This window comes from Hemitrygon akajei, chromosome 15 (assembly GCF_048418815.1).
Source record: "Hemitrygon akajei chromosome 15, sHemAka1.3, whole genome shotgun sequence".
In the NCBI taxonomy this organism is placed as follows: domain Eukaryota; kingdom Metazoa; phylum Chordata; class Chondrichthyes; order Myliobatiformes; family Dasyatidae; genus Hemitrygon; species Hemitrygon akajei.
The window spans coordinates 67,792,438-67,921,198 of record NC_133138.1 but is presented as its reverse complement, the minus strand read 5'-3'; the positions used below and the strand labels follow the sequence as shown (position 1 = coordinate 67,921,198).

Genomic DNA, 128,761 nt, shown 5'->3' with positions numbered 1-128,761 from the left:
ATCCTTGTTGAGTATTTTGTTGGCAGTCTCAATGCTGATAGCCAAATGCTAATGCAAATCGTTTTTCTATTTCTTTTGCAAACTCTCCTTGTACTGTGATGCGGCTTGCTTGGCAGATTTGAACATTTTGCCAGAAGTCTCAACCTCATAGCAGTCTGTGTCAATGAATTTTTTAAATTTTGCAAGACATCAGATTCACAAGTGTTTTGTGAGACAACTGACTTCTGAATTCTGTCTCAATGTGACACACCATACCGAATGCCCTTTCTACATCACAATTAGAATTTGGCAGCACCAAAAGCAGCTTCATCAACTGGCAGAGCTCTTTGAACCTCAACTGCCCTGTGCTCACAGATTTTACTTTGGACAGCTTCCCCCAGAACTCATCAACTGGCGAACTTTTGTAGTTCAGCACCAGGTCTTCAAGGTTAGTTGAGACATAATCCAGGACTTCCAAGTGGAGCTGTTCTCTTGCATCTGCCTTGATCACATTTGGAAATCTCTCTGCTGTTACGCCTGTGCCCCCTCCTTTTTTCGCTATTAATTCAGGTCAGGAGACCCAGGAAATGAGAGAGAGACGTTTGGAATGTCTTGGCCCCTCGGCGATACAAAGCTACGGGAAACAGCCATTGTCTCTTGGAGACGGAATTGTGTATTGAGTACGGTGCTATTTATTTGAAGCCCTCAGGGAATGACCAAAAGTGGGCTGGTTGAGGGGAGGCATCCCTCCACCCTGATTGACATCTGAGACCCTGTGAGTCAGGATAAAAGAGGGTCTGTGGGAACGGCCCCTTTAGACGCACCAGAAGAAACGCTAGAAATCCTGTAACAGCGAAATAGCGAAAGCCGGTGGAAAGTCCACGTGCGTCCTTTTCCATTTGCCTCAGAATTGGTGGGCCTTGCCATGGAAGAACGGCTTTAGCTAACACAAAGGAGAAATAAGCCCCAATGACTCTCGAAGGATTGACATCATAAAAGGAATGGGCAAGTTTAAACTCTCTCTCTTGACTCCAACCAAAGGCTGCAGCCTGCAGCTTGAATGAACTTGAGTGACTTTTATATTTCCATCGGACAATACATTATCCCCTAGACAACGATAGATCTATTTCTTATTGATTATTGTTATACCCGCGCTTTTAGATTTAGTATTGACAACGTATATTATCTGTACGGTTGCATTGATATTATTTTTGTGTATTTTTATCAATAATTACTGTTAAAAATAGTACCATCAGACTTCAACGGACCTCTCTATCTTTGCTGGTAAGTGACCCAGTTACGGGGTACGTAACACTGCCAAATTCAAAATCTATTCTGGATTCGCCTCATCTTGGTTCTCTGTATTGACCACTGACAGATTTTTCAAGATTTGGTCTTTCATTGGGAACTTCTCCAGGATTTTTTGACAGCACCTGACACAGAATGCTCTGGCATCTTTGAAGAACTGCTTTGTCTTGTAAGGGGGGGATCTCTTGTGCTTCCTTGCTTAGCAACTGCCTCCTTGCCAGGTGCCCAAAAAAAAGCTCTTCATCTGGGCGGTGAATTTCAGGGTTGCTCACGTTATATATTATCATGGAGTCGTTTTTTTTTATTCTATTACAACTTTAAGCAAGTCTACAGGGAGTTTGGCCTCATCACGTAGGACATCAATAGAGTAGCTCCTTAGCATCTAGCTTAAATAATGTTAGCTATGCTAATGAATGAATGACACCTATTAAACTCACCTCAACAAATCTTTTATTGTCATTTAACCTACCATGGGCAATAGAGAAAAAAAATTCACTGTTGCAAACAGTGCAGCGAACAACACCGTCATTATTTTTTACCCCTATTAGGCAGGGATACATTTTAGTGTAGTCTGGAGTGAAGTATGTTTTATATATTCTTTTTTTGGAACAATCTGCCTTGGCGCTGCAGGACACTAAACTGAACTGATGGACAATGAACGAGAGAGAGAGATCGACTGTAAAGCCCGCCCACAGAGAAAACTGATAGGTCTACTTAGCACAAAGAGAGACCAATCAGGATGCTCTTTCTCTCTCTCTCTCACACACTCTCTCGTGCTCTCTTGCTCTCACTCTCAAAAAAATCGATTTCCGGGATATTGTGTGTAATTTGCAGAAGTCAGGGAGCTGCTATCAATATGCAGGAGACTCCCAGAATTTCCGGGAGAGGTGGGATGTTTGGCAATGTAAAAAGGATGCTTAAAGGTTCATGGGAATGGTCAACTACATGGGAAAATTCATACCCAATCTTTCGGAACAGCTTGCTCCATCGAGGCAGCTAACAGAAAAGAAAAACGAATGGGGCTGGAACCATGAACAGGAGAAGGCATGGAAAAATCTCAAGAAAGTGCCCACCAAAGAACCTGTGTTGAAATTCTATGATGCTGAGAGACCCATCAAAATCTCATGTGATGCATCTCAAGCAGTTTTAGGGGCAGTATTACCCCAGAAACATGATCAGGAATGGCTACCAGCGGCATATGCATCTCGTTCATTATCTGATCCAGAAACAAGGTATGTCCAAGTTGAAAAAGAATTGCTCAGCATCATGTTTGCTTGTGAGAGATTTCATCAGTTTGTGTCAGGGCAATCTATTGATGTTGAAACTGATCATAAGTCTCTGATTGCACTGTTTCACAAACTTTTAAGCAACTGTCCTTTACGAATTCAGCGAATGATGATCAAATTGCAAAGATATGTGTCATACACACCTGGAAAATTCATGTACACGGCTGACACACTTTCCAGAGCTGTGGATCCAACAACAAAAGACAGTCACAGGAATGTTATTGATGTTCAGGTATTTATTGATAGAGACTGTCCCGAAAAGTTGGAACTGCTGCATCTTGAGACAGAGAAGGACAAAATTCTCAGTCAGGTAATACAAGTGGTGACAGATGGATGGCCAGATAATAGGCATGACTGTACCTCAGTAGGACAAGATTATTGAATCAGAACTTACTGTTGTGGATGGGATATTGTACAATAGGCATCCGTTAGTCTCGTGAGACCATGGATTTGCACCTTGGAAGGTTTCCAGGGCGCAGGCCTGGGCAGGGTTGTATGCCGGCAGTTGCCCAAGCTGCAAACCTTGCTCTGATGCCACTGATGTTGTCCAAGCAGCTTGGCACTGGTGTCAATGTGTTGTTAAGTGCCTTGCTCAAGGACACAACACGCTGCCTCAGCTGAGGCTCGAACCAGTGACCTTCAGATCACTAGACCGATGCCTTATCCACTAGGCCACGCGCCAACACGATATTGTACAAAGGTAGCAGAACTGTGATTCCTAAAAGTCTCTGAAAAGAAATGCTTGGAAAAATTCATGAAGGCCACCTAGGTATTGAAAAATGTAAGAGAAAGGTGATGGAGTAAAGGGATAGGTAAATAGGGGTATAGATGATCAATTACCTTATGCATGTTACTGTTGCTGGACAGCCAAAAGGGAACCTTACCCAGTGACAAGTGACGTACTAGACATTGTTCGCTAATAATGTTAGATATAGGTTCAAATAAGGAATTATTTGGTCACACAAAGCATTTTGAGGTATGACATAACTAAATATGGGAAGGATAGCGTAGGGGGTAGAACGTTCGAGAGTAGGGGGAGGTGTCAGCATGAGGAAATAATGTTGTATCCAGGCTAGCTTTGGCAGAAAATAATTATAACTAACCAATGATGATTTTACATCTAATTGTATCTTAGCATGTGATCAAAACTATTCTAAAACTGCATTAACTTGCGTAATTATAATATTTCCTGTGATGATCAATGTTATAAATTGTGAAGAATTGTGTTCGGGGAAGGGCAGTGTCCGGACTGGCTCTTTGGGAGATCAGCCTGTAACTTCCCCCATAGCATGCTATGAATAAAGAGTAAAAGTTTGATAAAGTATCGCTTGTTTTATGGTCTCATTGCGTCCGTGGTACTTGCGCCTTTGCATCGGGTTGACCCATCTTTGACAAGGGCGCAGGAAGTGAAGTTTTGGCACAGGATTGATCAAGAGATTGCAGAATTGGTGTCTTCTTGACAAATATGGCTTAAATACCAACCTAGCAACCCTAAGGAGCCACTGCATCCACATCCTAGTCCTCAGAGACCTTATCAGAAGGTAAGCGTTGATCTTTTTGTAACTGACAAAGATTATCTTTTCTCTTTAATTTTTTTTATGAGTTTCTACAATGCGATGAAACAAAAAAAAGTTAAAAAAGAGGTTTATACAGTGCTAAACAAACATATCAAAGGTACAGTTCATAACAATTAAGAAAAAGCACACATAGTAGAATCATATAAAGTTAGTTACCACCCCACCATCCCACCACCCAACTCCAAGCCAACCTTATGATATATAAAAAAGTTAATCAGAACTTTATCACCACGAAGCTGTATTTATAAAAAGAAGGTATATTGCCTACTACCTAATCTATAATATGTTTACACATTAAAAAAAACATAAATCTTAACCATAAGAAGCTGGAAGTAAGGGATTTAAGTGCAAAAGAAAAAAAGGGAGGATGCACCCTTAATCTAAATGGGAATTCTGAAAATATTCAAGAAAAGGTCCCCACACCTTTTGGAACTTCATGTCCGACTTAAGAAGTGAATAATGAATCTTTTCAAGGTCTAAGCAGGACATAATGTCTCTGAGCCATTGAGCATGAGTAGGTGGGGCAGCATCTCTCCACCTAAGAAGGACTGCACGTCTGGCCAAAAGGAAGGTGAAAGACAATGTACGACGCTTAGTCGGAGTCAAATGCATGTCAACTTCTCCCAAAGTACCGAAAAGAGCAATCAGAGGGTTAGGTTCCAAATAGCAATTAAGTATATGAGATGAAGTTTAAAAAAAACTCTCCAGAATTTCTCCAAGCTAGGATGAGCCCAATACATATGAATAAGAGAGGTCTTGCACCCTTTGCACTTATCACAACAGGGTTTAATATCAGGATAGAACCTAAACAATTTAGTTTTAGACATATGAGCCCTGTGTACACCCTTGAACTGTAAAAGGCAGTGGCGAGCACATAGAGAAGTTGAATTAACTGACTTGAGAATTGAATCCCAAACCTTGTCGGACAGAGAAAAATTTAAATCATGCTCTCAGGCAGTTTTAATTTTGTGGAAGGGGGCTCGCCTCAACATCACTAACATATCTCGAATAGTAGAAATTAAACCTTTACCCAGTGGATTCATACGAAGAAACAAATCCACAGCATTTTTAACGGGTACCTCATGAAAGTTAACTTTTCTAGACTGGCACAGAAAGGGCATTAGGTGCTTTGAAGATCTTTTCATAGGTAAGCGCTTTGCAACTTTTGAACAATTGTCTGTAAAGTTTGGCCTACCTAACACTCATTTCTTTAGATATCTCCAAATTAGACATTTTATCAACCCTTTAGTACCAAAGATTATCTATTAATAACAGATTACTACTCTTTGGGTCCTGAAGTGTGTGGTCTGAGAAGAAAAACTGCAGAGAGTGTAATTACATGCATGAAATCAGTTTTTTCCAGACATGGTGCACCCGATGAAGTTTTCACAGACAATGGTCCACAATTCAATGGTGAATGCATGAGACATTTTGCTCAGGAATGGGGCTTTGTTCATACAACATCTAGTCCAATGGATTAGTTGAAAAGTCGGTAGGAATTATCAAGAAACTAGTGCACAAAGCAAAAGGTAGCGGAGGTGATTTTTATAAAGCTTCGCTGGCCTGTCACAGTACTCCACTTGAATGTGGATTTTCACCCGCTGAGGTCTTGATGGGATGCCGTTTGAGATCCAATCTGCCAATAAATGAGAGCCTTCTGAGAACAGAGGGAGGTGAACAAGTGAAAAGATGGAAAGATGAACACAAAGCAAAGCAGAAAACATACTTTGACAGATATTCTCATCCATTACCTGAACTGCACCAAGGAGATGAAGTGAGGATACAAGAAAAAGTGAGCACATGGACACAGAAAGCTACAGTACTTGAAGAAGTACAACCCAGATCATACATGGTCTAAACAGAAGAAGGAGCATTGTTAAGAAGAAATCACAAAGACCTCAAGAAAGAGCCAATTCAGAGTTTCAGTTTAATGATGTAGACCAGACAAAACATGGAAATAACAAAACACAAGTGAACCATTTAGAAGGTCTACTCGTGCTCATAAACCCCCAGAGAGTCTGATAGAGACATGTTAAATTATGCATTTGCTCTGGTCAATGTTGCTAATTGTTTTTCTTTTTAAGGAAAGGAAGGTGTGGTGATATGACGTGTAAGAACGCGATTGGAGAGAGTTCTGAGCAAGTGCAGAAACGATAGAAAGATCGAGAAAAAACATGGCATTGTAAGCACATTGCGGTTGTTGTTAAATAAAAGCTATATTTCTTCCAGAAGATGTTTCTTTATTAGTAACCCACGGTACATATGAATATAGAGAACACAACAGGTACTCTAGCTCAATAACAAAGTTTGGAATCACTTTGATTCAGCTTTGGAGATTGAACAGATTCCTATTTTCTTGTAGATCAGATACACTCCAGTGGGAAACTTGTTGTGAAGAAAAATTATGGTAAAAAATAAGAGTTGGTGTGACAACACTGCCTTGCTTGACCCTATTCTGCTCAAGATTGGGACAGTGTTAGAACCAAAGTTCACTCATTGGAGTGAGAACAAATCTGTCCCCACCAATTGGCACAGTCCACCAGATCCAATAACCTCTTTGCAGCACACTGCCAAAGCTTTCTGAGAGGGCCTTCCACTACACATTGCAGACTTTGGGAGGTGGCACTTTGAATTAGGGAGAACTTCTTCAGCCAAAATCAGGCAGCATAATGAGCCTCTCCGGATGTTTCTGCCAACCCCAGGCAGTGCCTTGTGTCCAGTTGCTTCTCTGGGTATAGTGCTGCAGAAGAGGCAGTCAAAGGAAAAGAGGTAGAGGATCCTGAAGAAGGGATAAATGTGGGAGGGGGCTGTGAATAGAAGAGTGGTGAGAACTATGAAGGGTGTACCTCTCAATGGTATGTACTGTACGTGCCATGTTAAAACATTCATGGTAATTTAATTCTTAAAGAACTCGAAATGCCCCATGATCTTTGTAAATTAAGCTATACTCTAGAAAATGCAGTTTAACCAAAAACAATTAAAATTGTTCTGAATAAAAATACATGAGCATCTGAAACAAATGGAAACCCAGCAAACCTACATGCAATTGCAAGACTCGCTCGAACTTGTTGTTATCACATGTTCTGGACCAGCGGAACTACATTTCCCAGCATGCCACGGGTGGGACGTTTCCAGTTGGTTGGATCAGCGGAAGTGAATTAGCGTTTCCGTCGAGCGAATTGTGCGCACTAGTGGGGTGGGTTGAGCTGAAGCGCAGGTGAGTAGTGGGCACTCCGTCCTTACCCTCGGGCATGACTGGGAGGCGAACGGGCTCTCGACCCTCCTGCGCGATTCAATCAGGCCGTTATAAAGAGGTCGTCGCCTCCCTTTAAATGCACTGGGGATGGACGGTCCCGCGGTCTGTCTGAAATCGGGTTGGAGAGCTCGCAAACCCTGGAGGGCTATCGTCCTAGAGCATTAACTCAGCTTCACCCTGAACAGATGATGCCTGATCGTCAGATTTACACGATCTTTTGCCTCTGTACCAGCCTTCTGGCTGGATTGTGTCGCCCCCCTCTCCCAAGGGTAGTAGGCCCCATTTCACTTAAAGCTGGTAGCGGCAGAAGCTAGATTTCATCTGGGTACATCAGTAAAATAATGGTCGAAGCACTGTGATTTTGATTAGGCTGGGGATCAAACTCCAATTTACCGGCTGAGGCATGATGTGCGGTAAATTAAGTAGCTGCACTTACGCAACTAGAGTCCAATGACAGGCTAGAGAGGGTGTGATCTATTTTTGTTTACATGTGGGCATATTGTTCTTTCGGAGATACTAGGTTCTGATATCAGGTTTAATACGTAACACGTATAGATGCTGGGAATCTAAAATACGAACAGGAAGTAAAGCTACTAGGTATGTGACGCAGAGCGAATCTGAGGAGTATTGGCATAATACATCACAAAATAGAAACAAATTTGGGCTCTTCTGAAATAAATACTTTAAAACAATAATTTTCTGTCTCTTGTAGGCTGTAGCAAATTGCTTTACAGTTAATGAAATGCTTTTTAAAGTACAGCCAGGGTTTCAGTGCACTTAACATATCCTGAGTTATGTCTTGTGAGCTAGTTGGTCTTGTCAGACTTGTTCAAAGAAATATTTTACCCTTTAAAATAATGTATCACAAACTGGGAGAGCATTGGGATCTTTGTTTTAATATACAATATTAAAACACCACTCTCCGTGCAGCACTGAGTTGAAGCTGATGTTTACAAGACATTGACTATTTTTTATATGTGTGTATTGTAACAAATTGTAGGAAGATGTGGAAGCAGAAAGAAAGATTTCTATGGTGGTGAAAATTCCTTTTCATTACATTTTGAAAAATTCTGTACAGTAAACAGTTTCAAGAATGTTTCTATGAGCTGTGTGTGGGATTGCATTTTGAATTATTCTGCCTTTCAGGAGAAGAGTTATGGTGAATTGGTTATTAAGTAATCAGTTATTGTGAATATTTCCTTTCTGATTCAAGAGATTTGGCTTTCAAATGGATAAGGAATCAGAAGACAGAGAGATTCTTAAAAAATTGGGAACTGCTTTAAACATTTCTGATGGTGATACAGACAAGCAGGATGCATCTTCTGGCCAACTAACTTGTGACTCAGCTTCATGCAGGCTACCCACAGTGGATGGTGATGTTGCAGGAGCGAGTGGCAATGCTGACAGGCCACAGTTAGATATTAATGCTGACGGTCAAGGGTCAGCAGAAGAACGATTCTTTGAATGCAGGGAAGCACATGAGACTGATGGGTGTGCAGATGTGGAAGAAGATGTAACAAAGTTGGAACAGGAGAATGATTCTGAGTTAAAAGAAACCAAAACACTTGAGTTTGATGAAGAATATTTACGAGAATTGGAAAAAGATTTGCCTGAAGAAGAGAAAAAGGTAAGGAGTGTAACTTTGCTCCATTACATGTTGACATTTGTTTTTATTTTGAATTTTCTGTTTAATTTTTAAGACCCTGATATTAATGTTCTTTTCATGTTGGTGTCCTTCACATTCAGTTTAAATGTAACTAGGCTTTAGTTTCTGGGTACCAAATATGAATAGTCTTGCTGGCATTTTTCTCCCCTTCAATATTTATCTTCAGAGGTGTGCAATTGCCTTAATTAAAATCAAGTGTTTATTTCTGTAAGTTTCCTTTCAGCTCAATTTGTATGCGGTTATTTACCTCACAACAAATAGGTTCCAAGGATGGTGCAATGTTTGTATTGATGCTGTGGCATTGGGAGAAAACCAGGTAACCAAAGGTGTACGAGGAGGGGCAGCTCATGCCTCGTGAGCCTGATTGAATTCTTTGAGGAAGTAATAAATAAATTGAAGGCAGAGCAGTGGATGTGGTATATCTGGTTTTTAGGTGTTTAACAAAGATCCCCCCCCCCCCCCCCATGGTTAGGCTCATTCAGAAAATCAGGAGGCATGGGATACAGGGAAACTTGGATGCGTGGATTCAGAATTTGCTTGCCCACAGAAGGCATGATGGTAGTAGACAGACTATGTTCTACCTGGAGGTGGGTGACAAGGGATCTGTTCTGGGACCTCTGCTTTTTGGATTTTTATGAAAGATTGGATGAAGAAGTGAAAGGGTGGGTTAGTAAGTGTGTGGATGACTCAGATGTGCGTGGGTTTGTGGATATTGTAGAAGGTTGCCATTGATTGGAATGGGTCATTGATAGGGTGCAGACCTGGGCTGAGAAGTGGCAGATGGAGTTCAAATTAGAATAGTGTGAAGTGATACATATCGGAAGGTCGAACGTAGGCAAAGTAGAAGGTTAATGATTGGATTCATAGCAGTGTGGAGGAACGGGGGAATCTTGGGGCATATGCCTATAGATCCTCAAAGTTGCTGTGCAAGCTGTTAGAATGGTCAAGAAGGTGAATGGTGTGTTGGTCTTCATCAGTAGGGGATTGAATTTGAGAGCTACAAGGTAATGTAATGTTGCAGCTCCTGAAAACTGTTTAGGTCACGCATGGAGTATTGTGTTCATTTCTGGTTGTCTCATTTTAGTAAGCATGTGGAAGCTTTAAAAAGAGTGTACAGAGGAGATATACCACAGTGCTGCCTGTTTTGGAGAGCTTGTGTTAAAAGGAAAGGTTGAATGAACTTCGACGTTTTGCTTTGGATGGGAGGAGGATGAGAGGTGTCTAAGAGGGATTGATAGAGTGCCTTTTCTCATTTCAGAAATGGCTAATGCTGGAGCAAAGAATTGTAAGATGATTGGAGGAAAGTATAGGGAGGCATGTCAAAGGTAGGTTTTGTTTTATAGAGTTGTAGGTGTGTGGGATGAACTGCTGGGTTGATGGTAAAGGCTGATACATTAGGGGTATTTAAGAGACTCTTAAGATTGGTATGTAGGTGAAAGAAAAGGAGAGCTATGCAGGAAGGAAGAATTAGATTGATGTTGGAGCAGGTTAAGAGGTCAGCACAACATTGTGAGCCTGTACTGTTCTAAGTAACCTTTTGCATGGGCATATTTTGCTGTTCCTAACCTCAGCAGTGGCTCCTAACCTCAGTCACTCCTGGCTCTGATGGCGGTATTGCCACCAGGCAAGCTTTTATTCTGTTATTTTGCACTCTTTATATTAACTTAATTGTTTACTAGACATATATACACTAATGTACCTCAGCTTTTTTCTCTGTATTTATATATCATGTATTTCATTGTACTGCTGCCATAAAGCTAACAAATTTCACAGCAAATAACAGTGATATTAAACCTGATTCTGATTAAGCCACATTGAAGAATACACTACTTCGTCAAGACACAGCATGCCCTTATTTTCAGCTGTTTTTTTAAACACTTTACAGAGTGGCAAAGAATTAGATTTACACTTAAGATAAAGACTGAAATATAAGTAAAACAAATAATTGTTATCATTAATAAAATGTACTTGTAGTACTATATTATGTTTTATCTAGGTAAATAAGCTTGTTCAGCATTAGTGGATCATTAAAATCTGAGTAATAACTCGTTCGACGAAGTGTGACAGTTTTGCTGTTTTTTCATAAGAGTTTACAGACTTCCTTTGATCTTACTGGAGATGCACTTAATTGAGAATTGTGAAACGTTTAAGTCCTATATAGCACTAGGGTTGAAAGTTTGCATCTCCATACTCCAAACACATCAGATTTTCTCCACTGTAATAGTCTGACCGTTATTTTCATCTTAGATTTCCAGCTCATTGTCTTTCTTGCACTGCCTCCTTCCCAATATTGTAGACAATGAGCCTATAGCCTTCCTATAGCTACGTGTCTTTTGTGAACTTTCTGCCCTGTGAATATTTGTTTCTTCTCTGCATTTTGGGAAGCAGTATTTTTCAGTCTTCTATTAGGTGTTCCAACTCCCCAGTTGAATCTAATTTTTTTGTGAATATAAACAAGCCTTGGCTGAAAACCAATTTTCCATAGATATGAAAAATTGTGTGAGTTTTGCTAGTTTCAGTTCACAACGTTAAACAGTATTTTAAAACTATAATAGTTTTATCAGCATTACTGGGTTCTCAGTTTGTACTCCTGATAAATTCAGCAGTGATGTTGTTCATTCTTTTATAAATCCATTGCAGTGTGCCTAGGTGCTTGGAATGGTGGTCTGGACAAGTTTCAGCCTATGTTTGCCATTGCCCATAAGGGAAGCTTAACGTGTCACAAAGCAGAGCATCCCATAAACAGTTGGGATTTGCATAGTTTATATGTGAAACTCATGTGGCACCCATAAGGCAACATAAATAAAGTGTAATCCAATCACAAACAAGTGAAAGTCTGCAGTGATGGAAATGCAAGCAACACACACAAAATGTTGGAGGAACTCAGCAGGCCAGGCAGCATCTATGGAAAAGAGTACAGTCGATGTTTTGGGCTGAAACCCGTCTACAGAGTCCTGATGAAGGGTCTCGGCCCGAAACATCAACTGTTTACTCTTTTCCATAGATGCTGCCTGGCCTGCTGAGTTCCTCCAGCATTTTGTGTACATTACTTAAATAAAATGTATGTTCTGCCAAGTTCATATTTATTGGAGGAAATCAACACCCAGTACTTTCAAGTAGGCCTTTGGTGATGTACTATTCTTTTTAAAACTACAATTTGCATCCCACTCAAGCTAAATATTAATGTGGTGTTACTCTTATGAGCTTGCAAGATTAAGAGATCCTGAAGGATAGCTGACTTTACCATACCATGTGATTGTCAGTTTGGGGAAAATTCTGGAAAGCAGAAATCAGAGCACTGAAACACTTTTCCTCCTCACCCTATATGTACTTTATGATAGTTCTTTCATAGGCATAAACTGTTTAAGTTTCTTCTCAAAATACAGGTTAAAGAGAAATTAAAATCTTCATTTCCTGTAGGGAAATTGAAAATGTAGGAACATCACCTTTTTTGCATAGTTTGTATCTGATTACATCTAACGTCTAATAGTGTGAATAATTAGGGATTAATTTAAAATTGAAGGTACAGAATGAACTGTACCCGTGGTACTGTAGTTAAAAAAAATGTTGAGCAAATAACTACCAGGGAAAGATGATAATTAAGTGATCACTAAAATGTTTTTATATAAATATGAATTCTGGCCACCACATGAGATAAAATACTATTTTTTGTTAAAACTCCGGATCAAGAAGCCCTATATTAAATAGGCATTAGGAATTCTTCACATAATGAAATAATAATATCTTTACTCAACCTGGGAAAGCAGTAGTTTTGCTCTTAAAAGGTCGTAAAGCATAAGTTGTAAACTTTTTTCACAGATGTACAATAATTCTGCATACATTTAGAGTAAATTAATTTCCCAGCAACTGAGTAGAAGAGAATTCTAAAGAGTCAAAAGATTGGACCAAAAATTTTACTATTTTTGGGTACATGAGAGGCTGGGGATAGCATAAATTAAAGACGCAGTAGAGAAATTGGTTTAGACATTCCAAAGACTTTGGACCAGATTCTTGATCTTCCAAGAATCAGTAGATTCTGGCATTGTACTGGATAATTGGAAAATTGCAAATGTTACTCCACTATTTAAGAAGGGTGGGAGGCAGCAGAAAGGAAACTATAGACCTGTTAGCCGGTTGGAATCGATAGTTAGGGATGAGATTACGGAGTACCTGGAGGCACATGACAAGATAGGCCAAAGCCAGCATGGTTTCCTTAAAGGAAAATTTAAGGAAATCCTGCAGTTTTTTTGAGCAAATTACAAGCAGGGTAGACAAAAGAGATGCAGTGGATGTGGTGTACTTGGATTGTCAAAGGCCTTCTGAAAATGTAGATCAGCCCATGACTGAATGGCAGAGCAGACTCGATGGGCTGAATGGCCTACTTCTGCTCCTATATCTTATGGTCTTTTCAAGTGTCGAACTACATATTTGTCCATCACCACTAAGTCACAGCATATTACTTGATATTTTCCTGATGGGTATGAATACATGTAGCGTTATATCAAACGCTTGCTCTTCCGAGTTACAGAAAATTTAATTAGTATTGTCAAGTATCAGCTGCTGGTCTTGAGTGTTGAAACTTACAATTTGTGAATTGCTTTTTTTAATAATTTGATAACCATTCTGTTTTACAGCGAAGACAAAGTGAGAGTTTAACACTGAAAGAGGTTGGCAATGAGCAGTTTAAAAAAGGAGGTAGGTGTTTCAGAATGATTTAATCTAGACCTAGTGGCATTAGACAAATATTGCAGAACTGTTAAAAAATCACAGGCAGTATAGTTTGAAATGGTCATCTAATCTTTGACCAATCCTGCCTAATCACTGCACTACTATGAAGAAAAACACATTTATTTTCTCATTTCATGATTTCCCATGGCATTTTGCAGGTTGTAACAGTTGGGCCTGAGCCAATGAGGGGTGGACACAGGATGACTTGATGAATCAGAGCCAACAGAAGTAAGAATGGTGCAGGACTGATAAGGCAAAAGATAATGAAGTGTTATTCTTGTCTACATGTGGACAAGAAAATGCAGGACCAGTAGCAGATGTGGAGAATAAAACAGTATTAACATTTCAGGTGGATGATCTCAAGTCCAAATTAGGAAATTAATGAGCCAAGCATGTGTTGATCCTTACCTTGGTCAATTAACTTAGGTTAACTGAATGACCACACTATTCACAACTTTATTGTATCAACTTATTACATAAAATGCAAATTCATTTATAATACTTATCAGCGTTTCATTATTCTGTTCCCTTATCAGTTCTGCACCACCCTTACTTCCACATCTAAGACATTTGATTTGTATACATGTCCACTGTCCTTGTAGCTGTTCCACAGGCTTTTAATTTCTTCAGGTTTTGAGGTGCGGAGAAGGATGGTGGGAACTAAGAGTTGTCTGTGAGGGTGCTGACTAGCTGAATCCAGGTGACATGGATAGTGTTGATGCTATTTGAGAGAGGGCGGTGAAGGTTGATTATTAATGGCTGATATGTCTGGAAGAGGTAGATATTTCCAGTTTGCAATTCAGCCAGTTTGTTCACATAAAAAGCTTTATTAAATTTCATGAAATTATTGAAAAGCAAATTGTCCCTGAAGCAAATATTTATCAAGGAACAAAGAGCACCTAGTTTATTCATGACACATGGTCCAAGATTGCAGTGATGATGTAAAGAGAATGGGGTGTAGAAATGAAAACTATTTGGATTTTCAGAAGGTGTTTGATAAGATGAAATAGAAGATTCAGGCACACATGAAAACAGCTCTCGATGTGAGCTAGAGTCAGAATAAACAGATCTGTTTCAGGGTGGAAGGATGTGACTAGCGGACTGCCCCACACAGGATTCATTCTTAGCCCTCAAATATACTGTATATATGATACATTTTATGTGTAAGTGATAATATCAGTCTGGTCCGCAAGCTTCCTTAAATGTGGAAAAAAATATATAATAAATTAAAAATAAATGGGTAAAAGAATGCAACGTGTAAGCTATCCAAATTCATTGAAGACATTGAAAGGCATGTCGCAATGAGAACATTTGGACTCTGCAACAGGATGTGGATAGCTTGAGTGGGTGAAACTTGGCAAATTGCCTTAAATATGCGAAAGTGTGATAACATTTACTTACAGTAATAGGATTTAAAGGCAAACTGTTATGTATGTATGTGGAGAGAGGTTACAAGTGAAGGACCTAGGTGTTCTTGCACATGAATCACAAATTAGCAGGGAGATGCAACAAGTAGTTGATGGTGGGGGTTACTGAGGAGTAATGGAATTATGTGAATATTACAGATATTAATGGAAACGAGAACCAGTCTTCAGATCTTAATGTAAACTGCAAGCAGTAATCAGTTTGAAGTTGAAAGGACATCTTTGCAAATAAACAGTAATGTCTGTGGAGCACAGGCTGACCTGCAGTAGGGTCTGGCTGCCAAGTGATAGGGTTTGCAAAGTGAAGTGTCTTGAAACGTTCAGATGTTGAACAGTGGGGTTATGTTAATTGGCCTGCATCAAACCAGGCAACAATGGCTTAAATAATGTGCATCATTGTAAACAGCTTCAAGGAAGCTTGCAGACCAGAGTAATATTATCACTTAGCACTACAAATAGCGGATCTATCAATAGTTGGGAGATTTGTGCGCTCAGAGAATCAGCCCTCACAACACTAATCTTGGATGTCTGGTTCTCTGTCCTCAGAAGGGCTTTTTAGACTATCTGTGTGAATCAGTTTGGCCCAGCAAAGACATTTGAACCTTCGTAGGTGTCTTATCAATTAGAATGTGCTTCCACTGTAAATACTGTACATTAAAAGGAACCACTTGTCAGACACAAATATTGAAATAAACAATATTGTAACTATGGAAATTGTATTGAATCACCTACTGTACCTTTGGTCTTAAGGGTATAAGAATATGATCACAAGAACTTTGAGTTTAAGAGATTACCAAGAGGATGTCTCTGTCGTGATGAATAAAAGACTTTCATATCCACCAACTGATCCAGTTTCTCCACTGAGTCACAACAGTTGCAAAGACAAATAGGATATTAGAAGGAAATTGGAGTTTAGAACTGGGGAAATATTACAGTTGTTTAGGGTGTTGGTGAGACCACACTTGGAATATTCTGCATAGTTTTGGTCTCCTTGTTTAAGGAAGAATACTGGCTTTGGAGGCAGTCTAAAGGCAATTCAGGAGGCTAATTATTGAGATTAGTGACTAAAGAGGTTACAACCATAGTCTTTGGAACTCAGATGAGTGAGGGGTGCTCTAGTATTAGATCTTAAGAAGGTATGACAGGCTGAATGCTGAGATGTTTACATTAGTGGCAGAGTCACAAATAAGGGAGCCTGATGTCAAGAAAATGGGTCCGTCACTGAAAACCAAGGCTCATAGGAATTCTTACTGAACATGGTAAATCTCAGGAACACTCTGCCCTAGAAGATTAAGGGGTCAGATCACAAAGTATTTGGAGAGGAGGTAAATAAATGTTTGAAAGATCAGGAATTGAGGGTTTTAGGGAACTTGCACTGAAGTTTTAAGACTGAATGCAGGGGAGGCTGTATAGCTGCCTCTTTGGTGTTCTTGTTTTTTCTTTATAGAAGAAACCTCATGTTGAACACTAAATGCATCAGACTACATTGGCAAAATTGAACATGAATTGCTGCTTGAACTGTATGGTGGGATTGGGAGATATTAAAGGGCAGGCATTTGGATCCCCAGCGGCTGCTTGAGAAGGGGGGTGATTGTTGTAGAACCAGAAAATCATGAAGTGAACCGTCTTTTCAGAATGCTGAGAAAGGAGTAGGGGAGATGAGCATGGCAGTGCCATCTTGTAGCAGTAATGGAGGATGATCCATCCCACCAGTTCATGGAAGTTGAAAATCAGAACTGTGTCCATGCTATGGGTGGGAAGAAGTTGGATGAGAACAGAAGTGTGGAAAATGGAACGTGTGTTGGGGACCCTGTCAGAACCCTGCGGTTGGTAGAAGGAAAGGCATTGTGAAGAAAGAGGAATTCAACTTGAAAATTTGTTTTCAGAATGGACATAACATAGTTAAAGGAAGTCAGAAAATAATCAACATAATTTTATCCAAGTCTGCAAAACATTAATAACATTCTTTGTAAATGCCCAAGTAGGGCACCTGGCTAAGAACTAAAGCCCTGTGCTGATCAACTAACTGGTGTGTTCACTAAGATTGTTAATCTCTTGCTTGGCAGTCAGACATACCGACCTGCTTCAAGCAGGCTTTAATTATACCGGTCCCTAAGGAGAACATGATAACCTGCCTCAATGACCATTATCCAGTAGTACCTACATCCACAGTGATGAAATGTTTTGAGAGATTGGTTCAGAACAATCATCCCCTCAAAAAGCTTCGAGACCTTGGCCTCAGTACATTCCTGTGCAATTGATCCTTTGATTCCTCACTTGCAGACCCCAGTCAGTTTGGATTGGCAGCAACCTCGCATCACAACCTCCATCAGGACAGGTGCACCACAAGGCTGTGTACTTGGCCCCCTGCTCTACTTGCTTTATACTTATGACTGTGTGGCTTGTTGTAACTGAATGAAGTTGCCAGAGAGTCGCATCTGGTGGATATAAAAGTCTTTGTTTGGACACACAAACTACCAGCCTTGGGAGTATCGAGAGAGAGAGAGAGAGAGGTGTACTGACCCGACATTACAGCACATTTTTATATGTTAAATAACAAAGTTAACAGGACAATTTCTTTGGTTACAGCGTCCTCATAATGCTTCTTTAGAGTTTCATGTTATTTTTCAAATGCCTGGATCTTCCCACCAAAATGAGTGTTAATTACTGTGGTCTCTGAATCGTATTCATGCAGTGGGGTGTTAATTGCATTTATACATATACAGACATCTTAAGTCAATTGGATGGTTCCTGTTCTGAGCTGCATTTTAAATTTAATCTATGATCCATATTCAAGTCTGAAGATTGGCTGCTGGATATCATTAATATTTGCTATGTACCCTAACTCCAGAACACGCCCTAACAGGCTAAGCACAACTCCAATGCCATATTCAAGTTTGCCGACAACAACACTGTCGTAGGCCATTTTAAAGGTGATGATGAATGAGCATATAGGAGGGAGATTGAAATTCGGGCTGACTGGTGCCACAACAACATCCTTTCACTCAATATCACAATACCAAGAAGCTGATTATTGACTTCTGGGGGAGGAAATCAGGCGTCCATGAGCCAGTCCTCATTTGAGGATCAGAGGTGGAGAGGGACAGCTCAAGTTCCTTAGTGTTATCATTTCAGAGGAGTTGTCCTCTGCCTACCATGTAAATGCAATTCCGAAGATAGCAAGGCAGCATTTCTACTTCTGAGTTTGTGAAGATTCAGCTTGGCATCTAAAACTCTGACAAACTTCTGTAGATGTGTGGTGGAGAGTATATTGACTGGTGTATCACAGCTTGGTACAGGAACACCAATGCCCTTGAACAGAAAATCCTAGAAAAAGTAGTGGATATGGCCCAGTCCATCAAGGGTAAGATCTCCCCACCACTGAGTACGTCTACATGAAACGTTGTTGCAGGAAAGTAGCATCCATCATCAGAGACCCCCACCAGTCAGGTCATGCTCTCTTCCTACTGCTGCCAACAGGAAGAAGGTACAGGAGCCTCAGGAGTTTCACCATCAGGTTCAAGAGCGGTTATTATCCCTTTTGAACCAGTGGATAATTTCACTCAACTTTACTTGCACCATCACTGAAATGTTCCCACCACCTATGGACTCAATTACAAAGACTCTTCACCTCATGATCTTGATATTTATTGCTTATTTTATTATAGTTATCATTACTTATTTTTGTATTTATACAGTTTGTTGTCTTTTCCACACTGGTTGAACACCCAAGTTGGTGTGGTCTTCCATTGATTCTGTTATTGTTAATACTCTGTTATGGATTTATTGTGTATGCCCGCAGGGAAATGAAAATCAGGGTTGTATATGGTGAAACGTATACTTTGATAATAAATTTACGTTGAATTTTGTACATTGCTATTAAATGGAAAAAAGTCATGACTAATATTATTCCTATTACTTGCAGAGTATCCTGAAGCTGAGAACTCCTATACAGAAGCCCTTGGGATTTGCCCAGCCTGCCACCAGAAAGATAGATCTATTCTTTATTCTAATAGAGCAGCTGCTAGAATGAAACTGGTAAGCACTTCTCACTTGTGATCTGAAGGATTGGTTTTTAGATGCGTTTACATGTGATCTGCACAATGGGTTTGTAGACATGGGTGAGGATAGATGTTCATATGAACTAGTTAAATTGAACAGTTATGTTAGTAGCAGGTTTATTATTTGAATAAGTTACTTTTATAGCTGAAATCAGTGGTGCAGTTCAATTATTGTGTGTGATTTTTGCCAATTGAATTGAGAGTTGGGAAATGCTAAACATTATTCAACAGAATTTGAAAAAGGACTCTTTTGACATGGTTACATACCTTTTTGTAATTCTGCTTCAAGTTACTTGCTTACAGTAAACTAGTAATGGACTTTTTATCATGCATTTTTCACCCAGTAAAATAAAAAACAGTAAAACGATAATAGCAGCTGCCATGTAATGACTTTATCCTGAAGAAAATCTAAGAATAAAAGATCTACCTGTTGGAGATATCTTTGTGTCCAACCAAGAATGAAACTATCTAATCGGAAGTGCTTTAGCACAGACTGTACCTTTAATCCTCTACCTGTGCAGGCATGAGCTCCACTGTGCACCAATAGTGCAAACTTGGGGAATAATGAAAATGAGATGCATGATTTCACACATATAAAGCCAAAGTCCTCCCATAGAAAAGAACAAACTTTGTAGGCCAGAGCATCACACACACACACACACACACATTGCTGGAGAAACTCGGCAGGTCGGGCAGTATCAATGGAGATGTAGAACAGTTGACGTTTCAGACCGAGACCCTTCATCAGGTTGGGAAAGGAAGAGGGAAGAGGCCAGAATAAAAAGATGAGGGGAAGGGAGGGAGTACAAGCTAGAAGGTGAAGCCAGGTGGGTGGGGTAGGGGTGATGAAGTAAGAAGCTGCTAGTTTATTTTCTGCTTGTGAAGGTCCACGGCTAAAGAAAAAGTGCAAGCAGAAACAGGATCTTGCTATTAAGCTACTCCAGAGCTGCTCACTTTACTGTCACTGGAAATGGAAAAGATTGATGCTGAAGAGTTTGAAAAAGTATTTGTATAATCAGATGGGTCTCCCTGACTCTTAATTTTAATAATGACTTGGCACTAATTTTTCAGTGATTTAAGTATTCTGACATATAAATTGAGATTGAGATAAACTTGTTTAACTGGGTCACACAGACCAAATCATAGTGTTTCCAGTTCTGTAGGTAATCGTTTTCATCACTGCTCCATCCCATGCTACATCAACCCTTAAAATTAAGTTCACAAAAATGCTGCAGGAATAAATAATAATTATTGTAATATAAGATCATAAGATATAGGAGCAAAAGTAGGCTATTTGGCCCATCAAATTTGCCTTTTACTGATGGCCCAATCATGGGCTGATTCAATTCTTCCAGTCCTCCCCACTCCCCTGCTTTCACTCCATACCTTTTGATGTCTTGGCTAATCAAGAACATCTATCTCTGCCTTAAATACACCCAATGACTTGGCCTCCACAGCTGCTTGTGGCAACAAATTCCACAGATTTACCACCGTCTGACTAAAGTAATTTCTCTGCATCTCAGTTCTAAAAGGACATCCTTAAATCCTGAAGTTGTACCCTCTTGTTCTAGAATCCCCTACCATGACAATAAATTTGCCATATCTAATCTGTTCAGGCCTTTTAACATTTGGAATTTTTCTATGAGATCCCTCCTCATTCTCCTTAACTCCAAGGAATACAGTCCAAGAGCTGCCAGACATTCCTCATACAGTAACCCTTTCATTCTTGTGAATTTTCTCTGAACCCTCTCCAATGTCAGTATATCCTTTCTAAAATAAGGAGCCCAAAACCGCACCCAATATTCCAAGTGTGGTGTCACGAATGCCTTATAGAGCCTCAACATCACATCCCTGCTCTTATATTCTATACGTCTAAAAATGAATGCCAACATTGCATTCGCCTTCTTCATAAGTGACTCAACCTGTAGGTTAACTTCTGGCGTATCTTGCACAAGGGCTCCCAAGTCCCTTTGCATCTCTGCATTTGGAATTCTCTCCCAATCTAAGTAATAGTCTGCCGGTTTATTTCTTCCACCAAAGTGCATGACCATATACTTTCCAGCATTGTATTTCATTTGCCACTTCTCTGTCCATTCCCCTAAACTATCTAAGTCTCTCTGCAGGCTCTCTATTTCCTCTACACTACCTGCTCCTCCATCTGTCTTTGTATCATTGGCAAATTTAGCCACAAATCCATTAATACCGTAGTCCAAATCATTGACATACATCGTGAAAAGCAACGGTCCCAACACCAAGCCCTGTGAAACTCCACTGCTAACCGGCAGCCAGGCAGAATAGGATCCCTTTATTCCTACTCTCTGTTTTCTGCTGACCAGCCAATGCTCCACCCATGCTAATAACTTCCCTGTAATTCCATGGGCTCTTATCTTGCTAAGTAGCCTCATGTGTGGTACCTTGTCAAAGGCCTTCTGAAAATCCAAGTACACCACGTACATTGCATCTCCTTTGTCTACCCAGCTTGTAATTTCCTCAAAGAATTGCAGTAGGTTTGTCAGACAGGATTTTCCTTTCAGGAAACCATGCTGGCTTTGGCCTATCTTGTCATGTGCCTCCAGGTAGTCCATAATCTCATCCCTAACAATCAATTCCAGCCACTTTCCAACCACTGATGTCAGGTTAACAGGTCTATAGTTTCCTTTCTGCTGCCTCCCACCCTTCTTACATAGCAGAGTAATGTTTGCAATTAATGCCAGAATCTATTGATTCTTTTCTTTTTTTTTTTCAAATCTTTTTATTAGTTTTTTGAAAAAAAACAGAAGAAAAATATTGTTACAAGACATTTGAGAGTACATAATAGATTGATAAACATTCAAATATATATTGATCCATACATAGAATCTCTCAAACTCATATAATAATATAAATGATTAAGAAAACCCCCCCCCCAAAACAAAAAAAAACAACAACTAAATAGAAAAAAAAACTAACCAACATGGGCAATCGCATAATGTTATATATATACAGTAGTGCATATGACTCCCAACCTCCATCCACACAATTCAGGATAGTGACAATAAGGTTCAGGATCAGACCGTTTAATTCATATGAAAATGCTGAATAAATGGTCTCCAAGTTTCCTCAAATTTAACTGAAGGATCGAAAACCACACTTCTAATTTTTTCTAAACTTAAACAGGAAATAGTTTGGGAAAACCACTGAGATACTGTTGGAGGGTTGGCTTCTTTCCAATTCAGTAAAATGGATCTTCTAGCCATTAGTGTAATAAATGCAATCATTCGTTGGAATGAAGCGGATAAACACTTATTATCCATCATTGGTAGGCCAAAAATTGCAGTAAAAGGGTGTGGTTGGAGATTAATATTTAAAACTCTTGAAATAATATTAAAAATATCTTTCCAATAGTTATGTAAGCAAGGACAGGACCAAAACATATGAGTCAACGAAGCTATATCAGAATGACATCTATCACAGGTTGGATTAACATACGAGTAAAATCGAGCAAGTTTATCTTTAGACATATGAGCTCTGTGTACGACCTTAAATTGTATTAGAGTATGTTTAGCACATATAGAGGATGAGTTTACCAATAATAAAATTTTTTCCCATTGCTCAGTAGAAATAGGGCAATGCAGTTCTTCCTGCCATTCCTTCTTAATTTTTTCAGATATATCTGGTTGTAGATTCATAATCATATTATAAATGATAGCAACAAGACCCTTTTGACAAGGATTAAGAGCTAAAATTCTTTCTGTAATGTCCAATGGACATTCTTTCGAAAAAGACTTTAGTTCATTATATAAAAAATTTCTAATTTGTAGATATCTAAAAAAATGGGTTTTAGATAAATTATATTTATTAGATAATTGTTCGAAGGACATAATGTTATCATCCAAAAACAGATCACGAAAGCATGTTATACCTTTTATTTTCCATAAATAAAAGGCTTGATCTATGGAAGATGGTCGAAAAAAGTAATTAGCTGTTATAGGACTTGACAGTATAAACTTATTCAAACCAAAAAATTTACGAAATTGAAACCAGATTCGTAATGTATACTTGACTATAGGATTAGTTATCTGTTTATTCATTTTAAATAACGAAAAGGGAAGTGAAGATCCTAAGATTGAAATCAATGAGAAATCTTGCACAGATTTACATTCCAAATTTACCCATTGTGGGCCAGCAACTGTAGTCGATTCTTGTGTCCAAAATATCAAATACCGTATATTAACTGCCCAATAGTAAAATCTTAAGTTTGGTAGAGCCAAACCGCCCTCCTTCTTAGGCTTCTGTAAATATTTTTTAGCTAACCTAGGATTTTTGTTCTGCCACAAATACGACGATATTTTAGAATCAACTGTATCAAAAAAAGATTTAGGAATAAAAATTGGTAATGCTTGAAATAGGTATAAAAATTTAGGTAGTATCATCATCTTAATGGCATTAATTCTACCTACCAAAGACATAGATAGTGGGGACCACCTATTAGCAAGTTGCTTAATTTGATCTATTAAAGGCAAAAAATTAGTTTTAAATAAATCTTTATGTTTTTTAGTAATTTTAATACCTAAATAAGTAAAATAGTCTGTAACAATTCTATATGGTACCCGATTATAAATTGGAGTATGCATATTTAATGGAAAAAGTTCACTCTTATTAAAATTCAATTTATACCCAGAGAAGTTACTAAATTGAGCAAGCAAAGAAGAAATAGCAGGAATAGATCTTTCAGGGTCAGATATATATAATAACAAATCATCTGCATATAATGATACCTTATACATCGTCTCCCCGCGGGTAATACCTAAAATATTGGGTGATTCACGAATAGCTATAGCCAAGGGTTCCAAAGCAATGTCAAATAATAAAGGGCTTAAAGGACAACCTTGCCTTGTACCCCGAAATAGTTGAAAAAAAGGGGATCTTTGATTATTAGTGAAAACCGAAGCTAAAGGTTTCTGATATATTAATTTAATCCATGATATAAATTTTGAACTAAAATTAAAATGTTGCAAAGTATTAAATAAATATGACCATTCGACTCTATCAAATGCTTTTTCGGCATCTAAGGAGATGACACATTCTGGGATTTTAGATGAAGAAGTATAAGCAATATTAATTAATTTTCTAATATTAAAAGATGAATAACGATTTTTAATAAATCCAGTCTGATCCTCAGAAATAATCCGAGGCAATATATTTTCTAATCTAACAGCCAAGATTTTACTAAAAATCTTAAAGTCCATATTCAGCAAAGATATAGGCCGATAAGATGCACATTCAGTGGGATCTTTATCTTTTTTAAGAATTAAAGAAATAGAAGCTTCATAAAAAGATTGTGGTAGTTTACCTATACTTAATGCATCTTTAAAAATTTTACAAAGCCAAGGAGAAAGTATAGAAGAAAAGGATTTAAAAAATTCTGCAGAAAAACCATCTGGGCCCGAAGCTTTACCCGAGTTCATTAAGAAAATGGCCTTTTCTATTTCAGACTCCGTAATAGGTGTATCCAAAATTACACTATCCTCAGCAGTTACTTTTGGAATATTCAATTTCCTTAAAAATTCACTCATTATAGAAGAGTCTTTAGTACATTCTGATTGATATAAAGAATTATAAAAATCTTGAAAGGCTGTATTTATCTCTTTGTGATCAATCGTCAGAGTACCATCTTGTTTACGAATCTTAGTAATTTGTCGCTTATCCGAAACAATTTTCAATTGGTTAGCTAGTAATTTACCAGACTTATCTCCATATGTATAAAATTGAGCTTTCGATTTAATTAACTGACTTTCAATCGAAGAGGTTAACAATAAACTATGCTCCATTTGAAGTTCCACCCTTTCTTTATAAAGTTCTTTACTAGGGGTCAATGCATAAATCTTATCAATTGCCTTAATTTTATCAACTAATGTTGATATTTTAGAGTTAGTTCGTTTCCTAACTCCGGCAGAATATGAAATAATCTGTCCACGAATATATGCCTTAAAAGTATCCCAGAGAGTTCCACTAGAGATGTCTGCTGTGGAATTTATTGAGAAAAACAAATCAATTTGCTGTTTAATAAAGTTAATAAAGTCAGAGTCCTGCAGTAAAACAGAATTAAACCTCCAACTTTTAGTACTAATATGTGAATCCGTCACCTTAATAGATAACTTCAAAGGTGCATGATCAGATATAACAATAGAGTCGTATTTGCAATCCATGACATCTGTAAGGAAGTGCTGATCAATGAAAAAGTAGTCAATCCTTGAGTAATTATGATGCAGATGGGAAAAGTATGAGAACTCTTTATCATTAGGGTGTAGAAAACGCCAGATTTCACAGATAGCTGAATCAATCATAAAAGAATTAATAAGAGAAGCCGATTTGTTCGGAAAAGTTTGAATGGGTTTGGATCTATCCATCAAAGGGTTTAAACAACAATTGAAATCCCCGCCCATTATCAATCTGTATTGATTCAAATTAGGAAAGGATGTAAATAAACATTTAAAAAATTCAGGACAGTCAGTATTTGGAGCATAAACATTAACTAAAACAACTTTTTGATTAAAAAGCAACCCAGTAATAAGCAAAAATCTACCTTGCGGGTCTGAAATTGTTTCATAATGTATAAAAGCAGTTGATGAGTCTATAAAAATAGAAACACCTCTCACTTTGGCTTGCGAATTTGAGTGATACTGTTGGCCCTTCCAAAACCTAAACAACCTCTGACTATCCACCTTCCTAACATGAGTCTCTTGTACAAAAATAACATTCGCGTTCATTCTATGGAATACTTTGAATACTTTTTTCCGTTTAATCGGATGATTTAAACCATTAGTATTCCAAGAAACAAAGTTAATAGTCTTATCCATATTGACAATACATATTACAGTTAACATATAGGTTTAAAAGAAAAGTGAACTCATGAACTCGGAAGGGGAAAGTAAGTTCAAAGGGAAGCCGGAAGTCACAGCACCGCAGCCATTTTAGTAGTTTCATATAAGCCCATGAAGTAAAACTAAGCAAAAAGCAAGCAGAAAAAAGAAAAAAAAGAAAAATCTCCCTCCCACCACCCTCAAAACCCCAGGAAAAAAGCCAAACAGAGGCAAGCGAGCGATCTAATACTAAAATTACCCCCTTGTCTCAAGACGGCAACTCAGACGTAACAAAGTTAAAAAAAATACAAACAACCCACATTATAAAAAAAGGGTTGATATAGGAAAAATTAAAATATAAAATTAGTGTTATAAATGTATATTATCAAAAGGGTTAAAAAAATTAAAACAATAAATGAAGGTTTAACACTTTCGAACAGATCAAAACAGTTATGACGCTACAGACACTGGAGTCTGTCGGGAAGAAGAAACGCCATTTTATTCTTCCAAATCTTAATATTCAAATGCTAAAAATGTAAAAAAAAGAGCGTATATCGATTAAAAAAAATAAAAAAAAAAATAACCCTAATAGGTCATCTTCAACATTAATCGGTTAGTAATATATAAAAATATGAAATCGGAATAAACCCGGTAGAAAAAAGAGAGCTTTAATCGTATATAAGAAATATATATGAACCGTATCAAAAAAGAACCCAAACGTCAATCTATAACAGATCCAAATCTATAGGCTAGATTACATTGATCAGCCCGATCAAATGTCATTGTTCCAGGAAACCTTGAGCATCCGCTGGCGATTTAAACAGCCGAAAAGATCCATCTTGAAGGGATGCTTGTAGCCTTTCTGGTGAAAATTCGACATAACCGATCTGAAAGCCAGCCTAGCCCGTAGTACTTCGGGGCTATAGTCCTCCAGAATGCGAAAATTAAAATTTTGATAGGTTATCATACCTTTTTTACGAGCCGCACGAATCAGTCGTTCTTTGATGTGAGGATAATGGATCCTGAGAATTATGTGCCGTGGTTTCAGACTTGAATCTGCCCGATATCTAGAGACTCTGTGAGCCCGATCGATTAATGGGGGGTTATCCAGGACTTCTTCGCCCAGGACATCCACTAGAAATTTGGAGAAGAAAACGGTCAGATCACCGCTTTCAAATTTTTCCGGGATTCCAATTAACCGAAGATTTTGTCTTCGAGAACGATTTTCCAAATCAGTAATTTTAGCTTTATAGCGATCCAAGAATCTATTGATTCTTGAAAGATCGTTGTTAGTACCTCCGCAGTCTCTCCAGCTACTTCCTTCAGAACCCGAGGGTGCATTCCATCAGGTCCAGGAGATTTATCCAACCTCAGACCATTGAGCTTCCTGAGCACCTTCTCAGTCGTAATTTTCACTGCACTAACTTCACTTTCCTGTCACTCTTGAATGTCCGGTATACTGCAGACATCCTCCACTGTGAATATGTTTACTTTTTGAATGTATTGTTCTCATTGTTTCAGCTTTATGAAAATTAATCTAGCCAAATCCTTATTGTTTCGTGGCTCTGTTGGTTTATGCAGTTGGTTTCTAGGATTGATCTTAATGACTTGATGAAAAAAAAGACATCACTGTTGATCTAATTCAATTGCTAAGATGTTTTATTTGTTATCTCTTATTTGGATTCATTCTCCATAGCATAACATTGAGCGATAAAGATATTGCTATTACAAAGATTGTATCTGCTAAATTGAAACAAGCTGGATAATGTATCATATAATTATTTTTTGGATTTGATAAATATTAGCTATGAAGATTTTTTCAAAGTTTTATTCAAGAAACCAATATAGAATGTAATGAAAGTCTAGTGAGCTCTGATTGCAATTTGAGGGTTCCTACAAGAGCAAGTAGAGGAGTTATTTTGTTAAACTGCCACACTGGGTGATGGAATCTCATTTTTAAAGTTTTGAGTTTGTACAGTATTACTTCGAATTTTATTAACTTCTTTGTGCCAAGTCTATTGGAAACTTATAAAATAATTTCAACAAGTTATAGTTGTAAAAGCTGATTGAAATATTAATACTAGAAGTTATTTTGATTTTTTTTCCTTTTTAGGGTAATAAGGAAGATGCCATATCTGATTGTACCAAAGGTAATTTTATTTTTAGTACATGACAAATTATTATAGAAATTGGCATTGATATGTAAAATGCTTATCCTATTTTAATTGCATTACTGGACAGCCTCTTATTGTAATTTTAGGTTCTGTGAAATTGAATATTTTGAATTGTTTTTACTCAATCACTTATTGTTTCCCGCCCCCCCCCCCCCCCCCCCCATTTGTAGCTATTGAATTAAATCCCAATTACATTCGTGCTTTTCTGAGGAGGGCAGAGCTCTATGAGAAAACTGAAAAACTTGATGAAGCTCTGCAGGATTATAAAACCATTGTAGAAAAAGATCCTTCAGTAGTCCAAGCCAGAGAAGCCTGCATGGTGAGTATGAAATAGCTGATTGCACATTGTAGCTGCAAATAAAAGGGTCAGTTTCTGTCAGTCGATATGATTTGCATGATCGCTGAGCATAACCCACCATCTGCGGACAGATTTCTTCATTCCAATTTTCTTTCCATCTTCAGCTTCACAGGATTTGGTGTTTAAAGTTTATATCAAGATTTTAGAATTTATGTCTTCATGTGTTGAGTTGAGTCATGGGGAGATGAGGAATTTCTTCTCTTTTGGGGGTGGGGGGCTTGGAAGGTCATGAATCTTTGGAATTTTGTACCTCAGAGAGCTGAGGATGCTTGATGATTAGGCCAAGAGAGATTTTTGACCTACTGGGCAGTTGTACAGGTACGGCAGGCTCTAGGGGCCTTTTGCCCTATCCCTGATCTTATGTGGTATGTTTTCCTTCAAGAAGGGCAAAAAATTTGCCTTTTTACTTGCCCTGGTCATGGGAAACGTACGTGGGTTAGGGAAGCTCTGCCAGCTCTTGACAGTAAGTTTCCAAATTTGGATTAGTTGTGTGGAATGCCTCTATGAATCTGCATCTTCCCTCATTATTTCACCAATATCTAATGCCATAGGAAAAGGAAATGTTGGAAGTACTCAGCAGGTCAGAGCTGAGTTTATTGTCATATGCACAAGTACACATGTTCACAAGGCAGCTTAAAACTTACTTGTAGCAGCGTCTCAAGTTCAAGATTGTCATTCAACCTTACATGAATGCTCATGAATGAAACAGCATTATTTTGGAGCCAAGGTGTAAATCATAGTACCAACAGTCATACACAGCACAAGCCACGTATAACACATATAAGATAGCAGTAAAGTACAGTCACACAAAAAATATAGACCAAATCCTTGAGTCCATAAATGTTGCAGCAGTTTGCAGTAGCACACAATATATCTTGTCTTCTGCTGAGCCAACACTTGGGGGCAGCACCAACTCCAGTGTGGACGCTGCGTCACACTGATTCCAGCACTCTGGTGGACCGCCTGACTCCGATGCATCCCCCGTGCAGCTACAAGCAAGTGACACCAGGGCTCAAGGCCCAGCACACAATCTGACCTAGGCCACACAGCTATCCCGCTGTCCGCCAATAAACCATTGAATTGGACTTGCAGCATTCCACACCACCAATGTCCAACTGGGTCTGGCGATCACAAGAAAGGTGACTTGCTGTTAGACCTCACACTGCACTCTGACATCTCACGTGGCATCATTTTGCAGCATTTGCGAGGAAAAAAAAACATAAATTAAACAAACAATACACAATTTTTTACAAGGAGGAACACAATTAAAACAAAAAAAATTAAGTGCAAAGTCGTCAAAATGGTCATAGTTGCTAAACTCTATGGTTTACGAACCGTATGTTTAGCAGAAGTACAGCATGCTTCCATGACAGTTGATAAAAATCAGTTCTCCTCTGTCCCACAAGGATTTTTAAAACGATTTTTGAAACCTTTAACTGTCGCCGTCAATATTGAAACTTTGTATGTCACAAGAGCAATAAATTGTTTTCAGCCAGATGCAAATCATGTTGAAGTTCTTAAATAATGAAACTGAACTGAAAACTGAATGGTCTTTCATTGTCATTATTGACAAGGTCAGCATTTACTATCCACTTACTGCAATTTTCAGCCCTTCAGAGTAATGCTTCTCAATGAATTTGTAATGGCATGGCTCTGTGGAAGCTGTAGTTACAGCCACTGGTCACTGAGTGGCACTATACATGCTTCAAAAATGTTCTGTATACTTTGAATCACAAATTTTATACTTGATCATTGAAATCCTTACTATCTAGAATAAAGATTTTCCCAACACGTTGGTTTAAATTTACCTATTACATTGATTTAATTTGAAAGCGGTAGCCTCTTCTGAAAGACTTGTTCTAAATCAACCGAGAGGAAACTGAATTTGTATTTTGTGTTCTAGATATATCTGTAAGTACTCAATTTTCTTGGATTTGCCAGGATCTGAGACCACAAAATGCTTCCACCCTAAAACTGTATAAGGTAACTTTTCACACAGTTGTCTGTTTATCCCCTGATCTTTTGCTGATCATGTTAGTGCAGGGCTGGGGTGTGGCATGTAGTGCTGAGGCCTTTGCAGCTTATTAAGAATTGCAGGGCAACCAAACTTTTATATTTATCTTCTGGCATTTTTCTGTTTGGCTCTACAAAATAAGTTGAGAAAAAAAAATGGTGCTCAGAGTGCCCAAGTGAGAAGAAAAAGAGCACGATTTACTCACCTGCTGTAATGCTTGTATTCTAAACCCAGTTTGTTAATGTAGGTGGGCTGGATCATATTAAATGCAGTTATTGTTGCACTAGTTCCCATTCTTTTGGCCATACCTATTTTTGTTTGTTTTGTAGTTCTTTTGGATTAGTTGAAATGGGGCTGTGCTGTTAGTGACAATTGGGCAAAGTTTGGGATGCATGTGGTGTTTGGGTCTTGTACAAAATCACAATGGTTCACCAGGAACACTATGGCTACCTGTGAACAAGGTACTGCTACTTCAGCAACCTTGCTCTTCTGGACAGCTTCCCCCTGACAAGATACATGGTAAAATCCAGGGTCATTTTGTATATCTTATAAGCAAGGGTAGACAACCATGATGAAATCCACTTCCACTTCACTATCACATCGCTTGATGCATTTTCTATCTCCTGCTCCAGTAGCAGTATGGCTTTGCACACAATAGTTGCACTAAACCAAGCTTCATTATTCTGCTCTCGGTTTACACCATCATTCTCAAAAACTAAAAATGAGTGAGCAAAACTCAGGAAAATGTGGTTCACTTTCCTGATCTCAGAGGCCAATGAAAGCTGTGAAAATAAAGCTGATTAAATTTGCCATTGGCTCCAGTGCATCTCTGCATCTTCATAGTCTTTGGTTGTCTGAGGAAAAGTGTTCAAAAATTGTAACTAAGGACTAGTGATCTCCAGCTAACAGTTTACATTGTATTGCGGACAATTTGCATTAAGCATTTCAGTGTACTATCTGTATAAAATCTTCCATATCTACTTGCAGGATAATCAAATCAATGTCTACATCCTCTTTAAGGTCACCATCCCCAACACCAAAGATCAGATCATATTCAGCTGGCGTTGATAGGCAGGCCACGTGATTGTCAAGAAGACAGAGAAAACTCTTCAGGGTTGCCCTCAAAATCTCTTTCAGCTGGTGATAAACCGTAGTCCAAGTTGCTTAAACCTGCTAAGTAGGACTTTGGATTACTCCAAAGGGAACGTGTGTAACCCCAGATGAGTGGAATGAGCAAAACAATAACAATGAACCTACCCATCTGCCCTGTACAATGCTACCTTATTTAAATGGCATAGATCCCCTCAGTCATATGATAGACAATTAAAATAGTTTAAATAATTTTAAATATTTTTAGAATGCAATCTGCTAGAAATAAATTAAAATCAAAGATTAAAGTAATAAATAAACTCAATAAATAAATAAATTCTCACCATTTTAATTATAGAGTCAGTGATTTCATTCGTATAAAGGTGAGTGGCTAGAAGGGAAGTGCATTGGCTTCTCAGCCCACACACATCTGTGTCCCACAGTGGAGCAGGAGATCAAAAGCATGAGTAGAGAAGTTAGAGTTAGACAGGTTAACACTCAGGGTTTTTAAAAGGAAAATTGAATCTTTGAACACAGTTATCTCAGTTATTTTGTTAGCAGTTTGAAGAGAGAAACATCAATTTTGTTAAGGCATAACTGGCTTTATCTTGTTTAAAAAAAAATGGATTTTGAAAGTTAATTTCATCTCTTTTGCTGTTGAGCTATAAATAATATCAAATGAATGTATCACTGAAATATATAAGCATAGTTTTAGTCATTTTGAGTAAATTGGACAAATGAGATGGCAAACAGAAGTGTGGCGAATAGGCCTGTGGCAAGTTCCCATTTGTTCTGAAAGTGCAAAATTGAAAACTTTTAGCCATTCTGTGAGTTAGGTCATAGGAGAGTCGGGAGAAGAGTAAATGGCAGTGGGAGTGAAAAGACAATAATATATGCGAACATTTTGGCATATGCCTGGAGAGAGTCAGTGGATGGGAAAAATATGTAATTGGGCATAGATAGAAAAAGGGACACTAAAGGCCACAATTGCATTCATAGCCCACCTTAATGAAGCTTAAAAGATAAAAGTCACAAAGCACTTTGCGTTCAGTGAGGTACACTTGAAGTGCAGCTGTGTAATATAAGGAAACCTGACAATCATTTTGCAAGCTTTCAAGTGCAGCTATGTAATATTAGCCAAGTATTCTATTTTCAATGATTAATGGAGTGCTCAATATCAGCCAGAATTCCAGAGAGCATTTGCATTCTCTTTGAAGTATGCTGTTGAAGGTATTTGTCCATCTTGTGAGCAAATGAGACCTTAGTTTAATTTCTCATCCAGAACATGACACCTCTGACAGTGTAACTGTCCCTCAATAGTCTTTTAAAACACTCAGTTTGAAATTTTCTGTTCAAGCATGAGACTTGAATCATGACTTTCTGAGACAAGAAATGAATCTAATTGAGTCACAGCTGACTGCTTCAGCCACCAACAGCTGTAGTTTGGAATTATTGATGGCTGCTGTGATTCTGCTCTTTGTAAAGCAAATGTGATGGATTCAGAAAGGGAAAGAGAAAAGCAAAGGGCAGTGCCGAAACATAAAATTCGACAGAGAAAGTATTTACTCCATGAATTAGCTTTTATTAAATGTTTCATTTCCTCTCCAAATTTTTCATGTCACTTTAATCTTTTGGCCCCATCTTTTCACATTTCAAATTGTTAAGGATTATGGCATTGCATTGTAATCCTGCTACCACTGATGTTGCTAGAGTACCTAATTTATGCCACCCAGCTCCTGAAAATGCACTACAGGCCCTCTCCAGTGCTTCATCTGCTTCTGTCTATTTCTGAAATTGTTTTGTTATTTAACCACAAGAGGTATCAGTTTATTATAGTTGTAGAAAGCATAATGTTTGGTTTTTAAAATAGAAACTAAATTATCTTGAGAAAAGAGGGTAGCAAGATGTGGGTGAAATGGAGCAGAGTGATGAGGACCTCTGGCATCTTCCCATTTGTTCTGGGAGGAACAGAGGGATATACTTCTGTATATCCTGCTCCAGTTATTCTTTGTCTTGTAACCTATTTCACAAAAAAGATCTGACTGTACTTCCTTATTCTTACCAGTGCCACAGGAGACCACCTTGCTTTTTATTTGGAATTGTGGTGTGCAGAACATGTTGTATTGAAAAGCACTTCTAAATAATTCAGGCTATGAAACCTAATTGCTTAATAAACTCTGCCCGCCAAACCGCCATTTATTAGGAAAAACATACTAAGGAGTTTGTTGTTCCTTTCCACACCTTGTGATGCATCAGGCAGCAACCGTGCAGTTTCGTTAGCATTTTTTTGTCTGTTTTTTATGAGGCTGAGTTGCTCAATCCCGTAAGGATGGAAAGTGTGCAAGAAGGCGGCTGGATTCTAACCTGGGACCATTCGCCTCAACGTCTGATGGGGATGCCACGACACAACAAGCTGGCATTTTAAGAGTTTAAATTGGATTTATAAAACCTTTACTTTTGTTTTTTTTTTGCATTATCTGCAACCAAATGTACTCTTCCTTTAAACTCCTTTTCAATTTTACTGTTGAGTTGTCTTTTCCTTGCACCTGCAGAGATTTTCATGCAAAGTATCAAAATGCATCTGATGTCAACTAGTACAGGAATGGATGAGGTCCTTAACCATATGAAATCACAAGTTTCTTCTATACCGTACCTGATCCAGTGGTTAACTAGCCTTACATTGTAGAGCCATCCAGTAATGATCTGGTATATTTGGTGCGTCAGTGTGTGTTGGTATGTTACTTAATATGGGAAGCGATAGAAACTCATAACTGGCCCCAGTTGTGTCATAAAACTTAGAAAGATAGAAAACCTACAGCACAATACAGGCCCTTCAGCCCACAAAGTTGTGCTGAACATGTCCCTACCTTAGAAATTGCTAGGCTTACCAATAGCCCTCTATTTTACTAAGATCCATGTACCTATCTAAAAGCCTCTCAAAAGACCCTATCGTATCCGCCTGTACCACCGTTGCCGGCAGCCTATTCCACACACTCACCACTCTCTCTGTAAAAAAAAACTTACCCCTGACATCTCCTCTGTACCTACTCCCCAGCACCTTAAACCTGTGTCCTCTTGTGGAAACTATTTCAGCCCTGGGAAAAAGCTTTTGACTATCCACACGATCAATGTCTCTCATCATATTGTATACCTCTATCAGGTCATCTGTCATCCTCCTTTGCACCAAGGAGAAAAGGCTGAGTTCACTCAACCTATTTTCATAAGGCATGCTCCCCAATCCAGGAAATATCCTTGTAAATCTCCTCTGCACCCTTTCTATGGCTTCCATCTCCTTCCTGTAGTGAGGCGACCAGAACTGAGCACAGTACTCCAAGTGGGGTCTGACCAGGGTCCTATATAGCTGCAACATTACCTCTCCGCTCCTAAATTCAATTCCACGATTGATGAAGGCCAATGCACCGTACACCTTCTTAACCACAGAGTCAACCTGCGCAGCATCCATCAGCATCCACTGCACTTGACAGCAGTTGGGAATGGAACCACTGATGTAATTTTTTTTGTGTGTGGAACCATTTATGGGTCAGATAAGCTAATTCAGTTTGGACTAAGGAATCTAATCTGGCAATTTCTATTCCATGGTGTGAGCTACTTAAATCAACATTCAGGGATGAAAATACTTGTCCATCAAAGGTTGCCATTCTATCAAGGGCACCTCATAGCTCAACTGCTTATCCATCGTGTGTTATCACTAGAGTGAAATAGAAGAAGATTCTGGGGAGTGAGGGACAGGAAATGTGTTTTTCTATTTTACAAATTGTAATTATCCCATGCAAAATACTTGATGTTTTCTAGAATTTGTTGCACTTCACTGAGCTAAAGTTAGAAGTAAATTTCACAATTGCAGTTTAAAGCAATGGGTGGTCATTTGGAGAGTTCTTTATACCCCTAGAATTCATTATATTTCAGATCATTAATGGATAGGCTGCCAAACAACTGATATTTCCATATTCACTTTGTAGCTTGGATTAAAAACAGAAAATGGATCTCATAGTGAAAAAGTTAATACTTCAGCTCAATAATCTTTCATAAGAATTAAGTAAATTAAATTTTAAGATGCAGAGCAAGTGTGAAGAGGAAGAAAGGATCAACGTATGTTTGATTCGGAGAATCCCAATCAGTTTTCCTTTGTTGTTTGTAATTTGGTTGAATTTTGTTGGTTGACCATTCCCAATTAATACTTATCAAATGGAACGTGAGAAGTAGGAGCATTTGGCCTTCAATCCTGCTCTGCCTTTTATCAAGATCATGGCTTTTATACTACCTTCTGCATTATCTTGATGAGCTATCCTTGATTCCCCTAATGTCCTGAAATCTATTGTTTTAAATGAGCTCAGTCTCCACAGCTCATCAGGTCTGTGAAATCCAAAGAATGGCCACATTCTTAGTGAAGAGATTTTTCAGATCTAATGGCCCACCATTTACCCTGAAGATTGTGACCTCTAGTTCTAGACTCTTCACTCTGTAAGTAATCTGCCCTGTGTCCTAGTTGAGCCCTGTAAGAATTTTAAGTTTTAATTGGATTATTTTTGTCAACTGGAGCATACAAAATACATAATCATCTTTCAATTGGAAATGTACGTTTATGAGTTTCACAATGAAGTTGTGTTCAGCGTGATAATTGGATATACAAGTTCTTGATTACTTTCATTGTGAATGTTTTTTGTACTTAGTACTTGCAATGCTTTTATGTGATGCTTGAAGCAGTCTTGATTTTAATATACTTTAAAGTCTGTCATTGTAAAAATGAAACATTGTTGCAACAGGGATAAAATGTATGTTACTGTAAATCAACATTATCCAGAGCAAAGAAAACCTGTGACTCCTGTCAGAAAGAGTCAACTTCTTTTTAGCTTTATGTTTACTTGTAGTGCTGATTTTGCAGTGTGCCCCAAAGTTGTTGGGTTTTATTGTACACTTTTTATCATTTGAAGTAAAATAAATTTGATTTAATCTTTTTAACCAATCTATTGCTAAGTTAGATTCACAGTAATTAATTAATTATGTTCCCAGTAATGTGTTTGACCAGTACAGGTAGTAAAATTGTGAGTAGCGCAATTGCTACAATACATGTGACTAGTCTTAACATTTTACAAATAAGGAATAAGAAAATGGAGCCCAGTTAGGAAAGGAGGAAATGAGGACTAAACTCAACATTTGATATGAGATTGAGCTGGTAATAAACCCAGCATTGATGACCCAAGAGTACAAACTGAGACATGTAATGGTCTTGCCAGCAACTATATGACATAGGGATGAGAAATACATTTTAAAATGAAGTGAATGTAATGTGAGGGGCAGTGTAAGAGAGGAAATATATTAGAGCTTGGTTATAAGATGACAAGAATTGTAAATGTGATTCCTTCAGAACCCAGGCTGTAGTGCAGGTTTGTGATATTATGCACTAAAAATGTTGGTGTCATATTGGATGAAATGGAAGTAATGGAGGTTGGGGGAAGGTCTTGGAGAGGATGCCGTTATGATGAGTTTGGAAGTCATTAAGCTTATGGATTTTTCAATTATCACAAATAAAACTAGAGAATATTGAGAAGGTTACCAATATTGACAGTAAGTAGTGTGAGCTTTAAAATGTCAGTATTTTGTCTTCCAGGATTGTATCTCTGTTGGTTGAGTCTGCAAGTAGGAAAGGGGGAGAATCAATGGCAAAGAAATATGGTTTACCATTGATTGTTGCATCCAAGCAATTTCTTCAGTTTGAACTGAAAATTGTTGTAATTCAGTCAACCATTCAGCCAGACAGCTTGACAGCACCAAGATGGTCAAAGGGCTGAAAGCAGTAATGGATATTATTAATTTATGTGGAAGTAAGATCATACTTGTCAATGGTATTATTAAGAAAGGTAGAGAGACTAAGAAATCATCTGGTGATGATGATGGTGTATGACTTTGGTAGCTGATGCTGGTCCGTGTGTTAAAAATAGGGAAGCTGTTATTGGAAATGTGCTAGCTGCATATTCGTGTAAGAGTAAGGAGAAGGATGGTGTGATTAACCATAAATTAACGAGGAATAATTCAGTGAAGTCATGTAGGATGCCATTCATAATTCATTGTCTCAATCTAATTTTAAGATTACCAATTTAAGTCAATACTTGAAATAACTGAAATTAAACTAGAAGTCAATAGCATTATCAAGGGCATTAGTGAAGAAACCAATATTAAAAATGGAACTTTGTTTTGAGAGAATTATAGGCTAAAAGGTGATTTTTGTTTTTCATGATGGTTTAATGCCCAAATCACTAAACAACAGAGGGTGATGGCTAATACATTGTGCAGATTTTATCATTCGTAACAACTTTTGGAGGCAAATTCATTCAGTCACTGTGACATTGATGAATTAAGCAAAGTAAGCTGCAGAAGATTGGATAACATGTAAATCGTGCTTTTAGTCTTGAATTGGCTATCAAATATTTTTTCCTCCAATTGGATTTGCAAAACAATTTTTTCTTCAATGGCTTTTCTTCCCAAGGAGTAAATTGGAGTTCAACATTTAGGCAATACGTTACTAATCTAGACTGACAGCAGCTCTTTAGATCTGGGTTCCTATCGTCATCCGTAGCTCTTTTGGGAACCAGGGCATTTGCAGGAAGTATCACCAGGCCTTGGTGAGACCGCACCTAGAATATTGTGTGCAGTTTTGGTCCCCTAATCTGAGGAAAGACATTCTTGCCATAGAGGGAGTACAGAGAAGGTTCACCAGATTGATTCCTGGGATGGCAGGACTTTCATATGAAGAAAGACTGGATCGACTAGGCTTATACTCACTGGAATTTAGAAGATTGAGGGGGGATCTTATTGAAACGTATAAAATTCTAAAGGAATTGGACAGGCTAGATGCAGGAAGATTGTTTCCGATGTTGGGGAAGTCCAGAACGAGGGGTCACAGTTTAAGGATAAAGGGGAAGCCTTTTAGGACCGAGATGAGGAAAAACTTCTTCACACAGAGAGTGGTGAATCTGTGGATTTCTCTGCCACAGGAAACAGTTGAGGCCGGTTCATTGGCTATATTTAAGAGGAAGTTAGATATGGCCCTTGTGGCTAAAGGGATTAGGGGGTATGGAGAGAAAGCAGGTACAGGGTTCTGAGTTGGATGATCAGCCATGACCATACTGAATGACGGTGTAGGCTCGAAGGGCCGAATGGCCTACTCTTGCATCTATTTTCTATGTTTCTATCAGCAAGGAAGGGCACAACAGTTGTTCCTGGTTCCTCATGAAATAACTATGCATCATGATTTCCAGCTTTTTTCATTCACGTGTCACTCAACAAATAAAAATGATGTACACTTCCCATTTACTCTGACAATATTCATCTAGCCTCACTAACTCAGCTTTCAGATCCTTGTCTGTCCCTAAATTGTCAGGTATTTTGTTCCCTATCTGGGAATGCATGGCAAGAGTTTTCTCCAGCTAGATGTTTAGAAGATTGACACCATTAATTTTTGGTCCCTGTGCCAAATTCCGCTTTTTAATCTGGAAACTCTCAGATTGAGATGGTATTTGCAATATTTGATGCATATTTCACAACATATTTTCAACCAGGATATGGATTTAAGATGATGCTACTGAAGCCGAGCAACAGCTTACTGGTAGTCAAAAGGCAAGAGATTCGACGATAAACATCATTAATAACACCTCTTCTGAAGTAAATTGTGGTAAATTATCACCGCAAACAATGAAGAGGCAAGCAAAGGCGAAGCGGATTGGAGGGATGAGCCATGCTGCTGCCTTGCAAAGTCAAAAGCATAATGTGTTCGAAACAGGGTTGCAGGTAGAGTTGGAGTGAGCGATTCGGAGAGGAAGAGTTTCGAAGCCAGTCCTTCTATCCTGGGTGCAAGGTTGGATCGCTCTAAGTGCCAAGCTGATTCGGAGAGATCAAGAACAGCTTCAGTTTGGATGGTGGGGTCTAAGCCCAGAGCGTATCACTGCAGTGGGGCCGGCTCCTAATACAAAGCACAATCTGCTGTTTGAACAATATAAACGGATAGACTGGAAAGGCAGGGTGTTAGAACTGGGTGTGAAGTTTGGACCGATTTCACTTGCTCTCCCTTGATGTTCGCTCCTCTCTTCACAGCGTTGAGGCTGCCCAGGCTGCTGTGCTTCATTTCTGCAAGCTTCATGCCGATTAGCTCGGCTAATATGATGAACTAAGACTGAGGATTTGGGCCTACTCCTGGCTGCTCCGGAGTTAGCGATTTAAGGACTCAGTTTGGTTCGGAATGCTGTTTCTTCTATTGTTTGCATGATTTGTGCTTTTTTTCTATCTCTCTGTGCATTGGGTGTTCTTTATTTTTTTAAATTGGGTTCTTTTGGGTTTCTTGCTTTGTGGATGTCTGTAAGCAGACAAATCCCACGGTTACATAATTTATACATACTTTGAATATTTGCCCACAGCACTGGCTTTAAAGTGTAATGCTGTCCATTTCCAAGATTGCCTGTTTATATCTTTGTTGTACCTTTTGTTGAAACCCTTATCCATGCCTTTCGTTACCTCAAAACTTAACTGTTCTAGTGTGCTCCTTGTGCAGACCTTTCTAAGATGGTTTATTAAAACTAGCTAACTGGTTGCATCAAGGCCTGGTATGGAAACATCATTGCCAAGAATGGGAAAAGCTCACAAAAGTGGTGGATATAGCCCAGTCCATCCCAAGAAAAGACTCCCCACCATTAAGCACATCTACAAAGAACACTGCCACAAGAAAGTAGTGTTTGTCATTAAGGATTCCCACCATCAAGGTCATGTTCTATTCTTGCTACTCTTCAACCATTCAGGTTTCTGAACCAGTATGGATAACCTCACTCACCACAACACTAAAGTGATCGCTGAACACAATGTATAGACTCTCTTTCAAGGACTGTCTAACTCTGGTTCTTGATATTATTTATTTATTCATGCTTGTGCGGTTTGTCTACTTTTGCACATTGGTTGCTTGTCAGTCTTGTGTATAGTTTTTCATTGATTTTATTGTATTTCCTTGTCTGCTATAAATATCTGCAAGAAAGTGAATTTCAGGGTAGTATATGGTGACATATACATACTTTAATAATAAATTTACTTTGAAATTTGTGGTCATTTAAGCTGATATCCTAAAATACTACCATTCTTTTGAGCCCGTCACCAGCTTGATTCCCTGTATTAAATCTCATGTAAGTAGCAAATTGATTTTGAAATGCTCACAAACATTCTCAGATTCTTCCAGGTTGTGATTCTCTTTGTCTGTGATCTCTTTTCACTTATGTAATCTTTAAACCTTCATTTCTGGCAAACTGATTATCCCTCAATATATTATATTATGAATATATATATAATGACTATATTATATTCATGTATCACTCTTCCATTATCGGCCATGTTTTCCACTGTAAGGACCTTGGCTTTGGAATCTCCTTGCTAAGTCTTTCCACCTGGCTGTTTAATAATTCTCCTGTGAAGAACCATAGAGTAATTTGCTATTATATTCATGTATAAATGCATGTTGTTTCATACATTGTATGTTCATAAATCAAAGCACACGAAAACATAGACTCTTCAAAGATGTAAAAGAATTGTGGATGTGTGGATCAGCTTTGAATATCAGTGGGCTTTTTTTCTGTAAAAACATATTCTGGAAATTACCTGTGCCGCCTTATCCAGAAAAATGTTGGGACTAAGATCTGTACAAAATCTGTACCGGCAACGGTGGTAGGGTCTTTTAAGAGACTCCTGGATAGGTACATAGAGCTTAAAAAAAAGGGCTATGGTTAACTCCACGTAACTTCTAAAGTAAATACATGTTTGGCACACCATTGTGGACCGAAGGGCCTGTATTGTGCTGTAGGTTTTCATTGTTTCTAAAATGGAATTTGAAATACAGTTTTCAATCCTTGCAAAGAACATTTGAGAAAAATTTTTTTTGCTAGAATTAGTTCAGTTTTTCTTAAGCACGTCATCACAGGAAGGTAGGAATGCTCATTTATCTACTTGCAAGTAATGTCAGTTCAGACATAATGTTCCTAAGAAGCAGTTGGCAACACCTTGCAGTTTAGGTGTTATTCTATTTAATTTGCTCAGTTGGATACTTTGGTTCCAGATATACAAGCTAAGAAAATGTGCCATTCTTCACAATTGCCAGTTGCATCTTCCAGATAATTGATGAGGTGTTTGACTGTTGCAACATGAGCATGAAGGAGAGGGTCATTTCTTTATATTTAAGTAATTTTTCCAGTAGATTTTGGTTGTTCGCCCAAGGACTCAGTTTTGATTGTGCAAAGTTATGTGTAGCATTTTGCAGAAAGGAGTAACTGGATCATTCTGTTGTGGGTTGCTTTTGGTCTTTTAAGGAAGTGTTATTTCGCTGTTTATCAAATAAATGAGTGGACTTGTTTTAATTATCTCAAAGGCTAACGAAGGCCATGTTTGACTGCTTCATGCAATCTGCTATTAATTTATCTTCAATAAAAATACCAATGTAATATAATATAGAAGGCTATACTGTTCATTCAGGTGATGTTCAAAGTCCTTTCATGGGAATGGTTCTAATGTTATTTACTCTGAATTCTACTGACCAACCAATTTTCATCATTTTCTTTCTAATGTGCTAGATCTCCATTCTACACATAGTTAGGCAGCATACGAAAAGACCCTTCAGCCCATATCCTTTGATATCCATGTATGAATCCAAATATCTTTTATACATGGGAATTGAACCTATTTCTTCCATCTTCCAGCTTATTCCATATACCCACCAGTCACTGTGTGCTGGAATATGTTGTCCCTCAAGTCTCTCTTTAAATTTTTCACCTTAAATCTATATCCTCGAGTTTTAGGCTAACCTTACCCTGGGGGAAAGACTGAGACTATCCACCTTATCTGTGTCACTCGTGATGGGGGTAGGGGTTTGGAATCTCAGCCTCTCCAGTTCTTCCTTGTAACTTAACCTTTTTAGTCCCAGTAACATCCTTGTGAAGCTTTTCTGCACCCTTTCCATCTTGGTAACATCCTTCCTATTGCAGGGTGATCAGAACTGAGCATAAAGCTCTGATTGTGATTTTAGAAATGAACTTGTACTGTGTTCTAACTCTTGTACTTGATACCTTGGCCAGTGAAGGCATGTGTGCCAGATGGCACCTTCACCACCTTGTCTACTTGTGTTGCCACTTTCAAAGGATTATATATCTATACTCGTAGGCCTCTTTGTTCTACAGCACTCTCTAGGGCCTAGCATTTAATATGCAAGTATTGGCCTTGTTTCATGGTCAAAAATGTAACACCTTGCACTTAAATTTGAGTTAAATTCATCTGTTGTTCCTTGACCTATTTCCTCAGTTCATCTAGATCAATAGCTCCCAAACTTGTTGGGATTACTACACCCTTGGCTCCCAGACTAATTTCCCAGCGCTGCCTCATCTGTTCCAGCCATTATAGAAAAACTATAAAGAATTTTGATTTGCAATGCATGGTGAAAGAAAATAGGTACTGTAAATCCAAAGCAGTGACAAATAATTGCAAACATATTAAAATCTATTTAAAGCTACAAATAAAATTATTTCTTCATTTAATTAGTTTTTTAAAAAATTGATCAACGATTTTATAGCATACATTATTAGTTCAACTGTTCATTACTTCATTGCTTGTTGATCTTTCAATGAGACGGATGGGCTTGGTGCACCGATTCAGCTTCTCAACATCAGGCTGAATGTCACTCAAAGTCTCAGATCCCCACATTCAGTAATTTGCAACCTTTTTCAGAATCAGTTTTCATTTCACTGTCATGTGCCGTGAAATTTGTTCTGTGGCAGTGGTATATTGCAATACGTAATAAAGACACTATAAATTACAGTAAGAAATGTATTTTTAAAAGTAGTTCAAAAAGAGCAAAACTAATGGAGGTAGTGTCCATGGGTCATTGCCCATTTAGAAATCTGATGGTGGAGGGGAAGAAGCTGTTCCTGAAACACTGTGTGCATCTTCAGGCTCTTGCACCACCTCCTTGATGGTAGCAGTGAGAAAAGGGCATGTCCTGGGTAATGGTGATCTTTAATGATGGATGATTATCACATCACCTTTTGAAGATTTCCTCAATGCTGGAGAATCTAGTGCCTGTGATGCAGCTGGCTGAGTTTGCAACTTTCTGCAGCTTTTTTCAATCCTGTGCAATTGTCCGTCCATACCAGACGGTGATACAACCAGTTAGAATGCTCTGAAAGATACATCTGTAGAAAATTGTGTCTTTAGTGTCATAGCAATACTCCCCAAACTCCTATTGAAATATAGCCACTGCTGCACCTTTTTTGTAGTTGCATTGATATGTTGGTGCCAGAATCTTGAGAGAAGTTGACACCCATGAATATGAACCTTTCCCTGCTGATCTCACGATGAGGACTGGTGTGTGTGCCCTTGACTTGCCCTTCCTGAAGTCTACAATCAATTCCTTGGTCTTACTAAAGTTCAGCGCAAGATTGTTGTTACACCACTCAACCAGCTGATGTATCTCACTCCTGTACGCCTCATCACCATCTGCAATCTGCCAATAGTAGTTAACCAATTGGATCCATCAAAGTTGCTTCGCCTTTACTCACCTCTTCTTGCGGTGAAGTAAACCACAGTTTACTTCAGAAAAGGTGTTACTAATAATATTTTTGTTGAATTTCTTTCTTTTCGAACTGCCAGTAAGCTGTTGCTCGCCTTCAGTAGCATCATAATAAACCAAGACTGCTTCTTACAAATGAAGACACATTACCCACCCTGCAGACTTACAGCACCTCACTTGTTGTTAAAGATGACAAATATCTCTTTCAGGGCTCCAACCATTTTCTCCATACCTTTCTGCAATGAGGCCACTGGAATTAATCCATCTTCATATGCCTTAAGACTGCCAGCAGCTCCTCTTTTGTAATGTGGATATGTTTCAATATAATTCATCATCAAATTTAATTCAGGCTATTAGGGAGCTGTTTCGATATTTGTCAGTCAAAGAGGACATGAAGCAATAGGAAAGCTTAGTAAAGTATTTGCTTCCTTGGTTGTCATAGCTGGCTTGGTTTTTGCAGTTTTCTACAATGGATTTCTACAAACTTGCACTTCTGTTGACTTATTGTAGCTTTGTCAACAAAATATATTGTTTTGTTGTGTCGTGTGTGTTTGTACTTCGAAATCCCTCAGCGCTTCCAAAACTCTGCTCCAATTATGCATTATGTTTTTTTAATCTAAAGTGCATCTTCTCAACCTACTGCATTTGGTATTGCTTGCAACTTTTTAGATCATTTTCCTCATTTATTCTCTATATGGATTCTCATATTTGATGTTGGGATTGACTTGGTTCTATTTTTAGGTTATACAGATTTCAACATTGCTTTCTTTGCTTGTATGTGAATATATAGGAACTATTTCAGTTTAGATTGTTTTGGTGTTAGCAATGTCTTGCCTAGAAGGGTGGCAAAAACCCCTGTGGTACTTAGAAAGTAAATGATTATGTATTTGAAAGAGCCATGATCTGCAGGCTCATTGGCTCAATATCACAAGGTGAGATTGAACAGGGTAACACTTTCTCAACTGGCCCAACTGGGCTTCCCAGATTATAAATTTTCTATGATTTTTATGATCTCACTAATGTGTGGTGTAAACAAATGCAGAAAAAGACCATGGACCCAAGTTCCAACCATTTTTTTTTTAAAAATTGTGTTCACTCCTGTTCTCTTAAATTCTGTTTAAAATCTTAACCTAGATAAAAACAAAATTTTAGTCCATTTTCCTAATCATTAGTAGTCTCAAATGCACTGGAAACTTTCTTGAAGTTCAAAGCAAGTATTTAAGGGTCAGCCAATGAACAAAGATTTGTGAATGAATTTGGGAAAGTATATCCTTATTAATTTTGTTTAGATAATCAGGAATAGTTTTTTTATTCTTTTATAAGCATGGAAGAATAAATTTAAGGTTTTGATTTTTCTTGACCAGTCACTTGATCAGTACAAATTAGAACTACAAAAGAATTACTACATATTTTCATATGCTCTAATTTTCTGGAAAAATGGGATTCATTTAATGTTCATAGTGATTGTCAGATTTGGGCATTAACATGTTTTTACACTACATTTGGCTTCCATCTGTTTTAATTCTAAATGAGAGGGAGAGTGCGTGAAGCTACATTCATATGCTGGTTATTGATGAGAAGGGAAATTTGAATTAATGTTATGAAATAAATATTTCAATTGTCCTTGGACAACTATTTCATGTTTTATTAATGTTGATCAGAAAATTAAAATTGCAGATTATCCTGTAAAATTTTAATGTGTATTGGTAGTTAGCATACAGTGTTTAACCTTAAAACATATATGACACTATAATAGCAATGTACATCACTGTTTACCAATATCTCGTCTCCCAGTCTCCCAGGGGTTATGACCACCTTCAAATAACTAACTTGCTGCCTCATAATTTGATCCTTTTAAGGGTTTGCCTTCAAACTCACCTGTAACAGTTGAAGTAGTTCTTTAAGTAACTCACAATGCTCTTCTCAGGTCTCAACCTGTAACAATAGATCAACTACATAGTGATTTAAACACTAAGGAGCAGAAAAGGTCTTTCAGCCTACTTGCCAACCATTGATGGAAAATGGAGGGTAAATTATGAAACCCTTGCAGTAAGACTATCCATGCATACTGCTGTCTCTTCAAACTGAACGCAAATTTATATTGTCACTCTTTTCAATGGAACAGACCAAAATCCATTACTATATCCAGTATTATGAACCACTTTGCCATAGTATTCTGCTTAATCATAGTCTCGGGGCTCATGGCTGCAGTGGAAGCAGTGACAGAGGTAACTTTATTCAATTCCATGTAATCAGTGCTAAGTCTCCAAGTTCTACCGGATTTTTGAACTGGCCATGTGGGGGAATTATTTTAGATGCAATTTCTTGCAGAACTCCATGTGTTGATAAACTCTAAGTAATGTTCTCTACATTTGCCTCTACTTGTTTCAGCAATCTGTATTGCTTTTAGGGTTTTAGATCAGGGCCTTTTTTACACACCTCTCCTTGCATCCTACCAAGTCGTGCTTACGTGTAACAAATACTGCCTGGCAATCTAAAATAGTTTGTCAGGCCCGAGACTCCTCTGTCATATATTCTACCTTCACCCACATCTCCTCAACTGTACATATCCTGTCCTCGTGTTGTTCCACTGGAATGTCAGTAGGGACCTGCTCTCTATCAACTTTAAACCACCAAATCATACAATGAATCAGATCAGAACTCAAACCTGCATTCCTAACAAATCACTTCCCAGTATATGTTCTTAAGCGATTGGCAAGTTGATGAACACAGCTCAGTAGGGCACACTCAGTTGTCCCAACTGTGTATTCAGTGGTCTAGTCAACCCCACTACTTAAGGATGTCTGGTAAATCCAGTTAAAATAATAATATATTGTATTTTCCAGCTCAATACATTGAATGCTTATGTTTTTTTAGGGTGATTTGAGAGCCTTCTGTATTTCAAAGAAATTTTATTCAGTAGCCTCCTTGCCCTAGCTCGTACAAAGAGTCTACCTGCACCATCCTACCTTGTGATGCACACCAATGTAACCGAGGCCTGACACCATCACTGTGTACTAGAAGTGCCCATAGGTAACTCTGGTTACTGTCTTGGCTTCTCCTCTGCACCTCTGCAAATTGTGGATAACATGGAGGACCTTCCAGGGGCATTGGGGCTTTTGTTACATCCTGACCATTCCATTCCTGTCTGGTTTGTGGTAAATTCCTAGTGAAATGACCTTCATGGCCACAACTGAACCATTTCCATTGAGGATCCATGATGGGGAATGTAGGCACTTCAACCACAAACTCGACCACCCCCTCTAATAGGGGTGCTGTCAAGCACAACAGTGATATACCCTGATAGGAATCCCATCTCCTTTAATTCTGCCACTGCATACCCTGTTCTCTTGTTTAGAGAGAGGGTTCTAAAAGGGTTCATTTTAGAACCCTCTTCCCCCTTATTCCCCTTAGCACCTTTCTCTCTTACTACTACCATTTCCCATATTGGTATCATTCATCTGCGAACCAATGCTTCAGTGCATGTGGCATCAAATAATTCACACACTGTTCTGCTGTCCTCAGTCCTATGCAATACCAGTGTCCTAAGCCAGTTACTACCCTGTTGTTGAGTCAAATTCTGTCTATCCAAAGTAGGACCATAAAACACTCAAGAAAACCAACCACAACCTTGTCACAAATGCAGAGGGGGTCTCCCTTTTCTGCTGTCTACCCTTACGCAGAGCCTCCACTGAGTCACCTTGATTACTTTCTACAGCGTCTCTGTCTCTTATATACATATAACATATACATCTTTTTAACCCTATGTAATCTCTTTCACTTTTTGCTAACTGCTTTCCACAATGCATCCTCAAGGATTCCTGACCCTCCACTCTCAACCTTTCCTAGCTACTCCTCATAGTTGGGTAATTTTCTTTGTATATAACTATGAACATAATCTCTCCAATCCTCTGAACCCCTGGGGTTGTTTTTGTCCTCCTTTGCTTTTCCCATTTTTATATTCTAACCTAGTGAATGGTTCAACTTGGCAGACTTTATATTTCTTCTTGAGTCCACCAAGGGATACGAAATTCTGTTGACTATTATCAACTGATCTAGTTTAGGCAATTCACTACACAACTCTTAATTAATCAAAGCTTGCCCTTTATTGTCTCTGTACAAACATCAACGTAACAATGTTGATCCCAGGCCAACAACTTAGAACATGTATTCCAGTTAGGCAGATTTCAGGTGCATCATTGTGTCCACTTTAAAGTACTTTGATACAGTTGTTCCTGAGCAAAACCAGCTCACAAAATGGAGGCTACAGAGCAACTTCACAAAATGACAGCCTGTTCTTTCAACCACATGGCAAGAGCAAAGACAGTTGCCTACTTCCACTGTCCTTGATTCATTCGAGTTCAGTGTTTTCTTCCATATGTTAAATCCTTCATGGCTAACACCCTTTGGACCACAAACGTGTAATTGCTTGCAGTACTGTATCCTGTAACTGTTAGAATGTGAATGGGGCTCTTCAGCTCATCATGTACATTTCTTGGTATATTGCAACAAAAATAAAACAGCCATATGGCAAAAAAATCTGCTGTGTGGCACAATGCAAAGTTGTTTCTGGGATTCAAACCCAGATTTTAGCTTTGAAAAGTAATATGTTGGCTTCAAAATTGGGTAATGTTACTTAACATTACTTGTCAGTATAAAATAGTGGCTAGTACTATGATGGGATGAGTCTTTCTCTGCAAACAAATTTATTGAAGAAGTAGAAGAAGTTTGCTTGATAGCTTTGAGGTAACTTTGCTCTGAACTGGAATGAAGAAACAGTCTATTAAAAGCTTTACATTTTTAGATAATTGAAAAAGTTTCTGTGTAAAATCTAATCTTTCCACAGGCTAGACTAATTTAGAACAAGTGTACAAAACAAAATTTTAAGGAACCAAATTTTATTTGGAGTCATAGAGGACTGCAGCACAAAAACGGGCTCTTCAGCCCATTGAGTTCATGCTGGCTTGGTTTTCAACCTAGACCCATCTTACCTACATACTTGGCCAAAGTTATCTTAACTGTTAAGTTGAACCCACACCACCTCTGAGAGAAGAAGATCCCCCTCAGCTTCCCCTTAGATATTTCTAAACCCTGAACCTACTCTAGTGTCACCCAACCTGAGGGGGAAAAGCCTTAATGCATTCACCCTATTGACACCTCTCATGATTTTGTACTCATTTAAGATTGGTTAGACATGACCCGCCATAAAAAATCCATGTTGACTAACCCTAATCAGGCCCTGTCTATCCAAATTGTTGTATTGATTACCTTCCGATATTTTACCCACGATTGATGTCAGGCTCATCAGGCTATCTATATTTTCCCGGCTAATTCTTGGAGCCTCTCTTAAACAACAGAGCAACGTGTTGGCTGCATGAAAACAAACCAATCACAATTGGATGAGTAATGAGAAGTCTGGATGTGTTGTCCACATCATTGTTATTTTTGTGACTTCAGTTAGACATCAGATCTTAATCTGAATAATTTATAAGAATTTAAAAGCAGAACAATTCATCTGATTTGACATCACAATGCAATTAGCAAAATGAAGGAAGATGTCATCAACAGTGCTGCCAAATAACAATAATTGTTCACTCATGCTCATTTTCATCAGGTCCCCTTGGCATAGACCAAGAGTTGAATTCTAAATAGGAGATGAGAGTGACAATTGTGGGGGGGGGGGGGGGGGGGGGAACTACCTGCTGGTTTGATAACCCTTACCATTCTGAAACATTCATTTCATCTACTACTTATGCATGCAACTAAGTGTACTGAGTTAGTTGCCCAAGCAACTTACTCAGCACCTACCAAGCTTGTGACCGCACCCCCACCTCCACCTTTACCTCCAAGAAGGATACCCTACTTGCAGGCTGCACTTGAAGTCATCATCACTGTTTCTTCATTGCTATTTGTGACTCGTGAAACCTGGAAACCCTAACTTTATACCTCCATGAGGACATTAGAACTGCTGTCACTCAAAAGGTGGCTTACCACCCACCTGTTTCCCAAGGTTAATTGATGGTACCCAGTGAAAAGAAAAGATTGATTATTTTGATAATCTGACAACTAAGGTATATTAACTCATTTTACCTACTTTATTATTATTGTGGTAAATATCACTTACATTTGAATGGTTGTTAGGAGTTCATGTTATTTGCTAACTTTAGGTCTTGTTCATTTCCTCCGTAGAGATTACCGCAACAAATCGAAGAAAGAAATGAGAAGATGAAAGAAGAGATGCTAGGTATGTATCTTTATCATGTCCCAATACCTCTAGTGATAATTTTCAGTTAAAACTAATATTATGTAAAAGTATTTTACATAAATGATTTTTCAAGTCAATAAATTATTACAGGGAAATGAAAACATAGCACTTTGAATTATTTAAAGTTGTATCCCATATACAAGTTGTGGGTTGTAAATCTTTTATATAATACTTCTACATATTTCAAAAAGTGGATGCTCACTCAAGAAAATTAAATACTGACTTTATCTTTATGAAACAACTTGTCAAGTTTGAGGTCCGAAATTGACTGCATGGCGTAGCTCTTACTATCTTTGCTTCTTTATCACTGCTGAACATGCCCATACAAATAAAATGCAATTTTTGACTTGTCAAACCTTCTCTTATGGGTCAGAGCTGTCGTCCAGCTGAATGGGACCGCCCTTTCTTAGTTTTGCTCTTAGCTGATCATAGTCAGAACAACTCCTGCAATGCCTTTGTTCCTTCCTCCTACTGTGCTTTCAAATTCATCTGAGAATCTGTGTTTGACTTTATTCACAGTCTCCTTCTCTTCTAAGCAACTCCTTTTGAGAATATTCCAACTATTTGCCAACAACACCCGTCACTGCTTCTACGATGCCAGTTTAGTTCCTTAATATCCTCCCCTGAATTAATTTTGAAAGCCATTGCTTTGCTTCCTCACCATAAACTTCATTTTCTCATCATAATTCGTGTCCTGTTGTCAGTGTCTCAGCAAACTCACGTTCCATTTAACCTGAACTGAGTTTTCAATCCCATATTTTAACACTATAACAGTTTCACACACACAATGCTGGAGGAACTCTGCATGTCAGGCAGCATCTATGGAAATGAATAACAGGTGATTGTTTGGGGCTGAGATTCTTCTTCAGGACTGGAAAAGAAGGGGTAAGATGCCAGAATTAAAAGGTGGGAGGAGGGGAAGAAGGTTAGCTGGAAGGTGATAAGTGAAACCAGGTGGGTAGGAAAGATAAAGGGCTGGAGAGGAAGGAATCTGATAGGAGAGGAGAGTGGACCATAGGAGAAAGGGAATGAGGAAGGGACCCAGGGGGAGGTGATACGTAGTTGAGAAGAGATAGAAGCCAGAGTGGGGAATAGAAGAAGCAGGAAGGGGGGAGGGAAACAATTTTTTAACCTGAAAGAGAAATCTATATTGATGGTGTTAGGTGGGAGGCTGACCAGACAGAAAATAAAGTGTTGCTCCTCCCCCTTGGGTGGCCTCATCGTGGCACAAGAAGAGGCCATGGAATTTCTTAATTAAGATATAACTTGGCGAAGCCTGTCTACACATGAAATATGCATCTGTTTTTATTGCCAAGATGCTTTTAACTTTCACCTTCCATCCTCATCTGATGCAAAAGTGTATATTTACTGAAATCCAACCTGCGTTATTGTCTGTGTCTTCTGAGGCTGGTATTAACTAGGTCCCACATGAAATGCACAGATTGTGCTGTTAGGTGCATTTAAAGATTGTGGATTTGATCCATGATATCAGATGGGTGAGCAGATCACAGCCAAGGTAGTTTTTGTGAAACAACATCTGATCAATCTCTTACAGAAAAGAAGTGAGAAATAATAAATCCCAAGGGTTCCAAGTTCTAATCATCACTAGTAATAGAAAATAATGTAAACATTCATCAGCCTAAGCATCTTCTTTAGAGAGAAATAATTAGGAAATATGTTTTGGAGGTTAATATCCCAATAGCACATTGCACTAATGTCTTTCACTTGCCTTATCATATTAGATAACAGTCACAGTTCTGTCAACATTTGAGTCCTTGGATTAGTAGTAAAGCCCATATTTACTATCTGAATTAACATATTTAGATAATTAATCTGCTTTAATCATAATTTCCTAGCAGTCATTTGGTAGTGGTATTGGGAAAATATTTGAAGCTTTGAGTCAGGCAATTTAAAAATGATGGGGAGAGGGAAGAAATTATTTTGTGACTAACAACAAAAAAAGGAATAGGAATGCTATATCTTATTTGATTTAATACCTAACCAACAGGTGCATTTATCTCAAAAATGTACTTGGAGTAATATATTTTGTCATTGGTTCCACTCACTAATCAAATAAAATTGTTGGTTTCAGAAAAATGTTTAAAAAGTTAGTTTATGGTATGATTTGGCTAAATGGCAACTTTATTTTCAGTAAATGTCATGCTTTAGAGTTCCCAAAGCACGTTTTCTATTCAGGGACGGAATTTGTTTTTTTTTAAATTTACATTGATTCAGTTAAGTACACAGTGCACATTAAGGTACTGTGCATTGTGATGTTATGGAAGATGTAATCTCTTTTGAGTTCAGTAGAACAAATAGTTTGTAGTTGTCATGTATGTGCTTTGAAGGATGCCATAGTTTTGCATACATTGGTGGTTTTAGTTGCTTTATTTAAATTTGTTTTGATTACTAGAGGTATACCTGTGTGAGAGTTTCAGTTTCATTAACTAAAATTAGTTCAGTTTTTGTGTACTAATAGTGTTGCATAATGAAAGAGAGAAGAATATTATCTTACCATGTTAACAGACTACAGCACTTGTCCTTTTGAAAAAAAGTGTTTTTTGTGTTTCTGCACATCCAAAGTGGAGGTATTCCACTGTCTGGTATTATTTGGGGAGCACAGGGCAGAGTAGATCAGAGAGGGGAAACAATCTCCTTAATGGATCAAAAAACAGATCTCTTGTTGGGGCTATAAAGGCAATCGAATAATAGGGAGGATACAGAAGAGCAGATTTGCAAGAGCTATAGATTATTGATAATGAATGAGTTCAATTACCCTATCATGAATTGATTGAGGCAAAAGGCTGTCTTCATCAAACTTTATCAAGATACAGGACATTACAAAGGATACAGTAAACAAGAAGAGCACCGTGATACTGGATGATATAAAAATAAAAGTCAATGAGCATTTTGGGTTGCTGTAGCAATTGAGAATCACAATATAATTACCCTTGAATGTGGGAGGAAGATTGCAAATATTGAAACCAGGTCCAAAAAAAAAGGAAAGTCAATTTAGAAGTAATTCAGAAGAACACCAAGTGTGCTTTGGACAAACAAAGAATAATAATTGAGGGTTGGCATGCTTTAGCTTTTGGGGAATTCACTGTTTTGATCTGAGGCCATGTGCAGTAGTGGATATGGGTCTGTACAGTTAACTTTGTGCATGTGGCCATTGAAAAAGTGTTTCATAATGTAGAACAGTTATTTTCAAGAATGGAAAGTTATAATTAAAGTGATCACATTTATGGTGATTGACATGAGCTGACATAAGTAAAGTCTTTCATGACTATCAAGTCTTAGTACGATAGCTTTTGAGAAGCCTCTGGGGTATCAGGAATTGTACCAGTGTGGATACAACTTCAGTTTGGGATTTAGGAAAGGACTTACTGTGACTGACTTAGATTTGAGGATGAAGTATGCAATTTTGAAATTTACTAATGATGCAGAACTTGGAATTGTACTGAAACATGGGAAAGATAGCTCAAGGTGTGATGTGCATGGACTGGCGATACAGTAGCAGTATAGTTCAGAAGGGATTTGGATGATTTTTGGGACTGTTCATTAGAGATTTATTAAGGAAGTATCAGGGATGAGGAAATACAGTTATTTTGAGATGTTGGCTTTGTAATCCTTTTAATAGGTAATACCAACAGCATGTCTAATAAAGGTACTTAATTTCATAGACAAGTTAGATTAATAAAAGCAACCTGTTTCTGATAGCTTAAGAATGAAGAACAAGAGACAGCATGAGGAAATGCAATTCCATACTAAGTAGTTAGAACACAGAATGCATATCGTACTTCAACTTACCTAGAGTGGAGGTCTTGGGTTGGCTGATTTAAATTGTGCTCTATACACTCTAGAGTTTTATGATCAATTTGCGGAGTGTCTCATCTAGATAGTTAATACTTTAACACTGTTGCTGGTCCATTGATATGCCTTCAACTCAAGAAAAAAACAATCATATTTATACTTAAAGTGCATAAAGTTTACAACCTCTGTTAAACATATTTAACAGAGATTAAATATAAAACATATTTAACTGAAAGAAGAGATATGAAAGATTTAAATTCATTTTCTGAAGAAGAAAGAAATGTTTCTGTGCCGTATCTTCAAGTCTTATTTGCTTTCCACCAGTCCAGTCATTGTGGAAAATTGGCTCATGAATGCTCGCAGTACTTTTAGGGCCCTAACCAAATGTGATTTGCCATGTACTCACCAAGATGTTGCAAACCTGCAGCTTCTGCGACCTGGAAGGGGTTTACTATATACTCACGTTTCTTGGCAAGAATGCCTAGCAAAGGACACAAAGTTAGTCAGAGGCAGAACCATGTTCGTTTTTAATCCAGGTGTCATGAGTCATTACTTTGACTGAGAAGACTGATTGTTTATTCTCATATTTTTGGAATATGCCTGATAGCTTCCTGGCTTATATGAATTCTTTTGGTTATGCTGAGATTGCAAAAAAAATTGGATTGCGAAGGATCAGGGTATCAAATAGAGTAGGTTTTAGTTTTCCACGTTAAGTGGAGTTCTGCGTTCATCAGAAAGTTCCTAACAGTTTTGTTGCCAATTCAACTCCAAATTCCAGAATGATAGCTTCTATGTGCAAACTGTTTCTTAGTCTTTAAGCTCTGTTGCTTGCCTGTTTGCACTTACTAGCATGATGTAAATCGATTGCACAAAACCGTAGTAGGTAATCAACCTTCTGTGGAACTTTGGTCCAGTGCATTGCTTCCTTTTGTACTGCTCAGCATCTTCTCAAGATGACTATGTACTGCTGGACAATTTGTTGCAGAGTTACTCTGTAGCAGTGCTGCCTTGTTTATTGACAATGGAATGATTTGTTCGTGCATTTGTGCAGCATTCAAAGAAATAAGATCTTGTTTTAATTGTCTGCAGGCTAAATCCTTTCATGTTAACTTGAAGAATCACGCTACAGATTATTTTCTTTTTATTGTAGGCAAGCTGAAAGATCTTGGCAACATGGTTCTGCGACCTTTTGGCCTGTCCACTGACAACTTCCTGTTACAGAAGGATCCAAACTCCGGCTCATACTCTATCAACTTTGTGCAAAACCCAAATAACAATAATAGATAATACTTATTACTGGAAATAGTTCAGTTTAAGAGTGTGCTTGAGCAAAATGTAGTTGTACAATTGTAAAATGCTGCTTTCCCAGCAAACAAATCTGTTCCAATTATTGCTGCATTTTTTGCAGGTACTTATTTTTCAAGTTTTAAGACACTTGATTTGAGCTGCTTCGAAGTAAAGGCAACAGTTGAAGCTGTAAGCGTTTTATCATTATAATTGGATAAGTATTAAACCAAGTATGATTTTGTTTTGGTGTTTGAAAACCTATTTCTTCATTTTCATTAAATGCAGATACGAATTACCATGTAAGATTTTTGTTTGTTGTCTGCAAACTACTGATGGGATGTCTAGTTATGTATGTACTGTTGATCATGCTGAATATCTTAATAAGTTTACTGCCTTATTTTCTGTGGACTCCCCCCAAAAGAAACAAAATAAAGTTAGAATATACATTGGTATGTTTCCTTCTGGTAAAATAGCGATGCACTCAGATGCAACAGCTTCTATGGGGTCAACCAAAGGTGTCCTTGTCTTTTTTTAAGCTGCTTTTTTATGATCGCAAAACCCTGCTGGACATTAAAAATTTAAAGTACTGCAAGTCTACCCCATTAGTGAGGTGTTTGACAGAGAAGCTGGAGATCTGGACCGTGCGGACTGCGATGCTGCTTTTGACAGACATTGGTACGCGAAGGAGGTGTGCAGCCTTAACAGCAAGTGATCGTCCTAGTCACTTTTCTTGTGATTGCAAGACCCTTGGACATTGGTGGTGTGAATTGCTGCAAGTCCAGTTCATTGGTTTATTGGTGAACAGCGTGGGCAGATGGTGGAAAAGCTGTGCGGCCTCAGTCGTAGCAGGGACTAGCCCTCATGCTGTGGTGTTGCCTGCTTGTAGTCACCCAGGGCAAAGTGTTGGAGTCAGGTGCCGGAGACAATGTGCTGAGATGTCCATGCTGGATTCGGAGCTGCCGCACCCACTGTTTGCTCAGCATAAGAAAAGCTTTATTATGTTTGACTGTCGACTGCTGCAGCATTCAATAACTCAGAGACTTGCACGATTTTTTTGTGCGACTGCATTTTACTGCTCTCTTATGTGCTTGCTATCTGGCATGTGCAAAATGTACCTTGGGCTGTGTATGATTGGTGGTTCTGTGTTTTGCACCTTGGTCCCAGTGTAACGCTATTTCATTCAGCTATAGCCATTGGCATTCATGTAGGGTTGAATAACATTTAAACCTGAACTTCAGAGAACTTGCTGGAAATAAAAATATTTAAAGCGTACTTCATTTTGATAAAACCTGCATTGCTTTAGTATGCAAGTAGAAGTTACTTATCTGTGCTTAGGGAGGACAGCTAACTTTCTTATCCAAACAATATTTGAAAGAGCATGGATAATGTTATGAAACATTGCACAATAACAAGCCATCTGGCTCAACAGATCCACACTATCGTGTTTAAGCTATACCTCTACTTCTTTCCAATCTATTCATTTTTATCTGGCATTGGCCTAATTGCATCTATGCTGTTCACTTCAGTTATTCTTTTTGATAGAAGTTCCACATATTTTACCCAAATAAAAACATTGTCATTACATTTGTATATCAAATTGACTCACATTTCTTACAGACCTCATGAAGGAAATCATTTGGCACATAAATCCATGCTGGGCTCTGCATACCCATCAGCTATATTTCCTTGTAAACTATTCACTCTTGTTTAATCATTAATAGCCACCGATTCTCCCATCAGCCACTTACACCATGGATGACTTTCAGTAGCCAGTTACTGTGATAACCAGTGGTTCTGTGGGTGTGGGAGGAAGCCCACATCTTTACAGGGAGAATGTGCAAGCTCCACATAGATGGCACCAGAGTTCAGAATTGAACTCAGATTGTTGGAGCTTTCAGCCAGTTGCAGTACTTACAGTGCTACTCTACCATCCAGAGAACTATCAGTTCTTACCTCAGCTTTTTTGTTTTTGAACACAGAGCTTTATTTCTCATTCATTCTTTTACAGTTATGACAACTTTGTTTTGAAATCATTGTAATGGATCATCTTTGCATCTTATCTACTGCCTGTCTATCTCCTTAATATACATTGCCTTGTAAAAGTATTCAGCCCCCAATCCTTTGTTCACATAAATGAGTATTACAACCATTTGATCAATTTAACTGAGAGTTTTTATTTGTACATTTCACACTTCCTTTGTTTTTCACAGTGAAGCCCAAAAAAATTATAAAGCATAAAAAACTAAACATTCAAATAAGTTTTCATCCCCCTTTTCTCAGTACTTAGTTTAATCACCTGACGCAGCTATTACAACCAGTAGTTTTTTTTGGATAAGTCTCTATTAGCTTTGCACAATGTGATGGAGTGAGATTTGCCCATTCCTCCTTGCAAAATTGCTCAAATTGTGCCAGGATAGTTGAGGAGCAGCGGTGGACAGCAATCTTGAGGTCTTGTCAGAGATACTCGATTGGGTTAAGGTCAGGACTCTGACTGGACCACTCAAGGACATCAATTTTCTTCATTTGAAGCCACTCCATGGTGCTCTGGCAGTGTGCTTTGGGTCGTTGTCCTGCTGAAAGATGAACTTCCTCCCCAGTTTAAGCTTTCTGGCAGAGGCTAGCAGGTTTTTATCCAGGATCTCTCTCTATTCAGCAGCATTCATCTTCCCATCAATCCTGACCAGATTTCTAGTCCCTGCTGCTGAAAGGATCCCTAAAGCATGATAATTTACAATCGGGATGGTGACTTCTATAGCTCACTCAGAGTGGCTGTGCTGTCACAGTAGCCTCTCTTACAAGTGTCATTCTTCTCTGGTGACTACATTTTGAGGGGCAGCCTGACCTAAGCAGTGTGGCTGTGGTTTCATATTTTTTACACTTTTTCATGATGGACTGCTCTGACCTCCGAAGTATGCTCAGTGCCTTTGTGATGGTCTTGTACTTTTCCCCAGATTTGTGCTTTGTTATAATTTTCCTGACTTACCTTGAATGCTCTTGTCTTCATTTTGGTTTGGTTGGTTGAAAATCTACCATGCTGTTGGACCTTGGGGGGGGGGGGGGGAGAATTTCTTCTTATGAATTAATTGAAAAGAGGCGGTCCTCCAATTTTCTGCATCAATAAATTGGGTGAGTTGGTAAAGGTAATTCTGTATATTGCACCTGAGAAAGGTTAGCATAGTAATTACAAAGGGATGAGTACATTTTCAGCTTCAAATGTTTGGTTTCTAATTCTCAGTAAATTGTTTACAAGGTTTGGAACTTTTGATTTGACATAATGCACAATGTTTTGTAGATTAGCTAGAAAATCCGACTTCAATATAGTTTACATTTAGAAAAAGTGAAAATAGTTGTGGGGACTGAATTCTTTTTCAAGGCACAGCACAGTGATCAGAATAATCGATAGTTGTGGACTAACCATTGTGCTAAAAAGATTTTGCACAGCTTCATTGCTGTTCAATTCTACTGCTTTTGAAATGAAGCCAAAGGCTTTTATTTATGTCCTATTTTAATGATTTTCCATTTTATAACAACAGATCCTTTCATTCTGTACCTCATTTAGAAACATGCACTGAGTTTATAGCCTTCACATTTTAATGATTCAAATAGGGAAAACTCACATATACATAAGCTCATTTGCCAATTATGTGCTCACGCTGCAAGGCTGCTGCTGATTTCCTGTGCAGTAGTTTCTTACAGTTCTCTATATTAAACCAAATACATTACCCACCCATCAATACTTAAAACCTGTTGTGTAAATTATAATGAACAGTAATCCCAGCAGCAATAGCTGTGGAGCACCACATCACACCTCTTTATGCCAATTTGAGTCATCACTTCCAATCCCTGGAAACTGGATCTATTTCTTTGCTTTACATTATGCCCTGTTTCTGTGTTCTGATCCTTTTCTCAAGTGTACTCTGTATTTTAGAAATGCACATTTTAGAAATCCAACTATTTTGGCTTCTCTGTCACCCTTGCACTTCAGCGGTGACTTAAAATAACACTGGACAACAAAGGTTTTGCTTCCTGAATACTCAAGTGTATGTTACGGATTTTGGGCTGCTGATCACAAGAATCCCCATGAAATTTCCCTATAATGCACCATTTTTTGGAAAGCGTCTACATTTGTTATTTTTATTCATAATTCAAGCCAATTAAAATGTTGCCCACAATGTAATCTGAGTTTTTCTATTTTGTCCAAGCAGGCTTAGGCAGGGTGGGTGATGCATGGTGGGACAAATTTTAGAAAGGCTACAAAAGCATCACACACAGGTATATCAGCTTGCATTCATTCCCGTTGCACATATTCTACACGCATAGCATATTGTGTGTGCTCATTATAATAAAGTAATTGTATTTTCAGATGTATTTTTGATAGCAAAATGTTTCACAAATGTTGTAATAGCTGTGATGAGTATTTGCTTAAATCTCAAAAGACAAAAAATGCCTCCTCTTGTTAAGAAAGCAATTGAGCGCTACTTTGGGTGCAAAATTGGCGACCAAGACAAAGCCTGGGCTCCTCATATTTGTTGCACGACATGCGCTATCGATCTTAGCACTTGGCTCAGGGGTACTCGGAGGTCAATGCTGTCATTGTCCCAATGATATGGTGAGAGCAAAAGGATCATTAAGAGACTGCTACTTCTGTCTGACCAGTGTGTAGGTTTCTGTGCTAAAAACAAGAAATCTATTGAATACCCCAATCTCTCTTCAGCCATGAGACCTGCGCCACATGACAATCGTCTTCCAGTACCGAAGTTACCAGAGACATTCAGTCTTGCAGAGGCAGATGAAGATGCCATGATACACGAGCCAGGAATAAAAACACAACACTTATACAGATTTTGAACCCTTTATGTTAAATGAGTGTCATCTGCTAACTCAATCTGAGTAAAATGACCTGGTCAGAGATTTGCATTTGTCAGAGGCAAAAGCAGAATTACTGGGTTCAAGACTGCAAGGATGGAATCTGCTGCCACCACTTACACAAATTTCCATGAAGGTTTTTGATATTAGACACACGTTTCCCAGAATAATTGATACCAAGATTAAAGAAGGTATTTTTGTTGGTCCACAAGTCAAACAGGTCTTTGATGACAGGCAATTCAGAGAACTTCTCGTGAGACCGGAGAAAATCGCATGGAAGGCATTCAAGAAATTTGTTGAAAATTTTCTTGCCAACTGAAGAGCAGCAAACTACGTGCAACTGGTTGACAGCATGCTTCAAGTACGTAAAATCCTGAAGTGCCGCATGTGACTGAAGATTTGTTTTTTACATTCCCATTTAGACTTCTTCCCTGCAAATCTTGAAGCTGCCAGTGACCAGCATGGTGAAAGGTTTCACCTGGACATCGTAGTCATGGAGAAATGGTATCAGGGCAAATGGAATCCATCAATGCTGGCTGATTATTGTTGGACACTGAGAACAAACAAATATCATCAACAATATTTTTGGCTTATTTGAACTATTGCAAAGCATCAGCATCATTATGCAATTAAATGCATTGTATTCAATAGAAGTTAATTTCCTGTTTCTCCAAGTTCCTACGTGATACAATTAGTCCAAAATTATATTTATGTTCAGCTTCAAGTGCTCTATCATAGCCACAAAGAATCTCTGAGGATGCAACACTTTTGGGGAAAAAATGCCATCCAGTGTTATATAAGTGAAATTTTACAAAATCTATTCACTGGCATCCAGCTCCTTGGCCATTGAGTAAGGCTGAGCCTGACTGACTGCAAACTTGTACAAAACATAGACGAGCCAAGTATCAGCTAGATTTCCAGAGCCTCTGTAATATTGTAAGGCTGCAAGTAAATACCAGCTGTCAACCTTAAGCCTTTCCTAGTTTGGTTGGTAGTGAGATGATGATTGTAGAAATTATGTCTTCAATTCAGGGGCTAGAAGTTGTGTCATGTCAAAATGTACTTATAATTAATCATGTACAGTAGCCCAATCAATAACTAGTTCTATTGTGCATGAACCCCAGAGATTGTTCGCTGTAAAACGTATTGCCCATCTTTTGTGCAAAATGACCTTTCTTCAGCTTACTCCATCACTGAGGGGAAATAAGGCAGGTAAGATTTATGAATCAGGTGGGGAAAGTTGATAGATAAGTTGGAAGAGTGGAATTGGGGGGAAGGGAGGGAGAAAGCCATCTGCTTGCGGAAAGCAGACTTTAGACTCACTAAGGTTGGAGAAGTTCTGAAAGAGACATTGAGCAAGGGTTAAATTCAAAAATTAAAGCTAGCCAGCCTATTGACGTACCTAGTGCCGGAATCCATGACCTTGTATTTGGTTGGTTAGATTCATTGAAGTACTTGTTTTCATGATGAAAACTTGCTTTTGAGTGAGAAGCCCACCTGAAACACCACACTTATACAACTGAATTTTTGGGAATTGTTTCTTAGTGTGCTTAAGTGTTCAGCATGTGACATTATTTCTAGGGTAGTATTTTTTACATCTATGAAGTTCACATCACTCTCCAGTAGTCTATAGTGTTAACCATGAATAACAAAGGAAAATTAGTCTTCTGCACTGTGAATGACCATTGTCAATAACTCAGATATTCTCATTGATATCTGGCTTCTCCCTAACTACAAAACAGAATGAAGATGGTCTTACCAGTATCTGGGAAAGTGACTATGGCCACGAAACAATATTGGATCCTTCACACAAGAGATTCTGCAGATGCTGGAAATCCAGAGTAACATACAAATGCTGGAGAAACTCAGCAGGTCACACAGCATCTATGGAAAGGAATAGAGTTGATGTTTCGTGAATTAGTTATTGATTGTTTTCAACTTCAAGTTATATAAGTCAATGGAGTATTGTGTGCAGTTTTAGTCCTCCCCCTACAGAAAAGATGTAAATAAGATTGAAAGAATACCAGGAAAATTTACAATGAAGTTGCCAGGTCTGGAGGAACTGAGATATAAGGAAAGATTGAATAGGCTAGGACTTTATCCCTTGGACCGTAAAAGATTGAGAGATTTGATAGAGGTATACAGAACTATGAGGGGTATAGATAGAGTAAATGCAAGCAGGCTTTTTCCACTGTGGTTGGGTAGGACTACAACAAGAAGTCATGGGTTAAGGGTGAAAGGTGAAAAGTTTAAGGGGAACATGAGGGGAAACTAATTCACTCAGGGTTATGAGAGTGTGGAACGAGCTGCCAGCGCAAGTGGTGCATGCAAGCTCAATTTAATCATTTAAGAGTAGTTTGGATAGGTACTGGGATGGTAGGAGTCTGGAGGGCTATGATTCTGGGTGTGGGTCGATGGCAGTAGGCAGTTTTAATAGTTCAGTGTGGACTTGATAGACTGATGGGCCTATTTCTGTACTGTCCTTTTCTGTGACTATTCTGTCTTGAGCTGTTTCTCCTGTCATGCACTGTTGCACATAATGAACTGTATGAAACAGGAGGCAATACTAAAAGCCTGGGACTTGTCATGTACAGTGATACCTTACACTGGAAATTGCTTTGGGATGAGGAAGGACTGGAACTCTCCAGCTCAAGTTCTGTCTGTTGCATAGATTTAAGGGGTTGTCATAATTTCTCACATTCTTTTCAAAGAGACATGCTTTTTCAAGTAGCCTTTAAAATAAATTTCAGTTACTGAAAGCACTGTAAAACATAGGAGACACATTGATCCAATTCACTTTAAGTAAGCTGTTGTTAGCAGTATGTTGCTTAAAATTTCAAAGTAAAGTCATTGCCTTCTATCATTTTAGCATTAAAGGCCTGCAGAGTTACATTGGACATGCAGACATTTAAGTGTGCAGTGAATAAGGCCAGTAGTTAATATGAGAACTCGGCTAACTTGTGCATCTGAGCATCTGTATGATTAGCCATTGTGGAAGGAAACAACCATGTGTTTTTTCACTATCTTTTCATTCTCAAGCAAGTGAGGCAGCACCCATGATTTTTTAATGTTTTGTATTTAACATGTTTTTATATTGTCAAATATGTTTGTCAAATTTGAGAACTACTTAAGTTGCTAAATTATTTTTTTAGGTTAGAGCATGTGTTAGTGTCTGAAAGTCCAGAAGAAAAGTTTTATTGATTTCTACCTTTTTGTTTAATACATTAACGTACTGCAGTGCAAGTTCTAGAGAGTATAAAAGACAAACCATTTTAGTATAGGATGCTCACAACAATAAGTTGGATAGTAAGTGGAACATAAATGATAAAATGTGAAGCTGGATGAGGTTGCAGAGGCTATTAAAGGATTTGGGAGGTTGGATTTATAATTTAGATGTTGCTACTCTTGAGCCAATATATGTAGATCATCAGGCAAAAGGCAAATCAATAGACCTTTATGGTATGTTTATCAGAATTTGGATGATCACCAATTTGCACAGTATAAAAGATTAAATGCTTGCCTTTAAGGGTATTGAAATTGGTCTTTTCTAACAATAGTAAAGACATGGTTATGGATTTAGCAGAGGATGTGACTCTTCTTCCTTAAAGTACTGTTTGCAATTTTAAAGCACTATTAAGATGGCTAAAATATTCCAAGAAGTTTTGAGAATACTTTTGAACAAAGATTGATGCAAAGCTACAGAATGAGGTATTTAGTCAACAGTACAATTTTAGTGTGGGAGGCTTGAAACTGGAAAGAGCTGACAAGGACTTGTGGGACTGGGGGAAGTTACAGACCTGGGGAAAGGAGAATCTGCTGAGAAACTTCAGAAGATTGGTGAGAATTTCAAGAACAGAGGCAAATGAATAGACCGTGGTGTGAGTTATGTACATCAGAATTAGGTTTGTTATTGCTGTCTTATATGACATGAGGTTTGTTGTCTTTCTGCAGCAGTGCAGTGTAAAGATGTAAAATTACTATAAATTACCAACTAAATAAAAACTGCAGAAAAAGGGCATAATAAGGTAGTGTTCATGGACCATTCAGAGATCCAGTGGCAGAGGAGAAGAAGCTGTTTCTGGTTAATCATCAGGCACAAAAATAGTGGAGTCTAAATGGAGCAAAGACTTGTGACAGAAAATGTGTGTAGGCAGGGATAACATTGGACAATGTTATGGGGGTGTGAGTAGGCAGTCGTGACAGGAGTATTCTTTCATGTATTGAATACATCACTGAAGACAAGAGCAACTTTTTATATTCATTTCTGATTGCCCTTAAGGTGATGCAAAACTCATCCAGTTTCTACACATGCCTAGTTATGCATTACATGCACTTCGACACGAGTGTGCGTGCCTGGGCACTTTCACCGGTTACTGCATCAGAAACACTTATGCAACCTACGGTCTTGCTTTTCCAATGCAATTCATCATTTTGTTGAAATTGAATTAGGACTGCTTGTAACTGCCTGCCAACATGATGATTGACAGTAGATGTAGTCAGTGCAGAGTGTTGAATGGGCTGGAGCTTGGCTTCTGTAATGGAACTGCAGGAGGAAATTGAGATGCATCATCTGTTTTGTGTGCCTGGCTGAAGGTGATCAAGAATATTTTAAATCTTGTTCCTTCCATATGCTAAACTCTGCTATTAAGAATGTGAATGCTCATGGAGTCTCTGCTTTTAACAGTTGTTTAATTGTTCCTGTCAATTTTCACTTAGATGTGACTGTAATGTCTTGGATTGATTCATCATTGTGAAATTGTTCATCTCCCTGGGAGTGTTATGTTGGTTAGCACACGTCCTCTGGATGCTTCAGGAAATTGAAACTCATTTTTCAGTAGGTCTGTTGCTGTTCCAGGATGCCCAAGTTCTTTAAATTCACTCTTCTTTAACTAGGGATGAATTATTTGGCTGATTGATGAGGAAATGTATAATTTCCCAGGCCTTTTCATGGGTGTCAGAAATAATCCTACACTCTGAGTCTCAGCAAACTGCAAAGCGGCAAAGCTTTATTTTTCACGAGTCTGCAGAGTCGGACCCAAAACTGCTCCAGCAGTATTGAGCCCAGAGCATTACATTTCATTTCCTTTTATACAGTTTCAAGTAGGTTATCACGTGTCCCTCAGTTGCTGTATCATTCCTACAATTATTCATAGTCAGCTCCACTCTCCCCCTCCCCACAGGCTTGTACATTTCGGGGGTCACATACACATTTTCTCATATCCTCTGTCCTTGGAGTTAGCCATCCGCAGAGCCATGTCTGCCAAGTTTTCAAAACACTCATCGGCCTTGGAGTTAGCCACAAGAGTACAGCTTATCTCCATCTGTTTCATCCACCTCCGCTCTCAGCTCCTAGCTTAATGACTCCCTTTTAGTTCTTCATGATTACCACAAGGTACAGATTGTACCTATACAGTTTTGCAAGAATCTTATATCCTTATTTAGCAATGTGTCAGCATATGTTTTGTAAGCTTAGATCTTAGCACAGTCTAACCTTAACCCTTTCACTTCTTACAATTCCACCCTTTTTCTTTTTAGAGTGTGCTAAGGATTTGTCCAGGGATTCCACTCTTCCAGTTCTCTGCCTCGTTGCAACAGCATTTTAGCCGGGTCAGCTGGGTTCCCTGGCTGCATTACCTGTACTACTACTCGCGTTATTAATGCTCTCAAGCAGGGTATTAAGCATGGTAATATGATTATCATTATGAGTATTCCGCCAAATATTAACAGGGCTATTCGCCACCAGCTTCCTCCCAGCAGACTATCCAGCCAACTCAGGTTCCCTAAGGATCTCCAAGTTTGTACTGGCACATGGGCCAACTTCCGAATTTTGTCGGATATTTTCAACACTGCCTTTCCATTATCATTTATCTTTAGTCAACAGTTTGTCAGATTGAACTTTCCACAGACCCCTCCCTCGAAGGCCAATAGGTAATCCAATGCTAATCGATTTTGGTATATGGCTGTTCTCATCTGGCTTTGCTGCTCAGCCAGCAATTCCAGAGCCAATGCGGTTTGGTTGGTGATCACCTCTACTACAGCTTGTAGGCGTATTATTCGATTTAACATATATACCGGGGTTCGGTAACCCCATGACCCATCCTGGGCCCAAGTTGCTGGTCCGTAATATTCAATGATGCGTGCTGGAGGCCACTCGTCGCCCCATTCTCCCACCTTTATCTCCCGCTTCTCCCTTCTCAGTGAGTCAAATAACTTGATTCCCAATTCCCTATCTTCATCCTGGGGTAGGAGGAAGAACTCTGGCCTTATAAGGCCTAAGAAACAAACTCCTCCCCATCCTTTCGGCAATTTGGTGTATGCCTGATTCCCACAAATCCAGAACAGACCTTCTGGAACAAATCCTCCTTTCTTTGCTTTCCGCCAGGCTTTCCAAACACTGGGAATTCCTTCGTACGGGTTATGCCCACTGCAATTCCAGATTCCCGAATTGTTTCCCATAGCCGTACAATTGTCCTTTGCCCCTTTAGTTATGTACCAAGTCGGCTCCTCGGGCCACCAAGTGGCATTATTTTTTTTTTTAGCCAACTTTATACTCTGACATGGGCTTTCTCCTACTTTCACCTTCCCTTTTCTTTCTACACATACTTGTCCTTCCGGATAGTTTGTTAACTTCCATTCTTGCGTCCTCCCAGTCCTTTTCTTATCCCAATCATGAGCCAATAGCTCCCACACACTCAAACTCTCACCTATCCATGGCCATTGCTCGCTCATGTGGGGTCCCCCACAAACCCAACAGTCACTTACATTTAAACTTGTAGCTATTCGAGTTGCTAAGTCTATAAACAGGTTTTCCTTCATTTCCGGTCTTGTTTTTCCATAGGTTCCCCATTCTTCTCTGACTCCACCAAACTCTGCCCTTCCTTTTTCTTTCCTTTCACATATCCATTTTGTCTCAGGGCATGTACTTTCTCGTACACTCCAACTTCTCCCTTCTCCTTTTTCTTCTCTCACTGATCCACCGGGGTATCCCCTGTTCTTTCTCAGGGTATATTTTATTCCTCCCTCTTCACATTCCTCTTTTTCTTTTCCATAACATTGGTCATTTACATGTGAATGTGACACAAGGGCCCCGGGTCGTTCTTTTCCTTTCTCCAAAACTCGGTTCCTACACTTGTCACATTTCCCTTCTATTTTTCCCACATACAGAATTAAATATATTACAGTCAATAATGTAACAGTCCACATTGAGTTCATTTTTGTTGCCTTTTCAGTTTCACCACCAACGGTTCTTCACTGGGAACACAGGTCCACTCCGTGTGTCCCTCAGGCTTAACTGGTCCCTTTATTCTGGATGCGTGGGTCCACCCTTTCTCTTTTGTTCGTACGGCCGCCTCGGTGGTTAACAGGACCTGGAAAGGGCCTTCCCACTGTGGTTGTAACTTCTCCGGCTTCCAGGTCCGTACCAGAACCCAATCTCCAGGCACGATCTGATGTAAAGCAAAGTCGAGCGGCGGAGTCTGGGCCAAGAGACCCTTCTTCCGCAGTTCTGCAAAGGAACGAGATAGTGCCAGTAAATAGTTCCTTATAAAAATATCACCCCCTTGTAGCGTGGGGTACCCTTCTACCTTATTCCAATACGGGAGTCCAAACAGCATTTCATAGGGGGAGATTCCTATATCCTTCCTGGGTGCTGTTCGGATTCTTAACAGGGCGATGGGGAGACACTTAGTCCAGGGTAACTTGGTTTCTAGCATTAATTTGGTCAATTGCGCCTTTAAGGTACTGTTCATCCTTTCCACCCGTCCCGAACTCTGGGGATGCCACGGGGTATGGTATTTCCATTGGATACTCAATGCATCACAAATCAACTGGTGCGTCTTGGAGGCAAAGTGTGTCCCTCTGTCCGAGTCTATGGACCCCATGATCCCATATCTGGGGATTATGTTTTCTAGTAGTATTCGGGCTACTGTAGGCGCATCGGCCTTTGTGGTCGGGTATGCTTCCACCCAGTGGGTAAAATGATCCACTATTACTAACAGGTACTTCCATCTCTGCACTGAGGGTAGTTCGGTAAAGTCGATCTGGACTCTATGGAACGGTCTCATGGCCAGTGGCTGGCCACCTCTTGGAGTGGATCGCATCACTTTCTTGTTTATCCGCTGGCACGTCGGACATCCAGTTATCTCTTGCTGGGCCAGTGTGTATATTCCTTTGCATACATAGTCCCTCAGAATTGTGTCGCACATGGCCTGTACTCCCCAGTGGGTTTGATGGTGCAACTGTTGGAGGATGTTGCGGGTTACTTCCTTATTTAGTACCTGTCTCCCATCCGGGACCGTCCATTTACCATCAGTGTCTTTTCGGGCTCCTAGTTGGTTCATGCTATCAATCTCTATTTGGGTAAACATAGGTTGTTTAGTAAGTCCTTCCCTCACTGGTATCAAGGTCAGGAGTTGGATCGGGTCTTCAACGGCTGCTCGTTTGGCCTCCCCATCGGCTAGACGGTTCCCCACTGCTTCAGGTGTTGATCCTTTTTGGTGTCCGGGTACATGTACTACCGCAATCTCAGTTGGTAGGGCCAGGGCTTCCAATGTCATACTTATCATTTGCTCGTGTGCCAGTCCCTTTCCTCTGGCCGTTATCAGTCCTCTTTCTTTCCATATCTTCCCAAAGGTATGTACTATCCCATAGGCGTACTTAGAGTCAGTGTATATTGTTCCGATCCTCTTCTCCAATATCCTCAGAGCCCTCTGGAGTGCGTATAATTCGCATGACTGGGCCGACCAGTTTCCCGGTAATCTCCCGGACTCCACTATTCTTTCAGTCTCTCCGTCAATGATGGCATATCCGCTGTGCCGTACTCCATCAATACATCGTGAGGATCCATCTATATACAATTCCTGTCCTTCTCCCAGGGGAACTTCCTGTAAGTCCTCCCGGCTCTTTGTTTGCAAGTCCAGCAATTCAATACAGTCGTGTTCTGACTCCTTTTCTTCTAGTCCTCCATAGAGGAACTGGGCTGGGTTGCAACTGGAATCCTTTGCGAAGTTTAGGTCTTCTCCGGTCATCAGTATAGTTTCGTACTTTAGAATGCGGGAGTCAGTGAGCCACCGATGTGCCTTCTGGGCTAGTAGGGTGCTGACCGAGTGGGGAGAATGCACTGTGATCTTCCCTCCAAAGGTTAGTTTCCGGGCTTCCTCTACCAATACCGCTGTCGCTGCCACTGCTTGGATACAGGTGGGCCATCCACGCGATACCGGGTCTAACATTTTTGACAGGAAAGCCACGGGTTGCCGCTTTCCTCCTCTTAGTTGGGTGAGTACCCCTTGGGCCATTCCTTCGGCATTGTTGACGTACAGCTGGAATGGTTTTTCCAGGGCTGGCAAGACTAACACCGGAGCACGGATCAATTGCCCCTTGATATAGTTGAATTTTTGCTCCTCTTCCTTTGTCCATTTTACTGTTTGCTCATCTTGCCCGAGTTTATCATACAGAAATTTCACCAGGGGAGTATAATTCTCAATCCAGATTCGACAATACCCCACTAACCCCAGGAACTGTCGTATCTCCTTCTTGGTACGAGGTAGCGACATCCCTGTTATTCCAGCTATCCTTTCTGGGGTAATGCTTCGCTGTCCCTTACTGACCCGGTGTCCCAGATACCTTACTTCCTTTTCCACGAATTGTAACTTTTTCTTGGAGACCCATAGCCCCTTTTTCCCTAGGAAGTTCAGTAATCTGATGGTATCTTCCTGCACCCCTTTCTGTGTTGGCCCGGATAGTAATAAATCATCCACATACTGTAGCAGTTGGTTCTCTGGAGCACATTGGAATTCCGCTAGTACTTGCTCCAAGACCTGCCCGAATAGGTTAGGTGACTCAGTGAATCCTTGCGGCAGGACCGTCCATCTGAGTTGTCTTTTCCGCCCTGTTGTAGGATTTTCCCATTCAAACGCAAACATGTCCCGACTGCTTTCTTCTAGCGGGCAACTCCAGAAAGCATCTTTTAGATCTATTACACTGAACCATTCATGGTCAGGGGAGATTTTACTCATCAGGGTGTACGGGTTGGGTACTACCGGGTATCGGGTCTGGACTACTGCATTTAGACCCCGCAGGTCTTGTACCATCCGATAAGTCCCGTCCGGCTTTCGCACCGGGAGGATGGGGGTATTATATGGCGACATACATTCTTCCAGCAGTCCATCTGCGATCAGCCCTTCAATTACCGGCTGCAGCCCTTTTCTTCCTTCCATCGCAATGGGATACTGCTTCCTCCTTACTGGGCGACCGTCCGGTAGCAAGGTGATCTGTAGAGGGCTGATGTTCAATCCTCCCCTATTTCCCTCTCTATACCACACCTCGGGCTCTATTTTCTGGTCGTCCTCTTCTTTTAATGCGAATAATTTTACTATTATTTCTCCATTGTTCGGCACTGTTCCAATGCCCAGTTGCACTTGCAGGTCCCTTCCTAATAGGTTGAATCCTGCCGAGGGCAGCAGGAGAAGGCCTTGCCTTGTTGCCCTATCTTCATATCCGACTTCCACATTGTCCACAATGGACACTTGTATCGTTTTTCCTCCGATACCGGATACCTTCATTACTCTTGTTCCTGTTCGGGCGCCGGGAGGTATCTGGATTACACTGGATCTTTCAGCACCCGAATCTACCATAAAGGTTGTATCTGACCCTTGGGGACCTAATTTCAGATTTACCAGGGGTTCCTGTCGATAGTTTCTTCTCCCCAAGGGTAGGAACCCCCGACCCCCCTAGTCTTCGTCCTCCATCATGGCATATGACCTGACCTCTCGCCGATACTTAGGACATTCCCGTTTAAAATGTCCTTCCTCGTTACAGTGGAAGCATCTTAGAGTCCTTCGCGTTTTCCTTCCTGGTTCTTGGCCATTGCCTCGGTCTGACCACGTTCCCCTCTTTTCCCTGTTTTCTGTGGTTACTTGCCGTACTGTCTGAACCATTATCCTAGCGGTCTTTTTCTGTTTCTCCTCGTCTCTTCTTACAAACACCTTCTGCGCTTCTCGCAGTAATTCACTCAAGGGTTTTGAATTCCAGTCCTCTATCTTCTCTAGTTTCTTCCGAATGTCTGGCCAGGCTTTCGATACAAATTCTACCCTAATTAGCTGTTGTCCCACCTCTGTCTCCGGGTCTACCCCCGCATATTGTTGCATATTTTTCCGAATTCTATCCAGGAAGTCAGTTGGGGTCTCATCGGGGTTCTGGTGGCTTCCGAACGCCTTAGTGAAGTTATGACCCTTGGGGACCGCTTGTCTTATTCCCTTTATCAGGAATTCCCTCATGTCTCTCATGTTTCCTTGACCTTCTCCGGTCTGCTTATCCCAGTTCGGGTTTAACAGGGGAAACTTAGGTTCCCCGGCATTCCCCTTCTCCTTTTCTTTTCTTCTTTTCTTCTCTTCCGCCTGCCGTTGCGGATCATCCGGATGCGGAGCACTAGCAGCTTGTTCGGGCTGCTGGGGCCGGGGAACATAAGGGGGAGGTAGATGATTCAACACTTCCCAAGGAGGCTCTTCCTCCTTAGTTTTAGTTTCTAGTTTAAAACTTCTTGCGGAGTCTCCTGGTCCGGGAACCCAGCAAGAGGCATACTCATTTTCTTCCTCTCTCACATTTGGTTTAGAGTTTACATATATGTTTAAGGCCTGTCTAACCCAATCCTCATCTGACCCAAATGGTGGCCACCATACCGAGGACCCTTTTATTGGCTGTTTGGACCATAATTTGCAATATTCTACCATTCTCTTTTTCTGCTTTCCCTTTGTTCGTCCATATCCCCATCCTGCAAACATTCTACCGAGGGGGCTATCAGGAGGTACCTTCGGGAACAAACCCGAACTCTCCGGCTCCTCTTCCTTTGAGCTTCCCCCTCCCATTATTCCCTTCCCGGCCCGGTTCTTTTTACTCTAGGTGTCGTCACACCTAGTTTACCCGGTCACACCCACCTAGATCTCAGTTAGCTAGTCTCACTTACCCGGTGTGCCGTAGAACCGTCTCCTTTCCTCCCTGCTTTGCCGCCTTGCGCTGTCCGGATCTCACTCGCTCAAGCCGTTTCAGACGACGAGCAAGGAATCAGGGACTGCCGAACTCGGCAGGGTGCACCTTCTCCGATGTCCTTCCTCTCGCCCTCCACGACCGGAGTGGGGATCCCGGACGAGACCCCCAGCTGTCAGAAATAATCCTACACTCTGAGTCTCAGCAAACTGCAAAGCGGCAAAGCTTTATTTTTCACGAGTCTGCAGAGTCGGACCCAAAACTGCTCCAGCAGTATTGAGCCCAGAGCATTACATTTCATTTCCTTTTATACAGTTTCAAGTAGGTTATCACGTGTCCCTCAGTTGCTGTATCATTCCTACAATTATTCATAGTCAGCTCCACTCTCCCCCTCCCCACAGGCTTGTACATTTCGGGGGTCACATACACATTTTCTCATATCCTCTGTCCTTGGAGTTAGCCATCCGCAGAGCCATGTCTGCCAAGTTTTCAAAACACTCATCGGCCTTGGAGTTAGCCACAAGAGTACAGCTTATCTCCATCTGTTTCATCCACCTCCGCTCTCAGCTCCTAGCTTAATGACTCCCTTTTAGTTCTTCATGATTACCACAAGGTACAGATTGTACCTATACAGTTTTGCAAGAATCTTATATCCTTATTTAGCAATGTGTCAGCATATGTTTTGTAAGCTTAGATCTTAGCACAGTCTAACCTTAACCCTTTCACTTCTTACAATGGGGTTACAGATATTTGTACAGTGCAGTTTCTCTGCTGATGATTGATGCATTGTGCATTATATATGTTTTGAATATAGCCACATAGCATGTTGCCTCACCCAAGCTGGAGGGTGTCCTCGGTGAGAAGATAGAAATTTCTGTCTGTGTCGATGATGCAGCTGTGCCTCCCGCTGTAGGGTAGCATGTAAAATGTCCTTGCCTGCTCGGGTGCTGTTCATTGACAATTTATTACAGCAACTAGATAGATCATCGTGCATGTCTATAGGACAGAGAGGTTAGTCGCTTTGTGATTAACAGTCCTTAAAAGGAACCAACCATTTGTCTTTCAGGGGATAATGACCCCCTTCTATTTCATTTTACAACACTGCAACCAGACTAACCTTGGTTTTAATTACAGGCGATGCTTTCTTGCTTTGTGTTTGTGTCTGTGACTCATCCTCCATCTACTGCTAACTTCCCATAGTCTGTCTTTTGACAGTTCTATTAACCTTTATTAGTTCAACTGTTTAATACAAAATTCCATTCTATTATTCAGTTCACAACAGTCAGTATGATCATTGTATGATAGACAATGGGAAAATCCAGAATGTTGGCATAAACTGTCAAAGAAAATTATTGGGATAGATGAAAGGAAGTTTTACTGGAGTCTAACCTAAGTATCTCATCTTGACACAAAGTGGGTTTTGCTTGATGTTGTCATGGAAATAAACTATCAGCAATTTTGGCTGATCTGCTAATTGTCACAGCTGCTGTAACCCACACGACATGAAACTCTCTTGGATTCAATAGGAAAAAAATACACAAAAATTATGCTTTTTTTCCCAGTGTCTGCCTTGAGCCAATTAATTTCCCTACTACTTTAGAACATGATGACCAAGCTTTGTACTACAGGAGCAAGTTCCAGTATTTCAATTTTAATACTTCATTGTCAAGCAGGTTATACTTGAAGACAATAAATGGTATATTTAATTTGAGATTTCTTGTGAACCTCTCCTTGCGTCAAATCCAGCTTTGCCCCCCTAATTAGTTCTGTTTTAAGATTCAGCCGTAAATACTCAATAGTAGTGAATTTTCTGACTACTGTAAACCTTGTTTACAGTCATGAAATTTCATAGGTTCATTTGAATATGTCTTCCACAAATTTGTACTGTATTATTACACAAACTGATTTTTAAAACATAGCTGGGCTTTTCTCAGCAGCATGGTCAGTCGCAATCAAATCGGTGCAGTAGGCCTCATGCAGGTTGGAGAGTGAGAGATTTAAATAAAGGAGCTTTTGCGGGATTTCAGCTTTTATTGGTGGTTCAGTTGGCCTCACGCATTAGCAAGGGCAAATAAAAATAAGACAGGGACAAATGAAGTCAATGTTGGAGTGGCCATTGTGTGAATAGACCAATGTTAGAGTGGGGAGGCTTTGGCAAGGAAAGGGTTTGGTGAGGTACGTATCTGGTAAGTTTTCTTCTTCATTCTTCATCTGCTGTGCATCGTTAGAGCAGTGAGAATGGCTCCAGGAGCTGTGTCGTGTGCTTTGTGCAAGGTGGGAATTCTGGGAGATCTCCAGCCTCCCGGATAACCTCACCTGCACCAGGTGCACCAAGCTTCAGCACCTCAGTGAACACGTTAAGGAACTGGAGCTGCAGCTCAATGACCTTCGGCTCATTCAGGGAACTGAGGAGATAATAGGAGCTATGGGGGGTAGTCACTCCTAAATTGCAAGAGGCAGGAGAATAGATGACTGTCAGGAGAGTGAAGAGAAATGGCCAGCCAATACAGAGTACCCCTGCGGCTGTTCCCTCAACAATAAGTATGCCAAGATTGATACTGTTGAGGGGGGTGACCTACGGGTGGGGGAGGGGGTTGCAGAAGAGCTGCAGTGACTGTGGCTCAGAAGGGAAGTGGGAAGAGAGGACTGCAACAGTGATGAGGGATTCCATTGCTAGAGTAGACAGGAGATTCTCTGGACGTGGTAGAGACACCCAGATGGTATGTAGCCTCTCAGCTGCCAGGGTCAGGGACCTCTCAGATCGGGTCCATGGCATTCTAGAGTGAGCAGCCAGAAATCTTGGTGCATGTGGACACCGATGACAAAGGTAGGAAAAGTGAGGAGGTCCTGAAAAGAAGATTTAGGGAGCTAGGTAGAAAACTGAAAAGCAGGACCTCCAGGGTAGTAATCTCTGGATTGCTGTCTGTGCCACTTGCCAGTGAGAGTAAGAATAGGATGATTTGGCAGATGAATGTGTAGCTGAGAAACTGTGTAGGGGGCAGGGTTTCAGATTTCTGTATCATTAGGATCTCTTCTGGGGACGGTATGACCAGTACAAAAGGGACAGATTACACCTGAGCCCAAGGGGGACCAATATCCTTGTGGGTAGGCTTGCTAGAGCTTTTGGAAAGGGTTTAGACTAACTTGGCAGGGGAATGGGAACCAGAGTGACAGGACTGTTGGTTTACAAGCTGGGATAGGTTGTGATTGTCAGATGATAGGACAAAATTGCAATCAGTGGAATGAGTTACAGTGTAAAAGAGGGACAAAATGGAAAAGTTTGATGGATACAGGACTGAAGGTGTTATATTTGAATGCGTGCAGTATATGGAATAAGGTAGATGATCTTACATTCACAGAGATTAGCAGATTATGACGTTGTAGGCATTACTAAGTTGTGGCTGAAAGAAGATTATAATTGGGAATTTAACATCCAAGGGTACACAGGGAGGACAGGCAGATAGAGTGGTGGTCATGTAGCTCTGTTGGTAAAAAAAAAATTAAATCAAACTCTTAGAGAGGTGACATGGGATCAGCAGATGTAGGAACCTTCTGGATAAAGATAAGAAACTGCAAGGGTGAAAAAGACTAATGGGAGTTATAAACAGCTCTGAACAGTAGCCAGGATGTGGGCTACAAATTACAATGGGAGATAGAAAAAGTATGTCAAAAGGGCAACATTATGATAGTGATGGGTGATTTCAATATGCAAATAGATTGGGAAAATCAGATTCTTACTGGCCCCTAAGAGACAGAGTTTGTAGAATGCCTACAAGATGACTTTTTGGAGCAGCTTGTGATTGAGCCCACTGGGGGATCAGCTATTCTGGATTGGATGTTGTGTAATGAATCGGACTTGATTTGGGAGCTTAAGTTAAAGGAACCCTTAGGAGACAGTGATCATAATATGAGAAATTCACCCCGCAAATTGAGAAGGAGAAGCTAAAGTCAGGTATGTCAGTATTACTGTGGAGTAAAGGGAATTACAGGGGCATAAGAGAGGAGCTAGCCAAAGTTGATCGGAAGGGGTACCAGCAGGGATAATGGCAGAGCAACAAAGGCGGAAGTTTCTGGAAGCAAGTCGGAAGGCACGAGCTGGATACATCCCACAGAAGAAGAAATATTCTAAAGGCAGGACGATGCACCCATGGCTGACGACGGTAGTCAAAGCCAACATAAAAGCAAAAGAGAGGGTGTAATATAGAACAGTAATTAGTGGGAAGCTAGAGGATTGGGAAGTTTTTATAAACAAACAGAAGGCAACTAAAAAAGCCATAAGGGTGAAAAGATGAAATATGAAGGTAAGCTAGCCAACAATATCAAAGAGGATACCAGAAATTTTTTTCAGATATATAAAAAGAAAGAGAGGTGAGAATAGATATAGGGCACTGGAAAATGATGCTGGAGTGGTAGTAATGGGGTACATATAAATGGCGGATGAACTGAATGAGTATTTTGCATCCGTCTTCACTGTGGAAGACACCAGCAGTGTGCTAGAAGTTTGAAAGTGTCAGGGGGCTGAAGTGAGTGCAGTTGCTATTACTAGGGGGGAAGGTACCTGGGAAACCGAAAAATCTGAATTTAGATAAATTACCTAGATCAGATGGACTACATCCCAGGGTTCTGAAAGATGTATCTAAAGATATTGTGGAGGCATTAGTCATGATCTTTCAAGAATTGCTAGATTTGGGAATGGTTCCAGAGGACTGGAAAATTGCAAGTGTCACTCCACTCTTCAAGAAGGAGGGAGGCAGAAGAAGGGAAATTACAGGCACATTAGCCTGACCTCAGTGGTTGGGAAGATGTGGAATTGATTGTCAAAGTTATGGGTTTGGAGGCACATGATAAAATAGACCAAAGTCAGCATGATTTTCTTAAGGGAAAGTCTTGCCTGGCTAATCTGTTAGAGTTCTTTGAGGACATTACAAATAGGATAAGCAAAGCAGTATCAGTGGATGTTGTTTACTTCGATTTTCAGAAGGCCTTTGACAAGGTGTTGCACATGATACTGCTTAACAAGATAAGAGCCCATGGTATTACAGAAAAGATACTAGCATGGCTAGAGCATTGGCTGATTGGCAGGAGGCAGAAAATGGGAATAAAGAGGGCCTTTTCTGATTGGCTGCCAGTGACTAGTGGTGTTCTGCAGGGGTCGGTGTTGGGACTGCTTTTTAAATTGTATGTCAATGATTTGAATGACAGAATTGATGGCTTTGTGGTCAAGTTTGTGGATGATATGAAGATAGGTAGAGGGGCAGGTACTACGGAGGAAGCAGGAAGTCTGCAGAAGGCCTTGGACAGATTAGGAGAATGGGCAAAGAAACTGCAGGTGGAACACAGTTTCTGGAAGTGTATGGTCATGCACTTCAGTAGAAGGAATAAAAGCACAGGCTATTTTCTAAATGGGTAGAAAGTTCACATTTTCGAGGTGCAAAGGGACTTGGGGGTCCTTGTGCAAGTTAATTTGCAGTCTGTTGCAGGTTGAGTCTGTGGTGAGGAAGGCAAGTGCGATGTTAGCATTCGAGAGGACTAAAATATAAAAGCAAGGATGTAATGCTGAGGCTTTATAAGCACCGTTGAGGCCTCATGTTGAGTATTTTCAGCAGTTTTTGGCCCCTTATTTCAGAAAGGTTGTGCTAACATTGGAGAGGGTTAAGAGGAAGTTTACGTGAATGTTTCCTGGAATGATTGATGACTCCTGGCCTTTACTCGCTGGAATTTAGAAGAATGGGGTGAGGGGTGGGAGGAAATCTCATTGAAACCTATCAAATGTTGAAAAGCCTAGATCAAGTGGATGTTTCCTGTGGTGGGGAGGTCCAGGACCAGAGGGCACAGCCTCTGAATGGAGTGATATCCATTTAGAGCAAAGATGAGGAGGAATTTCTTTAGAGAAAGTTTGGTGGATCTGGGGAATTCATTTCCACAGTCGGCTAGGTCACTGGTTGTGTTTAAGGTGGCGTTTGATAGGATCTTGATTAGCTAGGGCATTAAAGGTTATAGGCAGAAGGCAGGAGAATGGGGTTGAGAGGGAAATGGATCAGCCATGAGGAAATGGTGGAGTATTCTTGATGGGCTGAATGGCCTAATTCTGCTCCTATGTCTTATGGGCTTATATTTTGGGATTGGTGCATTAAAAACTAGTGCATCATGAGCATAGTCTGCTTATCTCACTATAAAATTAGTTCCAATTCTAAAATAAAGTTGTTTGGGTTTATAAAGATAAAATGTGAAAAGGGCCCAATCACCCACTAGGTTTGTAGCAATCTTCAAGTACCCAATTTTACACCATTCCTATCTTAATCTGTATTACTCTCCACCCATTTCCATTATTCACTCCCATATTCTACTATACACTCGCGCACAAGCAATAACATGTGGCAGTTATTTCACTTACCACCCAGTGTGTTTCTGGGATCTAAGGAGAAGCCACAGTATCACAAGGAGATCTATACAGAATACGTAAACTCCTTTTGGACAGTGCGATGTCGGCTTTACTTGTGGCCTGCTAAGATAATTATTTCCTCAACAGTTCTTCAAGGTATCTGATATGGTATCTATCAAACATGAGACTTGATCACCTGAGCAAAGAAAAATATATTTTCATGACTCCTATCACAGGCATGTCATTGTTGAGGAAAGGAACATATGAACATTCCTCCGCTGAATTCATTAATCCCTCCCAGAAATATTTCGCTCTCAGATACTTAATTGACGATATCTTAAGTTTTCATACCATCAGCTGGCTTTCATCATTACGACTGGACTATGTTTTATACTTTGTACTCAAACCCGCTAGGAAGGTTCAGTATTTTTTGTAGAATCATTTCATTCAGAAGAAAGGAACCTTTTTCTTTCAGGAAACTAGCTTTCATACCAGATTGCATGGATGAAAAAAAATAATCACTTGAGAAATGGAGTATCCAGGCCTGAAAAGGAAGCAAGCTGAAAACACTGTTTCTATTACTGAATAAAATTTATTTTATCTTAAGAAATATTAGTCAGTAAAAACTAACAAGCTGTTGGGAGATTTTTAAGGATCAAGGAACCTGAATGTTGAAAGTGCTAACTGTAGAGTTGTTGATGATGAGTGGGTGGAGAGGAAACACGTTTCTCTCATGCATCTGCACAATCTTGAGGCCATTCAGCTCCAAGTGGTTATGATTGCATCAGCACACCAGCTTGTTTACTTCGTGTGGAACTTGGAATCATTGTCTCTGGTGATTAGTCCAATGACAGTCGGCAAACTTTTATCAGTTTAACAGATGGATTTGTTGTCTCCAGTCATGCATTTGATTAAATGGATAGGGTTGCTAACACGGGGAATGTGTGCTTAGGAACAAAGATGAAAACAATCCATGATAATTTAAAAGGGAAGTGACTAAATAAAAGAAAACAATATAGGTATGCAACGATAGAGCAGAGAAATTGAGGGAATGACACATTTGGGCAATTAGCAGTTGGGCAGTAAGGAACTTTGCCAATTTTACAGTTCTACATAGACAGTAAGTAGCATCTACAGAAAAAAGTAATTTTTCATATTTTCTAAGTGTCCTTGGAAAAGGGTTATTACTTTTGTGTTTAGAATGTGCCTGATTAATAGAATTAAACTTTTAAATGATTCAACCTGCTTTGTTAACCTTACTGACCATTTCAAATAAAAATACTTCATTTTAAAAAATAAGAATATTGTATACAATGTTTTCTAATGTTCTACAGGATATACATTGGAATCTGATGTACCAGGCACACTATATTTTAACTTTTTATATTAATTTACAGGTACTGTCGTTAAAAAAGTTGATTTTTATTTGTCCCTTTATTTTGGTGGCTGTTAATCCATTTGAACCATTTTCCTCCCTTGATAAGTCATGTCATGTCATGTCATTAATCGTAAGAGAGGGCAGCTGCACTTCCACTTTCAAATGATTAGCATCAGCTTTAAAACTTGCATGGATGCCTCCAGCAGAACTAAGTTGATATTGTTAAACTTACCTTTCAATGAACAATTAATTTTGCAACTAATTTTAAGGACATATAATTCATTAGAAATACCTTTTACTCAGGCTGCTAACCAAAATGAAGAAAAATATCAAAGTAGCTCTCCTATAGAAGAAAAGGGACAGCAAACAGAAACCAGTAAATAACAATATGTAGCCGATGAACTCCAATGAATGCAGCTTAGCAGGTAGGCACACTTATCATTTCCACTGTGTTTTCATTATTTGTGTGTATATTTATACTTCAAAGTGAATTTATTATCAACGTATATATATGTTATTATATAGAACCTTGAGATTCATTTTCTTGCGAGCATTCACAGTAAATACAACAAACACAATAGGATGAATGAAAGACTGCACCCAACAGTACCTGCAGACAACCAATGTGTAAAAGACAACAAACTGTGCGAGTATAAAAAGAAAGAACTAATAATAATAAATAACCAACAAGGATTGAGAACATGAGTTGAAAGATCCTTGAAAATGAATGGATAGGTTGTAGGAACAGTTTACTATTGGGGTGAGTGAAGCTATCGCCTCTGGTTCATCAGCCTGATGGTTGAGGGGTAATAACTGTTCTTGAACCTGGTGCTGTGGGTGCTGAGGCTCTGTACCACCTTCCTGATGCCTGATGACAGCAGTGAGAAGAGAGCATGGCCTGGTTTGGTGGTTGGGGGGAGTCAGGGGGTTCTTTGATAATGGATACTTCCCTGTGACAGCACTCCATGTAGATATGCTCAGTTTATTCATATATGTTTGTAGGTTCTTTCTGTTATTGCTTGCACAAGGAAATAAACAGAACAAAAAAGTGAGTGCAGAGTTTGTATGTTCCTGTCAGGATTAAAGGCAAAGTGAATAAGAATAAGGAACCTTGGTTCTCTATGGATATTGGAACTCTGATAAAGAAGAAGAGAGAGATGTATGACATGTATAGGAAACAGGGAGCAAATAAGGTACTTAAGGAATATAAAAAGTGCAAAAAAATACTTAAGAAAGAAATCAGGAGGGCTAAAAGAAGACATGAGGTAGCTTTGGCAGTCAAGGTGAAGGATAATCCAAAGAGCTTCTACAAGTATATTAAGAGCAAAAGGATAGTAAGGGATAAAATTGGTCCTCTTGAAGATCACAGTGGTCGGCTATGTATGGAACCAAAAGAAATGGGGGAGATCTTAAATGGGTTTTTTACGTCTGTATTTACTAAGGAAACATACATGGAGTCAATGGAAATAAGGCAAACAAGTAGTGAGGTCATGGAACCTATACAGATTGAGGAGGAGGAGGTGCTTGCTATCTTGAGGCAAATCGGAGTAGATAAATCCCCAGGACCTGACAGGGTATTCCCTCGGACCTTGAAGGAGACTAGTGTTGAAATTGCAGGGGCCCAGGCAGATATATTTAAAATGTCGGTATCTACAGGTGAAGTGCCGGAGGATTGGAGGATAGCTCATGTTGTTCCGTTGTTTAAAAAAGGCTCTAAAAGTAATCCGGGAAATTATAGGCCAGTAAGTTTGACGTCGGCAGTAGGTAAATTATTGGAAGGAGTACTAAGAGATAGGATTGACAAGTATTTAGATAGACAGGGACTTATTAGGGAGAGTCAACATTTCTTTGTGCGTGGTAGGTTACGTTTAACAAATTTTTAATAAATTTTAATAAATTTTTCGAGGAGGTTACCAGGAAAGTGGATGAAGGGAAGGCAGTGGATGTTGTCTACTTTGGCAAGGTCCCGCATGGGAGGTTAGTTAGGTAGATTCAGTCGCTAGGTATACATGGTGAGGTAGTAGATTGGATTAGACATTGGCTCAATGGGAGAAGTCAGAGAGTGGTAGTGGAGGATTGCTTCTCTGAGTGGAGGCCTGTAACTAGTGGTGTGCCACAGGGATCAGTGCTGGGTCCATTGTTATTTGTCATCTATATCAATGATCTGGATGATAATGTGGTAAATTGGATCAGCAAGTTTGCTGATGATACAAAGATTGAAGGTGTAGTGGACAGTGTGAAAGGTTTTCAAAGCTTGCAGAGGGAACTGGACCAGCTGGAAAAATGGGCTGACAAATGACAGATTGAGTTTAATACAGACAAGTGTGAGGTATTGCACTTTGGAAGGAAAAACCAAGGTAGAACATACAAGGTAAATAGTAGGGCACTGAGGAGTGCAGTAGAACAGAGGGATCTGGGAATACAGATACAAAATTCCCTAAAAGTGGCGTCACAGGTTGATAGGGTAGTAAAGAGATCTTTTGGTACATTGGCCTGTATAAATCAAAGTATTGAGTATAAGAGTTGGAATGTTATGGTGAGGTTGTATAAGGCATTGGTGAGGCTGTATTTGGAGTATTGTGTGCAGCTTTTGTCACCTAATTACAGGAAGGATATTAATAAGGTTGAAAGAGTGCAGAGAAGGTTTACAAGGATGTTGCCGGGACTTGAGAAACTGAGTTACAGAGAAGGGTTGAATAGGTTAGGACTTTATTCCCTGGAGCATAGAAGAATGAGAGGAGATTTGATAGAGGTATATAAAATTATGATGGGTATAGATAGAGTGAATGCAAGCAGGTTTTTTCCACTGAGGCTAAGGAAGAAAAAAACCAGAGGGCATGGGTTAAGGGTGGGGGAGAAGTTTAAAGGGAACATTAGTGGGGGGCTTCTTCACACAGAGAGTGGTGGGAGTGTGGAATGAGCTGCCAGATGAAGTGGTAAGTGCGGGCTCACTTTTAACATTTAAGAAAAACTTGGACAGGTACATGGATGAGAGGTATATGGAGGGATATGGGCCAGGTGCAGGTCAGTGGGACTAGGCAGAAAAATGGTTCAGCACAGCCAAGAAGGGCCAAAAGGCCTGTTTCTGTGCTATAATGTTCTGTGGTTCTAATATCCTTTATTGAAGCCAGTAACAACCAAATATATATATATTTCTCTATTTATTGAGATACAGTGTGAGATGGGCCCTTCTGGCCTTTCCAGCCGTACTGCCCTACAATCCCAATTTAATCCTAGCTTAATTAGGAGAAGACTCGATGAGCCAAGTGGCCTAATTCTGCTCCTGTATCTTATAAAATATTGACTATCTATAAAGGTATCAACTAAACCCCCAAGCTTTTCACAAACAGATAATATTTCCATTTCCTCTACATCTAGCTAAGTGTTGACCAACAGAAGAATCACCTCATGGTTAGAGGTTTGTTTCTTAAAACAAGTGACAACATTATTTTCAGATTAACTGTCCTATCAGACCTTTTCAATGGCCAATACTACCTGGAGAGATGAACACTTAAAAACATTTCTATCTTCTACTCTAGTTTCTACCAGCACTCTCTTCAACCAAAGCAACACACACAAAATGCTGGAAGAACTTGGTGGGTCGGGCAGCATCTATGGAAAAGAGTAAACAGTCAACTTTTTGGGCTGAGACCCTTCTTTGGGACTGGAAAGGAAGGAGGAGTCAGAGTAAGAAGGTAGGGTGAGGGGAGGAAGAAGTACAAAGGCAGGTGATGGGTGAAACTGGGTGAAGTAAAGAGTTGGGAAGTTGATTCATGAAGGAGATAAAGGGTTGGTGAAGGGGGAATCTGATTGGAGAGCAGCCACTCTTGAAACTCTGCAACCACATCTACTGAGCACAATTACACTAATAGCCATGCATGAACCAAAATCATGGGAAATGACACTAATTTTCAAAAAATGAGATTCTGTTGCTTGCAGTAGTCTAGGGGTGGCTTGCACTGTACATTCAGCATGTGCATAGCTTTTTGTGTTTTTGGTTGATAATTAAAAGAAAATTGGAATTCTGTCAAGAACAGTGGCTTAGAAATTGCTGCCAAGTTTTGCAAAAAGCAGCTGTGCTGGAGGAAGAACAACAAGGAGACCCTGACCTTGAGGTAGAGAATGAAAGGAAGTATGAGCAAGAGGAGCAGGTGGAAGAGGTGCCAATGAAGAGGGTGTTCTTGTCAGCATTACGGTATCACAGCACCTACTGCAGTTACCAGGGCAAGTGGTAAAACAATCAATGGGGAATTGAAAGATACACGAGAGAGAATAATTTGCAAGGCTGTAAGATGAGCGGAAATAAGATCATTGGGAATGCTGGGAGCTGGCTTGAATCCAGTGAGATAAATAGCCGTTTATTGATAATGAGTAAGCACCCATCGCTTGAATGAAGGAGCCACATATTGGCTGCACAGGATATAAGGGAATTCCTGACGGAAGCATGTGAAATCAAAGCAAACCTACTCCATGCTCCAGCCATTAGTACTAACATAGTATTGAATAATCAAAAGGGGCAGCCTGGGTGACACTTAATAATCTTTTACATGCTGCTTTTTAGATTCACTTGCACTGATGGCTAGACATCAATAAATGTATCCCCGCTCCATTTGTTCTTGTGCTCAGCAGGTTACACTGATTTTTTTTTGTGAGGACATGAAATTTATTGGTGAACTGCTCCTTTGACTGGGGATTCTCATGCCTGCAGGAAGCAACTGTGACCACTTCCTGTCAGATTCTTACAATTGATGTGGCAGGTCTGCTGTTCTCAGTAAACACAAGACCATTCTTCTGCTGAGAGTGCATCTTCACAAGCTGCCACCTACTTCAGATTGGATCATAGTGAAGTTTGAAATTTGTGTTGAACTGTGTGTGTTTCTTTCAGAAGAGATGGAAGTCTTGTTTTAGTGCTCGTTTCTGACAGTAAACTATTTTACTTCTCTTTTAAACATGCTTTTGATCAATTCCACAATTGCTTCTGTATGTGAACCCAAATGAGTGTAAATGCTTTGTGTGAATGGTAAAATTTAATTCTAGGCTACCATTCTTGACAAAATTCCGATCTTCTTTTAATTATCAACCAGAAACCAGTAGGAAGAAAATTTAATAACTTTGTCATGGAATTTACTTGGGCAATGTGTTTAGTTTGTTGATCAAGATATCACCTTTTATATTATAAATAGAATGATAACGTAATGTAGCGAAAGACGAGTGCAATGGGATGTTTATGTGCTGGAAACAGAACAAAAAGCTACTTTGTTCAAAAGACTATCAAACAATTAGCTTTACTCCATATAGCCTAATATTGGTCAAACATTAGCAATTTACTGTATTTGTTTGCCAGGTATCGTATGTTGTTTGGAAACTATATTAAAGGAAAGAAAGTAAAAATAACATAATTGCTGCCTTTGGCCATTTTACCTTCTGAGTAGTGGTAGTAGCAGAATTATAAAGCGCAGTCTGGTACTTCCTAAAATTAGAAAGCTGGGATCTAAAAAGGTAAATAAGTATTTTTATATGATACCACTGAAAGTGTGGATTAGAACATGAGAAGCAATAAAGTTTCCATTAATATAGAACTTTTCATGGTCTCAGAATGTTCCAAAACATTCATGACAAATGAAATACTGTTTAAATGAGAACTCAATTATACTGAAAGGAAGCCATTTTGTGCTCAAAAGGTTCTATAATCATCAGAGATCTAAATGAAACAAATAATTTATTTACCTCTTTGATTAGTTACTAGTTAGTCTACATATATGTCAAATGAACCTTGAATTCATAACCACATCCCATCTGACACACCTTATAAGTGGGAAGAAGGTTATCACTGTATCAAGAAGAACTCCTCGGAAGTATTGTTTACAATGAAAGATGTTGAAAGAAATGATGGGCTGATACAGCCTTAATGATTGAAATTCATATGGCATTGAAGGGCACAGATCCAATTTGGCTAATTACACAAAAATAGTAGCACTTTAAACGGTATAGACAGGATTGAATTATCTTGTAATATTAATAGCCATGGAGACATACAGCAGAGAAGTGGCCCTTCAGCACATGCCGACCATCAATCACCTGTTTTCACTAATCTTACATGAATTAATCCTACTTTTTATTCTCCCTGTTCTCTCATCAGTTTCCCCCAGCTTTACCACTTGCCGATGCACTGGGGGGCAATTTACAACAGCCAATTAATCAACCAATCTACATGTCTTTGAGATGTCAGGGAAGATTGGAGCAGCAGACTGAGTCCACACGTTTGAAAGGTTTGAGTAGATTTCTAAGAGTTCTAAGTTTTGAAAGGAAAAACAAGAAATCCAATAAACAGCTTAAGAATGCGAACAGGCCTACATATTTAATTAGTTTAGAGAGTATAATAGAGTTATGTCAAGCACCCAGTTAGAAAAAATAGATTTGAAGTATTGTTTTTATACCTTTAAAGTACCAAGTAGATATCCTTAGTTTTTTTTAAATTAAGGTCCATTTGCCTTACGTAATGTACAGCTTCAATCTACCTAGCTGAAAGTGCCACTAAGCTTTGTGCAGTTTACAATTTTGATATGTAATTTTCCATCCTACCATATAATATGGTGAGTAGTTGCAGAACACTACTAGTCACAGCTCACCAATTTGATTACCTGCCCATTATTTTTAATGTTTCCTGTCAAACACTACATTTCCCTAATTAGGAATGGTGTCAAATTTATTCTGCAAATCAATAGACAATAGACAATAGGTGCAGAAGTAGACCATTCGGCCCTTTGAGCCTGCACCGCCATTTTGAGATCATGGCTGATCATCTACTATCAATACCCGGTTCCTGCCTTGTCCCCATATCCCTTGATTCCCCTATCCATAAGATGCCTATCTAGCTCCTTCTTGAAAGCATCCAGAGAATTGGCCTCCACTGCCTTCTGAGGCAGTGCATTCCAGACCCCCACAACTCTCTGGGAGAAGAAGTTTTTCCTTAACTCTGTCCTAAATGACCTACCCCTTATTCTCAAACCATGCCCTCTGGTACTGGACTCTCCCAGCATCTGGAACATATTTCCTGCCTCTATCTTGTCCAATCCCTTAATAATCTTATATGTTGCAATCAGATCCCCTCTCAATCTCCTTAATTCCAGCGTGTACAAGCCCAGTCTCTCTAACCTCTCTGCGTAAGACAGTCCGGACATCCCAGGAATTAACCTTGTGAATCTACGCTGCACTTCCTGTACAGCCAGGATGTCCTTCCTTAACCCTGGAGACCAAAACTGTACACAATACTCCAGGTGTGGTCTCACCAGGGCCCTGTACAAATGCAAGAGGATTTCCTTGCTCTTGTACTCAATTCCCTTTGTAATAAAGGCCAACATTCCATTAGCCTTCTTCACTGCCTGCTGCACTTGCTCATTCACCTTCAGTGACTGATGAACAAGGCTTCCTAGATCTCTTTGTATTTCTCCCTTACCTAACTTTACACCGTTCAGATAATAATCTGCCTTCCTGTTCTTACTCCCAAAGTGGATAACCTCACACATATTCACATTAAACGTCATCTGCCAAGTATCTGCCCACTCACCCAGCCTATCCAAGTCACCCTGAATTCTAACATCCTCATCACATGTCACACTGCCACCCAGCTTAGTATCATCAGCAAACTTGCTGATGTTATTCTCAATGCCTTCATCTAAATCGTTGACGTAAATTGTAAACAGCTGTGGTCCCAATACCAAGCCCTGTGGCACCCCACTAGTCACCACCTGCCATTCCGAGAAACACCCATTCACCACTACCCTTTGCTTTCTATCTGCCAACCAGTTTTCTATCCATGTCAATGTCTTCCCCCCAAGGCCCTGAGCTTTGATTTTACCCACCAATCTCCTATGTGGGACCTTATCAAATGCCTTCTGAAAATCGAGGTACACTACATCCACTGGATCTCCCTTGTCTAACTTCCTGGTTATATCCTTGAAAAACTCCAATAGATTAGTCAAGCATGAATTACCCTTGGTAAATCCATGCTGGTTCGGCCCAATCCTATCACTGCTATCTAGATCTGCCGCTATTTCATCTTTAATAATGGACTCTAGCATCTTCCCCACTACTGATGTTAGGCTGACAGGTCGATAGTTCTCTGTTTTCTCCATCCCTCCTTTCTTAAAAAGTGGCATAACATTAGCCATTCTCCAATCCTCAGGAACTGATCCTGAATCTAAGGAACATTGGAAAATGATTACCAATGCATCCGCAATTTCCAGGGCCTCCTCCTTTAGTACCCTAGGATGCAGACCATCTGGACCTGGGGATTTGTCAGCCTTCAGTCCCATCAGTCTACTCATCACTGTTTCCTTCCTAATGTCAATCTGTTTCATTTCCACTGTTACCCTATGTTCTTGGCCCATCCATACATCTGGGAGATTGCTTGTGTCTTCCTTAGTGAAGACAGATCTAAAGTACTTATTAAATTCTTCTGCCATTTCTCTGTTTCCCATAACAATTTCACCCAATTCATTCTTCAAGGGCCCAACATTGTTCTTAACGATCTTCTTTCTCTTCACATACCTAAAAAAGCTTTTGCTATCCCTCTTTATATTCCTGGCTAGCTTGCGTTCGTACCTCATTTTTTCTCCCTGTATTGCCTTTTTAGTTAAGTTCTGTTGTTCCTTAAAAATTTCCCAATCATCTGTCCTCCCACTCACCTTAGCTCTGTCATACTTTTTTTTTTAATGCTATGCAATCTCTGACTTCCTTTGTCAACCACTGTGGCCCCTTTCCCCCCTTTGGATCCTTCCTTCTCCGGGGGATGAACTGATTTTGCACCTTGTGCATTATTCCCAAGAATACCTGCCATTGCTGTTCCACTGTCTTTTCTGCTAGGATATCCGTCCAGTTAACTTTGGCCAGCTCCTCCCTCATGGCTCCATAGTCTCCTTTGTTCAACTGCAACACTGACACCTCCGAGCTGCCCTTATCCTTCTCCAATTGCAGATAAAAACTTATCATATTATGATCACTACCTCCTAATGGCTCCTTTACTTCAAGATCGCTTATCAAATCCTGTTCATTACATAACACTAAATCCAGAATAGCCTTGTCCCTGGTCGGCTCTCGTACAAGCTGTTCCAAGACTGCATCCCTTAGGCACTCTACAAACTCCCTTTCCTGGGGTCCAGCACCAACCTGTTTCTCCCAGTTCACCTGCATGTTGAAATCCCCCATAACTACTGCGACATTACCTTTGCCACATGCCAATGTTAACTCCCTATTCAACTTGCACCCAATATCCATGCTACTGTTTGGTGGCCTATAGACAACACCCATTAGGGTCCTTTTGCCCTTACTGTTCCTCAATTCTATCCACACAGACTCCACTTCTCCTGATCCTATGTCCCCCCTTGCAAAGGACTGAATCTCATTCCTCACCAACAGGGCCACCCCACCCCCTCTGCCCACATTTCTGTCCCTACGATAGCACGTATACCCTTGTACATTCATTTCCCAGGTCTGATCTCCCTGCAGCCATGTCTCCGTTATTCCAACATCATCATAGTTACCCATTCGCACTTGAGCTTCAAGCTCATCCGCCTTATTTCTGACACCGTGCATTCAGATATAGAATTTTTAGCCCATTTCTCCTCTCTCTGTTTGAATCTCTGCCTATTGTGCTTAACCCAGCTCCCGAACTCCCATCGGGCTATATGCCCCTAGAATTTTGTTGTCCTTCCTAAATTTACTTATTCTTTCTGCACATTTAACTCCATGTTCCGTCAGACCATCCCTTTGTACATGTGTCCTCCTTATCACTTGTTCCGCCTCACCTTTCTCTACTACACACTTAATATACCGGAACCGTGTAGTCCCTACCTGTCCTTTATTCTTCATCTCGCTATCCTCTCTCACATTCTGGATCCCCACCCCCTGCAAATTTAGTTTAACACCCACCCCCCCCAAGAAGCACTAGCAAACTTCCCTGCAAGAATGTTAGTACCGCTCCAGTTCAGGTGTAAACCGTCCCTTCGGAACAGATCCCACCTTCCCTGGAACAAAGCCCAATTATCTAAAAACCTGAAGCCCTCCCTCCTGCACCATCCTCTCAGCCACGTATTAATCTGTATAATCTTTCTGTTCCTTGCCTCACTCACACGTGGCACAGGTAGCAATCCTGAGATTGTTACAATGGAGGTCCTGCTCTTCAGCTTTGCACCTAACCCTGAACTCCCTACGCAGGACCCCCTCACTCATCCTACCCACGTCGTTGGTCCCTACATGGACCACAACATCTGGATTTTTGCCCTCCCTCGTTTAAAATCGTTTAAGTGGCATCCACTGTTGTCTCCCTGTTCACTGTATCATTCACTTCTTAAACAAACATCAATCAAGTTCATCAGACATTGTGCACCTCTTACAAATCTACATTGCCTCTGTTGGAACAACAGATGCTAAGCTAACTGCTCTATAATTTGCTGGTTTCCTCCTTTTACCTTTCCGAGTGGCTTGAAATGTAAAACCTTCCAATCAAGGAATGAGTGCTACTTTGAGAAAAATTTGTAAGATTAATGTTAGGGCACCTGCAATGTTTTTACTTATTTTCTTAAAAGTTTTGTATGGGAGTTTTGAGGCCTTGTATATTTAGTACCTATAGTTCCGGTAGTATATTAACTTTTATTAATGTTGGCGAGCGTCTCACCCTGATGGATAATCATGGATTCCTTATGATATGCAGTATACTGTCCTCTTTTCTGTGTCAATTAACATTTCACAATTTGTTTATTTCCAGTATCTCTTCATCTGCTTATGAGGAATCCATTGTTCCCAAATTCTATTTCCTAATACAATAGTAAAAATATTCTTTCCCCATTTCCTTCTTGTAGATTTTGTCAACTGCAGTTATTTTTTATCTACATCTTACTCACAACTATGCCAGTAGAATTCTTACACCTTAGAGCATATATGTCAAACTCAAGGCCCGCGGGCCAAATCCGGCCCACGGTGGAATTATCTTTGGCCCGCGAGATAATATCTAATTACTATTAAAGCTGGTCCTAGTAATCGAAGCGCCTATGGCGTATGATATGGCTAATGCTGAGTTTATTCAGGTACCAGGTTTTCAGGGTTTTTAGTGTTTATTCAGCAGTCTTGCTCGGCAGTCTTCTTCATAAGAAACGGAATTTGTAAAGTGAAACACTTTGTAGTTATAGCAGAGACTGAGACACATGAGAGCAGGCTGAAAAAACGGAGGCAACAAAAGCTGCGTTCGTACGCGTCCGACTGATCCGGCCCGCATGAAGCTGCATTTTGCTCAATCCGGCCCGTGACCTAAAATGAGTTTGACACCCCTGCCTTAGAGGCAGAAACTGATGTGTATCAAGTTTCTGAATAGCTGTTCATTGATCAATTGTTTTACCCAATTTTACTATTTGGAAAAAGCCCTGCATAAATCTAGAATCATACCTTGCATTTGTCTCTTTCGGACACTATCATATAATTTTATGCTTGTAATTAGATCAATATTTTATACATTAGGCAGTCAACTAAATCTGATTACTTATTGTTAGTTAATATGGCTTTGTTAACTATAGAATGTTGGAAATTAACCCAAAAAAACCCTGAGAAATTTGTAGCTTCTCCAACATGAGCTAAGGTGCTATCGTAACCCATTAAAATTTCAGTGTAACTCTTCAAATCAAAACTATATTCTTGTCTTATTTCTATATTTAGGCATTCAACCACTTGACATTTGTAAGTAGGTACTTTTACTCAATTTTCAGAATCAGATTTAGTATCTTGAATACATTGTGAAATTGTCTTGCGGCAGTAAGGCAAAAAATCACTTGTAAGTTACAAAACGTAAAGAGAATAGTGAGATAATGCTTACGGGTTCATGCACTATTCAGTAATCTGAAAGCAAAGGAAGCTGTTCTTGAAGTAGAGTGTGGGTCTTCATGCTCCCAGACCTCTACCCCGATGGTGCTGAGAAGAGGGAGCATCCCAGATGGTGAGGGTCCTTGATGGACACTGCATTTAAGTTCCACCTCTTGAATATGTCCTAATGGTGGGAGGGTTAAAGCAGCTAGCTGAGTCTACAACCCTCTTGTGATCCTGCACATTGGAGCCTCTGCACCAGCTATTCATGCAGTCAGAATACTCTCCACCGTACATTGGTAAAGATTTTGCTAGTCTTTTGACAAACCGGTCTCCTCAAACTCTTAATGAGGTAGAGCCACTGCATGCCTTCTTCATGATTGAAGTTGCTCACTCTTTCCAAAGCTGATCCCTCAACACACGTGTTCCCTCAGTGTGTTCTCCTGACTTCCTCTTCCTGAAGTCCACAATCAGTTCCTTTGCGTGCAAGGTGGTTGTTGTGACTCAGCTGTATTTCATTCCTGTACACTGTATTGCCATTTGAGATCCTGCCAACAACATTGGTGTCATCTGAATTTATATATGTCCTTTAAGATCATTCCTTGCAATCAGACTTCTATTTAAAAATTACTCAAATTATTACTGTTGATGTAGATTATCAGTGAGCATAGAAAAAATCAAACTGGGTATTTTAAGAAGACTTTTACTGGATGAGGAAGTGATGCAACTGTATATATTGCATGACAGCTATGAACCATATTTTTTCTTTCACTCTTTTCTGCAAAAAATTGTCAGAATTATGGATTAGACTACCTCTTTCTGAGGCACAATGTTTTATTTAGCCAAAGGTTGAGGCAACTGAACTATAATCCTGGAAATTAAATAAATAGTTGTGTGCAAAGTGTGAGGTCAGTGCTTAAATGGTAATAATTCCATTACATTGTAGAATACAGAGCAGTCATTCCTGGTTACTATACCATATGTGGAAGACACAGCACAAGTAGTACCAATGAAATTTAAATATGCAATGTGAATTATTTTCTAGCAGCATGATCATAAGAATGATAACTCAAATCTATTTTAACCTTGATAAGTTTGAATGCCAGAATATTCAACTGCTACAAGCAAATCTGAAGTACCAATGAATGTCATTCACAATTTATGCTTGATTGTAGTGGAGCAATGGTCAAGAGAAGGTTACAGGCACTGGTGCAGTGCTTGGCAATGTCAAATGGTGTCATAATCTGGGTTGAGTGCCACCTTCCTCATCAGAATATTTAGGCAACACTGGCATTAGGGAAATTAGAAACAAATAGTCTATCATAATACAATCTAAATTTTAATTCCTTTGAACTGTTGTACACCGCATTCTTAAAACATTCAATTTTATGCAAACTTTAAAGCTGAATCACATAATTAAATGTATTCAAGTTTGTGAAACATTGATGTTGGGCTCCTTTTGATATGAAGACAAAAACTAAAATAAAATATGGACCATAGCTTAAATATTAAGCAACCAAGCAAAAGCCAGTGAAGAGCAAGTACAATACTACATGTAAAAAAAAATCCCTGACACAATTTCTAGAACTGAATTCATAATTAAAATCCAAAGCTTAGAATTTATATAAAAAAAGGCTACAGTACTGGATTCATTAAAGGTGGATTCATCCATTTTAAACAGGGAGCATCACATGGAAAGAATTTCTAAGAAAGAACTTGCATTTCAAGTGGATCATATATACTGTATGTGTGTGTCAGAAAAATCTCATAACATGCATTAAGTATTGCAATTTTTTAAAATATCTTCCATTTTCCATGTGAGAAAGCAATGTGTACAGTAAGTACAAGTGTCAGGTTTATTTCAATTATGACTAAAAAGTCATGGATGACTTTTGTTTAAATTTTCTCCCTCTCGAAGAACTTCACAAAATTTGAACTCTGGACAAGATGTTGTATCGGGTGGCTGCATGTTTGGTTGCCGCATGTTGCAGCTCAATAAATGGCAGTGTAGTGGACATCATAGGAAAGAGCAGCCAGAGCCTTAGTGTCGCCGGGCTAAAAGGTAAAAGGGAAAAGATACAAATTAAAACCCAACAATATAAATGTACTTCCAGTTAAATTATAACAGGAATGTTAAGTAAATTATGATACAAGATGGTCTTGCTGTCACTTGAATGTAAAAAATAGATCTGAGTAAAAGCCAGACATTTCATATTTAATTGATCAGTAATTGAAGTTACTTCCTGCAGATGTGGATGCAAGGTTGTGTGAATAACTTTCAGAAATAATTTAATATCTTTTATATATTACAGTATAACCATTGATCCATGACCGTTCTTCCTCTGAGACATGGGCTTTAACTGCAGGAGTAGAATTTAGTGCAAATTGTAGGATACAAATATGGAGCACAAATAAGTTTTAATTAACGTGTGCCAGTTCCACCATTTAATAACTGTGGGATGCATAGTTGTCTTAACCCAAAATGATCTGTAATTTACATCAAGGTGATGAAATAAAGCTAACATTATTTGATGGTTTGACATCATAGCATAAGGAGAAATGGTCTTTTCATTTTAGGTTAAAAGAGTCTCGTGCTGCAACTTTAATATTTAATATATTAACTAAGTAGCTACTGTGTTAAAACTGCACGATCTCAAAATCTGTAAAAACTTGTCCCTCCAAGACAACATATAGGATTTTTCTTTCTGTTATCAGGCCTTAGCAAACAGGAAAAAACAATTGAAGAAAAATCCATTCTTAGTTGGAAAACTGAAAAAATCTGAGCACAAAATTTAGGCTAAAATGATTTCCCTTTCTAAAGTCCTTGCAACTGAGACAACAAAAACGTTTAAGTGAGGATTCCACCACTATTCTGAAGAGTATGGGACTTATCCCTCATCCAATTTTACCTACTCAGCATACATCTCTATTTGTGTAAGTCTGATGGTTGCAAATTTGCCTCAGTTTAACTACACCTCAATTGCTTCATTGACTATAAACTATCAGATGATGTGTAAATGTAGGGGTCTTTCTTTTCATTTGCTTTATAGCTTTGGAAGAAAAAAATTGAGCTTCACTGCATTGTATTAGCACAGAAATACTTATTAAGTATAAGGATTATGATGGCAAATTTATATATATGCCCAGGTCTATAGCCTACTATCTTAATATGGATGGCTACTCATTTTTTTAAGGCTTAGCTAGCAATAGGAGAAACTGATCTTTTCTCCTTACATATGGTAAAACATATTAAGCACATCAAGTGATTTCAAAACTTTGCTAGTACTTCCAGCATGGTCCTAGATGCAGCCGTTGATGGCAGTGAGACCCTGATGCCACGTTCACCAGCTATCAAAGCTGTTCCTTTTACTGTATATATGTGTTTCATCATGCACATATTTAGTCATTTATTTTAAAAAAGACTGGCACACATACATCATTAAAAACATGCTTAATTAAATAAACAGCATGTTGCTTTCCTTCAGTAACTTATTTCTTCTATTAATTCCAGTGAAATTGCTGAATTTATGCAAAGTCTAGTCTGCTACATAATCAGCAGGCTTTTCTCAGCTGAAGTTCTGAACAATAGTTAGAAGCTGCAGTGACCTGTTGGACTGCAGGAGTAGCCTATCGTCCAGCTGTAGGGTTATCTAGAGAAATATTAATGCTTGTTGCACTTCTCGCCTTTTTCATTTACCCATCAAGATTCTAGAATGATATACTCTTATTGTACTTATCACTGCATCTTCAGACTTGCTAAAGGCAACCTTTGAGAACCGGAAATGTTAGAAGAGATTTCTTGCATGAGTATTCAGCAAGAGAAAAGAAATGTTGATACTCAAATAAGCTTCAAATGGTTTATTAAGGTTTTATCTTTAAACATACAATACTTATTATTTACAGGCCACATGTAGTACTGCACCTACATATGACAAAAGAAAGATGAATTTGCCAATCAATCCACAAAGCACACACATTCCATAAGTTCTAGAGCAGAGTTTAAGGTTGATTTTTGAAAGTGAAGATTTGATCTATCTTCTGTAAATTAGAACTAAAAATGTATTTACAGATGTATTTAACTGAATAGAAACAGTACAAAGCTTGAAAAAAGCCAAGTCCTGGACTTAGGCTTTTAATAATGTAGATCACTTTTACTTCCTCCAAAGCTAGTAAAACACCCTGTGCATTTCAATCTTCAGCTTGAGTTTTCTAAAAAAAAATCCACTCAGAACTCAGCATAAGCTCAAAAGTTGAATGGAAGCATGGATGAGATATAAGTCTACGAATTTTATAATAGTTTAAGTATGGCTGGTAAGTTTGTTTTAATTTGGAAATGTGACTCATTATATATAAAAATAAATCTCATCCAAATACAAATTTAATTAAAATTTAGGAATGTCTCCATATGTTCCCAACAGGCCATATATTCAACAGCTGGAACAGTAACTTCACATTCTCCTTCATACAAATCAATCTACTTTATATGACCAAACAACCATTTTGATCCTTTTGCATTTCTGACTAGCAGATATGATGCAATCCTCTGATCCGGTTAACAATATGATTTGCCCAAGTTCCATATTAACAAGTTATCTGAATAAGATCATTTTATTTTTCTGTAGCAGTAGTTTTATTTTACATAAACTTGATACAAATGAACTACCCAAAGCCCACTTTTTCTGTCTGCAACTGATCCAAATGTATTCATTTTACTTAGTAAATTACTCATTATCTATATTTGAATGAAGTAATCAAAATTCATTTCTACCTAAAACTGTCTCGTTTCATTTTCCTTAGTTTACTACTTACGTATGTCAGTTAGCAGCACTGAGTAAATGTTGACCTAAGTCCCATACTGAGACTTGTGCACAGAACTCTAGGTGGTTTTAGCTGTATTGAGGAAATGTTGCTCTGTGTGGTTTGGCAAATAGGAAACAGTGAAACTACTCACATGAATAAGAAAGATTCCAAGGCATCATTTTAATGGTCAAGAAAGTTACCTCCAGAATCTTGGCCACAATTCATCTTTCTCTCAGTATTACTAAAATAAATTGTCTTCGTCAGTTTATAAGGAAAATAAAAAATCTTGCACTTAAATCTGCTAGCTTTTAACCCATAGATCTAGGATGACTTCCACTGCAGTTTTGTGGGTTTTGAAGTGGCTAACAAGGTTAATATAGGATGACCTACAGTCTAGGCATGTAGTTTGAGGCAATCGCAGCTTAGACAGGATCTATGTGCTCTTGATGCATAGCTTGCAGATTACCAACAGCATTCCAAGAGCCACTCATTCCTCTTATTCATAACAGACATGAGTCAGAGATTCCCAGTAGTCAGTGGGAATGATATATTCCTTCAAGGAGGCTTTGATTCAATCATTAACTATTTCTTCTCTTTGCCTGGCAATCTTCTCCTGTGACAGAACTCATTAGTGTTATTTCAGGAGTCTGGCAACGGGTATGCAAAAATATGACCTGCCTAAATGAGCTGAATGTAACTATGGCTCACAGTACTAGAGAGGATGGCCTATCAGAGAACACCTTTTATTCTGGCTTCTTCCTGCTTTCCTTTCCAGTCCTGATGAAGGGTCTTGGCCTGAAACATTGACTGTTTATTCCCCTCAATAGATACTGCCTGATTTGGTGAGCTCCTGTAGCATTTTGTGTGAGAGCACTCAACATTGTTTCATTCAAATGAGTCAGGACTTTGCTAAGAATTTATCAGCACTATCTGCTGTAGGTAACCCAGATCTGAGAAGCGGATGGGAGGAGAGAGATCACTTATCCTTAGTGATCTTTAAGCAACGGTTGCTCTAGAGCTTGGGGGAATGGCCTACATTTCCAGGGCCTCACTATGGTTGACCTTTATCTTGCACTTGTTGAGTGTATATATTCCAATGACACACTGACAGCAGCTTGGAGTTTAATCTCAAAATGCTCTTATCTATTTAACTGAATAAAAGCTAAATTACAGCCTTTCACCCTTTTCTGGTCCAGGCTTATGGACATCTGTGAAGCACCGGTGAGCTTCCTCTAGATCCAACAACGCAGCACATTTTCCAGTTTTCAGCTTGGCATAAGTACAGCAATCCCACTGAAATCAATGGGAAGAAATGCCAGTTCAAAGATTCCACGTAGTAAACCTTTTTGTGATTAAATAAAGTTAAATGTGGTCACTGGTTCTAATTATGTTAGTTTTAAAATTACTTGATAAGATGGTAAATTAATTTTTGACTAAATGTTTGTCTATGTGAAGGACAGTGAATTTGAGGTATAACCTTACCAGCCACCAAACAACGGCTGGAGCACAGTCCACCAATTATGATGTGACAGTACCATGCTCTTTGTTGCATTGGGCTCTCCAAGATTAGTGATAGGCGGCTCCCAGAACCACAATAAAAGAAGCAATATGGTCCAAGTCCAGCTAGGTTCTAATCTCCTGGCTAGCAAAATATCTGCCCCATTTTCTATACAATGCTATGATGGACACTTTTATTTCAGTGATTCTTTATTTTAAAATGATTAGATGCACAGGCAAGGGCCATTTATCTATTTAACAGTACCACAGTTTAAAGGTCAGTTTGCACTTTCTAAACAGTAGCCAGCAGTAAAAGAGCAAATGGCTGTTTCTTTTTTAGATGCATGCAAAAATGAAATTGTATTTGGTCTACTAGCCATGGGTAGACATTGACTAATAGTCTTGGACCGACTGCACATAGCATTCTGCCTTGGATGAAGGATGGGATGTCATCAGACTGGTGCAATAAGTCTACTTTGTACTTATGCAGTGAACTTTTGTTTAAATTCTGGTAATTTAATTGCATAAAAGATGGATTTGAGTCCCTTCTAATGTAGGAAAACCTTCTGTCTCTATCTTAGCTGTTTTTTAAATCTTGGTCACTACAGAGGTAAAGCAAGCTGTAAAGCAAATTGAAGACAACTAGTACGGTCAATAAACATGGCCATTTTAAGAGAGAAAATATGTCCAGTGTTGCTTGATGTTAACATTGTGTACCTGAAGAGGGAGGTGTTTCATTTGTGTGCATTGTCACTCTCACATAGAAGAAACCATCAATAGAGCTGCTGGTAGGAATGTGAACATAATTTTCTACAAAAATTGGATTTGGTTAAGAATGACACTGAATAATCTTATTCCTAGCTACCGTGTTCTAAAGTGATAAACAACTTTGGATTACTCCTTTCAGCATTTACTTTATTCATCTTTGATATAGATTTCCCAAGAATCTGTATCTAGAACCAGTGCATTACACAAAGATAGCACACCGACTTTAATAATCTCTTTTTTTTTCCACATCATTTGGAATTCACCAGTTACTTTGTGTAGTCAATACTTTATAAAGAAAAATCAAGTTAATTTTATGCATAGCAAGTTCTCAAACAGAAAATGAATGATCAAACTTTGAGCTGCTCAAGGAATATAGGCTTGGACACCAGGAAAATGTTTATTTCTGAAAAGTATAATGGGATTCCACCCCCCCCCACACACACATATTTAATTGAATAGAAAGGCAGCTTTGCTTTATAGGGCCAGAGCATACTCTTTTTTTTTTGAAGTACTGCTCCTTCAGCTTGTGTTGGTTAAACAGTGACATTTTTTTTCTTGGCATGCATGATTCAACCACTGACTGAATAAACTGAATTTAAACTTCAGAAATTGTCAAACATTGATGGTTTACCTGCTTATCCTATAAAAGGTAATGGTTAAATGCAAGTATAAAGTACTGCATTATGAACCATATTGTTTGTTTCTAAAATAGTCATGAAGTTCTAATGTATCACCAGTTTCAGAGCTAATTATTTCTAAAGCAAACTGCTCTAAAATAATTGTCTGAGGTACATATGTACCAAGTAATTTAATCAAGACCACAATTCATTGATTCTTGGCACTGAATTTTTTTTTGAAATTAGTAACAAATACCAAAGCTTAGAAAGTTGACAGATTTGTAGCAAGTTTTTAAAAAAAACAGGTTTTTTCCTGGTGGATCCCAAGATGTCAAAATGAAATCATAAACATAAAACATACTAACACATCCCATTATACACATGTATAGCTAGTATACATTTCCTCAAAGTTAAAGCTCTTACATATCCAGTGTGAAGTTTCCATGACAACTAGACCTGAAAAAAGTTTCCTCCTTAAATTAAGTTTACTATCTACCACATTCCTGCCCTCAGTGCTGGACTGATATTGATCAATTTTGAAGTGTTCTTAAGTACACTATTACAAATAATAGCCACCATTCCTTATTCTAAAACTAACTGCTGTTGAATTGCACTTATTAGGCCTATAAGCCTAATTTATACAATTAGTCATACATATTTTAAATTTGGGCATCAATTTAGTGGAACCCCAGGCACTCGACTTGCCTACCTTCTTTGATGTTTTCATGTTTCAAACTGTGTCAGCAGGGCCCGCACCTCAGGTGTCAGCTGCTTTGCAGCCTTGGCTGCCTCTGTGATGGCCTTACGGTAAAGGCCCTTTCTCTTCTTGTTAAACCGTAACTGGAAGTTTTCTAAAAACGGGGAGACTTGTGAAAGAGCCAGGAAAGATGTTGTTGGGGACCCAAACCATGAAATTCTGGCCTCCTGCCTTACTAAAAAGCCATTATCTTTCCGACTTACAGTTATGGTAAGTATGCGGGCAGGCCACCAGGGGAAGCCGTAAATCTTGGCCCACACAATGTCCCCTACACATATGGTCTTGCCATCTGGAGTCACACACTTAGAGACATTTTTGGTAAAGACTTTCATTTTCAAGGAATTAGTGAGTTTTTCTTCTTTTGAGGAGGAGGAAGAGGAGGAGCAAGGTACATGCATGCTGCCTGGTGGAAAGTCAAATGTTTCAGTAGAGCTACATTCTGAGTTGGAGGATTTTAGATCATCTGTGCTATCACTACTACAAACTGAAAAGGTGGAAGAGTCTGATTTATTTTGACTGTAGGTCATATAAACAGTTATATTGCCTCTGCTGCCCCTTTTCCCCAACTGTTTTTCATCCTGCTCACAAGGCCACTTTATTTCCCTGGTGTCTTTATTCTCATCAGTGGACTGTTCCAACCCTTTTGTGGGACTATCTTTGCCAGGAGGCTGCTCACCTGCTGAGCGGGAGGAGGTGCAGCGAGGTGGTGTTTTGGAGGCTGTCTTGCAGCTGCGTAGTCTCTCAAGTTTAGCCTTGTAAGCAGAATCATTTTCTTCATTCCTGTATCTCTGTGGCTTTAAGCGAATCCTTGGAGGGAGTGAACCAGAGTTGGTAGTTTGAAAGCGCCGTGTAAAATGAATTTTGGAAATTGAATTGCCAGAAGATGAAACGTCCTGCTGCTGTTTCTTTTGAACTTTCTCTTTGGCTATTTTTAACACTTCCCTGGCTTTCGTGTGATCTACATTCTTATTCTGTAACACTTTCTTGGGATTCAACTGCACTTTAGAACTGTGTACTTGAGACGAAATTTTGACAACTTTGCCCTTGCCTGGAGATAAATTTGTAATTTTAATGACAGTATTGCGTTTTTGACCATCACACTGAGTTTTCGCTTCTACTTTGTGGTCCATTTTCAGTCTCTTTGACATATTAGGCACACTATCATTTTTCCTTTTTTTGTCCTCTTGTCGAGAATTATCATTTGTACTGCCACCCCTTCTCAACTCCTTTTTATCGGCAGAAATGCTATTTTTGCAGCGGTCACATAAAACTTGCCTTGGTCTTAGTTTAATAGAGTTCATTATTGAAGTAGACTCTTCTTTGAAGATTTTTCGTTTAGGTCGCTTAATTCTTCTTGGTGGAGGCTGAGGTATAGATTGGTTATACGTATGTCTGATAAACAAAGGAGGCGGGTAAGGTGCTCCTTCATAAAATAATGGTGCAGATTTTGCAGTCCACAGGCTTTCAGCAACATCAGCCTGTGTGGCAGACTCTAGAGGTGCTTCATCACAAATAGATGCAGATTTTGAAATTTTTTGGGTCTGTTGCTGGAATGATTCACACTGTACTTGCAGTAGGTCAGCTTTATCCTTGTATTCCCTTTTTGGAAGTACAGTCACAGGAATTCCATATGGTCCAAACCTGAAGGTATAGCACCAAAGTGTGTGTAAGTCTTAATTCAGATATTTATATTTTTCACCAACCTTGCTGTTACAAAATAAATCTGCTTTTAATAAAGTCTCTCATCTGCAAGTTACCCATATGTCCTAAGAATTTTGATCATTCCAATTTCTCAGTTGAAATAAAACGGTTAAGATGTATACAAATAGCCAAAGGAAGAGGAATTATTGAATTTCTTCAATTAGCTTTCATTTGGCAAAAGCTATGGTAGCTGTTTTTTATGGTTACTTACCTGGAAGGGACCCCAATGCTTCGGGAGTATTTGTAATTGAATTAAAGGCAGGTACATCATTATTTACACACATTAGATAAAGCTGTCACTAAATTTCCACATGGAGCCCTAACACAAAATACAAATCTAGTCTACAAATTTCTCAGTCTTGACTTTTCTTAATGAGTCAACCACTAACTTTCTGGAGTACAGAATACCGCACATTCACAACACTTTCGAGAGGACAACAAAAAATTCTTCAGTGACCACTACAGAGATGCCAGCCCCTTGGAGATTCACCTAAAAGAAATATCCTCAGCATGACATGAACAAACCACCCAAGGATCTCGAATATTACAATAGAATCACTTATCTCCTCCAGAAAAAATAAGCCCACAAGATAACTATTTCATTATCTAAGTGGTGAACCTCCCATACATTCCCATAAACTGTACCCTTGCTTAAAAGAGACAATAAAACCACGTCAGGACTGCCCCTACATGTTGTACACCTACTGAAAGACAATCCTAATTTTAGTACACTATTCCCCTTGCAATAAAGTCGAACATTCCTCATCATACTTGCTGTAGCTGCATGTTAAGTCTCAGTGAAATTGTATTTAATAGCCTTAAACTATTTAAACAATATTTTGCTTTTCTTATTCTTCCCACAAAAGTGATATCTAGGAATAAAGAAATTGTCCCCAGTAAAGATTCTCATAAAAAGTACTTTGTTCAACAGTGATTACCTCGTAAATTGTTTATTCTCACTGATGCCACTGCAATTGTGCTCCCTCTTCACTTTGTGCAGAAATGAAATTTTTATGTTACTATCTACTGTGATAGATGTGAATTCCCATCACACTTACATTTTCCATCTCTTCTATGCTCCACCCCAAAATACCTCTACCTGTCACACGCATCTTCAAGCTGTATTTAGGCATCATTCATCAAGATGATGGCATTTACCTTTTAAAGGTGTTTAAGGCTGTATAACGTGAACAGCGAATTACAAAATGCTGTGATGAAAGCCTCTTCTCTCTTCCCCCAAGGAACTGTTAGTACTTTTGCACAGAAATGTTCTTAGGAGTGAACTCTTACGCTATGTTCAAATTTATGCAATGTCATCACAAAGATATTAATCCCAAACTTAATTATTTAATAGAATTCTAATCCACACTGATTAAATTGTCATACCGTTTTTGACCTGAACTGGTAAATCAAGATTTTCAGATACTATCTGAAACCATAAGTACATTTTCCAAATTTTCTTTTAAAATCAATGATTTTTTTAAAAAAACCTACTGGTGTGGAAATATATCCCACAATGCCTACCTTTTTAAAAAATTCTGTCTCAGTTCTAAATTGAGCCAATTAAATACAGCATTCCGCTCCCATTTGCTAAAAGAAATGGCACGTTAAGAGAACTTCATTGTCCCCACAGTTTTTTTTGGGATGTCCACAAAGGTCAGGTATTGCAAACCTTCACTGTTCCAGTACAATGAGGAGCATGACAGACAGAAGCAAAGGAGAAGCTAGCTTTAGCTTCTATCATAGCTTAATTCGAAGGACAAAATCCCCAAAAAAAAGGATTCTAAACTAGCTCAGAACTATAATAGTTGTGTAATTAAGCTTGACAATGATAAGTCGAGCATTCATTACAAATAATTAACATGAACAACAAAGCAAACAAAGGAATGTCACATTCAAATGTTTGAATATTTGAAGTAAAAATTAATTCCTTCAGTATATAGTCTTGGTGAATATCCTAAACTCTTATGCTACAAGATTTTCATTGAAATTATTCACTTTGTCAGAATATTTTGATACTGATCCAACTATAGGGTAAGCTAGCATGCACTGATTAAATAAATCAATTTGGAGCAAGTTCTCTGCATAAAGACTCATTTGATTGCTGGTATGATGCACAAAAGCAGAGATGACTCTTGACTAAAGGAATTCTTGAGGTGCTTGATTGGAGCCATTTCTATTTCTTTATGCTTTATTGTAAAAGTCTAGGTTACCATGGCACAGCATCTTTTGCACAATGGTTATCTAAACTACTTGTAACCCTGACAGTATGATTAATAAAATCAGTTTTTAAGTTGTGACAAAAATAAACTCCAAACATAGATTCAGGCAATAGAACAGATGGGTTCTTAGAAAAGATTTTCACCATTTAATTTGAGTTATTAAAACAAATACACTTAAAGACAAAGAATTTCATGTGTGAAGTGGGGATGTGGAAAGCTGGACAAATGTCCTTCATCTTATTGCAGCAACAGTCATATAACCCAAACAGATAAGAACATATGCTGTTGGCTACAAGATTTTTTGGACTAAATTTCAAGTAGCCTCAGTACAGATTCTTTTTACATGTCGATTTCAGGAAAGTAAATTTCACTAATAAGCCACAGGATGGCAAATAACCTACTGGTAAAGGTGTACACGCTAATGCTTTTGAAATTAAGGCAGATGAAACTAAGGAATAGAATACTAGGGCTTTGCTTTTTCTCACCAGAGTAAAATCTGCACTGATCTTCATTAAATAAATTCCAACAAAAACTCTTCAACAAAGAACACCTATTAGAATGTTCTCATCAAATTAAGATGGTACATGGAGAATGGACACAAGAGGCATTGTGGAACCCCAGAAAATTCCATAAACTCTCAGCTAAACAGTAGGATCTGAAGAGACTCACGTTTATTTTATACACTGACTCCTTGCATGGTCTTATTTTCCCTAACCTGGAAAATTACTTGTGAGTTGCTTGCTAACTAAAGCATGTTTACTTGTGTGCTCCTACTATAAATTCTATGTTTGGAGATGTGGTTTAAAAGATGTACAATGTCTTGATTTTCTATTTCATTCCCACACAAAGATTACCCTCTACTCACACTCAAGTAACCTAATGTAAACGGGAACGATGCCCAGCATGATGTGGTAAGTTTAAAATATTTAGATCGTTCAAGTAATTCTTTAGATTTGTTGGCACAAGCTGGCTTATGAGTAAAAGTTATAACCTTTCATTCAATATCCAGCACTGTAATTCTTATCAAAAATGTTTGGCTGTTTAAAAAGTTGATGCCACAAAGTAAACCCCTGAGAGGGCATGGTGAGGATTTTGACCATAATCCTTCCCATTTCGGACATATAAAAAAAAGTTGAGCTGAAAGATGATGCGTTTAATTGCAGCTGGGCTGCGTGCAGTACAGTTGGAGCTGAGCTGGGCTGGGTAGCGGCCGCGCTGCCCCCCTCTCTCCCTCCGCCCGTCCTGCGGGCGCTGCCTGCGTGCCTTCGGAGCTCTTTAAGATGTAGCGGAGCGCGGAGAAGGCGCAGACCGCCATCGGCTGGCTCCGTCTCCCCTCCCTCCGTCTGCACACGGGCTGGGGCCGACACAGCGCGCCACTTTTAAGGCTACGCGGAAGTCCCAGATGGCCTGCCCCCGCCCTCCAGGTAACCGGCTGCAGTCCAGGCCTCCTCCGCCTCTCGGTTTTTTTTCCGTTTGTTTTGCGGGGTGGGAAGCTTTCTCTCTGTGTGACTCGGTACCTTCTAGAAATGTCCATTAGAACCCCCGAGAAGAGCTTCTCTTCAAAGCGCAGAGATACGACCAACGCATCTTCGACGATGTGGTCCACCGTTACCCTCACTTCGGAGCCCACCAGGAGTTTCACCGCGGCGACACCGACACCGACGGCCGCCATTTTGCCTCCTCCCCGTTCCTGAGTGCCGTTTCTCTTCTGCATCCGCTTCACGGCTCTCCGGCCTGGCTTTGTGGCGGGCTCAAGCGCTCCGCCCGCCTCCTTACTTCATTTCTATTGGACAAGGAGCACAGTCGTCTTCTCTTCATTTGTTATATCGAACTGTCAATCAAGTTATAGTTTGGTCTCTATTGTCCTTAGGCGGCAGCGAGTGGACAACTGACATGTCAGTTAAATGGCGTCACAGAATCCTTGCACAGAGACTGGCTGATTCGGGCGTCTGTCCTGAAGTCCGCTGTTGTTGCCATGAGAACATGCGTAATTGAATTACGTAACGAGGTTTCCAAATGGCGGGAGGGATTGTCAATGAAAACCCGTTGTTGAAAAGTACACAGTCGCTTCTAACTCGCTGGCCAGAATGTCAGTCACAAGGCACTCAGAATAATATTATAATTTTATGCAATTGATTGGGAATAAATACGGATATGATATTTATTAATACATTAGTGGAAACAAGGTTTTCATTTTAAGCAACGTTATATGGACATGGAAAAGTTGGCTTGCCTGTCCCACGTGTCTGAGCAAATCTTTAATGTTTCCAGAATAGAATGTGGAAAAAGCCCAGGGTATATATAATTATTGGTGCACTGTATGAACTCAAATAGGGAAGTTTAGTATATTTGTTAATGTACGAATGAGCGTCTGTTTTTAAGAAGATGTGGGGTGAACTACAAAAGTATTTCGGATCAGATGTGTAGAATGGCCTTTTTTCTAATAAAGTGGATTTAACCAAGAAGTTTAGTTATATTGTTTCAAAGTCCCAGGCAACAAATTGTGTAAAAAAAAACTTGTTCATTAATATTTTGCATCTTTGCAGGTTAAAGTTTACAGTTCAGACAGGAGATTATTTTTGGGGGGGAATAAATAAAGGGGGGGGGACATGTATCTAGTGGCTTTTGAAAAGGACATTTCATTTGAAAGTAAAGTCTTAGTCTTGTTCCTTCAGATATTTTGCTATGGAAATATTTGCAACAATGTTCCTTTAGTAACTTACTCTAAAAGTAAAACAACCAAATAACCTTTGCTAAAAGAAGAAAAATAACCAGATCTTATAAGTATTGCACTATGTCAGGACTAATAAATTATGATAATAAAATTAATTCAGTGTGATTATTCTACACAATTAAAAAGGTACCTAAAAGCATTCCTCCTCCTTTGCCAATAAAGTAAATTGTGATTTTTGCTAAAATTATTGCTAAAGGTTTTATTGGATAATATTACAAGTGAGAGGACAATTTTATTAAAAACTTTGTACTTTCACTTGTAATATTATCCAAACTTAGCTAGGTTGAATAATATCTTTGAGCCCTTTTGTTTTATCATTATATTTAAAGTAAATCTCGTTACTACCTTTGGTGATCAATTCCAGTTGTTGATCGTACTCTTATTAGTATATTGCTCTTGCCAATTTGTCCATTGCAGTTCCAATCTCTCCTTCCTTGACTTGCTATAAAAACCTGACAGCATTATACCATGTGGATGTGGAGAGGATGTTTCCTATGGTGGAGGTGTCCAGAACTAGAGGGCACAACCTCAAAATTGAGGGGCGACCTTTTAGAACAGTTGTAAGGAGGAATTTTTTTTAGCCAGAGAGTAGTGAGTCTGTGGAATGCTCTACCACAGACTGCAGTTATGTATACCTGTCTGGACATGCCCCCCTGCTGACTGCTCCTGTGGCTCCTCCCACAGACCCCTGGATAAAGGCGATTGGGGCACTGCTCCCCCCTCAGTCTCCGAGATGTCGTGCTCCCTTTTGCTGCTAATAAAAGCCTATCATTCACTTCCAGTCTCCTAGAGTTATTGATGGCGCATCAGGTATATTTAAAGTGGAAGTTAATAGTTTCCTGATCAGTCAGGGCATCAAAGGATATGGCGAGAAGGCAGGTGTATGCAGTTGAGTGGGATCCGGGATCAGCCAGGATGGAATGGCAGAGCAGACTTGATGGGCTGATTGGCCTAATCCTGCTCCTATGTCTTAAGGTTTAATTTCCTCTATCTGTGAGTTCAGAAGCTTCTATGACCTTGCCCCTGATATGGACTACAACCTCATTTCTATGCCTCCACATACTAGTGCTTAATTCCTTGATGTTAGAAATCCTCCTTTCCACACCACCCCAAACAAAACTTTGTAATTCACTCCTTAGAATGTTCTTTGCATTAAGCTCTTGGTCACTGAACCTAATATTGCTTTAGTTTCTTTTATAACCAAATTTTATAAAAATATGAAACAAAATGTCTCATCTTGAAATATTGCATTCATACTGGCATCATAGTGGAAATCATCTTAATTAGCTCTTTGGTGCTAATTCATGGAGTAGATCCTGTTGAATTTAGTGGAACTTTTGTGATTCTATTGTGTCTCCTGTGACATTTCCTTTCCAGTCATAGCATACATTGTTTTCGTTATTTCAGCATATTCCAGGCTTTGACTTGCTAATTCGATCAGTGAATAGGGCTCTTAATGCAGTGCAAAATCTAAGTCCATTGCATAATATAGATGAGTAAGGGAAATCTGGGATGTTTGATGTGACAAAAAAGTAGGTGTAAGTGTTCCAAATATTTTTCCCATCTCTGTTAGCATTCCAGTCAATGGGTTATGTTTTGAGAGATCGGCCGTCTCATCCAGAATCAAAGATTCAAAGTACATTAATATCAAAGGATGAATGCAGTATACAATCCTGAAGTTCATCTTCCCACAGAAAGCCACAAAACAAAGAAAACCATGGAACCTGTCGAACAATAAATCCCCATGCACAAAGAACAAATCGAACAAACAGCACAAAAAAACAAGCAAAAAACACCGAATATAAAACATCAAACCACAGATCGTTGAAACTGTCCAGTAGTATTCAGTTCAGCTGAGTTCATTTCAATCCAGGACTGTGTCATTCATTGACTGTAGGCCACAGAGCCATCCTGCCCTGATCAAAAATAGCAACAAAAAAAGGAGAAACCAGACACACATTACAATGAGACCAATCTACAAACCGTGTCAATTAAACTTTGCCCAAGACCCAAGACTCCGGCAGCATTGAGTGTGAGGGAGAGAGAGACCGATCAAACACCGGCATCTTCCCCCGGGAGCAGTGAGCGAGGGAGAGACCGGCCACACTCAGCACCCTCCTCCAGCAGCAGTGAGTGAGAGCAGGAGAGAGACAAGTCGCACCCAGGCAGACGGCGCTCAACACCTGTTTGCCTTCCACTCTCCTTCTCGTTGATCTCAATCTTCCTCGCCGCTTCAATCAATGGGATTGATGAGAAATGGGGTCGATAATGGGCTTGTGTCCCGTGTCCAAGCTTCTTGACCTTAAGGCTGCACACTTCGCTCGAAACCTCACCGAGCTCCCTCGGAGATGGCAAAGTGCCAGATCACTCAAAATGCAACTCTAAATGAATGTTTTACTCTCTTCTAAACAGCAAGTGTGTGAAGCGACTGAATTCAATAGCACCTCCCAAACCTGGATTCACCATCACCTAGGATAGTGGCAGTAGGTACACAGGAATGCTACAACCTATACATTTCCTTCACTGCTGCTGGGTCTAAATCCTGGGATTCCTTTGTCCCTAGCCTGGTGGAAGTAATTTCAACACACGACTGCAGCTGCTCAAGGAGGTATCTTCTCAAAGGCAGTGATTGCTTGTCAGTAATGCCTACTTTTTGTAAACAAATGAATAAAATCCAGTAGTAAAGGAAGTTTAGACTATAATGTTTCACCTTGATGCTTCCAAGCTATGAATTCTTAAACCACCTTCCCAAGAAATCACAACATCACTATGTTTATGAGTGTCTTCCTTTGCATTTCGTGTTGAAAGGAGATACCAGCTTGAGAGCGAAAATAGCTTATATTGAGATGATTTACTTGCATGTAAAGACAGGCATCTTCCTATCTGACCACAAACATCAGCAGTGGCTCCTATCCAGAAAGCATCAATGTGTCACTTATGCTTAATTTCCATAGATTTCCAAATACCTGTCAGCTGTATGCAGGGCTTGCATTGCCACACTGACTTCTGGGGAGGTGGTCAAACCTTAAAGAAGTCCTCTCCGTGGTAGCAAAGACCAGCTGCCAAAAAGGCAGCTTAAGAAGGAAAGGGAGGTATGGGTGGGGGTGGAGGGGTGGTAGGAAGCAGCAGTCTGACATACATCACACACAAAATGCTGGTGGAACACAGCAGGCCAGGCAGCATCTATAGGGAGAAGCACTGTTGACGTTTCAGGCTGAGACCCTTCATCAGGACATCAGGTCAGGTCCTGACGAAGGGTCTCGGCCCGAAACGTCGACAGTGCTTCTCCCTATAGATGCTGCCTGGCCTGCTGTGTTCCACCAGCATTTTGTGTGTGCTGTTTAAATTTCCAGCATCTGCAGATTTCCTCGTGTTTGTCCGACATACATGCCAGCTCTGAACATAATTCAGTGTTCTGATGGAGTCTATTGCAGTCAGTGGCTCCACGCACTGCAAGACACACGCTGATCCATGTGGCAAATGTACTGATGGGCATAATCTGGAAAAGCTGCAGACCTTGATGGAACACACATTGATACTTCTGCATAAATACTGATCAGCAGTAATTTAAACTGCCAGTTAATTATCAATTATATATGTGGGAGCCATTCATTACATGCATCTTTGATGATTTTTTTGCAGGGTTTACTACTTGTGATTTTTGTTTTGTTTCTAACAAACGAAGGTCTTAGATTGAACCTTCATGTACCGGTTTAGTTCAGTAAGAACAGAAAGGACTGAACAATGCAAAATGATGTCATTAATTGTAGAATTTAATACAGGTAAACATCAGCTTTAATACAGCGAATAACCATTGGAAGTACCTAGGCTACTATCTTGATGGATGCTAAAAGACCTAGAAATAATTTCCAGCAAAATCTACCCTGCAAAACAAAATTGCTTTTATGTATAATTTGAGCATAAAAATCACACAAACATGAGTACTCTAGACATTTACTGTATGTGTGAAAGCCTATAAACAGTACAGCAAAAAGGTTTTAATAGCAGACAAAAATGGGTTTGATTTGATTGCAATTATGGAGTCATGTATAGTGACTTTGGTTGGGAGTTAAATTTTCCAGAATACTTGAATCTTAGAAGAGATAGAATAAGCACCACTGGAGAAACAATACAGGTAAAATAAAAACAAAAAAAAATGCCCTCCAGTCACTGCCCCTCACCTTGGTGTTTTAAAAGATGACCACTGAAAACGTGCTGTATTGATTCTAATCTGACGGGGTCATGGATTATGTAAAGATAAAGGACTGGCTAACAGAGTGCAGGGACATTTTAAGGGTAAGAAACTACCCAACAGGGAAAAGTAAGGATCAGTGCTTTTGGGCTCAACTATCTGCAATATTTAGCAATTATTTAGCTGAGCAGGGTATAAGTGTAATATATTAAAGTATGCTGACAATACAAAAGCGTGAATGTCAAAGTGAGTCTTAAAGGAAAACTCAGATGCACAAATTGCTATAAACAAGTTAACGAGTGAGTGAGCACAATAAAGTGAGATGAAGGATAATGTGAATATGTTGAGAATTTGGAAGTTTCACGCTTGGGTGGTGGAAAATATACAGTACTGTAGAATACTTTTTAAAAAGCTGAAAAACTGAACAATGTTGTTATTTAAAAGGATCAGGGTGTCCTTGTATAAGAATCAAGTTGACATGCAGTTATAACAACCAACTAGGAAATGAGAAGAGCCTAAAGGCGCAGTCACACATTGCTACCTTTCCCAATGAAATTCAATTTTTCACAAAGTGGAACATGATTGCATTGGTTTCTGGTTTGAATCACAGCAGTGTGAAAACTAGACCATGCTATTGCGGCTGTGAATTCAATTTATATCGTTGTTACATTTTCTGTACAGGGTCACATGGGGTGCTTTATTCCCCATTCACTGTTCCTTCAGAGCAACAGCAGAATAGTCAATATGATTCTGAATCTTGGTACTCCGCCTGACTAGGATTTTATAGAATTACGCCCTGCTGCTGAGAACCTAAAGATGCAATCTGTCCTTACACCCTCTCCTTAAGTATTCATTCCACCTCCACCAAATATCACCTTTCGACGTAACTTACCATCTCCCCGGTCTCAATAAAGTCTGGATTCACTGCACAGTCCCTGATGAAATTCCCACCTCTGATTCATTGATCATCCCTAACAGTGACCCCAGCCACAGCAACTATTCAACCCCAATTGTCACCAATTTCCGAAGAGTACCAATGAAATGTAATCAAGGGAAGTGTGAGGTAATACATTTGGGGAAGTGCACTATAGAATACACAATAAATAGAAGGATACTGAGAAGATAGGAGGAAAAGTAGAGCATTGGAGCGTATGTTCATGTATGATTAAGAATATAAGGACGAGTAAATACATGTGGCCGGAAAGGCAAATAGGATGTTCTCACTTTATTAGCTGAGAAATCAAATGTAAGCAAGGAGGTTCTGCCAAATCATTTGGCTTCACTTTGTGTACTGTGCTCTGTGCTCATCACCACATTATGGGAGAGATGTAATAGTGCAGGAGGGTGTCTTTAGGAGATCTACAGGCATTGGAAAATTTTAGTTGTGAGGAATGATTGAACAGAATGAGGTTGTTTTCTCTGCAACAAAGAGTCCTGAAGGAAAATTAAAATTATGAGTGTCCAGGATAGAATAAACAAGGAGCAATTTTCTTTAAGTGAGGTAGAAAAATTCAGGGAGTCATAGATTTAACAAACAACAAAATCTGCAGATGCTGGAAATCCAAACAGCACACACAAAATGCTGGAGGAACTCAGCAGGTCAGGCAGCATCTATGGAAAAGAGCATCTTCCTATAGATTCTGCCTGGCCTGCTGAGTTCCTCCAGCATTTTGTGTGTGGTCATAGATTTAACGTAGTTGGTAGGAGAATCAGAAGAACTATGCTTTTGCTCAGAAAGTATGAAGGGGAATAGATTTCACTGAAAATTTTAAAAGAGCTACTCATGCCAAAATCTGAAGTAAGAGCAAAAAAAATCAGTAGGTCAAGCAGCATTTATGGGAGGAGAAGCAGTTGAAAGAGAAACTGCTTGTCTCTCTCGAGCGCTCAGCATCTATTGGATTGGTAGAGGCAGAAACCCTCTTATTCCTCAATGCCATTTATGAGAAGTTTAAGGAGGTTTGGCATGTCACCAAACATTAGCAAATATCTACATGTGCCCAGCTGAATATACCCTGACTGGTTGCATCATGGTGTAGAATAATACTTAAAATATGCAGGAGCATAAGAAGATGAAAAGAGTACTAGGCTCAGCACAGTGCATCATGGCACGTCTCTCCCAATGACTGAGAGTATCTTCGTTAGACATCGCCTCAAGAAGGCAGCATCTATCATCAGAGGTTCCCACCAACAGGGCCATAACATCTTCTTACAGCAGGGAGTATATGGAAGCCTGAAGTTTCACATCACAAGGTTCAAGAACAGCCACTTCCCTTCAGCCATTTTGTTCTTGAACCAACCTGTATAACCCCAATCACTATCTCGGTATGGAAACACTATGATCACTTTGACCACTTTGTACTACAATGGACTTTAAAAAATATATAATTCTGCTTTCTTGTATAATTTATGTTTAATCTATGTTTTTCATGTGATTGTTATGTCTCTAAAGATATGAGTCTGTCATGAGGCTGCAGTAAGTTTGTCATTGTGCCTGTGCATACATGCATCTTTGCATTTGAGATTAAACTTGATTTTCCTTCAGGCTGGTCTGCTTACAATATATAAATGAGCTATTTGCACCTTTATCAATTACTGGATAACCATTCATTAGAAATATGACCTGATAATCAACAAAGTGCTGTTAGTACTCATCCACATCCACAGCCACCGCGGTTACAGCATTCCTGTCTATAGAATGCTTCTCCATGTTGCCTTTTTCCATGACTGTGCTGGCCCGTCCTTCCTTTTGGCTGTCTGTAGCTTAGGGATTTCTTGCCTAAGCTGCCTCCTCCTGTGACAGTGGACAAGGAAGGGGCACTGTCATTATAATCTATTTTCCTTTGGCTGATACCTGCACTCCAGATTTACATCATGTAGACAAATAAACTGCATTTCAACACACGTGATACAGGTTACATATTCATTCAAATATTAGGTCCATATTAAGTGTGTGAATTTTCTCATAGGCAGGCCACACACCAAATAATACTACTCTGCCTGATTCAAGCAGTGTAAGAATCACCATCTGTGCCTATCCTGGTATTCAGCAGTCATTTCCTCTGAGCTGCACTTTCAGGGGTCAACCTTGTCATTCTCAAAACAAAACTTCACTAGTTTTAACTAAAACGCTCCTACAAGAATTTTTTTTGCAAAATCCTCAAAAGACGATTCATGGCATTAGTAGAATTATCAATTTTTAATGTGTCGCATATGAAAGTGAACAGATTACAGCCATGATCATAAGCCTTTTTAATCAATGATGGTGAAAAATTCTTACTCCACTTATACAAGCTCTTGGTGAAAATGCATTCTAGATATTGTTTACAGATTTGGTCTCCTTACCAAATCCTTGCCTGATTTCCTTGACAAGGTCATTGTACTATGAAGGTAATTTGAATTGACCACTCTAATGCTCCAAGTTTAAGAGAACAGGAGTTGAAACATATAAACCTCTTAAGTAGCATGGCAGTGTAGACACAGGGGAGCTGTTTCTCCTTGGGATATCTACAATTATAGGTCACTATGTCAGGCCATAGTTGAGGATATCTAGGATTGAAATATGGAGAAATTTGGTAATTCAAAGAATTTTGAACAATTTGAATTCTCTGTCCCAGAGTGCTATGTAACTAGTTGAGTTTCACAGGGATAGGTAGATAGATAGATAGATACTTTATTCATCCCCATGGGGAAATTCAACTTTTTTCCAATGTCCCATACACTTGTTGTAGCAAAACTAATTACATACAATACTTAACTCAGTAAAAAATATGATATGCATCTAAATCACTATCTCAAAAAGCATTAATAATAGCTTTTCAAAAGTTCTTAAGTCCTGGCGGTAGAATTGTAAAGCCTAATGGCATTGGGGAGTATTAACCTCTTCATCCTGTCTGAGGAGCATTGCATCGATAGTAACCTGTCGCTGAAACTGCTTCTCTGTCTCTGGATGGTGCTATGTAGAGGATGTTCAGAGTTATCCATAATTGACCGTAGCCTACTCAGCGCCCTTCGCTCAGCTACCGATGTTAAACTCGTCAATGGTAATGCCACCAAATGTCAAGGAAACGTAGCTTGACTCTTCCTTATTCAGCTTTTTTTTTACAGAAGTTATATAACTTCAGTAATCAGTTTATTCATTTATCAAGAAAATCGCAGCTTCAAAGTAGTTGAATAAGTAAATGTGCTAATTCTATTTGTGTGTTGTAGAATGAACGCAGAGTAAACTGCTGAGGTTATTTTAAGATATTCTCCTTTAAATGTCTATAAGATGTATTTTTAGTATGATGAATAGCCCGGGCTGCAAAGAAAATTCTGTAATCCATACAATCTGGGGTTTTTTGTATTCACTTATAGATAAATGTAGTACAATGCAAATAATAATTACTAAAACTTTTAGTCATTCTGTGTGGATGGAACCTAAAATCAATCTCTCAGTGTTTGTTCCAATCTGCTGAATATGTCCATCATCTAAGTGTAGATAAATTTAGCAAGTTATTTAACAATATGAAACATTGGATGAAAACTATATATTCTGAAATGCAATGATAAAATACCATTTCAGTTCAAATTGTGAGTGACTGTTCTCAATCAAGAAATCTGCAACCAGTCAAATAACTTGAGGTGAAGTTGAAATGATTCCTTGTTCCTCAGAATCATAAACTGAGATTTCAACCAGACACAAACCTGCTTAATATTTCAATGTAATATGAATGGGATTGGTTTGAAAGTGAGCTGTTTGCAAATGATATTTACTAAATCCCTATTTACCAAGACATCGGCTGTAATCAGGATGTTGTCCTTCACTGGCAGACCCATTTCCACTTCACCATCACTTCGTTGACCCCTTCACTGTATCAGATTTATCCACCATCTAGACTTAAATGAGCAGAGAAGACCAAAGACATTGTCTGTTTTTCACCAGAGAGTCTATTCCTCACCCATTAACTCTGCATTTTCTCACTGTATGAGTTTGAACCAAATTGTTCACAGAGCTAACACGAGGAAATCTGCAGATGCTGGAAATTCAAACAACACACACAAAATGCTGGTGGAACACAGCAGGCCAGGCAGCATCTATAGGAGAAGGACTGGCGATGTTTCGGGCCGAGACCTCCTTATAGATGCTGTATTCCACCAGCATTCTGTGTGTGTTGTTGTTCACGGAGCTGGTGTCCTGTCCCGTCTGAGTTTGAGATGATCATCTAAAGTGCATCCACAGCATTTCTAAGACTGCTTAAATCTAACTGCTTGAAATTCATTGCCTCCATTCTTATGCTTTGATATCTTCATCCATATTTTGTTACATCTGGACAAAACATTTTCAACGTGTTTTAGGACTGTCATTGTGTATTATATATTATAGTAATATTTAAGTAATATTCTAAATACACAGTATTGTTTGATTAAGCATTCTCTGTTGTTCACATAACTTATTACGGGTTATATGTAGGGGTATCTGAATGGCATACATCATCATGCCACCTAGTCATATGTGAGCAATTCACTAAAAGTAAAAAAGAGAGAGAGAGAGAGAGAGAGAGAGAGAGAGAGGGGGGTAGGTAGGTGGGTAGGTAGGTACCAGCTGATGATGATAATAATACATGTTTTAAAAAAATGGAAATGCCTGGCTACATTGGAAAGGTAGATGTGTTTGATTATACAACAGATAACTGGATATTGTATACTGAATGAATTGAGCAGTATTTTGAAGCAAATGAAAAGCAAGTGCAATTTTGCTGAGTGTAATAGGTGGAAGAGCATACAGTTTGCTTAGAAGTTTAACTGCTTCAACCAAACCAGCTGAAATGTGCTTTGCTGATATCGTGAATGTAATGCAAGATCATGTAGAATGGAAACCTTTGTTGATTGCAGAACACTTTAAATTTCATAAGTGGAATCAAAAGGAAGGGGAGTCCATTTCATTTTCCATGGTTGAATTGAAGAGATTGCCTGAGCATTGTCAGTTCAGTGATCGGCTTAATGACACACTCAGAAGTAGTTTAGTTACAAGAAAGCATTCGAAAGCTGCCCCTAACTGAAGAACAACTCATATTTAAAAGCCAAAGTGAAATTGTTGTATCCATGGAAACGGCAATTGAATTGAAGTGAGGAATGAAAGCGAGCATTAACAAGATTGCAACATCTAAAAGAAACCTACCTGGCCAAACAAATAGTGTTATCTTCATGGAAGGTACTCTCATTCACCAGACCAATGCAGGTTTAGAGGTGAAGCTTGCAGAAAATGCAATAAAATAGTACACAAAGAGCAGCCAGACAGACAAAAATAAATGGACTGCACAGGGAAGAGAAAAAGATGAAATGTCAAGTTGCAATTTCAAAAAGAGCACTAAACTTCATGCTGTTGATGAAAAATCTGATAATGATGAGAGTAACACAGGACTGTATAGCTCTGAGATTGACGGTGTGAAATCTAACAAGAGACGAGCAATATGGCTTACAGCAGAAGTAAACAGCAAATTAATTAAAATGGAATTGGACACTGGCTCAGCTGTTTCAGTCATTCCACAAAGTAAGTTTGAACGCCATGTCAAAGATGCTGAATTGAAGCTTGCTGATATCCAACTAAAAATCTATACTGGACCACTTAAATCCATAGTGATAAAGTGTTATGAGAGGTTTGTAATGAATCATATCAACTCCTGCCCAAGAAGCAACTCGGATCTGCTTCAGTTTGACTATTGGCACAATAGGTCCACAGCAGATGCCATTTCATTGGCTCTTCACTCAACCCTGGAACATTTGGACAGCAAGTTAAATAAATCAGGATGCTCTTTATTGACTACAGCTTGGCATTCAATACTATCATCCCCTCAAAGCTAATCAATAACCTTCAAGACCTTGTCCTCAATACCTCCTTGTGCAATTGGATCCTTGATTTCCTCACTTGAAGACTCCAGTCAGTTCAGATTGGCAACAACATCTCCTCCACAATCTCCATCAGCACATGTGCATCACATGGCTGTATGCTTAGCTGCCTGTTCTACCCACTTTACACTTATGACTGTATATCTAAGCACAGCTCCAATGCCATATTTAAGTTTGTTGATGACACCACTGTTGCAGGCTGAATCAAAGGTGATGACGAATCAGCGTATAGGATGGAGATTGAAAATCTGGCTGAGTGGTGCCATGACAACAACCTCTTTCTCAGCGCCAGGAAGACCACAGAACTGATTATTGATTTAAGGATGAGGAAACCAAAGGTCCATGAGACAGTCATCACTGGGGTATCAGAAATAGAGAGTCAGCAACTTTAAATTTCTCGGTGCTATCATTTCAGAGGAGTTGTCCTGAGTCCAGGACGTAAGTGTAATTATGAAGAGGGAACAGCAGCGCCTTTACTTCTTTTGGAGTTTTTAAAGATTCGGCATGACATCTATAAATCTGACTAACTTCTATAGATGTGTGGTGGAGAGTATATTGACTAGCTATATCACAGACTGGTATGGAAATACCAATGTGCTTAAATGGAAAATCCTGCAAAAAGTAGTGCATATGCCCCAGTCCGTCATGGGTAAAACCCTCCCCAGCATTGTGCACATCTATACAGAGCTTTGTTTCAGGAAACCCAGCACCCAGATCAGGCTTTCTTTTCACTACTGCCATCAAGAAGAAGATCTCAGGCAAACACACCACCAGGTTTGGGAATATTTGTTACTCCTCAACCTTATGGCTCTTGAAACAGAGGGGATAACTTCACTCAACTTCATTTGACCTGTTACTAAACTGTTTCCACACTGTATGGACTCGCTTTCAAGGACTCTTTGTCTCATGTTCTCGATATTTATTTCTTACTTTTCTTTTTTTTTTCTTATTATTATTATTTCCTTTTTTTCTTTCTTTTGCATTTGCAATTTGTTGTCTTTTGCACACTGGTGGTCCACCCTGTAGGTGTAGACTTTCATTGATTCTATTGTGGTTATTAGCTTTATTAAGGCTGCAAGAAAAAGATTTGCAGGGTTTTATATGGTGACATTTTTATATGTGATAAATTTACTTTGTACATTGAACTTTGTAGACATTTGTTACAGTGAAATACAGCAACCAACAAGCCACAGCGGGCTTTTAAGTGGTAAAATCAGGAGCGCCAGCATCGTGGGGCTGTGATCAGCTGAGACAACTACAACTTGATTGGAGAACCGTCTACTATTTGCAAACCACATCCCCTGCAATAGAGTCAACTGAAAATCTTTGCAAACCTTTCTGGAGGAAAACATTTCAGCTAAGTCGACTTAGCTGAAGCCTAGCTACAGATGGAGATGGAAGAAGGAATGAAGATTACGGGCTCAGAACATGAGCAACAAGTGTGAATTCTTTAAACCAAGCATCACTTACTGTGGTCACACCATTGATGCACAAGAATTAAGTTCAAAGCAAATTTATTATCAAAGTACATATACGTCACAATATACAACCCTGAGGATCATGTTCTTGCGGCATACTCAATAAATCCGTAATAGAATAATAACCATAAAAGAAACAATGAAAGACCACACCAACATGTGTTACACAGTGAGCAAATTCAAGCAGTGGTGGATGCCCCACGGCTAAAGGACATGTCGCAGTTGCTGTCCTTTTTAGAATTTGTCAATTACTATAACAGGTTCATGCCCTTAAACTCCTACTACAGATCAGGAAGAAATGGCAATGGACAAAGCAGTGTGACGTGGCCTTCCATAAGATGAAGGAAATGGTGACATCAGACACTGTATGCACACATTATGCTCCACGTTGTCCAGTGAAGCTTGATGTGATGCCTTGCCTTATGGTACAGGTGCAATCATGTCGCATGTTAAGATTAATGGCAGTGATTGCCCCGTAGCCTTCTCATCATGTTCCCTTACCACTGCAGAGAAAAATTATGCATAGATTGACAGAGAGGTCTTGAGTCTGGCTTGGGTTGTAAAACACTTCAACCTGTACCTGTATGGGGAAGTTTTCATCCTCATTACTGGCCATCAACCACTAGTGTCCTTTTACAATTCTCAGAAGGATGTTCCACGAACAGTAGCAGCATGAATGCAGGGATGGGCTCTGTTCCTTGGAGGACACAATTACAGGATCAAATTCAAGAGAGCAACAAATCATGGAAATGCGGATGGATTATCCCATTTACCCTTGGAAAAGGAAATACATGAAAAATTTACAAAAGAAGACACTTTTCTTGACATATTCTCCCTAATACAAATTGGAATTTTCCTTATTAAGGCAGAGATAATCCAAAGAGAAACCAGAAAAACTCCCACACTTTCTCAGGTCTACTTGGCCACACAAAATAGCTGGAATGTGCAGCAGAAATCCTAGTTCCCCCATTTTTACCAGCTCCAGAATGACTTTGTCCTTGACAGAGGTTGCCGTATGTGGGGATTGAGAGTTATTGTACCATCCAGGCTGAGAGGTAAACTGTTGGATGAGCTACATACTGATCATCTCAGTGTGGTCAAAATGAAGCTTTGTCTGGTGGGCTGGGATAGACCAGCAGATCCAGTATCTTGCCATGATACCAGCAACATCTAGAGAATCTGCCTCTCCATCCCTGGGAATGGCCTGGATTCCTCTAGCAGAGGATTCACGTAGATTTTGCCAGACCATTCATGGGAACAAAGAGTAGTAGTGGATGCAGCTGCGAAGTGGCCAGAAGTGTTCCCAATAGCCTCCACTATTGCCTTGCACACTGTCGATGTGTTGCAAAGCTTCTTCTCAATAACTGGTGTAACGGAACAGTTAGTATGTGACCATGGACGACAGCTTGTTGCGGAATTCTTTCAGTCATTCCTCAAATTGAATGTTACGTCTTCACCATACCACCCAGCTCCAAATGGCTCGGCAGAAAGGTTGGTCCAGAATCTGAAGAAGGAACTGCAAGCAATGCCAACAGAATGCATGACACTCGGCAGTGAATCAGAAGCTCGTCAGTTTCATCCTTGCATCATAATCCACAAGCAGCAACTCACCTGCTATGCTGCTCCTGGGTCGTCACTTGTGCTCCTGCGTGGATCTACTCAAACCCAATTTCATAAGGAGTATGCAGGACAAAAGGCTGAAATAAATTGAAGGCGCCTCAAACGAGGAGTTTCACTCCTGGACAAGCAGTCCTGGTGAAGGATTACACAACTGATTCAACGTGGGTACTTGGAAAGATTAAGGACAGAAATGAGCCACACTCCTACGCAGTGGAGATTGCGTCCAGTGTCATCTGGAGAAGACACATCGATCAGCTGAGGAGAGCAGAGTCAATAGTTAGAGAATAACGGTGTCCAGAGCTGTCAGACCACTTCCAGCAGTCACAGGGTCAACTCCTACAACCAGGCTGCAGAACCTGAGATTGTTTCACAGCCACAAGTGTCACCTGCCAAGTAGGGTGACTCCCCTTGACAGGAAAGACTTTATCCTACCAGAGTAAGAAACCCTTCACAGTAATTAAATCTTTAGGCCTGAATGGGATGATTTAAAGTTTACTATGCTGAGGTTATCTATATATTACTTGTACTATATAGTATACGGTGTATATACTGTATAAGATGACTAGAGAGCAAACTGTAGTGCAGTTTATAGTTAAGCTGGGAGGTATTGTGTATTTAATATTTCAGTAATATTTGACTAATATTGTAAATATATTGTTTGATTAAGCATACTTTATTGTTAACATAATTTGTTACGGGTTGTGTGTAAGAGGTATGTGAATGGCATACATCGTTACGTCATCATGTCACATGTGAGCTCCTCACCAAAAGTAAATATAAGAGTACAGGTTTATCCCGGCTCCAACTTTTTAGAAACATAGACACATGGAAGACCTACAGCACAATACAAGCCCTTTGGCCCACAAAGCTGTGCTGAGTATGTCCTTACCTTAGAAATTACCTAGGGTTACCCATAGTCCTCTATTTTTCTAAGCTCCATGTATCTATCTAAAAGCCTCTTAAAAGACCCTATCGTATCTGCCTCCATCATCATCGCCGGCAGCCCATTCCACGCACTCACCACTCTCTGCGTAAAAAACTTTCCTCTGACATCTCCTCTGTGCCTACTTCCAAGCACCTTAAAACTGTGCCCTCTCATGCTAGCCATTTCAGCCCTGGGAAAAAGCCTCTGACTATCCACAAGATCAATGCCTCTCGTCATCTTATGCACCTCTATCAAGTCACCTCTCATCCTCTGTCACTCCAAGGAGAAAAGGCTGAGTTCACTCAATGTGGTAAGCCACGTACATCTGTCTGGACACACCCCTCTGCTGACTGCTCCTGTGGCTCCTCCCACAGACCCCTGGATAAAGGTGATTGTGTCTCTGCTCCTCCCACAGTCATCCAGCATAGACGTGCTCCGTTTCACTGCTAATAAAAGCCTTTCAGTATTTACTCTGCTTCCAGTCTTTTGGAGTTATGATAGTGCATCACTCAACCTATTCTCATAAGGCATGCTCCCCAATCCAGGCAACATCCTTGTAAATCTCCTCTGTACCCTTTTTATGGTTTCCATATCCTTCCTGTAGTGTAGCTTTTTAAAGTTACAAAACAGAACAGCCATCTCCATTCACTGAGGAGTCGGTGACCTTTCGGGTGCTGACATGTGATGGTGGTGTATATTTATCAAGTGTTGTGTGCCTTTAAAGACCAAGGCACTTGTTTTGAAATTGCATGCGAGACTACACGCAAAAAGTACCTGGACACATACATGGATAGAAAGGTATGTGAGCACATGGAGCGAGTTTAGTTGTGAATTTTGGTTGGTATTGCCCTGCTGTGCTGCAAGCCAGTTTTGTGTTAAGACTTGATTGACTCTAAGTGTATGGAAATAAGTGAAATTTGAGTAAGATCCTATTGTGGAAACAGATAGCCCCTAATTCTGATTGTAATCTTCTGTAACACTATTTCAAACTTGATTTTGGCCAATAATGTTATTTCTGCTAACCCATTAGACATTGACAGTGAATATAACCATGATTTATTGTACCAGAAACAGCTTTCCTAGAAAAGTATATCACACCTTGCTTGAAGATATTAAAAGTTATATCCTTGAATTTGGCTCTCGGTGTGTTCTAGAAGTACTTTAGTATTTTTCTCTATTCTTATTAAGATTACGGATGTCACTTAATTTTGATTTTCACATTCTTAATTTTTATTGCACAAGCAATCTCACAATGATTCTGATATGAAGTATATTCCAATTCGTACAGAATTAAAGATCCCTTCAGAATAGATAGATATAGATTTTACCCTAGCCTTAGAAGGGTATACATGCTATGCTGGAATAAATTCTCATTTCCCACATCAACATTTCATTTGGTCACTCTTGATACACTTCTGTGCAGAGAAAACATGTATAATTGAGCAGCATAAGCAGTACTCAGTTTCCCAGCAACAAAGTGACTCATTAGCTTAGAGCCACACAGACACAGGACTCAGCTGACGACACTAGCACCAATGATGAATCAGCTCTTTCATCAATCAATGGTAACTGAGCAGACCGAGCTGCTGAGAAACTTAGTGGACTGTTGACGTGGAGGCACGCTGATTAAACTTTAACAAGAATATTGAATAGATTAAAATATATTGATGCAAGCTACAGGAAACCCCAAAAATGTGAAAATATTGGATGAAACTATTTTTTCACCTTAACTTTAAAATATTCTGCTTTGTCTAGATAATTTTTACACATTCTTAAGGCCCTCCCATCTATTGAGTACATCTACATGGAGCGCTGTCGCAGGAAAGCTGCGTCCGTCATCAGAGCCCCCACCACCCAGGTCATGCTCTCTTCTTGCTACTGCCATCAGAAAGAAGGTACAAGCGACTCAGGATGCACACTACCAGGTTCGGGAACAGTTATTACCGCTCAACCATCTGGCCCTTGAACTAATGGGAATAACTTCATTTGCCCCATTACTGAATGGTTCCCACAACTTATGGATTCACTTTCAAGAACTCTTCGCTTCATGTTCTCAATATTTATTGCTTCTTCTTTCTTTCCTTCTCTCTTTTCGTTTGTGTTTGCACAGTCTGTTGTCCTTTGCACACTGCTTGTTTGCTCTCCCTGTTGGGTGTGATCTTTCATTGATTCTATTATGGTTCTTCAATTTACTGAGTATGCCCACAAGAAAAATGAATCCCACGGTTGTACAGTATATTGTTGGAAGGTTCAAAGGTTCATTTATTATTCAAAGTATACAACTCTGAGGACATGTGTTTAGATTATAAATTTTCTTTTAACTTTGAACTGCCCAGAAGCTTTGAAGCAGGTTAGTTATTTAGCTACTGCCTTAGCATAGGGATGGTGGAGGCAGATTTACATGAGGACCTGTGGTAAACAAAGCAAGGTTTGTGGTTTTTTTGTGACTAAACAGCAGTTATTCTGTAATTAGCAAATCTGATTTTGCTTTCGTATAAAAAGGTAGAAAAAATTCTATACAGAATAAGTAATTAAGTCTATTTTGCACAGGCATATTGTTGGTGACACTATTGATAGTAAGGGGAAAATGACAGCATCATCTTGACAGTAATTTAGAAATAGTTGTGACATCTCAGTCTTCACAGTGCCTTGGTTACTGGAGCTGCATAACATGGTTATGCCTACTCTATTCTTAGTGTCTGCGTCATGAGAAAGTGGAACAATCTGGACTATTTTAATAGCATAGCAGTATAATCTGATGGATGTGCTGTACTTCATATTAACAACAAATCTATCTTAGTATTAATAATTTTAGATATTGTTTTATAATATTCCACTAAATAAGGACACATATGTAAGAGATACAACTGTCAGATTTACGCAGGTGTCCAAGAGAAAACCTGTTCCTGTAAAAACAACTATGTATTAAAAATCCTTTTTTATTGCTCCTCTTCATTACATTTACAGCTTTATATTAATAACTTTGCTTCATAATTAAGCATAATCATTAAATCTTCTGTAACATTCACTGTACCCGGTAGATAGGTCTTGATGTTTAACACAGTTCCAGTTCAGTAGTAATTCATCCATGATTCTAATACGATATCACATGGTTGACGAGGTAAAATTATGGTGTGTATACTGATATTGAAAGATTCAGACATGGATAAATATCACTGCACAAAACAAAGCTTAAATAGCGGTAGGTGGTGCCTCCCTTACCAAAGTTTATTACTCTAGTTAGGCACATCCAGTTAGTTTGATACCGCTGCTTAATTTATCATTCTCTCTGCTTCCCACTGCGGATGTTCAAAATTACCTTAATCAGGAATAAATCTAATAATATTCCATTTTTAAAGCACTTCTAACATAGTAAAACATCCAAAGGCACGTCAGAGGGTTATTATCAAACGTAAAATGTACATTGAAACTGTTAAGGAAATATATTGGCATATGATCAAAAGTTTCAGTTAAAGAGATAGATTTCAAAGAATGTCTTAATGGAGAAAAAAATCTGTGATAGGTGGAATGTTTCATGAAAATTCCAAATCAACATTGCACAAGATGCTGGAGGAACGTATGTTTTTGGAATGTGTGAGGAAACGGGAGCACCCAGAGAGAGCCCACAGAATCACGGAGAGACCATACAAACTTCTTATAGGCAGCAGAGGGAATTGAACACCAATCTTATAGTGGTAAACTCAAGTAATGTAATGTATTCCAAAGTATTGGGAGTTCCCTTTACTTGGCCAATGGCTATTCCTTTGTCATTTTTACTGGAAAAGCTTATCATATCGCTATTATAAAATTATTGATGTTCTTTTACGTCAGTGACTATATTCTAGATACTTAATTGATATTATGCATTGACATGAAAGCTAGAACCAGAAATAGACCATGTAGATCATCAAATTTGCACTTTACATTAAATTAGATTACTGTAGTTGTACTGTTTATCTATTCCAGTTTCCTTCTTTATCTGCTAATTCACCTTGAGCCTGAAAATCTACTTCCAGGGTCTCGGCCCGAAATTCTTCCTATAGATGCTGCCTGGCCTGCTGCATTCCACCAGCATCTTGTGTGTGTTGCTTGAATCTACTTTCAGACTTGAGTTTTCTAACAAGTAACCATTTGATGGAGAAAAAAAATCTGTGATAGGTGGAATGTTTCATGAGAATTCCAAATCAACATGCACAAGATGCTGGAGGAACGTATGTTTTTGGAATGTGTGAGGAAACAGGAGCACCCAGAGAGAGCCCACAGAATCACAGAGAGATTATGCCACAAGTAGCCTTTGAGTAAAAATATCAAAAGTTTACAACTATCTGAGTGAACAAATTTCTCCTCATCTTAATTCCAAATTACTGACATCCAAATAGAGTTGTTGAAATTGCCCTCATATCCCCCCTCACAAAGTTATCAATCTGAGATGATCTGAGAAATTATCCTGCAGGTCACCAGCGTATCTGTGCTAAATTTGACATCCTATCTGGAAAAATAAAAACTGTCTGCCATGAGAACACCTTTGCATGGGATTCAACAGCAGTGAAAAACATTTCTGTTTGGTATGGTAGCAGGAGATAGAAAATCAGCCATTTCATTTTCTACTACCAAGATAAACTGACAATTATCACAGAATGGGCATACTGATAATAACTCATTTATCTATAAGAATTTACCATCTAAAGCACTTTGCCAGGTTGAAATTGTAGCTCCAAGTTTTATGCCACGTTGTGTGAAGGTAAAATTATTTCCTTCCTCTCTCTCATATTTTTAGTGTACTTATAAATTGCACCAGTAACTTTCCATCTGTCTGCAGTAAGTGTGTATGCTTCAATGATTTAGTCTCAAAAATCCTGCCTGTTTTGTTGTGCAAAATCAATGCTCAGGCAAATAATATTGAAATCAGGAGGCCTAGTTTAAACCTCCCATTAAAAAATATCGGGTGTACCAAAATTAAGAAACTGCAACAGCTATAACATACTATGCTGACAGGCATTAAGAATTTTTAAAATAGTTTTTTAGATCATTAAGCTGATTAAGTGGTCTCTTCACAGTCTGGACAGGGAAGAGCAACTAAAAATGGCTACACCCAGGACAGAAATGAGTGAACTGGCCTGGCTGCCCTGATAGTTGTGTAATTCTGCGGCTCTTAGAAGGAATAGGAATCAGAGTAGCTTGTGATGCCCCTCTAGTTGAAAAACATGTTCACTCTCTTGTGAAGCCTCAATCATAATAAAGGCAGTCTGAAAAAAAGGCAGTAGGAATTCAACTGGATGTCAATTTCTTTCAGGAAAAATGCGAACTCAAAGACTGGCATTCATAAATACAATTAAGGTTATTTAATAGTTTGAGGATACAGGAGTAGAAATTTATTCATAGTGCTGTTTCATTTTCCATTGCTGGTAAACAAAAAAATTCCAAAATGTAAAATGGACAGATAGTACCCTTTTTAGCCAATAGAACATAGAACAGTAGAGCACATTACAGGCCCTTTGGCCTACGATGTTCTGCTAATTTTAACCTTAATTTAAGATCAATCTAACCCTCCCCTCCCACACAGCCCTCCATTTTTCTTCCATCTATGTTTCTGTCTAAGAGTCCCTTAAATGCCCATAATGTATCTTACCACTGTCCCTGGCAGATCCTCCCACTCTCTGTGTAAAATTCTTACCTCTGACATCACCCCTATACTTTCAGCCAGTCACCTTAAAATATTGCTCCCTCATATCAGTCATTTCTGCCATGGAAAAAAGTGTTTGGCTGTCCACTCTGTGTATGCCTTTTTATCATTTTGTACACCTCTATAAAGCCATAGATTGCTCACCCTATCTTCATGAGACATGCTCTCCAATCCATGCAGTGTCCTCTAAAGCTTCCACATCATTCCTATAAAGAGGTAACCAAGTTTCCACACAATGCTTCAAGTGAAGTCTAACCGGAGTTTCAATAGAGCTGCAACATTACCTCATGGATCTTGAACTCAATCCCCCTAATATCAAACCATATGCCTTCTTAACCATCCTATCAACTTGTGTGGCAACTTCCAGCTGTATCACTGGTTCAGCCTTCCAAAGTGTATCACTTCATTCTTTTCCGAATGCAATCTATCTGCCACTTCTCAACTCAGCTCTGCATCCTTTCAATGTTACTAACTTACTAATTTACTAACCCCCCCCTTTCACTTCCTTGTCCAAGTCATTTATATAGATCACAAAGAGCAGGGATCCTGGAACAGATCCCTGCAGAACACTGCTGGTCACCGACCTACAGGCAGAATACACTCCATCTACTATCACCCTCTTCCTTCTGTAGGCAAGGAAATTCTGAATCCAGGCAGCCAAGTTCCCCTGGATCCCATGCTTCCTGACTTTCTGAA

General features: G+C 39.3%; 4 protein-coding genes across 5 annotated transcripts in view; 2 read left to right on the top strand and 2 right to left on the bottom strand.

Annotated features, from left to right (window-relative positions):
• The first annotated feature begins 7,295 nt into the window (after positions 1-7,295).
• On the top strand, positions 7,296-56,177 carry ttc1 (tetratricopeptide repeat domain 1). The gene is made up of 8 exons (XM_073067724.1): positions 7,296-7,367; positions 8,620-9,033; positions 13,707-13,767; positions 19,150-19,262; positions 28,241-28,277; positions 28,472-28,620; positions 50,556-50,610; positions 55,595-56,177. Exons 2-8 carry the CDS (start codon positions 8,635-8,637, stop codon positions 55,729-55,731), a joined length of 951 nt encoding a protein of 316 aa, XP_072923825.1. The 5' UTR covers positions 7,296-7,367; positions 8,620-8,634; the 3' UTR covers positions 55,732-56,177.
• Positions 56,178-65,582: 9,405 nt separating this feature from the next.
• On the bottom strand, positions 65,583-73,306 carry LOC140739429 (endogenous retrovirus group 3 member 1 Env polyprotein-like). The gene is made up of 2 exons (XM_073067722.1): positions 72,557-73,306; positions 65,583-68,101 (listed from the first exon to the last, which is right to left on the bottom strand). Exon 2 carries the CDS (start codon positions 67,807-67,809, stop codon positions 66,472-66,474), a length of 1,338 nt encoding a protein of 445 aa, XP_072923823.1. The 5' UTR covers positions 67,810-68,101; positions 72,557-73,306; the 3' UTR covers positions 65,583-66,471.
• A 19,677-nt stretch (positions 73,307-92,983) lies between these two features.
• Positions 92,984-106,318, bottom strand: pwwp2a (PWWP domain containing 2A). The gene is made up of 3 exons (XM_073067723.1): positions 106,066-106,318; positions 100,578-102,266; positions 92,984-94,241 (listed from the first exon to the last, which is right to left on the bottom strand). Exons 1-2 carry the CDS (start codon positions 106,260-106,262, stop codon positions 100,592-100,594), a joined length of 1,872 nt encoding a protein of 623 aa, XP_072923824.1. The 5' UTR covers positions 106,263-106,318; the 3' UTR covers positions 92,984-94,241; positions 100,578-100,591.
• LOC140739432 (gastrotropin-like) overlaps positions 105,816-128,761 on the top strand; it is a 178,113-nt gene continuing 155,167 nt past the window's right edge. For both annotated transcript variants that reach the window (XM_073067727.1, XM_073067726.1), the window contains exon 1: positions 105,816-105,972. The gene's annotated coding sequence lies outside the window, so the exon portion shown is untranslated. The remainder of the gene's footprint in view (positions 105,973-128,761) is intronic.

Coding starts and splice junctions, on each gene's coding strand:
- ttc1 (XM_073067724.1), top strand. CDS start 8,635: ATGGATAAGGAATCAGAAGACAGAGAGATTCTTAAAAAATTGGGAACT. Junction 13,768..19,149: donor TGAGCAGTTTAAAAAAGGAG/GTAGGTGTTTCA, acceptor TATTACTTGCAG/AGTATCCTGAAGCTGAGAAC. Junction 50,611..55,594: donor GATGAAAGAAGAGATGCTAG/GTATGTATCTTT, acceptor TTTTTATTGTAG/GCAAGCTGAAAGATCTTGGC.
- pwwp2a (XM_073067723.1), bottom strand. CDS start 106,262: ATGCAGAAGAGAAACGGCACTCAGGAACGGGGAGGAGGCAAAATGGCG. Junction 102,267..106,065: donor CTAATGGACATTTCTAGAAG/GTACCGAGTCAC, acceptor CTATACCTTCAG/GTTTGGACCATATGGAATTC.
- LOC140739429 (XM_073067722.1), bottom strand. CDS start 67,809: ATGAACTCAATGTGGACTGTTACATTATTGACTGTAATATATTTAATT.